The sequence below is a fragment of the Pongo abelii genome, chromosome 7 (genome assembly GCF_028885655.2).
Source record: "Pongo abelii isolate AG06213 chromosome 7, NHGRI_mPonAbe1-v2.0_pri, whole genome shotgun sequence".
NCBI lineage: Eukaryota > Metazoa > Chordata > Mammalia > Primates > Hominidae > Pongo > Pongo abelii.
This window is the reverse complement of record NC_071992.2, coordinates 29529563-29647803: the sequence shown is the minus strand read 5'-3', so window position 1 is coordinate 29647803 and position 118241 is coordinate 29529563. Positions and strand designations below refer to the sequence as shown.

At 40.4% G+C, this 118241-nt stretch overlaps 2 protein-coding genes, 1 long non-coding RNA gene, 1 other non-coding gene and 1 pseudogene across 12 annotated transcripts in view; 3 read left to right on the top strand and 2 right to left on the bottom strand.

Moving 5' to 3' along the window:
• Positions 1 to 614: 614 nt before the first annotated feature.
• ESCO2 (establishment of sister chromatid cohesion N-acetyltransferase 2) lies at positions 615 to 34574 on the bottom strand. 5 transcript variants are annotated; one of them, XM_063726597.1, is made up of 12 exons: positions 34375 to 34572; positions 33417 to 33485; positions 31809 to 32616; positions 28711 to 28789; positions 24908 to 24965; positions 20947 to 21064; positions 19964 to 20095; positions 16883 to 16972; positions 16124 to 16267; positions 9275 to 9450; positions 5570 to 5656; positions 615 to 1128 (listed from the first exon to the last, which is right to left on the bottom strand). In XM_063726597.1, the coding sequence occupies exons 2-12, from the start codon at positions 33467 to 33469 to the stop codon at positions 1122 to 1124; spliced, it is 1752 nt and encodes a 583-aa protein (XP_063582667.1). In that variant the 5' UTR covers positions 33470 to 33485; positions 34375 to 34572; the 3' UTR covers positions 615 to 1121. The 5 variants fall into 5 exon arrangements, with proteins under 5 accessions (XP_063582667.1, XP_054417349.2, XP_054417348.2 ...); XM_054561374.2 differs by having other exon boundaries at positions 34261 to 34393; XM_054561373.2 differs by having other exon boundaries at positions 5589 to 5656; positions 34261 to 34393.
• Positions 34575 to 35239: 665 nt separating this feature from the next.
• LOC112134750 (U6 spliceosomal RNA) lies at positions 35240 to 35341 on the bottom strand. Its single transcript, XR_002916112.1, has one exon. It is a non-coding gene; the product is annotated as a U6 spliceosomal RNA (small nuclear RNA).
• Positions 35342 to 35488: 147 nt separating this feature from the next.
• CCDC25 (coiled-coil domain containing 25) lies at positions 35489 to 75739 on the top strand. 5 transcript variants are annotated; one of them, XM_054560925.2, is made up of 11 exons: positions 35489 to 35569; positions 35948 to 36038; positions 36274 to 36467; positions 43707 to 43754; positions 46504 to 46543; positions 52285 to 52336; positions 56462 to 56537; positions 60475 to 60578; positions 60793 to 60995; positions 68567 to 68612; positions 72800 to 74000. In XM_054560925.2, exons 1-11 carry the CDS (start codon positions 35539 to 35541, stop codon positions 72827 to 72829), a joined length of 915 nt encoding a protein of 304 aa, XP_054416900.2. In that variant the 5' UTR covers positions 35489 to 35538; the 3' UTR covers positions 72830 to 74000.
• LOC112134833 (small nucleolar RNA U13) lies at positions 53933 to 54023 on the top strand (annotated as a pseudogene).
• Positions 75740 to 106322: 30583 nt separating the features above from the next.
• Positions 106323 to 118241, top strand: part of LOC134761845 (uncharacterized) — a 12321-nt gene continuing 402 nt past the window's right edge. The window contains exons 1-4 of the long non-coding RNA XR_010140999.1: positions 106323 to 106551; positions 113107 to 113161; positions 116826 to 117134; positions 117965 to 118241. The exon at positions 117965 to 118241 is cut by the window's right edge and continues 402 nt beyond it. This is a non-coding gene — a long non-coding RNA (uncharacterized LOC134761845). The remainder of the gene's footprint in view (positions 106552 to 113106; positions 113162 to 116825; positions 117135 to 117964) is intronic.

Sequence of the window (118241 nt, the reverse complement as noted above, 5' to 3'; positions counted from 1 at the left end):
GAAGGCCTTTTGGTATAAGATTGTACCAAGCAATAGGACACAGAACATGAATTTGCATATATTCCATCAAAATAATGTGACAAGTAAATTGGAAGTTGTCTTAATCTGTAGAAAAACGTATGTATAATTTTGCATCGTGATACTCAATAGGGTCTCTTATCCTCGCTCTGACATGTGTCACTCTTCTTTGCCAAACCAACAGAGCAGCTTCTCCAGGTCATTCTTTTCCTAGCAGGAATAGCAGTTCCTGCTTTAAGACTTAAAGCAGGAACTGGATCTTTCTTGAATTGGCTCTTTAATACATAAGCCATTGCTTTTCATTGAGAAATTTATTTCTAGTTCCTACAGTTGTGATATCTAATAGGAATAAACTAATACCAAGGACAAGACCAGCAACTTCACAGCCCTTGTCTATGGTAGACATTACAAAATAATCCCAGTATGCACTGCCCCTTGAGCCTGGTGAGGTCCTAGAAATCCTCAACACAAGATTGCAGACAATCTGCTACCAACTGGAAGAAAATGTTTTTTTATTCTTGTTCTAGAACTTGCTCTAAGTCTCAGATGTTATCTTTTTGGACATTTGCCTCATTCTCAAAAGAGCAACATGTGACTTGGCTGAGGGCTTTTTTTTTTTTGAGACAGGGTCTTGCTCTGTCACTCAAGCTGGAGTACAGTGGGGCAATCATGGCTCACTGTAGTCTCGACCTCCCAGGCTCAAGTGATCCTTCCACCTCTGCCTCCCACTCCGAGTAGCTGGGACCACAGGTGTGTGCCACCACACCTGGCTAATTTTTTTTTTGTATTTTTTGTAGAGACAGGGTTTCACCAAGTTGCTCAGGCTGGTCTGGAACTCCTGAGCAACCTCTGTCTAGGCCTCTCAAACTGCTGGGATTACAGGCGTGAGCCACCGTGCCCAGGACTACCTTTACACTGAGTTAATTAGTAAATCAAAATAGCCTTCTCTCAAGTGGCTTTCTCACCTCCCAGAAAATCTTTCCCTTTAGAATCTGTAGAAGCCTCCAGAAGCTTGTTATGCCTCCATAAAAGGAGATAATCAGCAGCTGCTTGAGAAATGTTGAAGATGATTCTTTCATGTTTCCTGGTACCTATTTAATCTTCTACAATCTGTTGATTAGAATAAAAATTAGAAAGGATTTTAAACTAAACAAATGCTACATATAAAAACTATATAAAAATGCTATATATATCAGCTAAGAATTTAGGAAAAACAAAACAAGCCTCCCGTCTTAGGCTACTATAACAAAAATACCATAAACGAGGTGCCTCAAACCACAGAAATTTCTCATAGTTCTGGAGACTAGGAAGTCCAAGATCAAGATGGTATCTGGTGAGGGCATCCTCATAGAAGGCACCTTCTGGCTGTGTCTTTACATGGTGGATGGAGCAAGGGAGCTCCCCAACCCTCTATTTTTATAAGGACATTCATCCCTAAGGGTTCCTTCCACCAACATGGCCCATCCACCTTCCTAAGACACTACTTACGATGGTATTGCATCATCTTGGGGGACAGGGTTTCAACATACGATTTTTGGTGGAACACATTCAGACCATAGTACCTCCCTTCCAGTGGGGGGGAAAAATTAAAACTTATAGGAAATAGAAAACAAACCTTATAGGATTAACAATGCCAATCTTCAAAAATACTAACAAAATTGATAAACCCCTAGGCAAAACTCACCTATAGAGAAAAAAAGACATGTCTTGAGTGAAAAAACCTTTACTACAGATCCTACAGATACCCAATCTTATTCATGAACACATGAAAAGTCCAAAAGAAAAAAATTAGTTCACTGAAGCCAATAACATAAAAAAGAAAAACATCAAGACCAAATTGGGTTTGGTTTATTTAGTTCAGGAGGGCTAGATTGCTTTAACATTCAAAGAACAATGTAACTGCCATATTAACAATGAAGAAAAATCAAAATCATCTCCAAAGATAGAAGACTTTTTATAAAATCTGAGTATCTGTTCAAGATGTTTGAGAGCTTCCTAGAAACCTAGGAACAGACAGAGAACTTCCTTAATATTAGAAATTTATCTACAAAGAAACTATAAACCTTATATTTAATAGTAAAATGTTGAAAACTTTACCTATTATCAGCAATGAAACAAATATGCCCCCTACCATTGCTTTTATTCAACACTGTACTAGACCGGCGATATTAGAAATGCAATATTGTAAGAACAAAAAATAAAAGCTGTAAGATTCTAAAAGAAATAAAACTCATTCACAGATATTATGTAGATAGAAATAGATAAATTAGAATTAAATAAGTTTAGAAAGATTGTGAATACAAAGTCAAAACTTGTAGTTTATATATCAGCAAACAAGATGTAACTGAAAACACTTTTCCCAATGGCTTAAAAAAAAGTAACAGCTGGGCACACTGGCTCATGCCTATAATCCCAGGACTTCGGGAGGCTGAAGCGGCTGGATTACTGCAGGTCAAGAGTTCAAGACCAGCCTGGCCAACACGGTGAAATCCCGTCTCTACTAAAAATACAAAATTAGCTGGGCGTGGTGGCATGCACCTGCAATCCCAGCTACTCAAGGCTGAGGCAGGACAATCACTTGAACCCGGGAGGCAGAGGTTGCAGTGAGCCAAGATAGTGCCACTGCACTCCAGCCTGGGCAACAAGAGCAAAACTCCGTCTAAAAAAAAAAAAAAAAAAAAGTATCCAATACTTGAGCAAGTCTAAAAATCAGTCCTCCCAAATTCATCTATAGATCTGACACAATTCCAATAAAATCCCAACAGGCTTTTTTGTTGTTGGTAGCTTTTTGTGGAATAAATTGATTCTAAAATGTATATGGAAATGCAAAGTCCAAGAATAGACTGAAGAAAAAAAGTGGGACCATGTACTAATACTATAGCAAACATTAATATTATAATTAACACAGTCTGGTATTAGCATAAATAGAACCTATATAAGATTAGTACGAATACATAGGCAGAAATAGACATATACATATATGGGCACAATTTATGGCAAAGACCCCCAGTAGAATGCCTGAAACCATGGATAGTATTGAACCTGATTGCCCTCAATAGGAATATGTTTCTGTGCATGTCTTCTGCCCACAAATTTAATGCCTTTTCCATCTTAACTGAGCACTTATCACCCACTGTGGCTACTATGAATGGTGGGCAATTTAAAACTTATGAATTCCTTACTTCTAGAAATTTCCATGTAATATTTTTGGTAACCAACTGTGGGAAGTGAAATTGCAGATAAGGGGGGGATTGCTGTACAAGGTGATCTAGGCTCATCTTGTACATTCATTGCCCTGTCCCTATAATGAGCCATTTCTCCAAAGAGCCCCAGGTCCTTTTGTGGAAGAAGGTATTAGTAAGCAAGATCTGGCTGGGTGCTGTGGCTCACACCTATAATCCAGCACTTTGGGAGGCTGAAGTGGGAGGATCACTTGAGCTCAGGAGCTTAAGGACCGGCTGGGCACCATGGTGACACTCTGTCTCTACTAAAAAAAAAATACAAAAATTACCCACACCTGTAGTCCCAGCTACTTAGGGAGCTCAGGCGGGAAGATCACTTGAACCTGGGAGGTCGAGGCTGCAGTGAGCAGTGTTTGTACCACTGCACTTCAGCCCAGGGCGGGGGAAAAAAAGAAACCAACCAACCAAGATCTGGGTGGTAGGTGTGCTCATTGCCATTGGGGTATCGTTGCTTTGAGACCTTCTCAGTGCACTTGCTTCTTGTATGTGTTATACTTAAATTAAAAACAAAACAAACAAACAAAAAACACCCAACCAAGCCACAGTATCAATAGCAAAACATGCTAAATATTTAAAATAGAAATAGTTCTTGAAATACAACATATCTAAGACATACTGAAATGAGGCAAGATGCAAAATAACTGCATATGTATTTAATCAATCTAAAGTAATAAGCACTAAACTCAAAGCAGGATTAAGGGAAGCCTCTTCTTTTGGCAATCTCTATTTCTGTATTATCTGAATTTTATTTAACATATACTATTTTCATAATAAAATATAATTAAAATCAGATTTAGTTGTATAAAATAAAGAATTTTAATTGATTCATTACAAAAGCATTAAGCAAACAAAATGTTAATTAAAAATTTTAAATAAAATATTTAAAAGAAATAAGTGCAGAAAATAGCATTAAAATGTTTGCATAATTACACACATTTTAATACTTCCACATTCTTTTGGGAACCCAGGCTTTTAAATTTTGGAAACATGTTAATTTACAGGCAAATAAAATGAATGCAGATGAATAGTTTCTACATACAATTACCATCTGGAAAACGACTTGCCTACAGTCTTATTGCCAGTTAGCAGTTGAATGATTTTTCAGAATCAAAACAATTTGAACAATGTTTTGCTTTTTAAAGTATCCAAGAATTACACTAGAACAATGTGTGAACATTTAAGTGTATTTACACAGTTCCATGGTCTCTGATCCACCAGCCTATGTATATTTACTAACCTTGGTTCTTTTACCATACATCTTGTAAAGACTTTTGCCAGGTATCTCAGAACAAGTAAGGTGCATTTTAAACAAGCAAAAAATTAGAAAATGAAACATCTAATCCAACTAGGCATTTTGTTAATGACATCAATTGTCAGTAACAGGTTCCCAAAGTAGTACTACCAACATTTCCATACAACAAAAATTAACTAATAGTGCAATTACTAAGTATAATTTTAATTAAATCTGATGACAGGTAAACATTTATTTTCAAAAAGATTAAACATTAAGCTATAAAATTCTGTTCTACAGAAATGCATATGGGATAATCTTATTCCTTACCATCTTGTTACAAATAAATTCTAAACATTTTCTAAAGATACTCAAACTGAGTTACTACAGACGAGTGCCTATCAAGTGAAGACTGTATAGAGAAGTCAGGAATTGGGCTGGGAACGGTGGCTCATGACTGTAATCCCAGCGTTTTGGGAGGATCGCTTGAGCCCAAAAGTTCCAGACCAGCCTGAGCAACAGAGTGAGACCCATGCTTCTATTAAAAAAAAAAAAAAATTTCAGGAATTCCCTTTACAAATTGGGCACAGAAATTTTACTTGCCCAAGTTTAAATTTGCCTGTTTGCTTCTGATGTGGCATTAGATAATCCTGGTCTAAGAGTGTGCTTTATAAAAGACCAGGTCACATTTCTAGAGAAAAATCACTTTGTATTTAATACTCTTATATAAGAGTCAGGTAATTTTCCAGTTATAGCTACAAAGTTTCATAATTAAACATTCAGAGTGCTAATCAGTGAATCACCCAAAGATTTTTCCTTTCTTTGAATCCCCAGATAATTTTCAACAAATTTATTCCTGACTTTTCAACTCATAAGGAACAAAACTGTGATATGTGTGTGTGTGTGTGTGTGTGTGTATGAGTGTGAGTCTTGGTATTTTTTATTTTGATATTTATTAAATAGTTTGTATTTTATAATAAGGAGTTCTCTGAACTTATCCAGATAGTAACTCTTTTATAATTGAAATCAGCTTTAACTATTAAAATTATATACGAGGAAATTAGGTGTGTTGCAGTACTTGGTTGCAAATAACTTGCCATCTGGTGTTGGGTCAGAAAATGCTATTTCATCAGCGCTGAGAAAACAGCCAAACATGAAGCAATTCCTAGAAGAGAAGAAAAGATGATTTAATGATGGAAGCAACTTAACATTCTAATTAACATGAGCACAATTTCAGTAAATACTCGACTTAAATCAACCTTATTTTTAGTAAGTGAAAAAATGCCTTATATTTTAGGGACAGAAGTCTAATGATATCATTTCACAGATGAGAAAACTAAGGTCCAGAAAAAATTCTGACGAGAGGCAAAGGGAACCATCCACTTAACTCTAGGATATCCATGGTAAAGAGCAACTAATATAAGATCATATTGCTAGGCCAGGTGCAGTGACACACGCCTGTAATCCCAGCACTTTGGGAGGCCAAGGTGGGCGGGTCACGAGGTCAGGAGATCGAGACTATCCTAACACAGTGAAACCCCATCTCTACTAAAAATACAAAAATTAGCCGGGCGTGGTGGTGCACGCCTGTAGTCCCAGCTACTTGGGAAGCTGAGGCAGGAGAATCACTTGAACCCAGGAGGCGGAGGTTGCAGTGAGGCGAGATCTCGCCACTGCACTCCAGCCTGGGTAACAGAGTGAGACTTCAACTCAACCAACAAAAAAAAAAAAGATCATATTGCTAATTAAAAGCCAAAGATAATTAGAACAAAAAAAATCACCAATTTTAACCAGTAACTATATATATTTATATAGTTTATATATATATATTTATGTAGTGTATATATATATATTTATGTAGTGTGTATATATATGTGTTTTTTTTTTTTTGAGACAGTCTCACTTTGTCGCCCAGGCTGGAGTGCAATGGCACGATCTCTGCTCACTACGACCTCTGCCTCCCGGGTTCAAGCGATTCTCCTGCCTCAGCCTCCCAAGTAGCTGGGATTGCAGGCATGCGCCACCACACCCGGCTAATTTTGTATTTATTTATTTATTTTTTAGTAGAGACGGGGTTTCTCCATGTTGGCCAGGATGGTCTTGAACTTCCAACCTCAGGTAATCCACCCTCCTTGGCCTCCCAAAGTGCAGGGATTACAGGCAAGAGCAACCGTCCAGCCTATATATTTTTTTTCAATGAAAACATCCACTGAGAGCTTTAAGAAGGGAAAAACTAATCTGCATTTTGACTACAACTCTCCTTGATCTTGCTTACTTTAGGATTAAAAGTAATAAGGAAATGGTTAAAAGAATTCAACATCTCCTACAGCTTGTTTGTAAAAGAAAAAAAAATTAATCAAAATTGAGGGATATTCTATAAAATAACTGACTTGCACTCTTCAAATTCTTCCATGTCAAAAGACTGAGAAAGTGTTCCAGATTAGGGAAGATGAAGATTAAAGAGACATGAAAACTAAATGCAGTATGTGATACTGGGCAAAAAAAAAAAAAAAAAAAAAAAAATGCCATGAAGGACATTTGAAACAACAGACAAAAGTGAAATATGGACTATCAGATAAAAGCATTATATCAATATTAAATTTCCCAAATTTGATAATTGTATCATGGTTATATAAGAGAATATTCTTGTTTTTAAGAAAAACACACCAATGCATGAAGGGGTAAAGCGGCGTAATATATGTAACAAAATAATTCAGGAAGGTTATCTAAACATAGAATGGTAAAGCAAATGAGGTAAATGTTGAACTTAATAGATCTTGACAAAGGCTTCTTACTACTCTTGTTGTTTTGTGAGTTTGAAATTATTTCAGAGTAAAAAATTAGAATTTGATTCAATTAGAAGATATAAGCTTCTAATATATTAACTATAATTAAATACATAATATGGTAGAACTAGGTTAGATACTGGTATTCCTCATACCAAATTGATATATTTAATATAAAACATAGAAAAGTATTTCATAACTAATCAAACAAAAATCTTTAAGATACCAATTTTTCCTACTGATCCCCTTTGTAAGTATGTGTGATTGACTAGGATTTACGGCCCAAGATCCAGTCCCCATAATGGTGTTGGCATTTATTTTTTAAAAGTGGCACAGAATGCAAGAGGCTTGAATAACACTATTCCAAAGTGTAGTCTTTGGTTTGGTCAAAGTGTGCTTACTGGTTTGTAACCTATTATCTACACAATGAAATATGTCTAGAAATTGAGAGAGCAAGTGTTGTGAAACTCATCCATATAACCTAGATTAGGTAAATTAGCAAACAAGCTTGTTTGTGACATTGGAAACTTTAAACATCAATACATAGTGTTAGTTCAAAGTGTGTACATGGGAATTAAAACTGGAGACTCATTTTTTTGGTTGAGATATAATTCATATACTGTAAGACTCACCCTTTAAAAGTGTACAACTGTTTTTGTGTATATTAACAAATATTGTCCAGTCACCACCACTATCTAATTCTAGAACATTTTTATCATCCCAAACCCCGTATTCATTATTAGTTGCTCTCCATTCATCTTTCCTCAGTCCCTGGAAACTACACATCTACTTTCTGACTCTGGATTTGCCTGCCTCTTATGGACATTTTATATAAATGTAATCATACACTGTGCGATCTTCTGCAACTGACTTATTTCAATTAGCATAATGTTTTCAAGGTTCCTCCATGTTGCAGCATGTGCCAGAATTTCCTTTATGGCTGAATAACATCCCATTGTTATTATTGTATCGATATACTACATTTATCCATTAATCACAGATTGGATTATTTATACTTTTTTGCCTTTTATAAATAATCCTACTATGAACCTTCATGTGCAAGGTTTTGTGTGGACATGTTTTCTTTTCTTGAATATATACCTAGGAGTGAAACTGCTAGGTTACATAACAGTTTAACTTTGAGAAACCATCAGATTGTATTCCACACCAACTGCACCAGTTTACATTCCTACCAGCAATGTACAAGGGTTTCAGTTTCCTCTACATCGTCACCAACACTTGTCTGTTTTTTGATTACAGTCATCCTACTGGGTATAAAGTGGGATCTCACTATGGTTTTGTTTTGTGATTTCCCTGATAAAGACGTTGAGCATCTTTTTATGTTGAATTAACCATTTGCAATTCATCTTTAGAGAAATGTCTACTGAAATTCTTTGTCCATTTTTAAATTGGGTTGTCTTTTTATTGTGTTATAAGAATTATTTTATGGGTATTAGACCCTCCTTAGACAAATGATTTGCAACTATTTTCTCTTGTTCGATGGATTGTCTCACAAATCCAGTTTTTTAGTTAGGCTTATGAGTTATAGCAAGTCTTCATTATCTAGTTACTATCGATGAACATGTACAGCTTCTGTAATTTTTCAAACCTTTACTTTGTATAGATTATATTTATTGAAGCGTAATTTCACATCTGTTAAGTCTAATAACAATTTGAGATTGTATTTTTGTTTTGTTTTTCTATTTTTTTCTAGCAATCCATTTTTATTAGTGTTGGTCTGTGACAAATTAAACTAGTCCTTTAGCACAGGTAGTTTGAAAAGCAGTGGGCTAGTATGTTTCAGACCTGGAATGTTGCGCCCTAGACTGAGTACATCTAGTATGGTTTTTCTAGTGCCAACACCTTCCTTAGCCTGACTTTGATAGTATTTATACAGAAGTATTTTACCAATATCCTTCCCTTTAGCTCAGAAGCTGAGAGGTTCTGGGAAAGCTATGAACCTAAGGTTCTGGATCTAGATCCATTTTATTTCTTACCTGAGGGTATCAACCAGTCGTCTTGCAATGCGCTTTCTTCTCTTCAGTCTGAAAACCCAGATTCTACTTATCCCACAGACTGCAGGTTCTGGTACATCTGAACATTGCCAAGCCCTAGGACATTCTGTAGAGCTTGGGGATTCCGGACCAGTTGGTTCAGACAGGACACGAAATGCCTGCAATGATATACAGAAGCATCTATAGCTAACACCACAGATGAGTTCACACTGCTTTAAAAAAAAATTCCTTAAATAAGTATCAAAAATTTAACTTATATCTCTAAATATGTTAAAAAATATTTTCTATTTCTTAAATTCTTATCCCTTTAGTCACACAATGCTTTAAAAAAACCAGTGGTGTTGAGACATTCACACATTCTAGTGTATCCCATAGCATTATGAAACTTTCCTCTTAAACGATTGTAAACATTAGACTCTTCCTTTTAATAAAGTATATAAACCTCTCTCTCTCTCTCCATCCTAAAATGTATATATGACCACCTAAAGAAACCGGTAACACTAAAGATTTATATCTATTAACTATGAAATTTGGTTGGCATTTCAAGTTTCTTAAACATTTTTATTTTGAAATAGATTCATAAGAAGTTGAAAAAAACCACTACAGAGGACCATGTATCCTTCCCTGAATTTTCCCCAATGATTACATCTTCCACAACTGGTATAATACCAAAACCATGAAATTACCATTGGTATAATGGTGTGTATAGTTTCATGACACTTACTCACACCTGTATATTCATTTAACTACCATCACAATCAAAATACACAACTATTGAGTCACCACAAAGATCTTCTTCCTCATTATAGTCACATCCACACTACCCCCTCTCCCATCCCCAGTCCCTGACAACCACCAATTTATTCCCCATGGCTATGAGAATGTTATATATTACATAAATGAAATCATATACCATATGACCTTTTAAGATTGGCTTTTTTCCACTTAGCATAATGCCCCTGAGACTCATCCAAGTTGTTAAGTATATCAATTCTTTGTTACTTTTTATCACTAAGTAATATTCCATCATATGGCTGTATCATAGCTTATCATTCACCTAAAGCATTTAAGGATGCTTTGGTTGTTACCAGGTTTTGGCTATTACTAATAAAGCTGCTATTAACATTCTTGTACAGGTTTTTGTGTGTACATCAGTTTTCCTTTGTTTTAGTTAAATGCCCAGGAGAACGATGGCTGGAGTGTATATGTATACGGTAAATACATGTTTAGTTTTTTTTTTTTTTTAAAGAGACGCAGTCTCACTCTGTCGCCCAGGTTGGAGTGCAGTGGCACGATCTCGCTCACTGCAACCTCCACCTCCTGGGTTCAAGTGATTCTCCTGCTTCAACCTCCCGAGTAGCTGGGCTTACAGGCATGCACCACCACACCCAGCTAATTTTTGTATTTTTAGTAGAGGCGGGGTTTCGCCATGATGGTCAGGCTGATCTCAAACCCCTGACCTCAGGTAATCCGCCTGCCTTGGCCTCCCAAAGTGCTAGGATTACAGGTGTGAGCCACTGCGCCCGGCCTATGTTTAGTTTTTAAAGAAACTTCAAAACTTTTTCCAGAGTGGCTGCAATATTTTACATTCCTACTGACAAGGTGTGAGAGATCTAGTTTCCCCATATCCTCACTAGCATTTGGTATTGTCTCAATTTTTTACGTACTGTTACCCTTCTGATAGGTGTGTATTTAGTTTTTAATTACCAACAACAAAACATTGTTTCTGACCTGAGAGTGGAAGAGAACAGTTAGTTGGCTACATCTTGCCTATTATGAGGACATAACAGTCTACTTCTTTGAGATCAAAGAAGAAAAAGGCCTTTTAAATAAATACACAACATAAAAAGATGTAAACTGTAAAATTAGTAATGTTGAAGGGAGAAAAAGTGCAGAGCTTTTGTAGGTGATATAAATTGTTATCAGCTTAAAATAGGCTGTTATATTATAGGATATTTTATGTAAGCCTCATGACCATAAAGCGAAAACCTATAGTAGATACATAAAAGATAAAGAAATCAAAGCATACCACTACAGAAAATCATCAAATCCCAAGACAGCAAGAGAGGAAGAAAGGAATATATATAAAACAACCAGAAAACAAAAGGGCAATAGTAAATCCTTATTTATCAATAATTACTTTAAATGTAAATAGAGTACATTAGCCAATCAAGACACACAGAGTAGCTAAATGGATAAAAACACAAGACTCAACTAAATATTGCCTACAAAAGACTCACATAGACTGTAAGTGAAGGGTCAGAAAAACATACTCCATGCAAATGGAAACCGAAAGAGAACAGGAAGTACCTACACTTACATCATACAAAATAGATTTTAAGTCAAAAACCATCAAAAGAGACAAAGAAGGTAATTATATAATAAAAGGGTCAATTCATTAAGATAAAACTGTTGTAAATATATATGCACCTAACATTGGAGCACCTAAATATATAAATATTTAGGATTCTGAAAGGAGAAATAGATAGGAATACAAAATCACAGGGAACTTCAAGATCCCACTTTCAACAATGGATACATCATCCAGACAGAAAATCAATAAGGAAATGTTGAACTTTTTTTTTCTTTCTTAAGAGATAGGGTCTCACTATTGCCCTGAGTGGAGTGCACTGGTGCGATCATAGTACACTGCAGCCTCGAACTGCTGGGCTCAAGCGATCTTCTTGCCTCAGCCTCCCAGGTACCTGTGACTATACGAATGCACTACCATGCCTTGCTAATTTTTGTAAAGACAGGGTCTCACTATGTTGCCCAGGCTGTTCTTGAACTCCTAGCCTCAAGCTATCCTCCTGCCTCAGCCTCCTAAAGTGTTGGGATTACAGGTGTGAGCCAGTGAGTTCAGCCAGTAAACACTGAACTTACATTTCAGACCTAATGGACCTAACAGAAACACATATAGTATTCCATCCAACAGCAGCAGAATGAATGCACATTCTTTTCAAGTGCACACAGAACATTCATAGCAGTATAAAATTAGAGATCAATGATGGGAGGAAAACTGACAAATATGTGAAAATTAAACCAACCACATGCTCCTGAACAACTAATGGATCAAAGAAATTAAAAGGGAAATTGACAAATTTCTTGAGACAAATGAAAATGGAAACACAACATACCAAAACCTATGGAATGCAGCAAAAGCAGTTCTACATAAAAAAAGAAGAAAGATCTCAAGTAACCTAACGTTACACCTCAAATAATTAGAAAAAGAAGAATAAAGCCCAAACTTAGTAGAAGGAAGAAAATAAAGATCAGTGGAGATAAATTAAACATGGACTCAAAAAATAGAAAAGATTCACAAAATGAAGAGTTGGTTTTTTGAAAGATAATTGACGAACTTTTAGCTAGACTAAGGAAAAAGAAGACTCAACTAAACAGAATCACAAATGAAAGAAGACATTACAACTGATTATCACAGAAGTACAAAGGATCATAAGAGACTATGAATAATTACATATCGACAAATTAGGTAACCTATAAGAAATAAATTCCTAGAAGCATACAACCTACCTATACCGAATCATGAAGAAACAGAAAATCTAAACTCACCAATAAAAAGGAGATTCAACCAGCTTAAGGGAAAAAAAAAAAAACTTGCATCATAGGAAAGCCCATCTGTAATGACGTCACTGCTAAATTCTACCAGATATTTAAAGAACTAATACTAATCCTCAAACTCTTCCAAAAAACTGAAGAAGAATACCCCCAAAGTCATTTTACAAGGCCAGATTAATCTGATACCAAAGCCAGAAAAGGACATTACAAGAAAAGTTACCAGCCAATATCCCTGATAAACAGATGCAAACTAGCACATTAAAAGCATAGTACACCACGATCCAGAGCACTTTATCCCTGGATGCAAGGATGGCTCAATACATGCACATCAATGTGTTACACCATATTAACAGAGTGAAGAACAAAACTATATGATCATCTCAATACAGAAAAGGCATCCAACATCCTTTCATAAGAACTCTCAACAAATTAGGTACAGAAGGAATATATCTCAATATACTAAAGGCCATATATCACAGGCCCACAACTAACATCATACTCAGCAATGAAAAGTTGAAAGCTTTTCCTCTTAGATCAGGAACAAGACAAGGATGCTAACTCTCATCATTTCTATTCTACATAGTTCTGGAATTCCTCGCCAGAGCAATTAGGCGTTCAAATTTAAAGGAAGAAGTTAAATCATCTGTTTGCAAATGACATGAACTTATGTACAGAAAACCCTAAAGCCTCCACCAAAAAAACTATTAGAATAAACAAATGCAGAAAAGGTGCAGGATACAAAACCAACATACAAAAGTCAGTAGCATTTCTATACAGGAACAACGAACTATGATCTATCTTAAAAAGAAACCAAGAAGACAATCCATTTATAATAGCATAAAAAACCCCATTTATGAATACATTTAACCAAGGAGGTGAAAATCCATACACTGAAGACCAGAAAACACTGATGAAAGAAGAATATCCACATAAATGGAAGGATATTCAGTGTTCGTGGCTTGAAAGAATATTGTTAAAATGTCCATACTGCCCAAAGCAATCTACAAATGCAATGCAATCCCTATCAAAATTCTAATGGCATTTTCCACAAAAATACAAAAAACAGTTCTAAAATCCTATGGAACCATAAGAGATTCCAAACGGCCAAAGCAATCTAGACCAAAGAGTAAAGCTGAGGGGCATTGCACTCCTACTGGCATTAAAAAACACAGCAACCAATGGAACAAAACAGATAAAATAAATCCAGGCATTTAGAGTCAACTGGTGTCTGACAAACATGCCAAGAATAAACAATGGGGCAAGGACACAGTCTCTTCAATAAATGGTGTCGGGAAAAATGAATATCCACAAACAGAAGAATAAAATTGGAGCCTTATCTCAAACCACATACAAAAATCAACTCAAAATGGATTAAAGACTTAAAATGAGGGACCTGAAACTGTAAAACTATAAGGAAAAAAATGAAAAGCTTGACATCGGTCTGGGCAATAATTTTTTGGCTATGACCCCAAAAGTGTGGGCAATAAAAGAAGAAAGAAATGTAACATCAAACTGAAAAGTTTCTGCATAGCACAGAGTGGATAAACACAAACCAACCAACCTACTGATTGACTGGAAAAAATATTTGCATATACAATAGCGGATAATATCCAAAATATATAAATAACTCAATAGCAGGAAAACAAATACTCTGATTAAAAAATGGGCAAAGAACCAGAATAGATATTTCTCAAAAGAAGACATATAAATCAGAAACAGGCATATGAAAAAATGCTTATTCAACATTACTATTCACCAAGGAAATGCAAATTAAAACACGATCACCTCACACCTGTTAGAATGATTACTATAAAAATGCAACTACCATATGCAGCAATCCCACTTCTAAGTGTATATCCAAAGGAACTGAAATCAGTATGTTGAAGAGAAATCTGTACTCTCATGTTCATGGCAACATTATTAATAGCCAAGATATGTAATCAACGTTAAGTGTCCATCAATGGATGAATGAATAAAGAAAATGTGGTACATATACACGTGGAATACTATTCAGCCTTTAAAAAGGAAATCCTGACGTTTGCAACAACATGAATGAACCTGGAGGACATTATGCTAAGTGAAATCAGTCAAGCAAAAAAGAAAAATAGTGCAACATCTCACTTACATACTGAATCTAAAGAAGCTGACTTCATAGAAGCAGAGTAGAATGGTGGTTGCCAGAGGCTGGGGGAGTGAGAGATGGGAGAAATGGGGAAACGTTGGTAAAGGGTACAAAGTTTAAGTTAGGATGAGTAAGTTCTGCAGATCTATTGTATGGCATGACTATAGCTAATGTATACTTGAAAATTGCTAGAGGCCGGGTGCGGTGGCTCATGCCTGTAATCCCAGCAATTTGGGAGGCCGAGGCAGGCGGATCAGGAGGTCAGGAGTTCAAGATCAGCCTACACAACATAGTGAAACCCCGTCTCTACTAAAAATACAAAAATTAGCCAGGCATGGTGGCACGCGGCTACTTGGGAGGCTGAGGCAGAAGAATTGCCTGAACCCAGGAGGTGGAGGTTGTGGTGAGGTGAGATCACACCACTGCACTCCAGCCTGGGCAACAGAGTGAGACCTGGTCTCAAAAAGAGAAAGAAAGAAAAAGAAAATTGCAAGGAGAGTAGATCTAAATGTTCTCATCACAATAAGTTGGTAAGTATGTGAGGTATAGATATATTGATTTAGTCATTTTACAATGTATACCTATGTCAAAATATCACATGTACACTGTAAATATTTGCAATTTTTATTTGTCAGTGATACCTTAATAAAGCTGAGGGGAAAGGAAAAGTCCAAACTGATCACTTATACTGGCAAAAATACAAACAAGCTGCTTTTCTCTCCAACTTCTAATAACACAAGAAACTATATGTCTTCTAGAACATTGCTAATTAGTACCTAAATTAGATTCTAATTAAGGGATAAGTAATGACTATTTTGCCAAAAATATTAACCTTCACTAAGCCACATGTTTAAAAACTTCGGTTTATAGATTTGCTTACTTAAAATCACTAGACTTTATAATCCAGCTGTGGAAATGACTACATGAACATAAAAGACTGGCTTACCTATCCTGTTTACATAAAGCAAAATTCCAAATATTAATGGAAATAAATAACTTCAATTATCCACTAGATCAAGGATATTTCAGTAGGAAGAATGTCATTAATGGTAGCAATCTTAAATGCCGAGACTTCTCCTAACTTTTATTTTGCCTGCAAATTATGCCAATAATTTAAAAGAAATATACCATACCTGTTTGATGGGTTCTGCAATTAAACATCCAACTACTCTCTTTTCATCAGATATAAAAAGAAAAGTTTTTATTTTGTTTGGACATTTAGGAACAACTTGCTGGAAGCCCAATTCATTATCAACAAGTTCTTGGACATCTTCTACCTAATGATTTTAAAAACCAAGACAGGTGAATGTTTTAAAAAGTACAATAGAAACTATACATATTTATATACACAGAATGTATGATTACGGTTACTTTAGCCTCTTTAATTTCTATTTCTTAAATTTATACATCTCCAAAATTATTTCACTATTGATGCATGTAGCTGCTACTGTGGAAACAAGGTTTTAAGAACCTATTTTAAAGATCATTTTCAGCAGAAATTCAGACACCTGGGAGGGATAAGGAATAGGAAGCATTAAAACAGATTTGTTTTAGCTTTATTCATTATTCACAGTGGCTAAACATCCAACCTCAGAAACACAGCCAACACCAATATAAGAAATAGACCCTGGGGGCCATTAATTTCTCAACACTGAAAGCTTAGTTTATCTTTCACAAGGGAAAGATGAACATAAAAGATAAGCTATGGAGCCTTATCTGCCTTCTTTACTCCTTTGTCCTACAATTCTTAGTTTTGTATAAATTGCTACGAAAGTAATCATTAAGCAGGTACCCAAGTGAATTATCTGTCAGCAAAGGCAGTTTGCACTTCAACATAGGTTGATTCCTTGGGGGTGGGGAAATGCAAGAGTTAAAAAGATAATTTTCCATACCTTTTTGATAGCAAAGCTTGGATCGTGTGGCAGAACCAACACGATTTTCCCATCCCAAAACTCTGCTACCACACGTTCTTTCTTCCAACCCTGCCAAAGGAAAACAAAAGGGTCAGAGTTTAATTTGTGAAGAGAAAAAAAACCAAGATTAAATAATTTGATATGGAGAAGACAAAAGGCTAAACAATAACAGATATTTAAAAAAAAAAAAAAGATGAAATCCAACTAAAAGTAATGTGGGAAGAGAAATAAAAGATGACTAAAACAGGTATCTGGCCTCAACAAGCTGATATCCTATCTGGAGACATGTATATGACTATAAAACAAGGTAAAGAGGTAAAGGTGCGGTGGCTCACACCTGTAATCCTAGCACTTTGGGAGGCCCGGGTGGGTGGATCACTTGAGGTCAGCAGTTCGAGACCAGTGGGCAGGTAGGGGAGGGGTAGAAGAATAAGCCAAATTCCAAGAAAAGGCTAAGTAAAAGTCCTTATATGTTTGTCCCTTGTGCTTGACAAGACCACAGATGGGCGCAGTCTTACAACTATTTTAATCTCAACCCCCAGCATAGTGCTTTGGCATGTGACCCTAGTGTTTGAATGATACTGAAGTATTATGGTACCGAAAAGGGTTTAAAAACCTTGGTAAGATGTCAGTGAGCATAATGGGGAAGGTGGTTAACTTGCCTTCAGGCTAAGGCAACTAACTGAATAAGCAAAGGTGCAGAGAATGGCAAAAAATCTGGTGTAACTGACTGACTGGAAAAAATGAGGTTGACATATTAGAAATACATTTAATAAGATCCATGACAAAACTATAAAATGTTCCTGAAAGACATCAAAGATATGAATCAATCAGAGGTATACTAAGTTTCTAAGTATACACTAGATTTATACTATAGTATATACTAAGTTTATATAATAGTATGTGCTATACTAAGTTCCTAAGTTATACTAAGATTTTTTTTCCCTAGAGAAAATGGCATTAGTTTGACTAGTTTCAATAAAAATTCGAATAGGTTTTTCATTTGGGGGGAATGTGATAGGCTCTTTTTTTAATTGAAAGAGTAAATGTGCAGAAAGTCAAGACATTTTTTACAGAGAAGGATGAAAGGGAACTTACCTAACTATACATCCAATACAGTATGAAGCTACATTTATAAAAGTATGGCACTAGCACAGGAACAAATGGATGGTGCAGAAGTGTCCAATAACAAACCCATTTATATGTGGGAATCTGGTATGCATTAAATGTGGCATTGCTAATCAGTGTGGAAGATAAACTAGTCAAACAGTAATGTTGGCACACTTTGCAGTCCTTTAGGAAAAATATAAGGATCCATCTCTAACACTATGTCTTGAAAAACTTCCAGTGGATTAAATGTCTAAATATAAATTTTATAGCTATAAATCTTTTTAAATATACAAAAACTTACTAATTTTGGGATGAGATGATGTTCCTGACTTAAGAAACCAGAGGTCACAAATTAGCTAAATAAAAATTTTGTTTTCTTTGTAGCAATATACACCACAAAAAGGTTAAAAAAAAATCCAAGTAATGGTATTTGCTTGTATATGCAGAAAATATCTCTGAAAGATATATAGATGAACCTGTTAATGCTGGATGCCTATAGATAGGGGAACGAGGTTTCTGGAAGGGGTATGGAGAAAGTTTTCACTGGATATACTTTTGCAGTCTGTGAAATTTGAATCATGTGAAAGTATTATTATATCAAAAATATAAATTCAAACCCTTAAAAAAAGGGACAGGGAGAACGTATTTGTAACCTAGGAATGATATTCAAAATATATAAAGCATAACATGCCCAGTATGTTTCCACAAATTAAAGAAAGAAATCCAATATAGTATAGTCTGGCTTCATCAGAGAATGTGGCTTATTCCAGCGGCAGGAGCTTAGAGCTGGAGAGGGAATGTGTCATGTGACAAGGTGGGCAGGAGCCAAATATGAAGAGATCTGCCAGCCAAGGTAAGGAGTCTGGGTTTTATTCCTAGTGCAACAGAAAGCTGTCAGATTTGAAGCAGACAATGTCAGAACCTATGTTTTAGAAAGAACTTTCTGGCTGATGTAGAGATCAGATCAGAGAGGGCAAGAATTTAAACTATACACATACACACTTTCTCTTTTGTATATATTTTATATGCACATATATAGGAAAGGGTGAGTCCAGATTAAAGAGCACCAAACTTCTGGTGGGAACTTTTTCTTTCCAGAAGTATGTAGAATCATACTAGACTTATGTTTCATTTATGGCTTTTTTTTTTTTTTTGAGATGGAGTTTCGCTCTTGTCACCCAGGCTAGAGTGCAGTGGCACAATCTTGGCTCACTGCAACCTCCGCCTCCCGGGTTCAGGCGATTCTCCTGCCTCAGCCTCCCGAGTAGTTGGGATTACAGGCGCCCACCACCACGCCTGGCTAATTTTTTGTATTTTTAGTAGAGGCAGGGTTTCGTCATGTTGTGCAGGCTGGTCATGAACTCCTGACCTCAGGTGATCCACTCACCTCAGCCTCCCAAAATGCTGGGATTACAGGCGTGAGCCACTGCACCCGGCCTAGACTTATGTTTTAAAACGTTATTTCTGGTAGCACTATGGGAACCCAGAAAGCAAGCTGTTTCAATAAACAGGCTAAAAATATTGTGAAGGCATTAACTGTGGCAATAAAAATAGGGAAAAAGGAATGTATCTGAGTAGCAGGTACAATCATAAAGATAGGGCCAATGATAGGATGTGTTTGGACTTGAAAGGTGTTCAATAAATGGGTGGGACCTCTCCTCTAAGAAAAAACCTGGAGAAGTCATGGGAAGGCTATTTTTTTCTAAGGCTATCTATAAAGACAACACTATAGTGGGAAGACAGTATCTCTGCAGTCTCTGAATTTTGTGTATCTTGACTGTTCAGCTCTACTCAGAATGCAGTGTTTACAAAATATTTGTCTACATTGAGATAGTAAGCTTGAAACACCATCATTAAAAGTTAACTTTTCCGGCTGGGTGGTGGAAAAGAATGTCTCTTCTAAAGTAGTTCTACTTCTAGAACAAACTGAAAGACTATGTTTTGGCTCACCACATATTTGATTCCTTCCAGAAACCTGTGGTGATGCTGTACATGCTGCATTTCATCTTCAGGGTTGGAAGCAGTGTATATCATACCACAAGACTTGCACACAGTAGCCCCAAAATGTTTCTGACCAGCGTCCTATAATTGGGGGGTAAAAAAAGAAACCCATTTAAATACAGCACAAATAGCTCTAAATTAAGTTCCTATAACCATTCATTCAAATTTCACCTAATTTTTTTTTTTTCTGCTGACACAAGTGAAAAACTAAATGAAAATCTGGTTACTATATCCTCCTTCCCTCCCCCAAGACAAAATGAAATGAGATCAGGCCAGGTGCAGTGGCTCACGCCTGTAATCCTGGCACTTTGGGAGGCTGAGGTAGGTGGATCACTTGAGCCAAGGAGTTAGAGACCAGTCTGGGCAACATGGTGAGACTCCATCTCTTTGAGGGGGCGGGGCGGGGGGTGGGAAGAGAAGAGACCTAAAAATGCAATAAATTGATGAAAGGGAATTATTTGAATGGACAGTGTAAAACCAAAGATTCTTTTATTTTTACAAGATTATTTACTAGACCCGTGGTTCTAAGAAAGAATAAGATTAAATTGTGGAAATTATAGCTAAAATAAACAATGGAACTTTTTAATGAAACTCTTAAAGACCTGAAAAAGCCTTATTTCAAACAGGAAGGGCAAAAATTTAAGGACTTCTATAGAATTATACAATATTTTTCCTTAAGCAGCTAAGAATATTAAATTATTTTAAAGAATATTAAAATTATTTGACCCAAGAGTTGACAAAAAATAAAGTGCAGGAAAAGCACAGATAAATTCAAGGATATTCAGTGTCACCACCTACAACTCCCATTCTGTCACATAAAACATTGCTTAATGCCATTGAAAATACCAAGTTCTGAACTGTCTAATACAGGGGTTGGCAAGCTTTTTCTGTAAAGGGCTAGATAGGACAAGCTTTGTTTGGAATTTACTCACAATGATGAGCTGGTCTTTTGTTTTTTTACTTGTATCTCTGGTATTAGTATTTTTCTGGATATTGGTCTGTTTCATGAAGTTGACAGATCCCACAGAAAACTGTTCTTCACCTAAAGATCTTGACACAGAAAATTGATAAATATTATGTAAATTTACAATTTTTGAGGAATTACAAGGGAAAGAAAGCAGCCATTTATCAGAGTACCTCGCAATTTTTAGTGCTTTCTATCTGACATTAACTTGATGAGGTAATAGGGACAGGAACAACGAGAAACCTGAGGCCCACTCAGAGAGGGTCAGTAATTTACTCAAGGTAAAGTAACTAGTAAATGGCAGTGTTAACACTCAAATTCTGGTCCTCTGACTCCAAGTCCTAGGGACTTTCTTCTACAATATCAGATGCACACAGATGGACACTTTGGAAATTGACTTCACCCTTTAAAAAAAGATTTTTTTGCTTTATCAAATCTTAGGACAATATTTACCCTATACAGCTATAAAGAAATTCCTGGGGTACTGGAGAAAATAAGTATAATGCTGAACTTCACAGATCCACAGGAAATCAGAGTCACCATCATATTATGGCCCATCAATATTTTACCTGGGCAATGAAGCTACTAAATTTGCTTTTCCTCATACCAAAAGCAGCATCTCACTACTCTGAAATTCTTAAGGAAAAAAAAAAAACAGAAACATATTTAGGCTGGATAGATGTAGTTGAGACAACCTTTACCTATTATGAAAGAATGTTGAGATTCACTTTATAGAGGTTGCAAACTGGAGCCCCTCAGGCTAAATCTTGCTAGCAGATATGTTTTGGTTGGCCCATATGGTATTTAAAAACTTTGGATTAGCTACCAATATTTTAAAATCTAGAGATTTCACTTAAAAATGTGTATTTCCAATATTAAAAGAGACACTGTAAGATCACTAAACCTCTATTCCATCAAAGAATCTATGAGCTCGAACTTGGAATAGCACATGCCCTTTTAAATGGGCAATCCTTCAGCTGGCCCTAGTCTCCACCCAGCCTGCTGGTTCTGTAGATACTGAGTTTGTAACCCTTGCCTTGTAATGAAAGGACCTTGGTTTTCCAGGGACCAAAGGAGTAGAAATCCCTAAAGAGTACAAGTAAATAAGAAAGAAAAAAAAACCCCTAGTACCCAAAGTAAGAAGTTCAAACAACAGGAAAAAAAAACCTGACAAAGTAGGAAAAAAAAAAAAAAAAAAAGGTGGAGCATTGGCTCCACTGCATTAAGCTAAGTCAAGCTGTCTTCTTACCATTTGTCTAAAAAGTAGTTTTCAAATTGACTTGACAAATCTATGCTAAGAAATACATTTCACATGACTAGTACAGACATAAAACCAAAGTTTCACTAAATATACTTGCTGTGTGAGAGATACACTATTCCACTAAAAATAAATGCTATTGTTGGAGGCCAAAAGAATGAGGGTTGTGACCAACTCAGTATACCACTGGAGGCTATATGAGCAAACAGCAAACTGTTCTCATGAATGCAGGTTGGCAAACTGACAAACTGCATCTGCCACCCAGAAGGAATGCTGAGGGCAGTCATGCCCAGGCACAGTGTTTCTTGCGATTATCTATAGGCACATTTGAAGCCTGTTAGCAATCATGTGAACCTGTGATAAATCAAGCAGCTGACCTTTACCTCCTCCTCCCTGCTCTTTCTACCCAATAAATATGAAAGGCTGTAAAAGCTCAGGGCCCTTGCTCACTAGAAGGAGCTCCTAACCCCTTCTTTAAAAAGATCCTTTTGTCTTTGTCTTCATTTCTGCATTCGTCCACCTTCGTTCAGTCCCATAGTAACTGTTACAAGATATGACACCCTAAACAGGTCTGATGAACTACTAATGGGCTGCTTCCTACAGTATGAAAAAACACTCGTTCAAGTCACTGACCCTTTTCACCTTATGCAGCCTTTGCTAAGTAACTCAGGTCTCCCTGACCCTGCATGCGTGACAGCCATCTCTTTGCTTCCATTTCAGCAACTGTAACACTATATTTGTTTAAATGTCTACCCTCCTCTAACCATAACCTCCTTGATAGCAAGACCATGTTAATTATCTTCACATCTCTAGAACTCAGTATAGTTCAATAGCATGTGATACTCTTTAAATGTTCATTGAATTTTAAAAACCAAAAAACAAATGTGAGACTAAGCACCTTGAGAATCTGTAATCTATCTGAAGTAATAGATTAAATCTCAAATTGCTGATAACTGACATTTTGGAGTCTACAAAAAGAGCAATATCATATTATTTAACAAATAGTATCCCACTATCTTTTTTTTTGAGATGGAATCTTGCTCTGTTGCCCAGGCTGGAGTGCAGTGGCACCATCTTGGCTCACTGCGACCTCCACCTCCTGGGTTCAAGCTAGTCTCCTGTCTCAGCTTTCTGAGTAACTGAGATTACAGGCGTGCCCCATCATGCCCAGCTAATTTCTGTATTTTTTGGAAAGATGGGGTTTCACCATGTTGGCCAGGCTAGTCTCAAACTCCTGACCTCAGGTGATCCACCCACCTCAGCCTCCCAAAGTGTTGGGATTACAGGCATGAGCCACTGCGCCTGGCCTGTCTCTTTATGCTAGACTAAATTAGTATACACTTTTTTCAGTTAATTGTTGTAGGCTTCTGCTATGGTTTGAACATGTCCCCCAAAGTTCATGCCTGAAAACTTAATCTCCAGTGCAACAGTTTTGGGAGGTGGGGCCTAATAAGAGGCGTTTAGCTCATGATGGCTCCACCTTCATGAATGGATTAATGTTGATTATTGAAGGATGTGAGGCTGCAAGCCAAGTTCTCTTGTTCTCTCATGCACACTCTCTTGTTCTGCCTTCTGCCATGGGATCATGCAGCAAGAAGGCACCCACCAGATGTGGCTGCTTGATCTCAAACTTCTCAGCCTCCATAACTGTGAGCCAAATAAATTTCTGTCCATTATAAATTACCTAGTCCATGGTATTTTGTGATAGCAACACAAAATGAACTAAGACAGCTCCCATCTTCAATAAAAGGTCATGAAAGATGACAACACAGGTGAAAAATGGGAAAGGTGAGAAAAACTAGAAACAAACCTTTGAAGAGGGAAAGCTGCCCACCCATCCTAATCACTGAGGCAATTTAAAGTGAGGTGCTCTGAGAGTAAGGAAAATGTAGCTGGGAAGTTCCTTAATATCTGGAGTTATTTATAATCAAATGGGGAGAGAAGGATCAAAGCTGCTTAGGAAGAGGATGTTTAGACTATAAGAAACTACTTTTTCAGAGCTCTGCTGCCTATCATGCTCTCTACCCATCCATGCCTCCCCCATCGCAGTCTTTAGCTTTGAATAGGGTACTGGTAGCTTCAGCTATACTTTATGATAACATTAAGCTGCTGCAAGTTACTTACTCCTCCAGCCAGCTTTCTCATCTACAAAATGGGGTAATAATGGTACCTACATCATGAAGTTGTAAATGCTTATTAAATTGTAGCCACTATATTATCACCCAGGGAAGGCAATATAACCTAATGGGCATTTGATTCAGATATAGATTCTAGTCCTGGTCCTAGCACCTAATAGCTGTGCAACTGTGGCTAAATTACTAACAGTTTCTTAGGCTGAAAATAGAATAATAGTATCTACCTTCTAAGTTGTTGTGAAAATTAAGATAATAGATATAAAACTACTTATTATGGGTAAGGTATGATATAATAATGTTAGCAATTATTATTACTCAAGTATATAAAGATCTTTTCCATCTTTCAGCTCTTAAGTTCTTATGATGTTTCTATGAGGGACTGATTTCATCACCCTATTCTCAATACTATTCTCCTATTCCCCTTAGTGAGGAAGAAAAAAAAACTCCCCAAATTAAGTAGCATGAGACTGAAAAAGAGACCCAGAGGACCTGTGTAATTTATAAGGCTTGGACTTTAAAACAATAACAATTCTCACCTTTTTGAATTGACTGAAGATGCACTGAAGATTGGATAGACAGTGGACTTAGGAGAAACTGGTAGGGGAAAAATCATGATAATGTGTATTACCAAATAAAATCAAAGCTTTAATTCGTAAGATTTCAAAGGTTAATAAGACAAAATACTACTCAAGATCAAGATTTAACAAAGAGGCAAAGGTAATTCCATGGAGGAAAAACAGTCCTCAACAAATGGTGCTGGACCAATTAAATGTCCACATGCAAAAAAATTACACCTATTCAAACCGTACGTAAAATTAACTCAAATGGATCACAGATCTAAATGTAAAACTATGACCAGGCGTGGTGGCTCATGCCTGTAATCCCAACACTTTAGGAGACCAAAAGCGGGAGGATCGCCTAAGGCCAGGAGTTCAAGACCAGTCTGGGCAACTTAGTGAGACTGTGTCTCTATAAAAAAAAAATTAATAATAAAGTAAAAACATAAAACTATAAAACGTCTAGAAAAAATATTAGGGAAAAATCTTCATGAACTTGGATTTGGTAATAAGTTTTTACATACAACAGCAAAAGCATAATATATTTATAAAAAATTAATTTGGACTTCATCAAATTTAAAAATTTTGCTCTACAAAAAATAAAGAGAATGAAAAGATAAGCCACAGATTGAGGGGAGAAAATATTTGCAATCATATATCTGATCAAAAACTTGTATCCAGAATATATAAAGAATTCTTAAGGTACGTCGATAGTTCAGTGATAAATGAGAATTACTACTGATACACCCAACAACATGGATGAACCTTAAATGTATTACTAAGTGAAATAAGCCAGACCCGAAAGGATATATATGTGTAATGTTTTTCCTGGAAAAGGTAAAACTATAGAAATAAAAAGCAGATTAATGGTTGCCAGGGGGCTGAGGGGAAGGAAAGTAACAACAAAATGTAGGCATACGGAAATTTTAGGGTGAAGGAACTGTTCTGTATGGTACTGTAATGGCTAATACATAATTCTATACATTTGATAAAACCCACAAAACTGTAAAAATCAAAAAGAATGAACTTCAATGTACATCAAATGAGAAAAAAAATACGTATAAATATCAACCAGGCTATTGAGGTAGCCTAAGATGGAATGCAGACTGTGAGAAATGAATCTAACTATATTAGAACTGTATAGCATAACGACACTGAAGGAGGTAGGGGGAAAAAGAGAAGCTGTCCTAAGTAACTTTAGCAAATGGTGTTTTGACTAGAAGTTATAAGGATAAAGACAGAAAGACTGCACGTAAAATTGCACTCTAGGCCGAGTTCAGTGGCTCACGCCTGTCATCCTAAAAAATATGTATATTATTTTATATATATATATTATTTAACTATATATGGAATTCTACAAAGGGAAAAAATTGAAAATATATCACATTTAGAGAAGAATGGCATGAGCTGATATAGGATTCCACAAAAGCTTACTTCAGCAATAATTACATACAGAAAAAGAGACTGAATTAGATAAGATTCATCTCAACCTCAGCATAAACTATGAGATGAAAGGTAAGGGAGGCCAAGGCGGCTGGATCACCTGAGGTCAGGAGTTCGAGACCACTCTGCCCAACGTGGCGAAACCCCGTCTCTACTAAAAATACAAAAAAATTAGCCAGGCATGGTGGCAGACACCTGTAATGCCAGCTACTTGGGAGGCTGAGGTAGGAGAATCGCTAGAACCCTGGGAGCAGAGGTTGCAGTGAGCTGAGATTGTGTCATTGCACTCCAGCCTGGGTGACAGAATGAGCCTCTGTCTCAAAGAGAAAAAAATTGCACTCTAATTGGTTATTTCTCACAGGGGTATGAATTAACAATTATGAAACTGTTTTACATGTTTACTGGGACAGAACAAATAAGTAGGTGGATAGTGAATATTAAGAGCTAAGTTTCTCACTGTCCAAGAAGGAAGTTACAGATGAAAAAAGGACAGAATAAATCCTGGAGTACTGGATTAGAGTTGGAGATATCCATGTCCAGTTGGCAATATGCAATCGAAGAAATAAGACAGAAAATGTCACAGACAAGACTAAAGACACATGACAATTAAACATAATATAGTACTTTGGATTGGATACTGGGACAGAAAGAAAACATTTATAGAAGATTCCAAATAAAGTTTAGAGTTTAGTTAACAGTAATATACCACTACCAATATTTGGTGAACTCCAAATAAAGTCTAGTGTTTATGGCCGGGCACAGGGGCTCATGCCTGTAACCCCAGCACTCTGGGAGGCTGAGGCGGGGGGATCACTTGAGGTCAGGAGTTTGAGACCAGCATGGCCAACATGGTGAAACCCCATCTTAACAAAAATTAGCCGGGCATGGTGGTGGATGCCTGTAATCCCAGCTACTTATGAGGCTGAGGCGGGAGAAATGCTTGAACCCTGGAGGCAGAGGCTGCAGTGAGCCAAGATGGTGCCACTGCACTCTAGCCTGAGCAACACAGCGAAACTCCATCTCAAAAAAAAAAGAAAGTCTATACCAATACAAGTTTCTTAGTTTTGACAAAAGTATTATAAGATGTTAAGAATGGAGGAAACAGGGTAAGAGATACACTGCTACTCTCTGTACTTTAACTTTTCTGTAAATCTAAAATTATGGCAAAATAAACAGTCTATGAAAAGAAAAGAGCAAAGTTAAAACAGCAATTGATTTGAGGAATACAGTAAGTTGAGAGTGGGCTAAAAAAACAAACTTTAACTTTGCATTGAAAAATAATTAGAGCTCATCCTCTAGAAACAAGGCCAAGGCAGGTGAGAGTCTGAGCTGCTATTGGTAAGTTACTTAACCCAATTCCATTTCCTCATCTATAAATCGGCATATCAGGACCTAGAGTAGTTGGGAGAATTAAATGATAAACTGTAGTTATTAAGTAATAAAATTTTGGTCTTTTTATATTACTTTCATGATTTCTCCCATATCCTTATACCATTTGTATTATTTTTATTCACTATTTTTCTTTAAATTGACTTAGACAATGTACTAAAATATATTTTAAAAGAAAAATTTATAACTATTGTAAGTAGATGCCTTTTTGTTATATCTTCTATTGTATCAGTGCTTTGAGCACAATCTATGAAAAACATAACGTATACTAAATACTTAGCACTGCCTTATATTCAGCACTCAGTAAACACTAGTTATTAACATCACATCTCAGAATCATAAAAAAAAGCTTTATGTATTCATAGTTTAGTAAGCTATTTAATTGAACACAGCATAAATTAGGAATAGGATTTCAGAACTGACAGGAATTTAAAAATTAACTTTAACTCTTTAGAGATATCTTCCTAGATCATACAGCTAATTATTAGTAAACCTAGACAAAAATCCATGGTTCTTGATGCTTAATTTCAGTGTCATTTATAAAACTTAGTAAGCTCTGCTCACAATTGGGCTTTGATCACAAATATACATAATAGTTTTAACTTCTATTATTTTGGGTGAAAGATAGAGTAGGTATGATTTTATAATGAGAACACTTAACTGTAGAGAGCTTAAATAACTTGGCCACAGCCATAGACCAATTAAGCCTAATATTTTGTCTAAAATTTTAACCTAGGATCTCCTTGTTTCTTGTTTTTCAAAACGCAATGCACTGCTTTACTACAGAAAACAGTGTCACAGAGATAAACAAAGATACTAACCACAGGCACGCTACTGAAAAAAGAAAGACCCAGAAATCATAAGAATTATTATTATACAATGTATGTAATAAAGCATTATTTTAAGTAGCTAAATTCATGTGAGTTTTCTCTTACTTGTCTTATTCTTACCAAGAGAATCCTCTGAAGGAAAAGCCTCATTTTTATCAACTTTATGTTCCTTTGAAGAAACTCTGTCATCTGATGAATCCTGAAAATAGGTTTAAAAAAAATAAACAAATCTGTAATTTTTAACTATTTTCTAGTGAATGAATCCCAGCAGATCTATTTCTAAAATAAAAGATTTGGTTTATTATGAATTACATTTCATAATGTGATTTTCAATCAATTGTCAAACTATTTTTTAGGAAAACTTCCCCTGTATTCACTAAGTGTACATTACCTTTAAAGCCAGAGTACAGCAGGGCCTGGTGGCTCATGCCTGTAATGCCAGCACTTTGGGAGGCCGAGGTGGGTGGATCGCAAGGTCAAGGAATTGAGACCATCCTGGCTAACATGGTGAAACCCTCTCTCTACTAAAAATACAAAAATTAGCTGGGCGTGGTGGCACACACCTGTAGTCCCAGCTACTCGGGAGGCTGAGGCAGGAGAATCGCTTGAACCCTGCAGGCGGAGGTTGCAGTGAGCCGAGATCGTGCCACTACACTCCAGCCTGGCGACAGAGCAAGACTCCATCTCAAAAGAAAAAAAAGCCAGAGTACACGTGCTGTAATCTGTCATCCTCTCAAAAATGTGTTATACTTCCTGATAGAGATGGCAGAATGATTACAGACCATCACTTCCATAATGAAATGAACAAAAAAGTCAGTAAAAATGGCAAAAATTTCCCCAGCAGCCACCAAACTGGAAAGGGACAACTTTTTGCCATAAACTTTAAAAATCAGCAGCTAAGGAAAGAACAACATTCTAGAGTCACTGGAGAGTAGCAGGAATGTGGGAAAAGCAAAGTAGAAAAAAAATCCCGACAGATTTCCCTCATACTAATTTGGGAATCACTAGGGAATATACAGCTTGGGGAAAAAGGAAAAAAAACTCTTGGTTAAAGTAGAACTTCTACTCTAAACCATAATATCCCAGCAGAGGTGGGATAACCCATCAGTTTAACACTTTTCAGGGCTCCATGAGCTGGGGAAAGGGTATCCTCACGAAAATCAGATTCACCGGCCGGGCGCGGTGGCTCACACCTGTAATACCAGCACTTTGGGTGGCCAAGGCAAGTGGATCATGAAGTCAGGAGTTCAAGACCAGCCTGGCCGAGAGGGTGAAACCCTGTCTCTACTAAAAATACAAAAATTAGCCAGGTGTGGTGGCGGGTGCCTGTAATCCCAGCTACTTGGGAGGCTGAGGCAGAGAATTGCTTGAACCTGGGAGGCAGAGGTTGCAGTAAGCCGAGATCGTGCCACTGCACTCCAGCCTGGGCGACGGAGCGAGACTCCATCTCAAAATAAAAAAAACAGACAATCAGATTCGCCCTTAGCTAGCAGAGATGAATCCCAGACATGGGTATTTAGCAAAATCCTGAAAGAGCATAGCCCTGTTCCACAGATTTAAAATGCACAGAAGCCCAGCTTCCCAAACTACTGAAAACTAACTCAATACAAAACCCGTAAAGTGAAGCTAAGAAAATGAAAATAAGACAGAAAAGAGAATTACAGAATTCTCTGTTACACTGGTTACAGAGAATTCATCATGTCACCATTCATTTGGTACACCACCAGGCTGTACCAAACAGGTAAGAATAATCATCAGGAGATGCATGGGGAAACTGCAGACTCTTCCTTTGTTTTACTGGATTGAGACAATTTTAGCTTGAGTTATGCCCCAAACTTTCAAAAAACTTAATTTTCATACAAATGTATAAGTATAAAGCACAGTTTAATACATTTTGATAAAGCTTACTCTTGTAATCAAAATCGCTATCAAGACACAGAAGTGTTTTGTTGATATAAACAGAAAATGAATTAGTAAAATTAGACTGTCATGGCTTAGCCAGCAAGAACATCTCATTTAACAATCTACTTGGCCATACTTGATAAACAGGAGAAAAAAAAAAAAAAAAAAAAAAAACACATTTACAGTGAGGACTAAAAACTTAAATGCCTTACAAGGGCAGCAGTAAGTAAAATGATCAAAACTAAACTGATCTAAATAGATATACACTGACTTAGAGAAATGAAGAACTCATATTTGTCAAATGGTATGATACTCAGCCTGATATTCAGTTCTGATTATTGCCATGTAGAAATGAAGGCTCAGCTTTCAATATTTCATGAGACACCAGAAATGTTTTTCTTGTATTTAAAAATAATTTTGGCTCCAACTTTTAAATTATGTAGGCCAAGCGAAACATTTATGGGTGAGATTTGGTTTACTGGCCACCAATTTATAATCTTTGCCACTGAGGTTTGAAATTTAGGTGATTACGAGAGATATGGACTGGGGTTGAATTTGAGAGAAGCTAGTGAGGAAGGCAATGATGAGAGGTGGGTTAGGAAAGGCATGACTATAAGCCTGAGTGTACTGGGTATCATATAAGCCTATCATTTCTCCATCTACAAGGGTTATGATGAATATAAACAAGCCACCATAGACATGGAAGCCCTGATCTGGAGACAACCTTTCTTAAAGTTGCTTCAATGGCTTTCTGCCCCTAGCTGCCCCACAAAACTCAACTTTTTTTCTGATGAAGGTTATAAACAGGAGATCAGCAACAGAAGTTCTAGACCAGCGTGGTCTAATATGGCAGCCACCAGCTACATGTACCTACTGAGAACTTAAAATGTGGCTGGGCCAGGTGCAGTGGTTCACATCCATAATCCCAGCAATTTGGGAGGGTGAGGCAGGTGGATCACTATAGCCCAGTAGTGCGAGACCAGCCTGGGCAACATGGTGAAACCCCAGCCTCTACAAAAATGCAAGAATTAGCCGGGTGAGGTGGTGTGCACCTATAGTACCAGCTACTCGGGAGGCTGAGGTGGGACTGCTTGAGCCTAGGAGGTTGAGGCTGTAGTGAGCAGTGTGCCACTGCACTACAGCCTGGGTCATAAAGAAAGACCCTGTCTCAAAATAAACAAACTCCTTACAGTAACTAAACACTATGCTAGCTGGCTTTATAAAAGCAGTCCAGAAAATAAAATTTTATTAAACTATGTCATTTATACTGAAGTTTTGTTATATAGCCATTTTTAAAGTGATATATTTAGCTTTACCTTTATTAATTTCTCTTTATTTTTACTGCTTGCACTCAGTAGTCCAATGTTCAATTTCTCTTCTAGGACCAAGCACTTTGGCACTTGCCTTGTCGCAAAAGTTTTTTTTTCACTGACAGTCTCTACATCAGAATCTTCAATCACTTCTGATTTATTCTTTTGGGTGCGTCCCAGTGACGGCTCATTTTCCAGGGACCATTTTCTAAGAGAAGATTTTTTTCTAACAAAAAATGCTGCTCCACCCTGGAGTGTAACTTGTGGTTTTATTTTTTGGCTTAGAACCCGAGGAGCATTGGGATTACTTTCAGCTGAATGACAATTATTTTCTTTCTCCACAATTGGCTTATAGATAACTCGATTTTGCTTGGAATTTCTAGAATTCCTTGATACAGGCTTTATGTGCCTATACTTTGGTTGATACTTAGCAGTTAAACTCTTCTGTGGTTTTTTGTTGTTCTTCTTGGAGCAGACTGGTTTTCCTTGCATTTTTTCTGTCACAATGGGAAAAGATTTATCTTCATCATTAGTTTTTAGACAAGTAGATCTACTCTCTTTTATCAGCTTTCTCTCCAGTGGATTGAGGTACCACTTATTTTGGTTGTAAAAAGATACAGTGGACACCACAGATTTAAATGGTGAGCCTTGATTTGCTGATGGCAGTCTATTTATTTCAGTTGTTTTGAGCGCACTTAAAACAAAATGCCCTTGTTGAGAGCAATGCAGGTTTTCTTCATTTTTATCACTGTTTTGATACAAACAGTGCTTTTTATTAGGTGATGGAAACAGATTTGCAGTGAAGTGTAAAAGGCTATAAAAAGAAACAAAGTCCATTGATAAGATTATTTTGCGTCAAAATTTACATAAATCTACTGCTAAGTAATAAGCTCTACTTGTAGGTCATATTAAAAACAATACATGTACCCCCAAACATACACACAATTTTCTATTAGTTTAACAGTAGGATTCTCAAATTCTATCTTTATCAAATAAAACATTCAAATATCTTCCCAAAGAGTTCATGAAAACAAATACTATACACAAAGAAGCTATGATAGACATATATGCATGTATGTTTTAAAATCTATTTCTATGTGTTGGCCATATATAAATTATAGCTCATATATTTTGCTCTATTGTCTACAAGCCCCCTATAATAACTGTCTGTAATGAACTGACTCCCTGGGGCTTTTCCTGGGTAGAGTAATTAATATCTGAGTACACAGTCTTTCTAGAATTGTTTCCAGACAAGCATCTACTGTATGCAAAACACTATGTAAAATATTATAGGGGAATAGAAAGGAAAAAGGTAATAGCCAATTTGGTATATTACCTAGCCATAGAAAACAGCTTTCTTCAATGTGCTGCTTCTATGTCAAAAGAAAAAAACAAAAACTAAAAAACAGCTTTGATTTCCTTGAAAAGGACTAAATAATTCATCATGAAAACTTAATGTATTTCCAAGCTAGAATTAGAATATAGGTTATCAGGTTATCACTGTAGCCACAAGGAGTAGGCTAGTGGAAGAACGAAAATTTTAGAAAATAGGAGAGAACAAGAGAGACAAGAAGGAGAATTTTTCTAAGTTTCTATTCATAGGCTGAGATTCACCTGTCACAGTTCAAAGAATCCTGCTTCCTCTTCCTTGGAGTAAGAGCTGCCATTTTCTTTATTGAATTCCTAAAAGAAATGACAATAACCACATTCATCAAAATATTAAAAATCGCTTTATCAAAATTACACCCCCTTTAATTAGTGTATTTCACACCAAGTTAAAACCCTATTTTCTGGGAGGTCTTCCTCGACACTGCTCTCCTTCCACCCCTCCCTGGATTACACGCGCTTGTTCTGCTTCCATAGTACCCTGTATTTCCCTAATAGTCCATTTAAGACATTTTCTTCTTGTTTCCCCATCTCAACAGCCTTCAATGAAGGCAGAGACCGTCTGTAACTTTTCATCAGAGCCCGGTAAGAAAATGGGTGAAGCACAGTCCTCTGCCATTTTCCTAGCTCATGAGCCCGGAGAAAGCCGTTTGCTTCCCTTTTTATAAAAATCTCTTAAAGTCGTAAGCCTGCTGAAAACAAATGCTAGAATGCACGAGCAGACGGCTTTGTGGCTCGTCAGAGTTCATTTCCTTCCCCTTCCCTGGAATCAGGGAAATTCCCCCCAAAGCAGCACACAAGCGTTATTTCAAAGCTATTAATAAATGAACAAACTGAAAGGCCAGGGTCTCTGGGAATTCAGGTCGAGCTGCGGCTTAACGGGGGACCCCTCTGGGGCTAAGCGAGGAAAGGTAGGAGAGGAAAGCGTCCCGACCCTGAACCCGGTCAGGGAAACAAACAAACAAACCCTAAACCCAAAACAAGGAAACGCCGGCGTCGGGAAGAGGGGAAACCCGGCGCCTGTGAGCGCGGAGAACGAGTCAGTGGCTTCTTCGGTCTCGGGCCTGCGGACCTGCCGAGCGCCGAGCAAAAGCTCTTTCTCCGTGACATTCGCCCGCACGTTCCACAGGGTCTCCTGCTCGCCTCAGCCTTCCACAGCCCCGCCTCGGCCTACTCCAGAGGTTACCTGCGCCTCAGAGCCCGGCGAGCTCTCCTCAGCCTAGCCAGCCGCTCCGTGAGCGTCTTCAAATTATCGCGCGCCAGGCTAGGAGGAAGCCGCTGCGTTCCGATTGGCCACGGCTCAGCGCTTCCAGGGGCTAGCTCGGTGATTGGTGGAGCACCAGCCCTTGCCCCGCCCACCCTGGAGGCTGTTTCCAAGATTCTCGCGCCCTGGTGAAGTGAAAAATCTCTGAGGGAAACCACGCCACCCACAATCCCCTGCAGCAACGCCGGACTCCGTTCCCGGGGCCTTGTTTAGGTGCATTCTGGGAATTGTAGTTCTCGGCCCAGTTGAAGTTGAGGTACATTCTGGGGTCACGGGGTAAGAAATTTTTGTAAAATGGCCTCTCCAGCCTGGCGACAGAGCAAGACTCCGTCTCAAAAATAAATAAATAAATAAATAAAGGCCTCTCCAAGATTCTCGATGCACTTATTTTTCACATTTGAAGCTTCATTGTTAGTTTCACTTTTTTTATTAGTAACTTTAGGTTTCTATTCACTATTTTATTTTTCAAATTAAAATATAAAACTTAACACCTGCTATGTGCCAGGCATTCTTAGATGCTTTACATGTTTTGTTTCATTTACTTCTCACCACAATCTGTAAGGTATTAATATCTATTGCCATTCCCATTTTACAAATAATACAACGGAGAAACTAAAACAATTGCTATTTACAGAACAGAGCTAAATTCTTACTTTGGAAAACCAGAAAGTTCCTAAAACGGTTATTGTTAGCTATTGTTACTATCTTTGTGTCACCAGCTCCTGGTACAGTGTTTCTGGCACATTTTTAGTTTCAAATAAGTTTAGAGTTTTATGTTTATTTTTTCAAATTTAATTTTCACAAATTTGTATGTCATCCTTGAGCAGGGGCCATGTTAAAGTTCTCTGTATCATTCCAATTTTGGTATACATGCTGTCAAAGCAAGCACGTAAATAAATTTCGTTAAGTGACGCCCTCAATTTCATAGAATGAAGTCAGTGACAGTGATGTAAGAGTGTCGGTTTAAAAGGAAAAGGCTAAGGCAAAAAAATAAGAATGTAGAGTTTGCTTGAGCTAAAGGAGGGACAGCTGCCCAGAAGATTCCAACCCCCCTCCCCCCACCGCCCTCCACCAGTAGCCTTGGATATGAGCTCTGTCCGGCCTTTGCTACAAGCAGGTTTTTAAAGACGAAAAAGGGGGGCAGGAAGTGGGCTGATACACAACTGTCAAGCATTCTCATTGATGTATAGAAACTACATGCATCAGTGATTGGCTAGACATTGTTAAGCTATAGGGTGTGGGTCATAGTGTCTTGTGTGGTAGTGTTAGGTTAGTAGGTAGCTACTTGTGGCAGAAGCAGGTAGTTTAAGGAGATGAATACATAGCTCAAGGGGGTGGTAGAACATGATGGGGTCTCATTTTCATGCCTCTCCAGACCTATAAATTTAAAGGGACTCACATTCCTCAGATAAAAGTGCTTTCTCAAGAGAAATAATCAGGGCAAAGCCAAGTGCTGTAGGAGCTTTACATGAATATGATTATTCCTACTTTATAGCAGGAGGACCTCTGAGGTTCGGAGGTTTGGGATGGCAGGCCTTCGATTTAAGCCAGAACAAAGCCCAATCCCCAAGAAGCATATTGTCCTGGTGAGTATCAGAAACAACTCGCTTGTGTGCTGTGTTCTAAACCCTTGGCACCCATTAACTTATTTAACCCTAAAAAATATCCTGTGAGTTAGCTGCTCTAGTATCATCGTCATTTCGCTGCTGAGGAAAGTGAAGCACAGACAGGTTAACTAATGTGCCCAAGATGCCCAGCCTCTTTCCCTTAACCCACAAATCATTGAACCAAACTCCTTGCCGGTACCCTTCGCCTGGCCAGGATTAAAAATGGCGCCCACGGCTGGCGTTATGACGCGCCGCGACGTCCGCCGGAAGTGCACGGAGGAGTTCCGGGGGCCAGGGGGCCGCCGCGAGTCTGGTATCCTGAGCTTCCTGAGTTGAGCGCTGCTGCTCCGCGGGGGAGTCACCGCACCGCTCCCGGGATCATGGTGTTCTACTTCACCAGCAGCAGCGGTGAGTGGGTGCCACGTCCTCCGGGACCCTGCTGGACAGCGGGCTCCGAAGCCGGGACCCCCAGTCCCCCGCTGCGCCTGACCCTAGCTCTAAAATGCCTCCTGGATGCGAGTGCCTCTTCCCGCGGCCTCTCGGTTCCCCAGCACATCCGTCCCTCCCACGGCTGCAGGATTTCCCCCCGGCATCCCCTCGTCATGGCGTGGGGGGCGCGGAGGGGCGATGCCACTGCTATATTTGTATCGGGGAGTTCTCGTCCCCCAATCGGAAAGACGTCTCGTCACTCCCTGAGATTGGGCAGAGCCTGTGGGCCCCTCCACACACCTTATCCCAAGTCTTCTTCCGACCTTCCATCTGCGGCCTTTATTCTGGCTGCACCCTGGTAATTATCCCCTGTGAGAAAGGAGACACCTGCTAACAACTTTTTTTTAAGGGAAGTGCGCCTTACCCTTTCAGGAAGGGGTTGTAGGGTCTGGGATGCAACAGAAAACAATAAAAAGACCCTGGAATGTCCACCCAGCCACTCCCCGGGCAGTTGATGTCCCAGATCTCAGAAGTGACCTATGATAATGCTTCTGACTTATCTTTGACAGATAAGGAAAGGGTGCCCTTCGTCCCGACTTGGTTTCATTCTGTTCCTGTTATTCCCCTTTCCTAAAATCAACCCCCAGCTAATTCCTTTAAGACAGTTTTGGCCCATCTTTTCCAAGATGCCTTTCCTGATGCTAGCTCCTACCCCAAGATTGCTTAGCTATTCCTTTCCTGGGACCCACTTAACGTTCCAAGTATGCCTTTGGCATTGCACTTATCACGTGGTATTAAATGGTGTCTGCTTGAGCTAGAGTGTAAGTCCCTTGAGGGCGTGGACAGGATCTCTTTACAGTAGTCCCTTCTTATCCTGTGTTTCGCTTTCCGTGGTCACATCATCACAAGAAGAAAAAGAGTAAGTACAGTACAATAAGATTTTGAGAGGGAGAGAGAGAGCACAGTCACATAACTTTTATTACGGTACGTTGTTATAATCGTTCTATTTTATTATTAGTTGTTGTCAATAATCTCTTACTCCACCGAACTGATACATTAACTTTATCATAGGTATATATGTATAGGGAATACCAGTAGCCGTGCGTCCCTTAATGACAAGAATACATTCTGAGAAATGCTCCATTAGGCAGTTTCATTGTTGTAGCAATACGGTAGAGTATACTTAAACCTGTGGTATAGCCTACCACAAATGTAGGCTGTACGGTATACCGTTGCTCCTAGGGTACAAACTTGTACAGCACGTTGCTGTACTGAATAGCTGTAGGCAATGGTAACGCAATGGTATTTGTGTATTTAAACGGGTCTTAACGTAGAAAAAGTGAGTTGCACCACACTGTTATGATGGCTACCAGGTCATCAGGCAATAGTGATCAGAATTTTTCAGCTTCGTTATAATGTTATGGGACCACCATAGTATGTGTGGTTGGTTGCTGACCAAAGCATCATTATGTGGCAAGTCCCTTTATATATGGAATTCAGTGTTGTCCTCGGTTTCAGGCATCTACTGGAGATCTTGGAAGACATCCCCCACAGATAAGGGGGGACTACTGTGCTTGTTTCCCTAACTTAGTGACTGGCTAGTAGTTCTCAATAAATGCTTGTTGAATAAATGAATGCCATTTTTTTACTTACTTATAGCACTTTCTATTCTATTGCTACTCTATACGCTTGTTAAAGGTGAGTTTTTTGTTTTTGTTTTTGTTTTTCTTTTCTGGAGACGAAGTTTTGCTCTTGTTGCCCAGGCTGGAGTACAATGGCACGATCTCGGCTCACTACAACCTCTGCCTCCCGGGTTCAAGCGATTCTGCTGCCTCAGCCTCCTGTGTAGCTGGGATTACAGGAAAGTGCCACCAAGCCTGGCTAATTTTGTATTTTTTTAGTAGAGACGGGATTTCTCCATGTTGGTCAGGCTGGTCTTGAACTCCCGACCTCAGGTGATCTGCCCGCCTCGGCCTCCCAAAGTGCTGGGATTACCGGCATGAACCACTGCGCCCGGTCTAAAGGTGAGATTTATTTTATTTATTTATTTTTGAGACGGAGTCTTGTTTTGTCACCCAAGCTAGAGTGCAGTGGCACGATCTCGGCTTACTGCAACCTCCATCTCCTGGGTTCAAGCGATTCTGGTACAGCTAGGATTACAGGGACCAGCCAACATGCCTGGCTGATTTTTGCATTTTTAGTAAAGATGGGGTTTCATCATGTTGCTCAGGCTGGTCTTGAACTCCTGAGTTCAAGTGATCTGCCCACCTCAGCCTCCCAAACTGCTGGAATTACAAAAGGTGAGTTTTTGTTTTGTTTTGTTTTTTGTTTTTTTGAGATGGAGTCTCCCTCTGTCACTTGGGCTAGAGTACGGTGGCGTGATCTCAGTTCACTGAAACCTCTACCTCCTGGGTTCAAGCAATTCTACTGCCTCAGTCTCCCAAGTAGCTGGGATTACAGGCACACGCCACCATGCCTGGCTAATTTTTGTATTTTGTTAGTAGAAATGGGGTTTCACCATGTTGGCCAGGCTAGTCTCGAACTCCTTACCTCAAGTGATCCACCCACCTCGGCCTTCCAAAGTGCTAGGATTAAAGGCGTGAATCACCACGCTCAGCCAAAAGGTAGGATTTAAGTGAAACTAGTTCCACATTGTTTGTGTGGGTTTGAATAAGGCGATACTTTCTCTTTAGAAGTAAAATTGAGGCCCAGGGAAGTTGTAACTCACAAACCCTACTCTTCCACCTTCATCACACTGACATCTCATTTTTCTCGGTAGTTTAGCCTTCCACAGTGTGTGCCATGAGCTATTTCTCTGTCTCTGTACATGTGGTTTGTTTTACCCATATTATTAAAATTACTAGAAACAAAATTCAAAACCAGCCTGAAAAATCATATACCCTTATAGGCTTCTAAGCATTTTCATCCTTGGCAACTCAGGCATCTCTTTATAACTTCTCCAGTCATGAATCTTCAACAACATAGATATCCATATAAACCCAACAATGGAAAAACAAATATACAGGCAGGGTGTATAGGTACTGAATGTATTTTATGCTGTTCTATTCCCCTTAAAGTTACTCTAAATTCTTTAAGTGCTAGTCACACATACACATCTACCCTTAATAGAGCAAAATGCTTCATTAGATTTGTGGGTCCTGTTTTTTTTCATTGACTTCCATTATAATGTCAGAACTGTTTCCTGTTAGAAAAATATTTGGCCTCTAAGCCTAATAAAAGTGCACTTGTGCAGCTGATCTTTTAAAACTGCAAAGTTAATGGAAAAATCCTAACTTTCTCAGTAAAATAGTAATGAAACTTTACATATTGGCAGTATAGAAACAAATATATAGAATCTTCAGGAAATGAATTTGTGTGGCTTGCCAAGTTTTTAACTAACTGATGGTTTTTACTGCATAAAAACTTTTTTAAAATGGGAAGAAAATCTTCATAGGAAGTTGTTCTTTTGCATTTTATGATTAATATCTGACTAAAATGTGTTCCATTTTCATTCTTTCATGCTCTCATAAGGGAATAATTGAACATTAGTCTAATATGTCCAGTGTCACATTTAAGACCATCTGATTATAGATACTTGGCTCAAAGTCCACTTGTACTTTTAATACCTGTTAATATCATCTACCTAAAAGTAGGTTGTTCTATAAATTGTGAAATAATCAGATCACCTCTGAAGTTGGGTTGGTTGCTACCCATAAGTCAAGTGTCTTCCAAATAACCGGTTCCAGTACTAATCAACCATATTATTTAGATGAGAATAACAAATGAACTAGAATAATTCAGTTTACTTTTCCTTCTTAACATGGAAAGGAACTTAATTCAGACTTGTTGTGCAGCAGTGATGTTCCTTTTTATTTTTCATCTTCTTTTTTTTTTTGAGATGGAGTCTTGCTCTGTCGCCCAGGCTGGAGTGCAGTGGCATGATCTCGACTCACTGCGACTTCTGCCTCCTAGGTTCAAGCAATTCTCTTGCCTTAGCCTCCTGAGTAGCTGGGATTACAGGCATATGCTACTACGACTGGCTAATGTTTGAATTTTTAGTGGAGACAGGGTTTCACCATATTGGCCAGGCTGGTCTTGAACTCCTGGCCTCAAGTCATCCTCCCGCTTCAACCTCCCAAAGTGTTGGGATTACATGCATGAGCCCCTGCGCCCAGACTAATTTTCTATTATGACATAATTTCAGTCTTTCAGAGAAGTTGCCAGTATAGTAAAAGATTTCCTGTATATTCTCCCAGAGTACCCCAATTTTTTTTGAGACAGTCTCGCTCTGTCACCCAGGCTGAAGTGTAGTGGCAAGTGTAGTGGTGCAGTCACAGCTTATTGCAGCCTCAACTTCTTGGGCTCAAGTGATCCTCCCACTTTAGCCACCATACCCAGCTAATTTAAAAAATTATTTTTATAGAGACAGGGTTTCCTCATATTGCCCAGGATGGTCCCGAGCTCCTGGGCCCAAGTAATCCGCCTGCCTCAGCCTCCCAAAGTGGTGGGATTACAGACGTGAGCCACTGTGACTACAAATTCTGACATTTTACCACATGCCTTGTCTTTCTTTTTCCGTTTCTCTTTTTCTCTGTTTTTTCTCTTGCACACACCTTTTTCCTGAAACGTTTGTTAGTAAGTTGCAGTTAACCCCTGAATGCTTCAGATTTATTTTCTAAAATCAAGGGCATTCTCTTCTCAAAAGACATTTTTCATGATCAAAATTAGGAAATTAACATTGCAGCAATGCTATTATCTAATCAACAGGCTTTATTCAGTTCCCATTAGTGTCCTAATGATGTATTTGTAACAAAAAATACCTTACAAATCATTGTTGCATTCTTCAGGTGTCATTATTCTGTAGCCTCCTCTAATCGCAAGCAATTGCTCAGTCTTTGTCTTTCATGGCATTGTTAGTTGAATTACTTTGTAGAATGCCACTCACTTTAGGTTTGTTATGGCCATTTTCTCAATCACCTTATTTAATAAGTCAACCATCAAAACATTCCTCTGTTATTCTTTTGGCTCTGTTAGCTTAGATAGCTTGGCCTGCAGAGACAACTTTATTAATATTTTATATCAGTTATTCTTTTTTCTTTTTTGAGACAGTCTTGCTGTCACTCAGGCTGGAGTGCAGTGGCACGATCTTGGCTCACTGCAACCTCTGCCTCCCAGGTTCAAGCAGTCCTCATGCCTCAGCCTCTCCAGTAGCTGCAACCACTGGCGTGTGCCACCACACCTGGCTAATTTTTGTATTTTTAGTAGAGATGGGGTTTCAACATGTTGGCCGGGCTGGTCTCAAACTTCTGGCCTCAAGTGATCTGCCCACCGCGGCCTCCTGAAGTGCTGGGATTACAGGCATGAGCCACTGCACCTGGCCTATATTGTTATTTTGAAAATTCTGTTCTAATTACAAAAGCCATCTGTATGTTTTATAGCAGGCTAACCAAAGTAACTTGTTAAAAAATGTTTATGCTTCCATACATATAAAGTATGTGCTTATATAAAAATAAAACATGTATGTGTATGTATATACACACACACCATTATAATCATTTATTTTTTATAAATTGAATCATATATAGATACACAAAAATACTGTTCTGATACTTAATTTCTTCACCTGCCGTTTCTTTTTAATGGATACATGATATTTTGTTTATGGATGTTCAAATCTATAATATATTTAAAGAATCTCTATTAAGGGGTGTTTAGATTGTAAAAAGATTATTGCTTGGTGGAGTATTTTGGTACTCTATTATGGTAACATTATAGGTAGTGACGTTATAGGATTGAAAGGGTATACACTTGAACTATTGCCAGGCCATGCAGAGAAAATCTGAAATGCTTTTTAGTTTTATTCCCACCCTTTTGGCATTTGTTACATGCTACACTAAGGCCTGATCAAGGTACTACAATGCTCAGTAATAGACAAGCATTTCTATAAACTTGGCGATGCACACATTCTTTCAAGGTACTTTTCTCAACTACTTCTGGACTTTAGTTATTATAAATGTTAAACAAAGGAATTAGTTTTCTCTCCCCCAAGAAAGGCAACTAGGATTGATCATTTAAGAAGCTTCTCATTACTGAAAGTACAGGGAATCTCTCTGATAAAAGGATTTTTAATTTAGGAGAGCGTATTGCTCTTTGTCCTTCAGGGCTCCAGGTACATGAGTGTGTTCTGTGCTGTGGAGTGATAGCCAACAGACTGTCCAGCCCAACCCTGCACTTATCAGTACTTTGCTTCAGTGTGTATTATGCTTCAGTACTTCTCCATCACAGGCTTTGTAGCCTGAGGGCCCAGTGTCTATGAATTCAGGAGTTTAGTCCAATTGGATCAAACAAGTTTTGGTAGACTAGCTTTGAAACCTGGCACTCAGTTATAATTTCGGTAGGAATCCAAGGTAGGGACGTCTGCAATAAAACACCACCTTGGTAAAGCAAATGTCATTTCTAGGATAAGCCATACCCAGAAGATTCCACTTGAGTTAGGACAGTTGTTTCTAACCCTGACCTTACATTAGAATCACTTGGAAGGGTTTTAGAAAACACAGATGCTCACTCTTGCCCACCAGAGATTTGAATTTAGTTGATCTGAGGTGGAGCTGGGGCATAATTACATGATTCTAATGTAGATCAGGGGTCAGAGTCACTGGTTTAGAAGTTGGAGAGTCATGGTCTCCCTGAATGTGATAGAGAGCCTGTTAGAATATGCAGCACACCTGGAATATGGGTAATATTGGCTAAATACAATTATGCAAAATAAAACTTTGGTAAACATGGGAACTTAGTTGTGGTGTTTAGTTTTCTTTTCTTTTCTTTTTTTTTTTTTTTTTTTTACTCTTAAAGAAGGCAAAAGTATAGGATTGGACTGGCGATACCACTGAACTGTAACCCTGAGAAAGTAGGAAAGTAGCTATTAGTAAGGATGGTAAACTTTTTCTTTTGGGGCCAGGTAGTAAATATTTTAGGCTTTGTGCGTCACCTACAATCTCCGTGGCTTATTCTTCTTTGTTTTGCTTTTTTTCCAACCCTTTGAAAACGTAAAAACCATTCTTAGCTCAAGGGCTGTCCAAAAACAGGTGGTAGGCTGGATTTGGATTATGGGCCATGGTTTGCCAACCCCTAATCTAAGAATTGTCACTTGTTTTTCACATGAAACAATTTTGTTGGTGATGAAGTTACTAATTGTTTTTTATTTTTGTTTTATCTTAGTTAATTCATCTGCCTACACTATTTACATGGGAAAAGATAAATATGAAAGTAAGTTTTCAAAAGCATTTGATTTTGAAATTTTCAGCAGGTAAGTGTTATCTCTCACTCACCAGCTTCCATGCCCCCACCCAGTTTGCTGGTTCTGAGTTTTCACCTACTTTGATAAACTAGCTTTGGAGAAACAAAACAAGCTCACATAGGGAGACAGCAGCACCTCCTAAGCTACGTAAGAAAAATGCTTTAACAATCAATGTTACTTGTGATGATTTATGGGTTAGTAGGAGAAATATAAAACTCAAGTATTAATATGCTATAGACTGCTTCACCATTAAGTCACACCCAAAGTTAATGTCACAACTTTATTATCACAAAAAAGTACTAAGGTCTGTTTTTTAAAAAGTATAGACAAAATGAAGTAACATGAATAGTAAATGCTGTAGAAGTAGACAGATCAGAGATAGTAAATGTGATTGAAAGCTGAGAAGGCTTTGTGGAGGAGTGGGTTAGGATGGACTAGATTGTGGAATCCTTTGAATGTCTGTTGTGGGAATATATAGATACAAATCTAGATGCATAATTTATGTCACAGATATAAATTTAGATGATATTTTTAGAGCCCTCTGGAGTGGCATTTTGCTGTCATTAAAACCTTTGTAGAAAAAAACGTAAGAGGCCAGACATGGTGGCTCACGCCTGTAATCCCAACACTTTGACAGCCTCAGGCGAGAGGATCACTTGAGCCCAGGAGTTCGAGACCTGCCTGGGCAACATAGGGAGACCCTGTCTCTACAAAAAACAACAATAAAAGAAAATATTAGCTGGGCATAGTGACGCACACCTGTTGTCCTTGCTACTCTGGAGGCTGAGGCAGGAAGATCGCTTGAGCCTGGGAGGTAGGCTGCAGTGAGCCGTGATCATGCCACTGCATTCCAGCTTAAGAGACAGCGAGAATCTGTTGTCTGAAATAAGTGAATGTATGTATGTATGGAACACTTTTTCCCTAGGAACTCTTAGGGTCATTTGGAGATATCAACTTTTCCTAGGTTGCCTTGTAAGAACGGACATTACTTCTCTAAATCACCCCATTGTCTGGCATTCCTAGCCCATTACATGTATTTCTAATAGTGTTTATGACTTCAGGCCAAGAACTCGATAGAACGATCAATTTAAGTGGAATGATTTACTTTCACTGAAAAGCTTTCAGGTTTGTTGTTTTTATCAGCCAGCAGGTGTCATCAGGGAGCCAAACTTTGCCTGACTGAGGGAAAGAGATTTTTTTAAATTTCTCTTTCCTTTTTTTGCTTACCTTTTGGCTATTTGCTCAGTCCTACTTAAAGCGTTAGAAAGCCTTTCAGAAAACTCATAGTGTCTACGACTGTTATGAGTGCCTTCACCCAAGATGTGTCTTCCTTTTGCTTTTCCTTTTCTGGACGGTAAATACCCCATTCAAATTATATAGACCATACTTTCTTGGGTACATTTTAAATCATCACATATGAATCATTCACAATTTATTTATTTATTTATTTTTTTGAGACAGTTTCTCACTCTGTCACCCAGGCTGGAGTGCAGTGGCGTGATTTCAGCTCACTGGAACCTTCACCTCCTGGATTCAAGCAATTCTCCCACCTCAGCCTCCCAAGTGGCTGGGGCTACAGGCATGTGCTACATGCCTGGCTAATTTCTGTAATTTTAGTGGAGATGGGGTTTCGCCATGTTGGCCAAGCTGGTCTCAAACTCCTGACCTCAGGTGATCTGCTCGCCTCAGCCTCCCAAAGTGCTGGGATTACAGGCGTGAGCCACTGTGCCCAATATCGTTTATAATTTTTAAATTGGCATTTAATACTTAAATAATTCTGTATTAACCAGAATTATTATTAATTATTAATATGGCTGTAAGAAATATTTATTGATATAACCTTTATGTAGTGATATATATTAGCCTTAAAAAATGTGCATTCACTTTGAGCGAATACTTTAGCTTTTAGAAATATACCTTAAGGAAATAATCAGAAATATGGACAACTTTATTTAAAAAATTTATCGAAGCATTTCTAATTAGAAACAAACCAAGGGCCAACAATAGAAAAGTTTATTCATATAAGAGAATTAGGTAGTCATTGTTCCCAAAGAACTTTATTTTTATTTGTATCTAACAAATACATAGTTTAAAAAGTCAAGTAGTGATAGAATGCTTAGAATTAAAAAAAAAATGCTTCTTAATACCCATGTTCCACCCCACCCACTACCTCCCCAGACAATTACTTTTCACTCTGTTAGCTATTTCTTCTTGTGTTTTATTTCCATATGTGATAGAATTTAAGGTGATTTTTATTTTCTTTTTATACTTCTAATGTTTGTTTTGTTTTAAATTTTCTGTAATTTTATAATCAAGTTATTTTTTCTTAAAGAAGTAAAATATTGCTTGAAAGTTTCAGCCAGTTCTTTTTAATGTTTAAGTATTATTAGGTGAATTGATTTTCTGAAACATCTAATGTATTGGTTGCTTTGTTTTGTCAGTGTTAGTTTTATTATCTTCATATAGAAATAATATCTGAGCTTTAGATTAGAAGTATTATATAAATTTATAAAAATTATAAAGTTCATATTGTTCAATTGTGAAAATTATTTTTTTTTCTGTATTTTCAAGCATCAAGGCCTCTGAATTACTCTTCTTCATTAAGGGAGAGAGAAATTTGTGGGAGGAGCTGACATTTCTCCCATTCTTAACTTATAAACCCTGGCATATCTTCATTTGACAGTTTTTGTTTCTTTTGTTTCTCATATCTCATTGCAGATGAAGATCTGATCAAGCATGGCTGGCCTGAAGATATCTGGTAAGTAACAATTTTGGTTCTGCCCTCTGTAGATCATCATTGCCTTTCTTAGACTTGGCCAAGCATTCAAACTAGAATCTTGCTTTGTACTGTGGTTCTATGGGTCTTCAGGGGTAAACAGCTGACTGCCAGTTCCCTTCATTTCTAATTACCTTGCAAGTTGGAAATGATGTTTTTGGGTTTGATCTCAGGCTTGAGAGCAAAGGCCTCTAGGACACAGGCCTTCTTTTTCCTCCTTTTTGTCTCCACGACATAGTAAGTTACTGAGACCACACCTCACTTAAATATTCAGGCCACTGTTCTTGAGTGTTCATGAAGACTTCACATGAAGCAATGAAGAAAATAGATACAAGCATCCATGCGGATGGAATAGACGGAGGTTCTTACCCGTCCAGCTTTAAAGGAAGCACACTTTTTCCCCTTTGTCTTCTAAACTCCCTGATGATTTTAGCTCTGTCTTGATCCAACCCCGATGCCTTCTTTCTAAAACAATTTATGCGAACTGTTTTAAATAATAACATATACTTTCTTAGTCTCCTTTTGAGATCATTTATTTTGCTCACAAAACCCAGTCCAAAAAAAAGAATACCAAACAAACAAAAAGACTTCATTTAAGCGGAATTCTTTTCTCTGTCTTAGAACACCACATAGACTTCTACCATTCAGACCTGGGACCTTTTATGAATACATGGGTTTCTGTCCTATAACACTGTCACACCCAGTCTACTTTCTTTTTCTTCATCTTCAGCTTCCACCACTGACTCTGACCCTAGTATTGTCTCTCTTCTGGAGCACAGTCCTGCCTATGGAGTGGCATATCATCTTCCTGACTCCTCATACCTCCTACCAAATGCTATCCCTGAAGATAAAGGCACCTGGGTCCCGTTTGCTTTATTATGATAGTGAACATCTGTCAAGCACTTTCTATATGCCAAATACTACTAAGTGTTTACCTCCATTAATACATTTAACTTCACAACAACTCTGTGAAATAGATATTAATATTATGCCCATTTTTTCAGATGAGGAAATTAAGGTTAAGAGAAACTGACTGGGTCTGCTCTGTCTGCTACTGGCTCTGGCTCTGGTTCTAAGTCACTGCTTCTGTCTCCTCCAGGCTGCTGCTCTTTTGGCTTCAGCTCCTTTCTTCTCCCAGGCTGTTGCTGCAGCTCTCTCTGGACCTCTTTTCTCCAAATGTGGACACAGACCCTTCACTTAATTCCCTCTAGTGATAGAGTTGAGGCTACTGCTTTTTAGAAGAGTTGATTTAATTTTCTTTTTTTTTTTTGAGACAGAGTTTTGCCCTTGTTGCCCAGGCTGGAGTGCAATGGCACGATCTCGGTTCACTTAACCTCTGCCTCCCGAGTTCAAGAGATTCTTCTGCCTCAGCCTCCCGAGTAGCTGGGACTACAGGCGCCCACCATCATGACTGGCTAAGTTTTTGCATTTTTAGTAGAGACTGGGGCTATCACCACGTTGGCCAGGCTGGTCTCGAACTCCTAACCTCAGGTGATCCACCCGCGTTGGCCTCCCAAAGTGCTGGGATTACAGGCGTGAGCCACTGCGCCCAGCCGGAACAAAGGAATTTTAAAGGCTTTTTAAATCTGGTCCCTATTCCAGCACAATAGCCTGTCTTCTAAATCCAAATATGTCATCACGTTAAACCCTGCTTGGTGCTCTCTTGCCTCAAGTGGGCAGGGTGCAATGCTGAAAACATCCAGACTGGGGCTGCCCGCCTTCCTAGGGCCTGAGACAGTAAGCTGTATGAGGACAATGATCACCTATTTCATTAACTACTATATTCCCAGTACCTAGCATAGGTCCTGGCACATAGTAGGTATTCAGTAAATATTTGTTGATTTCCTAATTGACTCTGCCAGTGTAGAAGCAGTTTCCATGGACATTTCCCTACAATGGCCACATCACGGTTATCTCCATTTTGAGCTCCTGCCACACCCAGCTGGATGATTTTCAGTTGTTTTTAAAGACCAGCGATCTCCAGACTCTCATGGGAATAAGAATGGCTGGAATAAGAATGGCTGCACCTGTTAGGCAGTTAGCTGATGGAAATTTTTAACCTATCAGGTTTGAGGCATAAATACCTGCATAGAGAAGGTTACATAATCAGATGCAGCCTGAAAATCAGTGTACCACAGCCTTCTACCTGACTTTCATTTGTTTAATTAAATAAATGGAAGAGAAATTTCCAATTTACAACCCACGTCCAATAAATTATGACCTCAGTTTTTCATTTCATTGTGATTAGTACTTCCCAAATTGGTCTACAGATACCGAGAGGCCCATTTTGACCCCCTTTAGTAGTCTTGAGATGAATGACTGTTGTTGGATATGATTGGCTTTTACCTTCAGAAGCTACATTTGAGGTATGATGTGAGTAGGTGTAGACCTCAAAACCCATTCCAGATGTCAATTTTGGACATATTCCAGGGAGTGCTAAGAATGATGCTGAGTTGATCACCATTCCAGGGTGGGGTGTTCGCCTGCTTCACTTTGTGGAGCTTTTGAATCATTCATTACCTCTGTGAATGTCAGCATCTGAATTTATCCCAGAAAACCTCCTGAGGCTTTTAAGCAAAGGGTTTTCCTAGGAATCCGTGAGAATGGAACTAAATTCATCTTTTTTTTTTTCTTTTTGAGACAGAGTCTTGCTGTGTCACCCAGGCTGGAGTGCAGTGATGCAATCTTGACTCAGTGTAACCTCCACCTCCCGGGTTCAAGCTATTCTCCTGTGTCAGCCTCCCAAGTAGCTGGGATTACAGGCATGTACCACCACACCAGGCTATTTTTTTTTTTTTTTTTTTGAGGCAGAGTCTCGCTCTGTCTCCCAGGCTGGAGTGCAGTGGTGCCATCTCAGCTCAATGCAACCTCCACCTCCCGGGTTCAAGCGATTCTCCTGCTTCAGCCTCCCGAGTAGCTGGGACTACGGGCACCTGCCACTGTGCCCGGCTAATTTTTTTGTATTTTTAGTAGAGATGGGATTTCACCATGTTGGCCAGGCTGGTCTCCAACCCCTGACCTGAAGTGATCCTCCCACCTTGGTGTCCCAAAGTGCTGGCACTACAGGCGTGAGCCACTGTGCCTGGCCCTAAATTCATCTTTATATGTAGGAAAATAGAAATAGTGTGTATTTACTGTGTCCAGACTTCCTAATGATTAGTGTTTCCACAGACTCAGCTTTAAGTAATTGGACAGCCCAGCTCCAGGGCCCTGAATCTGTATCCTCAGGCAGTTGATGCTCATTTAGGGAAGTTTCTGGTCTCTGCATTCAGAAAAGGGTAACAGGGAGAGGAAGATAACAAGGATAAGAGGGAACTATGGCTATAATTTAAACTTTGAGTAAACGTTTAGAAAGATTTGAGAAGTCGTTTGCTTCTGTTTTAAGGAAACTTGCTCAAGATAGTTTGTTTATAGAGCTGGATTTTTTCTCTTATACTTTCATCCATTTTCCCCTGCCCTTTGTCTAGGTGTATCTATCATATACAAACCTGAAATTGATGTATATCGGTAAAGTTGCTGTATTTTGGCAGTGATATTCCTGTGTGTGTTTTGGTTCTTTCTCTACTTATGTATGAATATCATTAAATATATATTGAATTATTTGGATATTTCTTTTGACAAAATTCTATATCATAGACCTTTAAGAAAAATCAGAATTCAATCTACTATAGGTACATAGGGAAGAAGATGTTGTAAATAGAGAACTGGCTTAAGGCAAATTAAAAGTTGGAATGGGAGAAGTTACTTTTCAGTTATCTTGGTTACTAGTGTGATATTTTCCTAAGATTCTGAAAAGGGATAATGAGATATGTAATTTTTAGATTTGCAAAAAGCACAGGTTTTTCTGGCTGGAAAATGTCCAGCTGAAGGTGATAATTAATATGAATCTCTCACATGGGAATGCAAATGAGTAAGTGAACCACTTGGAGAAATATAAGTCAAATAAGATGTTATGTCCATTTCTGGCTATCACTAATGATTAAGAGTAAAACCTAGAGTCATCATAAACTGTGTGCCAAAAGTGCCTAATATTTTTCTGTATGCATAGTGAATAGCAAGATTAACCTCTTTAAAGAGGGCACTTTTATATAGAATCATACAGTCTACATCTTGTACTAGGTGTGAAGGTGACCATTTTCACCTCTAAAACATTTATTAGTGCTTAAGAAAATGGCTAGAGATACATAATGGGATGTAATGATGCCTCTTTAGGATTTTCTGAACATTCTTCAGTCTGGAAAGGTAAGGACCAAGGAAGCAGTATGACTAATGTATTAGTCCGTCTTGCATTGCTATAGAGAAATACCTGAGACTGGGTAATTTATAAAGAAAAGAGGTTTAATTGGCTCATGGTTTGGCAGGCTATACAGGAAGCATGGCAGTGTCTGTTTCTGGGAGGCCTCATGGAACTTTTAATCATGGCGGAAGGCAAAGGGGAAGCGAGGTGTCTTACATGGCAGGAGCAGGGTGCCGGGGCTACACACTTTTAAACAGATCTCATGAGAACTCTATCACAAGAATAGCACTAAGGGGAAGCGAGGCATCTTACATGGCAGGAGCAGGGTGCCGGGGCTACACACTTTTAAACAGATCTCATGAGAACTCTATCACAAGAATAGCACTAAAGGGATGGTGCTAAACCATTCATGAAGAATCCACCCCCATGATCCAGTCACCTCCCACCAGGCCCCACTTCTAACATTGGGGATTACAATTCGACATGAGATTTGGTGGGGACGCAAATCCAAATTGTATCAACTAAAGTTAACAGAGTCACGAAGTGGCAATCATGTTACCTTGTTTGTTGTGTGATGCTGGGATTCTGAGGGGACATTTCCGGGTATTGGAAAGAGAAAGTCAAGTTCATTTAGTGAATTGAAAACATGAAAATCTCGTATCCTGAATGTTGCATAGATTTTAAAAGGTTTAATTGATAGGTGATAGCGCCATCATGAAAGGTAAATTTAAGGGGTGGGGGACATTCTGAATGTTTTTAGGACAATGTCAGTAAAGGGCAGTGCTCACCCAAGAGACATATATTAGTATCACTGTCAGAATATAGGGCCGGATGAACTGCTGGGTTTGTGAATTATTGGGTTACATTATTGAATTGTAACCCATTTAATGAGGTGTTCTGCTTAGCGTCTTTAGGCCCCGCCTAACTCTTCCAGCTCTCTATTCAACATTCTCTTTGGATTGTTTTGCTATCACTTGAAATTTGGGATGTCACAAACAAAACTGTCATCTGTTTCCGCCAAACTGTGGTTCTGCTAATCTCCCAGGCTGGCAGCATTGGAGACTTGCTGACTTCTTTCATCCCCCACTCTTTTCACCTGAAATTCCTTTCCTTGGTTTTGCTCTAAGTCCTATGCTTCAGTCAGGGGCCAACCATATCTCACTGCCTCCTTTTTATCATGAAGCGTTTGATCAGTGATAGTTCTTTTTATATCTTGAAAAATCACCCTTCCCAGCACAGTTAATATTTAGTATTTCTACTCATCTTGGCACTTACTCACAGCTCCATAACTCAGTGTTTCTTGTACCTCTTCATGGTGATGGGGAGCCCTTTGGAGGTGGTGACTGTGCTTTATACTCCTCATGATGCTTCACATGTGGCAGGCATGGAGTGAAGACTTTTTAGAACAGAATGCTTTAAATGGCACGTGGCCTGAGGAGTTGATTGTCTTGTACCTCTTGCTAAAAGTGGTTTTCATTCTTTGTAGGTTTCATGTGGACAAACTCTCTTCGGCTCATGTATACCTTCGATTACATAAGGTAACTGAATTTAAACATGGATTCTTGACTTTTCTCCTGATGATGCATCATATCTTGTTCTTTATCCTTTGCAGTTAAATTGCTTAAAGTAATAAGTTGGTACGCAAATCTAAAAGTTAACAAATGAAGACTTGTCTTCCCTCTGACCCAGAAAATCACTCTAACATTCTAAATGATTTTTGAGATGTAGAAGGAGGCAGTGTACGTATTTCCCAGCTAGATGCACTGCTTATCCTGTCACTTCCAGTGTGCTGTCTGTCATCTCTGCTTTCCTTTTCTTTCGATTCAGTTGACACTCCCAGACTTTCTGTCTCCTCCAGTGGATATCATGTGTGGCTCATGTGATTCTCCTGCCTCAGTGAAAGGCCCGTGTTCCCAGTTATCATAGGCTTCTTTAGGAAGTTTAAAAGAACATGCTAGTAATAAAGGAAAAAAATATTTAATGGCCCCTAGTAATACAATACCACTATTTTTCCAATCCGTCTCTATTCATATATTTTATATATAGTTGAATCATAGGGTATATATGCTTGTGAGTGTACTGCTTTCTTTTTGATAAACTTTCAACTTTGGAAAAATGTTAGATTTACAGAAAAGTGGCAGGAGTCATACAGAGTTCCCGTCTACCCTTCACCTAGTTTCCCCCATCGTTAACATCTTACATTGCTATGGTAGATTTGTCAAGACAAAGAAACTAACCTTGGCACATTGCTGTCACCTAAACTCTGGACTTTATTTGGATTTCACCAATTTTCTATTAATGCCCTCTTTTTGTTGTAGTAGCCAGTCTAGAGTACCATATTACATTTAGTTGTGTCTGCCTAGTCTTCTCTAGTCTATGACAATTTCTCATTCTTTCTGTTTTTTATGACCTTGACAGTTTGAGAAGTACTGATCAGGTGTTTTGTAGACTATTGCTCAGTTTGTATTTATCTGATATTTTTTCTCGTGACTAGATGGGTTATGGGTTTAGGGGGAGAATATCACAGAGGTGAAGTGCCTGTCTCGTCACAGCATATCAGGTGCGTGTATTACCGTGACTTATCATTGATGACATGAGCCTTGATGGCCTGGCCAGGGTAGTGTTTGGATGTTGCTCTTCTATAAGGTTGCTTTTCTTCCCGTTTCTGTATTCTTATTTGGAAGCAAGTCACTAAGTCCAGCCCACACTCAAGGAGGTGGAGGATGGAATTAAGCGCTACTTCCTGGAGAGGGGAGTGTCTATATACATTATTTGGAATTCTGGAAGGAACATTTGTCTCTTTTCCCCTATTTATTTATTCAGTCATTTATTTGCATCGGCCTAGACTCCTGTGTTTATTTTATCCTTTGAGATATGTTCTGGAACCAGGTTATTTTACTCTGATATTGTTGCAGCTTCAGCTGGAGCTCTTTCAGCGGGCTCCCGTGTGCTCCCATGTCCTCTGACATGCTCCCATCCTTTTGTTCTTTGAGCACATCCTTGCTTTTTGGCACTGCAGAGAGCTCCAGGCTCGTCTTGTATTTTCCCCGTCCCAGCTCTAGAATCGGGCATTTCTCCAAGGAAACCTGGTTCTTTCCAGTGGTAATGGTGTTTCGAAATCAAGATCTAGATGGATCCTTCTGTAGTTTATGAGTGTGATGATTGGCTGTTCATGCGCATGTATGACATGTGCCACCCTTGAACCTTGTCATGTCTGATGTGAAAAAATTTAAAAAGATCTGGGCTCTGGGTGCGCCTGTTACCACTGGAGTGTCATCGCTTTTCGGCCCTCTGAGCTGACAGAGAAGGAGATATACATGTATGTGTACTAACCCATGTATATGCACATATCTGTAATTGTTTCTGTATCTCTCCGTCTGTACTTATATTAAGCTAAACATGAGCTCATGGGGATGGCTCTGATTGTCATCCTTTGCTACAGGTTGTCTTTTTGCCTTAAACCATTGCCAGTCAAAACATTATTTTCCATGGTAGCACTTGGGGAGGCTGAGCCAGGAGGCTCACTTGAGCCCAGGAGATCAAGACCAGCCTGGGCATCATAGGGAGACCCTGTCACTACAAAAAATAAAGAAAATGTAGCTGGTTGTGGGATACCCACCTGTGGTCCCAGTTACTTGGGAGGCTGAGGTAGGAGGCTCACTTGAGCCCAGGAGGCTGAGGCTTCAGTGAGCCATGATCACACTACTGCACTCCAGCCTGGGCAGCAGAGCAAGACCCTGTCTCAAGAACAACAACAACAACAAAAACACGTCGTTTCCAAAGTTAGCTGTAAGCTACTTTTTTTCCCCACCCCTTTCAGTGACATGATATCCTATGTTTGTAATAAGAGTTAAATTCTCTTGTCCACATTCCATCTTGACATCCCCTGGTTGATTAGATTACTTTTTAACGTGACATTTTATGAACTTTTTTATGTTACTATATAATTTTCATATTTGTTATTTTGACTGGCTGCATTGAGTTAATAATATGCTGCAATTAATATGAAACTCCCTTGTCAGAATATAGATTGTTTATAATTTTTCAGCATTATGAATCACCAAGAAATAACTTTTCATAATCTACCTTCTGGTTTTATTTTTTGTTTTTTGTTTTTCATTATTCTCTTAGAATAATTCTTAGGAATGGATTTCCTGGGTGAAAAGATGTACATAGTTTGGTAACTGCTTTTTTGCCAGATTGCCCTCTGAAAGTATTGTGCTTGTTTAAAATGCTCTCTACTCTTTATAGGTTTTCCAAAACCTTTTTGGGTTTTATAACTTAAAAAATAAAAATAAAAACCTTTTGACCATTTTGATGAATATAAGATGCTACTTCATTATGGCAATAATATTCACTTTTTAGTTTACTAGCAAGGTTAAACAGTGTGCCCCATCTCATACTATTTATGTTTTTGAGGACTATATGGTGAAGGAAAAGAGGATTATGAACTCTATGCTGGAGCAAAATTCTGAATGCTTTTAGGCAACTTCTTGCCATTTTGGAACTATTAGATTTAGAGAAAATAAATTATGGTGTTACCAAGTTTAATTTTGGGTCAGATTAATGTCTTCTTTGGGGGATCTGCTGTGTCAGAAGATGGAAAATACTGGTGGTAGTCCCGAGTTCACATTACCACCAATTATTACTTGTTTGAATAGAAGTTCAATTTCACTGTCTTTTGGAAACACATAATGAGCTCAGTTTAATTTTTTTGGTAGATGTGAGGTCTCACTGTGTTGCCCATGCTGGTCTCGAACACCTGGGCTCAAGCTGTCCTCCTGCCTTGGCTTCCCAAAGTGCTGGGATTACAGGCGCGAGCCCCTAAACCCAGCCTAATGTGCCCAGTTTGAAAGTGTGTGCTCCTTGAGAAACTTTTACCTGATTAATTTCCTGCAGTAAATGACATAGCCGTTGTAATTAGTAGGTACCAAGGAAGTTGAAAATGCAGTAAGACTAAGGGATTCATTCAGACCCTGGGGCCAGACTGCTGGCTTTGAATTCTGGTTCTGCTGCTTACTCACCACGTGACTCTGAGCAAGTTACTTAACTGGCCTGTTTCTGCATCTGTAAAATGGGCATCACCTCACTTATTCATCTTTGATTTTGATACAAATTTCTGTAGAGAAAAAGGATCAGTGTCATTTCTGTTATTTCTTCTTTACAGTGAATGGTTGAGATTATACAACAGAACTTTTTTCCTGATTGAAGCTGAGGATAGATGACCTACCAGATGTCTGAGAACTAAAACTACACATTTTCTTTTGAAAGGAAGGTCATAGGGACCTCGGCCAGGAAGACCCCAGTTGTCAAAAATAGGCATCATTTTCCCACAAGGTTTCTAGAAGTCAGAATGAGAAGAAAGAGAATAAAAATTACTCAGACATAATTATAATTAATATTCTGGCAGTTTTTTTCATTTCCTGGTTTTTTTTTTTACTTCTTAAGTGTCAATCATTTTCATATTACAGCCTTCTCTTATTTTAAACAAACATTCCCATAATGCACACAGTAAATTTACTTTTCAGTGTTCTGTAACAGTTGAAGAACCTCTGCTTTTAGTAAAATCATGCCTAGTAGGTAAGGCAGCAAATGCCCTTTGAGTGCTCCAGTGTCAATGGATAATGAGGTAGTGGACCAATTGGTTTATTTTTGTGTTTCAGGGAGAGAATATAGAAGACATCCCAAAGGAAGTGCTGATGGACTGTGCCCACCTTGTGAAGGCCAATAGCATTCAAGGTCAGTTTTCCTAGAGGTGTTTTTAGAATTAGCACTGACTTTCTCTGTGTCTGAAATGGATTACATTTTAGTGAGCATGCTGTTGACTTTGGCCTCCATCAAAGAATAACATGTGCTGTGCCTTTGCCATGTTTTGTTCTTTAAGATGGATGGCAATTTTGCTACCTGTCAAAGAACTAAAAATTGATCTCCCCACCCCTGTCATTTTGATGGTCCTATCTAAATCTCGGTTCTTTTTACTGTTTCCTTACCTTGAATAGAAGGTTGTCTAGATCCGTCTGTACTTAGTGTTATTATAAAAAGACTTCGGGAAATTTGGTAATGTTGATAGCTAAGCAAGAACAATGTGTTTTATGGCTTTATTTTTAATGTTTTGATATCTTTATTTCTATTATTTGTCATTAGATTCTAGAATTAAAGTCCCCAAATCATGCTTTTCTACTTTTTTCTTTCCCTCCTCCTCTTACGTACTTTTTCGCTCTTAAATTGCGAAGTTGTCAAGTCAGTTGATCTTGTTACTTCCCCTCCCTACCAAAGAGAATCTTATTTAGTTGGTCTGGGGTGATTCCCAAATATCACTGCTTTTAAAATCTCTCTGGGTGAGTCTCCTGTGCAGCGTGGGTTGAAAACAATTAGCCTGTTTTAGGTGGGGCCTGGCATACTGTGCTTGATGATTACCTGGTATTTATTTCTGCTATGCAAGATTTCATCTAATAGTCATGAAGTGTCAAGAAGGATGATTAGTAGGGTAGGGGTGGGGTTTAAGAAGCGAAACCAGGAGGTGGTGCTCTGCTAAGAATGAGCCAGTAGATCCGATTTTAGGATGTAGAACACAGGTCTAGATCGGGTAGAGGTTATTATGGCTTGAGATGGAGTGGAGGGATGCTCCAGAAGGTTGGAAAGCAATCGTGGTTTGGGAAGAAGATAAACATGGGGCGGACCCACAGCTGATAACAGGTACCAGGAGTTGGCAATTACAGGACAAGGATTTGGCAATTACAGGACAAGAGCAGCGCAGCATTCCCCTTTCCCCGACTGTGCTTCCCACACCTTCACTTAGGCGGCCTGAATGATGAGTCAGCACCTAGCCAAAGAAGGTAGAACTGTTGCTTTACAGAGCCACTGATTTTCAACTCTATAAGTTAATAAATTGTAATACATTTTGGGACATTCCGTTTTATGAGGAGAACAGAATTTTTTAAGATTTTCAGCTAAGATCTTCAGTTACTGAAATAACAAGAAGAATTGAAAGAATCATTATATTCTTTCCTTCTGTGTTCCAGCTTCCTTCACATGTCCTTATCCCTTCCCATGCTGCTGGCTAGCAGACATGTCTTTGTTAAAAGAGCTTTGGAGGCCTTATTCTTGGCCCAGCTGCTTTCTTCTTAATCTCTTCATAGTTTACTAATTCTAGAGAAAACAAAGAGGAGCAAAGAGTCATGACACTGAATTACTCTTTCTCTCCTCTTCAGCCTTCTGCAATGATTGCTCAGCTAGCAAATAAGGAGCTAAGCCCAAGGGTCTTGCTCTTGTGAGTTAGTAGAAGATGATGTGCCAAGGAGTGGAGAAAATGGTCATTGCTATGAGATTTCCAGAGGACATTCCACTTGTGGCACTTTGTAGGGACAAAGTTTTCCCCCGGTTTACCACCTGCAGTGCTCAGAACCAAGGGCTTTGGGGGTAAATTTGTTTATCGCTATAGAATCAGCCTGTTCTGGGTCATAGGTCCAGAATCTTAGGTCAGCCTGTTCTGTGTTCACCCAGTGAATCTTTCCAGATTAAACTTTTAGAAGTTTAGAAACTGTCTTGACTCTCCTCGGCCTAAACTGTTCAATCTGGACTTCTGAAGCCAGCATTTAAGCGTCTCTGATTTGACTGCAGACTTCTTTCCCTTCACGTATTTCACACTACAGCCAAAGCCAATATTTGCTGTTTTCCGACCCTGCACCCGGCTTATATTGTTCCCTCTGCCCTCAGGTTTGTCCTTGTCGGTCATCAGAGTCCAGATTCAAGCTAAGGTTCAAGGTCCACATAGTAGGTGTAGTGATGGTAGTAATTGCTAACACTGATGGAGTGTTAATTACATGCCTGGCCCTGTGCTAAGTACTTCACAAATTATCCACCCTGTTGAGTTAGATGTTATTTTCATTTTATAGAGGAGGAAACTGATCTTAAAGAGAATTAAGGAACTTGTTCAAGGTCTTAGAGGTCTAAAGCGCAGTAGAGACTGGATTTGATGTCACCCCATTTGGCTCAAGTGTTCTGCCATAACCCCTGAGCTCTGTGAGCCTCCTCGATGAAGCCTTTTCCTTCTTCAGCTTTGAGTGGCCCCACTTTCTCTGTGCTGTCTTAGCAGTTTCCTGTAGCTTTCCAACAGCATTTGATCAGTTCTCCTTTTAATCCAAGTTATTTATGTGCTTACCCTGCTCCGTTAGAGTCGTGGAGAGCAAGATTCATTGTCTGGTCATGTTTGTGTCCCCCACGGTGCCTTGCACATGGAGATTTTCTAAAGAAACTTTATTTTGAAAAAACTTTCAGATATACAGAAAAGTTGCAAGAATAGTACAGCTACCATATACCATTCACTTAGATTCATCAATTTTTAAATTTTTCCATATTTATTTGCTTTATATATTGCATACTCATTAACCTTTTAAGCTGAACCATCTGAAGCGAAATTGTAGATATCATGACCCTTGAACATGTTCCTCTGAAGAACATGGACATTGTCTTAAATAACTGTATTACAGTGGTAAAATTCAGGAATTTTAACATGGATAGAATACTGTGTTCTGATATACAGTCCATATTTAAGTTTTGCCACTTGTCCCACTACTGTTTCTTTATAGCTTTTTTTTTTTGGATCCAGGGCCATGTGCTATATTTACTTGTGCTGTATTTACTTCTCTTTAGTCTCCTTTAATCCAGAGATACTGCTTTGTCTCTCAAAAAGTACAGACCAGTTGTAGTAATGGGATTACTAACCCACAGTTGGGGTTTGTCTGATGCTTCCTCTGGATTAGAATCCCATCATGCACTTTGGGGCAGGAATATTACGTAAGTGAAGTTTTGCACATTATAGTCAGGCAGCACATGATGTCATTTTGTGCCATTTTTGGTGGTGTTAATCTTGACCCCTTGGGTAAAGCAGTCTTCCAGCTTTTTCCAGTGTACATGGGGATTTAATAAGCATTGAAATCTCTTGCCATCTAATTTGGAAGGACCAGAGAGAGTGTCAGACCAGTGATTAAACTGTGATTTCCAGAGCTGCCAGGGAGGGTACTGGGGGTAGAGGGCATGAGTGGTGGAGGAGGCAGTGAAGGGGCAGGAGGAGGAGTGAACAGGGTACCTGGCACTCCTTCCATCCAGAGCACCTCTGCTTTGATGACTTCTGTGTTTTCTTTGGTAAAAGCGTTCCACTGCTGAAAGAAAAGCAAAAACTTTATTAAACTAGTCCAATTTCCTCACATTTCATGAGATTCATTGGGCCTGGGGACTTCTCCAGAGAGGCTCGGCTAGCTTGTGGTAGTCCCAGATAGAGTCCAGGGCTTGTGAGTTCCAGGCCATGGCTTTCCATTGCTGCTTAACCTTCAGAGTCAAGGACTTCTGTGAGAATCTGAGGAAACATATTCAGTCCTTTTCTCTTGGAAAAAAAAAAAAACCACAATGATAAATTTTGCATCCAATTTTAGAGAGTCCCTGAAGCTAATCCATGGACCCCTACTTGCCATAGTAATACTTCCGTTTGAATTTTGTCAGCTTTACTATTTGCCTTTTGTGGGTGGTTTTTGAAAGAGTATTGGTGGTTCAAAACAATGGGTGGCCTGTTCATTCTAAGCCGTTTCCCTTGTTGGCTTATGGCAGTTTGCCAGTGGGTAAGGGAACACATTGCTCAGTCTCATCCTGCCTGCATGTTGAAGACAGTCTCTCTTGGCAGGCTGCAAGATGAACAACGTTAATGTGGTATATACGCCGTGGTCTAACCTGAAGAAAACAGCTGACATGGATGTGGGGCAGATAGGCTTTCACAGGCAGAAGGATGTAAGTGTTTTATGCCACTGAAGGAGGCGGAGCCCTGATACTGAATGGAGTATCCTATCTTTTCTGTCTGACACCATTGTTGTTGAGGGCTGAGCATGATATATGTTTTCTAAAGGGAATTAAACTGGGTTGCTAAACCCCTGGAAAGCCTCACCCCTCTTCTGGGAGAAAAAAACAAAAAGATGCAATATCTTTTCTCCTGTCTCCCTTAAAGGTAAAAATTGTGACAGTGGAGAAGAAAGTAAATGAGATCCTGAACCGATTAGAAAAGACCAAAGTCGAGCGGTTCCCAGACCTAGCAGCAGAGAAAGAATGCAGAGATCGTGAAGAGAGGAATGAGAAAAAAGCCCAAATTCAGGAAATGAAAAGGAGAGAAAAAGAAGAAATGAAGAAGAAGAGGGAAATGGATGAACTTAGGTATGTCAGAGCTGTGGCATTGAGACTGACCTCAAAGATTATTCCCTGATGATTTTAATCATGTGTTAGCCATTAAGAAGGATATATTGGTGGAAGGAGGGACATGTAACAAGCTCAGTTTAAGCTCAACTTTTAATCAGTTTTTTAGAAAAAGGCATTTATATTAATGTTTTGGTTAAAAGAATTGCTTGTTTATGGCAGCAGGATATGAAAGTGGATGAAATAAAATAACTAATTTTATTCATAGAGAAACCTTCATAGGTTAACCCTAGTTTGCTTTGGTTTGTAAAGTTCTTCTGGAAAGGAAAAGGTGCTGTGGGAGGTATTTACTATTGACTAGCTGTGCTATTTAAATAAAGTTGTGTTGGCTCTAAAAACCAATGCTAGTAACTCTCAAAGCTGTTTTTAAAGCTCTTTTTTACATTTTGAAAGTTTTAAGTAATGTAGTGAGGTCTGCTTCAAAGCACTACATTTTTAAACAGCTAAATAGTTCAAATACAATTTGGCTCCTGAAATTCTAGTGAAGAAGGCCATGAGAATAGTGATTATGTTAGTTTTCTATTGCCATTGAAACAAATTGCCCCAACTGTAGTAGTTTAAAACAACACAAATTTATTGTCTGTAGATTAGAAGTCCAGCAAGATTCTCACTGGGCTAAAATCAAAGTGTCTGAAGGCACTAGGGGAGAATCTTCCCTTTCAGCTTTGAGAGGCACCCACATTTCTTGGCTTGTGGCTCTTTCTCCAAGCTTTGCATGGTCACAGCCCCCTGTCTGACCACTGCCTTCTCTGCTTTTAAGGAACAGTGTGATTAGATTGGGTTAATCCAGATAATTCACGATAATCTCTCCATTTTAAGGTCCTAACTAATGACATCTGCAAAGTCTACTTTGCCGTAGAAGATAACATATTTGTAGGTTCTAAAGACTAGAATGTGGATGTTCTGCCATACAGTGCTGTACCCGAAGAGCCCCTAGTTGTTCTAATTAAAGGAAATTAATCCTGTGAATTCTCATCACAGAACTCCTAGATTTTTCCATGATTTTTTATTTGCAATACATATACCAAAAAGAAAAAAGGGTTACTGATAACATATATTGCCTTTGGAAATGGTGTAGAATCAGAAACATGTTGCTTAGGCATGTCCTAACCCAGTTTCCTTAGAATGCCCTGGATTCTTAGAAAGATTGTTGAGTCAGAATGTAGGTATAATGAACATGTACTGTTATTTATTATTCACATGCACGTATTTCTGGTTGGGGTTCTGCTAAAACGGGCTTAGTAGCTTCATTTAAAATACAGTGTTCAAATGGAGAGCTTCAGAAATGTTACCCTGAGTTACAATCTGCTAATATGAGGCCAACTAACATATATGTTTAAATATTTTATATGGCCTAGAATTGTGAGTCTGCTTTGTGTTTGAAGTGAAAGAAACGGTATTAACTCCATCAGTGAGGTAAAATTTGTGGAATTCTGAGTGATGCAGGATTTAGAGCAGTTAATTCTTTTTTGTTTTGGGTTTGGAGTGGGGGGAAATTGAAAACATGCCTTTTAGTGCCCTTTACAGATTGAACATAATTTTGTTTAGGAACATGATGGAACATATATTAGGAACATAAGATCACCTAATTTATTTATGACATTGAATAAGGAAGACTAGCTAACCCTTCTGAACATTTTCCATCTGCCAAACACTGCACTGCAAAGTGTTTTACTGCATTCTGTCATTTAATTCCAACAATAGCGATAGTAGATTTTTATCTGCATCTTATAGAAGAGGAAACTGAGCCTGAGAAGCAATCAAGAAACTTGTTATAAGCTCATTTGGCTAGTTAGTCTCAGTCTGATTCTCAAACCTACACATATTACTTACTATACTCTTCTGCCCTTTGTTCAATTTATTCCATTTTAAAGTAATTTTTATTCAATATAAATCAATCAAGTAATTTATAGATGTCATAATTCAAATTAAACTGTATGCTACTAAAATTAAGGACATTAGTATGATTTTTATGAGTTTCAAAAATTACAAGCATTTAAACAAAATTTGTCCACCAAAACACAGTTTCGTATCTTCTGGGCTTTTTACCATAGTGTCATCAACATATAAAATAATCCTATTAACTGAAGGGAAAACTCAGTCTTATTGAATAAGATTTTTGCTTCAAAAGTTTAATCAGTCCCACTTTCTAAGTTGTCACTGGTCATTTGTATTTTTTAATAATCTCCATGGATCTCAGAAAACCAGAAACAATTGCTATGTTTATTTCCATTAACCATATGCCACACAGACAACTTTCTGTCACATGCTGCAGAAGATAGAAGAACGTGGCACAGGGCTGCAGTGCCAGGAATGGGACGCGGTGACATTGCAAGGCTTTGCTTGGCACATCCGGAGCTACTGTTTGCTGTGTTCTGCAGCATCTGTGAAATTCCAGCAATAGACTTTAAGCCTCTGACTTGTTTTGTAATGTGTTTTTATACATTTTGCAGTGTTAGCATTCACTTTAATTTCTGTCTTTGAATCTTCCACCCAAGATATAGAAATCTATGTCTATTACCTGTTTTAATTTTGCATTCTTTTATTTGGCTTTTTGTGTTACTGTACCAAACATTTATTACATCAAAATTAAGTCAACCCATGTAGATGTCAAAACCAGAAGAAATAAGCAATAGTCAGGGAAACGTCATAAATAGAGGATGGGTAAATAACAGGTGAGAGGTTGAGGCAGTCAAAACAAAGGGTAAGGACTATGGCTACCTGAGAGAGGGATATTTAAAAGTTGAGATGTGGCCGGGCAAAGTGGTTCATGCCTGTAATCCCAGCACTTTGGGAGGCTGAGGCAGAAGGATTGCTTGAGCCCAAGAGTTAGAGATCAGCCTGGGCAACAAAATTAGGACTCTGTCTCTACAAAAAATCAAATAAGTAGCCAGGCATGGGTGGTACAAGCCTATAGTCGCAGCTACTCTGGAGTCTGAGGTGGGAGGATTGCTTGAGCCCTGTTGGCTGAGGCTGCAGTGAGCTCACTGCATTCCATCCTGGGTGACAGAGCTAGATTCTGTCTCAAAAAATAAAAATAAAAAGTTGTGATAGAGACTGAGAGATCAGAATTGGAACCCAAAGCTCAGGTAATTGGAATGAGAGAAGTACAAGACCCAGGTGAAATGTTAAGTCAGTAAATGTATCATCAGTTCAAACATTGACATGAACTTGATTTTCAGGCAAAGATTACTTCAGCATGGAGGATAATGTGGAAAGATTTTAGGCTGTAACTGACAAAGCAGGAATCCAATTTCAAGTCTAATCCTGAAGCCGATAGTCTGTATCGTGCTTCCTTTGAGGCAAGGAATGAACAAACTGGCAAGGCCAGAGTCAAGATCACACATAGGCAAGTGAAAGAATGAAAAATTAGGTACATTGTAGAGTGACTTAAAAGGTTTAGTCCAGAATTTCATGTTGTAAGTGATAAAGAGCCTTTATAGGTTTTGTGGAATATTGGGAAAAGGTAGACTTACAGGATGAATGAAGTAACATGTAGGAGAGGAAATGGTGAGACTATTAACTAATTAAATGGATGACAGTCTCATGAAGAACCTACTTCTTTGTTCCTTTTTTTGTCTTATACACACTGCCACTGCCTTCTACTGTAAATAACGCTCTGTGTGCTGTGCCTCCTCGTGTTACCTGTGAGCTCCTTCAGGGAAGCACTCGTGCATCCTTGCCTCCCCTTAGAGGTGACAGAGTGCTTTGTCTGTGCAGTGAGTGACTAGTCATACATCATGAATATACTGAGATCAGCTTCCCTGGTATGGTGATTCCTTTTTTGCTTCAATTTTAAAGTAGTTTTTATTCAATATAAACCAAGTAACTTATATATGTCATAATTCATATTAAGCTGCATACTAGTAAAATTTAGGGCATTAGTATCATTTTGTGAGTTTCAGAAATTACAAGCATTTAAACAAAACTTAAAAACCAAAACACAGTTTTTATATCTTCTGGGCTTTCTTCCATAGTGTCCTCAACATATAAAATATTTGTATTAACTGAGGGGAAATAATTCTCAATCTCATTGACTACAATTTTTGCTTCAAAAGTTTAATTAGTCCCACTTTCTAAGCTGTCGCTAATCACTTGTATTTTTTAATAATCTCCATGGATTCAGAAAACCAAAAACAATTGATATGTCTCTTTCTGCTAAACACATGCCAAACATATCCCAGGCTGAAGTGCCGGGGTGCCATCATAGCCCACTGCACCCTCCAATTCCTGGGCTCAAGCGATCCTCCCACCTCAGCCTCCTTAGTAGCTGGGACTACAGACTCACTCCACCATGCCCAGCTAATATCTTTATTTTTTGTAGAGATGGGGTCTTCCTATGTTGCCCAGGCTAATCTCAAACTCCTGAGCTCAAGTGATCCTCCTGCCTTGGCCTCCCAAAGTGCTGGGATTAAAGGCATAAGCCACCAGACTTGTCCCCTGATATGGTGGTCTTCAAGCCAAGATCAAAACTCTGATAGCTAAAGAGTTGGAAGGAGTGCTCTAAGCAGAGGGAACTATGTATGCAAAGACCTTGTATGGGAGCAGCAAGGCAAAATGCAGGACTAAAGTCCCAAATGTCTGAAGCAGCAGGGGTGAATGGGCACTTGGATCAAGGGGCCAGTCCATACAGGCCCTTGCTGGCCGTGTTTGTCTTCATCCTAAGAGCACTGTGAAGCCATCAAAAGGCTTTAAGCAAGGGTTAATACCATGAAGCTGTGTTTTGAGAAGGTCACTTTGCTGACCTGATTGTAAAGGGAACCAGAGTGTGACTAGGTTAACAGCATTCCACATCACAGATGGTAGCTTAGAATATGGTGGTGACTTGGGGTGGAGAGAAGTGGATTATTGTTTTTCTAGGTAAAACATTAGGATTTGGTGATAGTTTGGATTGAGGCAAAGGCCAGGGAAAAGGGGGCTAAGAATGACTCCTAGGTTTCCAGTTGGAAATGGAATGGATAGTGATGACATTCTTTGAGCTGGAGAACACTGGGAAAGAACTAAACTGGTTTGGTAGGGGGAAGACCGTGAGTTGGATAGGGACATAAGAATCTGAAAATACCCTTGAGATCTCCAAAAAGATGTCAGGGAGGTAGTTGGACTAATGGAAATGGAGCTCAGAGGAAACTAAAGAAAGGTAGATTTGTTTTTGTTTTTTGTTTTGTTTTGTTTTGTTTTGTTTTTGAGACTGAGTCTCACTCTGTTGCCCAGGCTGGAGTGCAGTGGCACGATCTCAGCTCACTGCAACCTCCACCTCCCGGGTTCAAGCGATTCTCCTGCCTCAGTTTTCCGGGTAGCTGAGATTACAGGCATGCACCACCACGCCTGGCTAATTTTTATATTTTTAGTAAAGACAGGGTTTCACCATGTTGGCCAGGCTGGCCTTGAACTCCTGACCTCAAGTGATCCGCCTGCCTTGGCCTCCCAAAGTGCTGGGAATTCAGGCGTGAGCCACCGTGCCCGGCCCAAGAAAGGTAAATTTGTGCATCATTATCACATAGATGGGAATTTTGACCCAGTGATTCTTCAGCCTAGGTAGATCCCCACAACTGGGCATATGGATCCAGTTAAATCTTCACAAGTGATTTTCAGATGCAGTCAGGACTGACATTCTCTGTTCTCACCACTTTTGTTTCATCAACATGTCTTTCTCCCCCTGCTCATGCAACCTGTTGATCTTGTCTGTTTTTTGTTTGTTTGTTTTTGTTTTGTTTTAATTCCTTGTGGATACCACTTACTCTTACAAGCTTACAAGTCTCTCCAGAGGGAAAGACTTACTGGTCTCTCCCTCTGGGTGTCTCCCAACTCATTATCTTTGACTGTGACATTTCTCCTTCCCACTGGTCTTCAGTTTTCAGTTTCTACAGTTCATATTTACTTGGGTGTCTCACTATGACTTCAAATGCAGCATGTCTCAAACTGGGCACATCTTCTTTGCAACATTTTCCCATTTCTCCTATTTTTTTCAAATCGCCCAAGCTACAAACCTTGATGTCATTGTTGTTTCTTCTCTGTATTCCTTCTTACCATTACAGCTGTTAACTCCAGGGATTCATGCCCTCAAATTGGAATATCGCAGTAAGCTATGGCCTGATAAGAGTATAAGCTTAGGAGTCTGACCTGGGTTCAAAACCTGGCCTATCTTCTTATCTCTAAGACCTTGAACAACTTACTTAACCACCCTGACTCTGCTTTCTTATTTTGTACAATGGGCTTAAAATACTCTGGTAAATACTGTTATTGTGAATGGACCTTCTTGTCTTAACCACCTCTCTACTCTTGTTTGCTACAGATTATTCTTTTCATAACATTGGTATTATGTAGTCTCACTTTCCTTTGTCTCTTGGTGTATTTGTTGTTGTTGTTGTTTGAGATGGAGTCTCGCTCTGTCGCCCATGTTGGAGTGCAGTGGTGCAATCTCAGCTCACTGCAACTTCCACCTCCCGGGTTCAAGTGATTCTCCTGCCTCAGCCTCCTGAGTAGCTGGGATTACAGGTGCATGCCACCACGCTTGGCTAATTTTTGCATTTTTAGTAGAGATGGGGTTTCACCACATTGGTCAGGCTGCTCTCGAACCCCTGACTTTGTGATCTGCCTGCGTTGGCCTCCCAAAGTGCTGGGATTACAGGCGTGAGCCACTGCCCCCAGCAGTGTATTTTTTAATAGTGCTTTTCACCGTAGTTATTGATGAATAAGTCTTATTTCCCCTCCCAGTAAGTTCTGTGGGTCCAGGCTTTGTGTTAGTCATCATTTTCTGTTTTCTTCTCATCCGATCCCCCACCCAGGCTTAGCACAAGGTCTTACGCATCATGGATATTTAATGAATGCCCATTGAACCTCATTGTGGCTTTACTCAGTTGTGTATTATGGCTTCTTGCTGAACACATTGTGTTCAGTCGTGCAATCAAGACAACATAATTGGGCCCCACATCCAGCCTGATTTCCCACTACTTTATTTGAGAACCTACCTGAGTTAGCTGGATATTCAGCAAGTCATTAAAGATACCATCTCTGTCTCTTTGTTCATCCCATTCTCTGGATCTGAAATGCCCCCTCACTCATCCTGCCCACTTGATTGGCTTGGTTTGGGTTCCGCCTTGTCTGTGAAGGGTGCCCTGACAGCTCCTGCCCACACTGATGTGTTTCCTCCTTTGAATTCCTGTAGCGTTTACAGTCTGAGCTGTATACCTCAGCTGTGAATCATATCAGATCTTGGCTGTAGGTGAATTTCCCCATCTGAAAAGTAGGAATAATGCCACCTGTCTCGCCAAGTTCTTGTGGAGGTGGTGACATGAAACAAGTAGGAGAAAGCACTTTGTTAACTATAAAGTGCCGTGCACATCTTTTTTATTGTTTATAAATATTCATCCTTTGAATGTTGCAATCTCCTTGAGCGCAGAGATTATATCTAATAGCTCTTGTGTTTCTTCTAAAGCCCCTGAGCAGTGCTGGATACACAGGAAATGTTCATCAAATATTTGTTGACTGGATCACCATATTTTAAATGTGTGTGTGGTTTTTTTTCCTTCTAGGAGCTATTCATCACTAATGAAAGTTGAAAATATGTCTTCAAATCAGGTATGTTCAAGTGGTTTGCGTGAATGTTTGCCTTGAAATAATTCACTAAGGGTTTTTAATAATTGTGTTACTGGCCATTATTGCCTTACATGTTGCAAATAGCTAACCATGATTTGGCAACCAGGACACCACTCAGGCTGGATTCTATTAGGCACTGCGCCTCCTTCCCTGTGGACTTTCTCATGTGTGTTGTTAAGTAGGTCATCTCAGGGAAAGAGATTGTCAGAGCTTGTCTACTGTGGCGTACAGGTCTATTCATTTTATATTTACAGGACTTTATTCTTTATTTCCCCTCTTTTCTGGTTGCAGGCACGCAAAAGTGCCTTTATTTATTAGTGTTCTTTATCACTGTGACTGTAGAGCCCATATTATAATTGAGTGAGAACAAAATTATCACCTTCAATTAAAATAAAAGTACTTACTCTAAGATCTTATGTGACTAAGTGAAGCCTAAGTGACAAAATTGTTTGTTTTCATGTTCCTTAGGACCTGGGATAGAAACAGATGGTGACCTATGACATAGTACTGAAAGGATCTTCTTAACATCGCATCTAATTATTTGATTGGAACTGTCAGAGAATTATTGTCCTTGAGGGCTGTCTTTCCCAAAATTTATCTTGAAATGTCTAGAGATAGCACAATTTAGCTGCTATTGAGCAGTCTGCAGAAAATGGAAACTGGGTGGATGTATTTGGGATTTTGCATGTTTTATAGTATAGTTTAAAAATATAGTCATCCCTCAGTATTCGTGGGGGATTGGTTCCAGGACTCCTTGAAGCTACCAAAATCCTAGGATGCTTCAGTCCCTTGTGTAAAATGGAGTAGTATTTGCATATAACATATGCACATCCTTCCATATACTTTATCTCTAGATTAAGTATATACCTAATTAGTGTAAATGCTATGTAAATAGTTGTTATACTGTATTTTTAAATTTATATTATTTTTATTGTATTTTTTTAATTGTTTTTTTCCTCTAAATATTTTTGAGCTGAGGTTGGTTGAATTCACAGATAAAGAAATCAAGGGCCAACTGTAACAGAATTTAAGATCCCTTACAAGTCATCTAGTCAAACCTCAGATTTAGTGCATGAATTAGAAGTAATAGGATTTTACATCTTGTTTATATCTACATATTCTTCTAAAAATTTGTAAGAACAACATTCTTATTCCCATCTCTGAAGAACTAAATTTATGAGGCTCCTTTATGAATCAGAGATGTTTCTTTATAATTTATTCCTGAAAATTTCCAGAATAGCATTATTAAATTAAATAGAGCTTTGAATTTGAAGTTTAGAGACTTAACTGTCATCTGCTAATCGGGCGGGGGGGATTAAAAATCCCTTGGGCAAGGGAACTTTGTCACAGTGGTTGGGTTAGATCCTAATAAAGTCATTTAACCTCTCTGAATGAGTATTCATCATCAGTAAAATGGAGACATATTATTTCACAGGGCTGCTTCAGAATTGAAGCAAAGACACATCGATGTGAAAGTCTTCCTTGACCTACTCTGTAAATAGTCATATTTTTATACCTTATCCATATAGTCTTTGGTTGCTGTTTTTCTAGAATATCATTATGAAAAGATGAGATGTGTTTAATCCTTTCTGGAAGCTAATTTTAGATTTCTTGAAACTATTGGAACAGTTTAACACTAAACAGTAGTCTTTTAACATACCACAACTCATATGCCATTGTTGTGGTTATTTTGCTTATTGAAGTTTTCTGTATTTTAGAGGCACTTTCCACCAGAAATCTAGCCCCCATATTGTTCCATGACCTTAGTCATTTTATTCTCATCATTTTGGATTTTTAAAGTTTGTATATCATTCTAGAGTTGAGAAATAAACAAATACATACACACACATATACATACCTACCTACCGACCTACATACATACATATACAAACACCATCTGATCAGTGACGGCTGTTAAAAGTCCCAAGACTAGGAAATTGAATTTGTAGCCCAAAAGATTGCTAACCTTTCTACCCTTACTCTCCCTCTGTTGCTTGCAACCCCTGTTCCTGAGCTCCAAGTATGAATCAAGTTCAAGATTCCAAGGAAGTTTGCACTGGGTGTTTTTATTCCCTCTTTCAGTGAAAATGTTTTTATAGTTTTTCTCCATACTTTAAAAGAATAGACTAATTCTCCTTTTAACCATTTTCTGTTAAGGGATACAGATGTTTGTGTTTTGTTTTGTTTTGTTTCCATAAGTTATTGGGGTACAGATGGTATTTGGCTACATGAGTAAGTTCTTTAGAGGTGATTTGTGAGATTTTGGTGCATCCATCACCCAAGCAGTAAACACTGCACCATATTTGTAGTCTTTTATCCCTCACCCCCCTCCCACTCTTCCCCCTAAGTCCCTAAAGTCCATTGTATCATTCTTATGCCTTTGCATCCTCATAGCTTAGCTCCCACATATCAGTGAGAACATACAATGTTTGGTTTTCCATTCCTGAGTTACTTCACTTAGAATAATAGTCTCCAGTCTCATCCAGGTCACTGCAAATGCTGTTAATATATTCCTTTTTATGGCTGCATAGTATTCCTTTGTATATATATATACCAGTTTCTTTATCAACTCGTTGACTGATGGGCATTTGTGTTTGTTCCACAATTTTGCAGTTGTGAATTGTGCCCCTGTAAACATGTGTGTGCAAGTATCTTTTTTGAATAATGACTTCTTTTCCTCTGGGTAGATGCCCAGTAGTGGGATTGCTAGATCAAATGGTAGTTCTACTTTAGTTCTTTAAGAAATCTCCATGCTGTTTTCCGTAGTGGCCGTATTAGTTTACATTCCTACCAGCAGTGAAGAAGTGTAAGCAATACAGATGTTTTATGATCCAATTTAGAACGTGATCAGTTGATTTTTCAGTTAAAGGCAAGTGTTTATATAGTATAGGACTTTAGTTTTAATTTAGCACATACAGGTTCATCAAGAAGAATAATTACTGTAATTCCAAAACATAGCCCCAGACAAGTGGGGACTCTGCACATGTAACTCACAGCCTTTATAGGAATGGCTTACTTTTGTTGATGACAACCCAGACTGTCTTACTGAGTTGTTCATCTTCAGTGTTTGGGATCTAAAGCTGGCATTTGAAGACACTAAATAACTCTTTCAAACATTGCTACTGCTTTTATTTCAGATTAAGACTCTGGGGCAATCATAGTCTTGGTGCCTGGATATAACACAATCATTAGTCTGCTCTTTGTACAATTATCGAAGGCATTTTTACCGTGGCTTCAGTTCATCGTGCTAATGGAAGAGAAGCACAGAGAAAACCACTAAGTGAAGTTGGATCTAAAACCAGACTTCACAGGAACCAGTGTTTTCTACCCATATCATATTTCTCTACCATCTTTAATAAGGGCCATTTAGATAAGCCTTAGTCTGATCCCTTTCTCTAACAATGCTGGTGTCAAGCAATGGGAAAGAGAAAGAAGATAAAACAAGTGCAGTGTTCAGGTTGTGACATTGGCAAGCAAATCAGAATGCACACTCTTAGTGAATGTTGTCCAAAAAGGAGTCAGGGCTCTACCTTTGTGTGTGGCCTTCAGGACTTGCTCGTAAGCCACACAATAAAATCAGTCCCTTTGTGCTGTATACCATTATGCAGGTTTTTTAAATTAAAAAATGTGGCAAACCAACTAAGTTGGTAAGCTAGCCTATGTTTGACTTCCTAATGGCCTTTCCTATTAAAAAAGAAGAAGAGATCAAAGCCATGTTGTGAAGTCACAAATCTGTGACAATGTTGAGGCTCAAATTACTGGAACTTAGGCCAGAAACAGTTTGCATATTGGCAGAATTGTTGGCATGAGGACATTGAGGCAGCGTTTGCTTGGTACATTTGTTGAAGGATCTGTCATGTTTTCTTACAGTCACATTTGTTTTGCACTATACTAGGTCAGGTGGGACTTACTTCATTATTTAGAGATCAGTGGTCACTTATTGCTGTGTAATCAGGCCATGTAGTGACACCTCACAAAATATAGCTGTTAATTCAGCTATCTCAGGAAACTGACAACTTAAGGTGGAGAAGTGATGAGTGAATTTAGTTATTTTACTTTCTGAACTCAGTGACAGATGAGAAGGCAGCTCGCTAATTAAGATAATTGTAAATTTTAAATATTGAATTATTTTCAAGGCTTTTATGTTCTCATTTTTTTGTTTCCTACAGGATGGCAATGATTCAGATGAATTCATGTAAAAGGAGAAAAGGAGAAAAGGACCTTTGAAAGATGTGAATGTATAGACAATTGCAGACCTTTTGGTTTCATCTGTGTTCTGAAGTATAAAATACAACCAAAATTCTACCTTCATCTTACCCAGAAATGATTGATTTTCAAGTTTTAAAAAAATTGTACCTTTTTTGCTGACAGAAAAGGATCAGATATGTATAAAATAGTTGAACTTGACAGCATATAACTTAAAGTGAAAATGTTTTTGCCAGAACATGTCTTGGTACCTTGTGAAAGCAGGCTGCCTTTGTTCTTGAGATAGAATTTGAAATGAACCAGCTCTGAAAAGTACTTCTGTTGCTCTGGTCTATCCCTGAAAACAGATGTCTTGAAACACTTTTCATATTCTTAAAATAATCTTCACTTCTGTTAAGAAGAACATGTTGGTGGGTAATTATGTGAATGTTTCCCTGTCCATGATTTCTCGATTAGAAAAAAGGGCGTATGGGTTTTGAAAAAGAGATTTTTCAGAAGATTGTCAGCTTCAGTATTCACGTTCCATCGTGTCATCTGGGTCTGTTAGTGTAGTGACCCTCAGTGCAGTCTGTCCCAGCGTTTACGTCCTTGCTTCCTCTGAGCAGAGGCCTCCATCTTAGTATCATCATATTTAAAGAAATTGATGGTGTTCATCAAGCTGGGGCCTGTGGCAGTTGTTGCCTGAGCACCAAGTAACCCAAGCCACCTATGCGACAACTTCTGGGCCCAGGAGTAATTTCTCAGCATTGAGGGTAAAATAGGATGGAGTGCTCTGTTGATTATTTGGGAGATGTAGGTTACCTGATTTGTGCCTTGGGATGCAGCATGAAGCAGAAGTCCATATTGCAATTATGATTTTAGAAGGAACTAAGCGTTTTACTCACACCCACAGCAGCAGGAATGACCTCCTGCAGCAGATATTCCACCTGTAATAGCACTTTGGAACTGTGGGCAAAACCAAAAGGCTAGTGTTTCCATTTATTCCACGTTGGTGTATGGGGTTGAACTGGAAAATTCCCTGAGGCAAAACTCACTGGCCAAATTTTGAGAGGGTATAGAAAATGACTTTAGAGATGAGTGGTTTTGTATATGTGTCTGATGATATTCAGTCTGATGTTCTGCAATTTTAAAAGTTATAATAAAGTATCATTTTTTTATCTGGAAGGACATTGATATATGAATTCTTAGAATTTGCTATAAAAAGGGTAGCCCCCATTCCACAAGCTGGTTTTGAGGGTGATCTTGCTCTAAAAAACCTCATTCATCATAGGCTCGGTCTGGCAGGTTCTGTAGGGGGCTATCATCTTTCTCCTCCTCTGCTAAATGCCTCTTTCTTCCAGCTGCTCACTGGGTCAAAGGGATGTCCTTTCTCAGATGTATTCTTGATTGACTGTGAATTCGTAGCTGTGCTCCTTCCATAATTCCAAGGAGTCTGGCTTCTACAGAATTCCTCTGTACCTCACACTGCAACACATGTAGCTAGCGCTTTTGAAGAATACATATATTTTTACTATAGTATGAGAGGTCCTGGGGCTCAAACTTTAAACATTTCCTAACTCTCAGCTTACACTGGTTTAAAATGTCCAGGTCTCTCTGCTGAATTCTCTTGTTGAATTCATAGCTCTCCAGCCTCCTCTGTGTTAATTCCTACGCCCCTACCCTGCAGCCTCTGTGTTTTATTTTTTTCCCCATGTCTGTTGGTCCCAGGGAAAGCAAGGAAATTTTATTTTGAGGACTTATAGGTTGATCGCCCACAGGTCAAACTGTTGGCATTGAACTCCTCTCATTTCTTGCCATTGGATTGTTTCCTAAACGTTGGATAGGAGAATTCGAAATTGTTGCTATTTTTATGAGCTGTGCCCTTGATCAAATCTGCTGTGGGTCTGAGTCACTTTGCCAACGCCGTCTTCAGTTTCAACACTGTGATCAGCATGCAGGTGAGGGGCATGTTTAATTTACTTCACTAACTGCTATATTCTATAGCTTTAGACTTCATATTTCTTATCCACCTTTGTCTAGGCTCACGATCTTTGGGCAAGGGAGCTTTGTCACCGTGGTTGGGCTAGAACAAATATTGAGAAGTTTACCAACACAGATGTTGAGAAGTGTATCGAAAGGCACTGACATTAGCAGAATAAGTGATGGACATTAGTTGAATCCCTTCAGGGTCTATGTATTTTGTTGTATTGTCTTTAACTCGTTCTTGAAGCATAGATTTCAGCGAGCCTTTCAGCTATTCAGTGCCAGCGGTTTTCCCCACTCAGGAAAGATGGTGTGAGCCATACACACAGCAGGATTAGATGGGGAGAGTTTCAGCTGCAGCTTCTAGTTTAAGACCAAAGCCCTTCCTCCCACTGCTGCATCTGTCTGAGAGGGGAAGCTCTTGTTTTCCAAGCTGGAACCGGTTATGAGGAAAACTGAGCAGGGTGGCAAAATGGAAAAGGAACGATTTTCTAGTTTTTCCTACCCGTGATACTGAGGCCTGCTTTTTCTTTGATTTGAGGTACAGCATGTAAATAACAAATTTCCATATTCAAAATGATCATATTAGAGTGACTGAGTGACCTTTTGATTTTAAAGCAGACTAAAATCTGACCAGACCACAATGAAAAGTATAAAATTAGAAACTTAAATTCCAAGCTGAATCTCAGCTTTGACCCACCTAACTCCAGTGAATAGGTGGCAGCTCAGAAACAAGGACGGCACTGCTGCTGCCAGAGCAAGCTCACATCCAGCTGGCACTTCGTGAGAGCTCCTTCCTGCCAGGCACGTGTGAGTTCAGCGTGGGCAAGAGACTTTTATGCACATTCTGTCATTCAAAAGGGAAATGATGCCAACCCCAGACGCAGCATGTCCTGAATGAATGATCTGTAAAATACAATAATAAAAGCTTATAGTTTGAGTAGAACTGTGTGTGTGTGAGAGATTTCACTTCTTATTTTCTCCTGCAAGTTCCAGTCTCACTGATGGGATGTGCCTGTTTATTTTAGGCAAGTGGGGAGATGGTTCCCCATGTGATGATGCCCTTCACACAGTCACAGCAGGAGGAGAGGAGCAAATCCTAGTAAAGGGAAGGTCGCCCAAGAATTCCAGGAAGAGGACTGAAGAACCCAGTGCTGAAAGGCCACAATATTTGAACACTAGCACTTGGAGTTTACAGCTTGACCCTCTGCTCTCCCAAAATTCCTGGGGGTCTGCCTGAAATTTTGGCCAAGGCAAGCCTGCAAATGTGAAGACTTCCTGGGCGGTTTCATGGATGACTGTAGGGCTATGGATTGTGTTCTGTTGATAGATTTTCACCTCTTTTATGATAGAGTTTACACTATTGTGAGAATGCTTGCAGGGAGGTTTTAGGCTCAGAGGAGCCACACAAACATATAAGTTTTTCTCCCAGCTGTAAAAGCATATTTGAATTCTTAAATGTTTACCAGAGCACATTTGGTTTGCATTTCTAGTCAGGGCAATACCTGCATCCATTGGTTTTAACTCCCTTAGCTGCTAGCGTTCTGGGGTTTAAATGTTTAAGTAAATTAGTCTATATAGGGAATGTAGTTTGAAACCAGAATTTTTATACAGAAAAATTTAGAGATGTGTGTATATACTAGGTGACTTAGCAGTGCAGTGAAAATACAAATACCTACCCAATGCCATCTTTTAACCTGGGTTTATCATTAGATTATATATACCTCTTTTTCTGCCTTAAATTGATTGCTTAGTTTTGTCTTTCTGATTTCATTATTGTGTCAGTTTTTGGAGGGGCTGTGAGCTTTCTACCTTAGCGGTGTGACTATAGGTCTACACCATAACCAGATGAAACAAGAAACTGGTCTCTGCCCTTGGCATGTGCTGAGTGGCACCGACCTGGCAAGGAATGGCGGCCAGAGGAAATTATTGCTCACTCTAGAAATCCATGTAGCTTTTCTAGTTCTCAAGCCTGGTGAGTGGGTGTCAATGTTTAACGCTGAAAAAAAAACACAAGGAATTCTCCAAAGTCGGTGTTGTGTTTTGCTCCAACATCAATCCCATCTTGTAACCACTGCAGTGAAAATAGAAGACAAATGGCCTGACATTTCACATCCTGCCTGGATGAGGCCTTAGCTGCCTGGGCTCCTGCTGGTGTTTTGGTTTCTGCATCAGCAGTTTGCTTTCCATAGACAAGGCTAACATTTGCTTATGATTTCAGAAGGGAACCGGGATCTTTCAGGTGTTAAAGGCTGATCTGTCAGACTTGAAGCTTTTTGACCCTTGGTGAAGCCACAATGCAGGGTCAGCAGATGAAAACCACAGACTGAAAAAGAGAAAATATTCGGAGCACTGTGCAGTGCCCTGGAACCAGCCTAGCCTTGCCAGAATCGTCTTCCACTGTGAAGCCCAGGTTTTCATGTAATATCCCTTCCAAACTCTGAAGTTCGTATTTTATGTACTCTGCATCAGTGAGGCTTACATAACATTTCAAAACTGGAATTGCTTTTAGGAGAGTCTTTGGAATCAGTTGGAAGGTCTGAAATAGACAAAGCTTAAATTTGGTTACCAAACAGCATTTTTTTTTTTTTTTGAGACAGTCTCGTTCTGTTGCCCAGGCTGGAGTGCAATGGCAAGATCTTGGCTCACTGCAACCTCCGCCTCCAAGACAATTCTGCCTCAGCCTCCCGAGTAGCTGGGACTACAGGCACGCACCATCACGCCTGGCTAATTTTTTAATTTTTAGTAGAGATGGGGTTTTGCCATGTTGGCCAGGCTGGTCTCGAACTCCTGACCTCAGGTGATCCACCTGCCTACATCAACAGCTGAGGCAGAAGAGTGCAGTGGCTCAATCCTGTAATCCCAACACTGGGAGGCCGAGGCGGGAGGATTACTTGAACGCAGGAGTTCAAGACCAGCTTGGGCAAGATACTGAGACCCTCTCTCTACAAAATAATAATAATAATAATATAAAAATTAGCTAGGCATTCCTATAGTCCTAGCTACTCAGGAGGCTAAGTCGGGAGGATTGCTTGAGCCCAGGAGTTTGATTCTGCAGTGAGCTGTGATAGCACCACTGCACTCCAGCCTGGGGGACAGGGAGACCCTGTCTCTATTTAAAAAAAAAAAAGAAAAAAAAGATAAAAGTGGGTAAACAAAACACACAAATCTCCCCTCATTTTAGCTGCTGCCTCCTCCCTGCAGGCCCTCTGTTAATGCCCCCAAAGCCCAGGAGGTCCTGGAGGAGTGGCCCCCCAGGATCTCCTGGGCTTTGGGATCAGGAAGAATTTTTCTTTTCCGAAAAATAATTAATTTTTTAAAAATTTACAGGCATAGGTACTCAAGGTGCAGAATCAAAAGGTATAAACGGGTATAGGGTGAAAGTGTTTCCAGTTCCCCTGCTTGGGGCCAATCAGCGTTACCTTTTTAAAAACCAAAGGCAGCCAGGGGCAGTGGACTCACATCTGTAATCCCAGCACTTTGGGAGGCCAAGAGGGACGGATTGCTTAAGTCCAGGAATTCAAGACCAGCCTGGGCAACTTGGCAAAACCCCATCTCTACAAAAAATACAACAATAAAAAAAGGCCAGGTTGTTGGCAGTCGCCTTATAGTCCCACCTACGCAGGAGGCTGAGGTGGGAGGATTGCTTGAGCCTGGGAGGTCAAGGCTGCAGTGAGCCGTTATCTCACCACTGCACTCCAGCCTGAGCCTGAGTGAGACCCGATTAAAAAAAAAAAATTAAAGGCAGAAGCTCTTGTTCTGGACTCAGCTGAGCTTGGGGATTCTGCCTGCTTCTAGGCCTGGCGGAAGCAGTGGCTCAGCTACAGGGAAGGGGAAGGGGCTTCTCTCTGCCTTTGCATCCTGAGGCTTGTAATCCAAGAGAGAATACTGCATTCCCACACCATGGAGCTGAGGGGAAGATAATGAGTTCAGAAATGAAGAGGAACAAGAAGATTAGGAGCCACTTGGTGTCCCTACCCTTGAGCAGGCCTCTATTTGGACACAGAGTTACAGGATGAATGGTTTCTTAATAAGCTCCTCTGATCCAATTAAAATCTGAGCTCCATGTAGAATGACCCAAAGAAGAAAGCCGTTTGCTTTCATCCCTTGCTTGACGATGGGGCAGAAGTGGGAGTGTCTGCAGGTGCGAGGGGGTGGGAACAGGACTGGCCCCAGGCACCTCCAATGCCCCTTTGATCCTCTCCCCACGCCCAGCCTGCCAGAGCTTCCCAGGGCCCTGGCATCTCTTCTTACCCCATCAGAAAGGATGGGAGAAGAGCTCTTGTGTGGGTGATGATATTTAACGCACTGTCTACTGAAGGAAAGGGAGCACACACCATCTCCACTCCTAGACTTTACCTTCCGCGGTGTGCATTTAGGATACAGCTCTGCTCCTTTTATTTATTGTTTATATTTTTAATTTTTAAATTTTTTTAAATTGGAGATGGAGTCTTGCTCTGTCATGGGCTGGAGAGCAGTGGCATGATCTCAGCTCACTGTAACCTCCGCCTCCCGGGTTCACACGATTCTCCTGCCTCAGGCTCCCAAGTAGTTGGGACTACAGGCGCCCACCACCGCGTCTGGCTAATTTTTGTGTTTTTAGTAGAGACGGGGTTTCACCACGTTGGCCAGGCTGGTCTCGAACTCCTGAGCTCAGGCAATCCGCCCGCCTCGGCCTCCCAAAGTGCACCGTGCCTGGCCTCTGCTCCTTTTCTACGTGACTTTAGATGCATGACTTGTCCTCCCTGGGCCTCCATTTGCCCACTGGGAGATGAGGAATAGAGCTAGAGCAGGACTGTACATTCTGGTGCTGCAGGGGCAGGTAACACCTGTGGGAAGGTGAGGAAAGTGGCTCACATCCTGTAAGCTGTGGGGGCTGCGATGAGCCAGAGAGCACATAGCTCTTCCTTTAGGGCAGCTGCTTCAGTTGCGGGGAAATGGAGTTTTATAAGGGAAGTCAATGAGTAAAGTGCATTGAAAGAGCTGAACTTGATAGGACCGAAAAAAGGAAGTTGCTTGTTTCTCCCACTTTCTTCAGCAATGCTCTGAATACTCTTCCCCGCCCTTAGATGCCACCTTGGATGAACAGATCAGATTCCATGATTTCCTGATCACTTTCCAATACAGGAATTGTTATATATATTTGAAACAGGGTCTTGCTCTGTTGCCTAGGCTGGAGTGCAATGGTGCCATCACAGCTCACTGCAGCCTTAACCTTCTAGTCTCAAAATCCTCCTGCTTCAAGCTCTCAAATACCTGGGACTAAAGGCGCATGCCACCATGCCTTTACTAACCACCTTTACTAACCACTTAACTAAACAGCACTCCCAGCTAAGTTTTTAATTTTATGTACAGTGGGGCCCCCTCCATGTTGCCCCCGCTGGCCTCGAACTCCTGGGCTCAAGTAGTTCTCCCACCTCGGCCTCCCAAAGTGTTGGGATTACAGGCATGAGCCATCCCGCCCAGCCAAGAACTGTTCTGTTTTACAATGACAATTTCCCTTTAGATATGAAAAATTCTTCTCATTTAAATCAGAACTTCAATCTCACATATAATTCAGAACTTCAGCTCACCTCCTGGTTCACATCTGATACTTCACCCTGCCTCTTCCAGGATGCCCCATGGTCCCCCTCTTCCCCAGCGATGGCCCCTCCAGAATGGGGGTGGAGGCTGGAGAAGGAGGGTTTAGGGAGGATTAGCTGCTGGATCCTCTAGGACAGGGGCAGAGCTCAGGAGTCAGAGAAAAAGAGGAGAGTCTTTCATGGCGGGCGCTCTTATAACCTGGCTGTTGACGGCCCAACTGCAGCAGAGGCCCCAGGGCTGGTTCTTTTCCACCCATTTGTGGGTTCTTCAGGCTCGCTGTAAGGATTGTCAGTGCCATAGTTGTCTGATCCTGGAATGCGCTTCCCAACTGGGTCTTTACAATCTACACCCTTTCCCAGTCACAAAGGGCACACCTGCAGCCACCTCTGAGACTTGAGTCCACTTCGCCGGGAGCCCTCGTTGGTGAAGTCTCAACAATTTAGCTCTCACCTGGAACCCAGCTTTCTGCTATTGCTTCCCTGTGATCAAGGGAAACCACTTGCTAAATGAGGCAAGTCCAGTTTGGCTAGCTGCTACCACTGTGTCCCCATCCTGCTGTTGTGGGTAGCTCTAGCTTGTGTCCTGCCTTAAGAATTATCCAGGTGAGAAGCAGGATCTGTCCACCCCTGGCCCATCTCCAAGTTCCAAAAGGCTCCTCATTTAGCTTGGTGTAGTAGGATTGGAAGAGTGGAGCTCCCCCTTCCTGGGCCCGTGGATTCCCTTCGGTGCAGTCCTTTACATTGTCATTTCTTGTAGAGCTGTTGGGGTGATTGATTTGGCTCTCTTTCCGTATATCATGCATTGTGTGTCTTACAACCAGAATCCCTTCTTACTCTCTGCTTTGAGACTTCATGAATACCCAGTAACATAACATTACAAATCTAGATTTTTTAGGTAAAGTTTCCAAATTTTTATATATTGGCTCAAAATTATTTAATATTGTATGGGCCAAACAAGGTTTGTCTGTGGGCTGTCCATTGCCCAGGAGCTATGTTTTTAAGGGCTTTGGAGAGCTCTGGCTCTGAGTCCAATTTAGAAAGAGCTCTGGGTCTCCTCCAGTCCTCATCATCTGTGAATTTCTGATTTTCCTGGATTTAGTATGAGCCACTGGAAGGAACTCTAGGTGACAGAATATTATCCAGTGTGGTTACCACCAGTGTCCTAGAGAAAGAAGAGATGCAGCGAAGGACCAGCAGGTGGCAGGAGAGAGTAAACCCTGGTCTCAGCGCCCATCACGCGGAGGTTCAGTGGTCCTTGAGAAGGCTGGACACAGGAAGTGCTGTACCTCACAAAAAGCTGTGCTTCCAGGGGGGTTTCAAAGCTCTTTGCCTTTGAAATCTTAGAAATGTGGGCGGAAGGTGCCTGAATCTTCTTCTAAACCAATACTACGTGTTGATCTCAGAGGCAAACTGAGCCAGGTGGCTCACACCTGTAATCCCAGCTACTTGGGAGGCTCAGGTAGGAGGATGATTTGAGCCCAGGAGTTCGAGACCAGCTTGGGCAACATAGGGAGAGCCCATTTCATTTTAAAATAAATGCTGTCGGCTGGGTGCGGTGGCTTACGCCTGTAATCCCAGCACTTTGGGATGCCGAGGTGGGTGCCGATCACTGGAGGTCAGGAGTTCAAGACCAGCCTGACCAACATGGTGAAAGCTCATCTCTACTAAAAATACAAAAATTAGCCAGGTGTGGTAGCACACACCTGTAATCCAGCTACTTGAGAAGCTGAGGCAGGAGAATTGCTTGAACCTGGGAGGCAGAGGTTGCAGTGAGCCGAGATCGCACCACTGCACTCCAGCCTGGGTGACAGAGCGAGACTGCATCTCAAAAATAAATAAATAAATAAATAAATAAATAAATACTGTCAAAGCATAATGCTTATATTTAAAATCAAATCTCTTTGGTTTCAGAATAAACTGTTTTTATTTATTTATTTATTTATTTTTTTTGAGATGGAGTTTTGCTCTTATTGCCCAGGCTAGAGTGCAGTGGCACAATCTCGGCTCACTGCAACCTCCACCTTCCAGTTTCAAGCAATTCTCCTGCCTCAGCATCCCCAGTCGCTGGGATTACAGGTGCTCGCCACCACGCCCAGCTAATTTTTTTGTGTTTTTAGTAGAGACGGGGTTTCACTGTTTTGGTCAGGCTGGTCTCGAACTGCTGACCTCGTGACCCACCCGCCTCGGCCTCCCAAGGTGCTGGGATCACAGGCGTGAGCCACTGCACCTGGCTGTTGTTGTTTTTAACAAACAATGTCTTGCTCTGTTGCCCAGGCTGGGGTGCAGTGACACAATCATAGCTCACTGCAGCCTTGACCTCCTGGGCTCAAACAATCCTCCCACCTCAGCCTCCTGAGTAGCTGTGACCACAGATGCACACCACCACACCCAGCTAATTTTAAAAAATTTTGTAGATGCAGGGTCTTGCTATGTTACCCAGGCTGGTCTCGAACTCCTGGGCTCAAGTAATCCTCCTGCCGGGGGCTCCCAAAGTGCTCCTATCTTTCCTTTGTGCATATCATGCACAGGTTTCATAGACTCATAGCCTATGGAGGTTGGAAGGGACTTTAAGGGTCATCTTAGCTGAGCTAACTCTTCTGTGACCTCTGCGACTCCCTAAACAGAAGACCTAAACCTGGGCATGAATGCATCCAGAGACGGGAGCTCATGACTCACAGTGACTTCTACCTGCTGCTCTGTCTTCTGGAGCCACACAGTACAAGTTGAATTCCTCTTTCATGTGACAGTTTAAAAAGTTTCAAGACAGCTGTCAGCTGCCACCTGTGACTGCCCCTAAACATCCCATTCTCTGTGATCCAACGAGACAGCAAGAAAAGCAGGCATCTGCGGACAGAGGATGGCTTCTGACATCCTATGGGGCAAGACCCCCCAACTCTTCCCTGTTTGTCTGACTCCCAGGGAAGGAGCAGCTCTTGAACTGTGCATGGTCTCAAGCCATGACTCCAGCCATGAACCCAACCACAATCCCAGCTGGCCTGCACAGGAATAAGGTAGAGACAATTCTCCAAATGTAGCCTAGACACCTGACTCTGACTTCCACCACCCATTAAATCCTGTCTTTTCTGCACTTTGTATTGATTAGATTATTCTGGTTTTTTTTTTTTTTTTGGAGGAGGCAGTGGTTTGGACCATGGTATAGGACTTTAGATTTATTCCTTAAAATTTCTTTTTACTATATAATGTAACAAACACACAAAAGAGTGTATGAAAAGATATGTCCATTTTCAAGGATAGTATAAATATAAATATAATATAAATATTATATGTTATATTTCTGAGGTTAGGAAATAGAACAGTACTCACCCATCCTTCCTCAAGGCCCCATTTGTACCCTTTCCTAACCACATGCCTGGCTTCCCCCCAGCTCTCCTGAATTTTGTGATAATCATCTGCTTCTTCTTCATATCTTTTATCTCTGATGTGTATTTCTATAAATAATACACTGTTTAGTTCAACCTGTTTTTGTTTGTTTGTTTGTTTTAGAGACAGGGTCTTTCTCTCTTGCCCAGGCTGGAGTGCGGTGGTGCAATCACAGCTCACTGCAGTCTCAAGCTTCTAGGCTCAAGTGATCCTCCTGCCTTGGCCTCCCAGAGTGTTAGGATTACAGGTGTGAGCCACCACCGATTCTTCCTATTTTGAAACTCATTCATGGAATCTTATTGTAATGTTTTTTCTATGACTTGCTTCTTTCACTCAATATTATGTTTTGATGAATTTTCTCTGTCAAAGACATCTAGTTGGAATCTGCCTATTGAGTTATTTATGGTTCTCATTATTTCCTTGAACATAATTCCTTTTACAAATATATGTACATGGTTGCAAATATTCCTTCTATATTGTCACCCCCCAAAATTTGGAAGAATGGGATAGGTCTCAGAATAGTGCCTTTAGCAAACATCCCTTCTGACTGAGGTTAATCCATTACTTAGCACTCTTTGGGCACACTTAACCAGTTTTTTGTTTTGTTTTGTTTTGAGAAGGAGTCTCGCCCTGTCACCAGGGCTGGAGTGCAATGGTGTGATCTTGGCTCACTGCAACCTCTGCCTCCTGGGTTCAAACGGTTCTCCTGCCTCAGCCTCTCAAGTAGCTGAGATTACAGGCACCTGCCACCACACCAAGCTAATTTTTGTATTTTTAGTAGAGACAGGGTTTCACCATGTTGGCCAGGCTGATCTCGAACTCCCGACCTTGTAATCTGCCCGCCTCGGCCTCCCAAAGGGCTGGGATTACATGCCTGAGCCACCGTACCTGGCCACACTTGACCAGTTTTAATCCTCCTGATTTTACTTTAATCTGGACTATATTCTCCTACTTGCTCACATGGTTGTCAAAAAACAACCTTGCTTTAGAGCCAGATAAAATATATTTATGGCGTCTTCCTGATCTACCAGTCTAGCAACCCTGCCAAAAAAAAAAAAAAAAAAAAAAAGGAATGAGGCTTTGAGAACTTGTATTGACTCCTAGTAATTGCTGTACTATTTTCTAAATAACATAAAGCAGCCCTTTGGTTTCTATAATTTTGCCTGTGATTGACGGCAAGTCATCAAGCCGAGAGTTGTGGGAATTCACTGTTGCCCTCTGGAAAATAAGAACTACCCTTTCCAGGCCAGGCGCAGTGGCTCGCGCCTGTAATCCCAGCACTTTGAGAGGCTGAGGCGGGTGGATCACTTGAGGCTAGGTGTTCGAGACCAGCCTGGCCAACATGGTGAAACCCTGTCTCTACTAAAAATACAAAAATTAGCTGGGCATGATGGCACGCGCCTGTACTCCCAGCTACTCGGGAGGCTGAGGTCAGAGACTCGTTTGAACCTGGGAGGCAGAGTTTGCAGTGAGCTGAGATCGCACCGTTGCACTCCAGCCTGGGTGACAGAGCGAGACTCTGTCTCTGAAACAAACAAACAAAAAGAACTACACTTTTTGATATCTAGTCTTGCTTTCCATGGTTGCTCAAAGTTCACAAATAACACTTGAGAAATCTCCACTGACAAGTTTTCAGTACCCAGGGTGTCCGTCATCTGGGCCAGGAAGCTAGGAGTTGGAGAGGACAAGAGGTATTTTTAGTACAGAGAAGGGACCGACTGGGACAAAGCTCTTAAGGATCGGCTTCCAGAACGTGGTAGATGAAGTAATTGGTAAGAAATCAGCAGTTGGAGTGAGATTAAGACTCTGAGGATGAAGGGGAAAGGTTGAGACAGTCAGTGCGTGATGAAAAGCACACTCTTACAGGAAATGAATCAGAAGGTTGCCAAAAGGAAGTGGTAGAGTTAGAACAATTTTGTAGTCGGTCCATTTAGCATGGAATGATAACTTTCTCCACCTGCCAATTCTGAGCCAAGGAACAGGAGAGAAGGAAGAAAACAAGATAGTCCAGGGCTGTGGATGCATCAGCTCAGGGGTGAACTTCAAGGAGTTCAGGTCATTTGTGGGGCAGCATCAGAGGGGCTGAGGGGCTCCAGGCCCCGCAAGAAAGAAATCCAACATATATTTAAAAAGTGTATGGACAGGTGAAAATGGGACAAGTTATGTGACTGGGGGTCTGTCCAAGAGATAAGTGGGTTATGGAAGGAAAGAGAAGGCACCACCAAGTATGAGACTAAGCAGCGGATGCACAGAGTGGTTGATGTTGGGATGTATTCTGGGGAAGCAATGCTGCCTGCTGCAGAATAGGGAGCCCAGTGTGCTGGTGGGAGGGAGAGATGGGTTCAGGTGGGGCGGCCATATCACCTGAAGTCAGGGACAAGTGGACGTGGTGCCGGGGTCACTAGGAGTAAAGGGATACCCTGTTGGAGAAAGTAACAGGACCAGATGGTGTGACCTTCAGTGGAGGACAATGGTGGGTAACAGTCTGGGAAAGCAGCAGAAAACAAGGCGTGGTTTCCTACTTGGCCATACAATGTTATGGTGAGGGGAGATGGATAGGAGAAAGCTGCTTTGCTTAAGGAGAAAGGCTAAGGAGAAAAAGGCTTGAAAATGAATGGAAATTTGCAGTGATAAAGCTGTGAATAGCAGGGCTTTCTGACAGCAGCTCAAGAGCCTTTAGAGAATGGGTCTGAGGCCAATGGCCAGGGGCAGAGCACAGCAGGGAACTGTGGGTGGCTTTTGGAGAAGACATGCTGTGGATAATACGGATGGAGGCATGAGGGTTTGGAGGTCTGTGTGAAGGCCAGGGATGATCTTGTTGAAGCCTCACAACCATTCTATGGGGTGAATCTTACCTCTTTTTTTATAGATGCAGAAGCCCAGAGTAGCTGTGAACATGAACCATGAGCTCTCTGTGGGCAGAGCTGCCTGTGTCTTCATGCATCTTCACATTTACAGGAATACCTGTCCCAAGTGTGGGAGTTTGTGCAAAAGGACAGTTTGTCCATTTGCACAATACTTGCAAGCTTTTCAGGAGCATGCAAAAAACGTATGAGACCTTGGAAAAATGTACTGGCTTCTAGATTCAAATAGAAACCACAGTCAAATACATATTTAATTAATATCTACAAATGTCATGCTACCATATCATCCTTACGTCTAGATTTAGCATACATAAATATTTCATTTCATTTAGAGACAGGATCTCACTCTGTTGCCCAGGCTGGGGCACAGTGATGCTATCATAGCTTACTGCAGCCTCGACCTCCCAGGCTCAAGCAATCCTCCTACTTCAGCTTCTTGAGTAGCTGGGACCACAGGCGCATGCCACCACTCCGGCTAATTTTTGTATTTTTTCTTTTTTGTAGTGACAGCATCTCGCTACATTGTCCAGGCTGGTCTCAAACTTCTGTTTGAGAGTTTGGCCAAGTGATCCGCTTGCCTTGGCTTCCCGAGGTGCTGGGATTACAGGCAAGAGCCACTGCACCTGGCCTTATTTCATTTTAGACTTGTAAATTGGAAGTGCACTTTGATTACTGAGGAATCATGGTCATTTGTAAACTGAGTTGCTCAAAGCCAAACATCATCATTATCCCTAAGTTAAGGGTGAGTTCCAGGGTCCTGGGTGTTCCTGGCAAGACCCCCATTCCACCTCAGTCTCACCGACGCCATCTAACTTGAGGCCATTGGGATGAATCTCAATTGTCTTTTATCACTCTAAAGGCCAGAACCAACCATTTAAAAACCCTTGTTCATGGACAATAAACCAATCTCGCCTCATTCTTTTGTTCTTTATATTTCTTGCTTTATTTTTATCCATGACATTTATCTGCCATACTGTGTATATTTTCTATCTATTTGTTGGGACTCAACCCCAAATAAGTTCCATAAGACCTGAAATGTTTGTTACTTCTCTGTCCCCAATGCCTAGAACAGTGCCTGGTTCATAGCAGGTACTCAATAATATTGGTTGAGTAAATAAAATTTTTGAAAGCAAAGTTCTTAAAAAATTCAAAAATTTACAGCAAATACAGATATATATGTATATTTATTTAATGCATAATATGAGTAAATTTTATTGCATTTGATGTGAGGTGGAATAGAGCTTCTAAAAAAGTAAGAAGCTTGGATGTTCTTAAAATGGCCTTACTCATGAAATGAGGGAAGTGGGGAGGGAGGGAGGGAAGGAGGGATGGATGGATGGATGGATGGATAGATGAGTAGGTGAGTAGATGGATAACAGGTGCATGAATGGATGAATTGGCAGATTGGGTGAATAGGTGGGTGAATGGATGGGTGGGTGAATGAATGGATAGATGGATGGATGGATAAATAGGTGGATGGATGAATGGATAGATGAATGGATGGATGAATAGATGGATGAGTGGATAAACAGGTGGATGGATGAATGGTTGGATGACTGAGTGGGTGAAAGGATGGGTGAGTGGATAAATAGGTGGATGGATGGATGAATGGATGGAAGGATGGATGGATAAATAGAAGGCTGGATGAATGGATAGATGAATGAAAGGATGGATGAATAGAGGGGTGGGTGGATAAATAGGTGGATGAATGGATGGATGAGTGGTTGGATGACTGGGTGGATGAATGGATGGGTGAGTGGATAAATAGATGGATGGATGGATGCATGGATGGATGGATGGATGGATGGAGATGGAAAGGACCTTACAGATCAGCTGGAACAGAAATACACCCTAATTTGATCAGGTGGTGATGGAGACTTGACTAGAACCAGGATCCTGATTCCTAAGCCAGTACTCTTTCTGAAGCCCCGCACACATAGTGGGTGAAAGATGGCGTAAGAGTCTTAGTTAGCAGAGATGAGTTTATTATGAAACTGATGAAGCTTAAGTGGCAGGGTCACCTGACTTACACAGCCCCTTCCCAGGCCGATCTCTAATTTTGTGTTTGTAATGTTACATTACTTAAGAGTCCTCTTAAAGAAAGACTCCTGCCAGAGTATATCAGCTTCAAGCTTTCCAAAATCAGGATCCACCTGATCTTGGGCAGTGACAGAATGGCCTCCCCTTGCCACTACCAACCCCCTCCCCCCATACACACATCTATCTGCTGACTTGCTCAGCACCCTCCTGTTTCTTACTTGCCAGAGAGGGTGAGGTATCCTTCCTCACCTAGCTTTTGAGCACCCAGCCTTGAAGCACCCCACATCTCCTATAATCTCCATAACCTCTCCAACTGCAGTTATTTTATGGGGAAAAGCCCTCATCCCTCCCCATCCTCTGACCTGGCCATCTCCTGTTTGTCCTTGAAGACTTAGCTCCAACATCTTCAGGAAATTCTCCCTGATCAGCTGCAGGGTGAGTCATGGGCTTTTTCTCTTGTGTTCCTTGGCTTTCTGTAATTCCTCTACGTTAGCACTTCTCAAAGTAAATTATAATCAGTGAGTCATTCCCAGGGCTCTAGAGCTGCGTCTTTTCTATTTTAGACCCCAAGACATTTTGGTGACAGAGGTCTCAAAGAAGTGAGGAGGATTGGGTCTTTAAAGACAGTTGGGAAGGGAGACAATTCGTTTGCCAATTACTACATCGGCTTCTTCAATTGCAAAAAAAATCAACAGCATAGGGGAATAAATAATAGGATGTTTACCAAGCACCTCTCCTGTGTCAGAGACAGTGTTGTTTAGTCTTTTCGACTCCTTTGCTATTGTTAGAATTGAATGGATGAGAACTCCGAGACCCTGAAAACTAAGATGGCTTGGTAAGGTCATACAGCCTAGACCTTACCTTCATTTCTTTTTTTTTTTTTTTTAACTTTTATTTTGAATTCAGGAGTACAAGTGTAGGTTTGTTACATAGGTAAACTTGTGTCATGGACATTTGTTGTACAGATTATTTTATCACCCAGGTATTAAGCCATTAACCCATTAGTTATTTTTCCTGATCCTCTCCCTCCTCCCACTCTTCACCCTCTGAAAGTCCCCAGTGTGTGTTGTTCCCTTCTATATGTCCACGTGTTCTCATTATTTAGCTCCTACTTACATATGAGAACATGCAGTATTTGGTTTTCTGCTCCTGTGTTAGTTTGCTAAGGATAATGGCCCCCAGCTCCATCCATGTCCCTGCAAAGGACATCATCTAATTCTTTTTTTGTGGCTGTGTAATATTCCATTCTTACCTTCATTCTGACAAAGGATAATCTTCATTCTGCCACCTTCTCTCTCCCTGTGTGAATAGGACCAAGCTTGCTGCTATTTCTCTTTTGTGAAAACCTCCATGTTCTTAAAGTCTCCCAAAATAGAAGAGCCTGCATTTCTTCTTGCAGGCGGAGTAGCTTGTTTTTGCATTGGAATGCCTGCTAAGGTCCAAGATTCTAGACATATCTTCTATTTACGTCTTGAGACTGTTGGATTTCCCGGAGCTTAAGTGATTTAGAGGGAAAGAAAGTGATCGTTGTTTTTTCACTTTCAAAAGAAGGACACAGGAATTACATTCTGTGTTTCTAAAATTAGTTATAAGAATACAGACATATACATTACCTTCAAGAAGGAGGCGGAGGATAAAAGCATGCAAGTTTTGCTTTTATGCAGTCATCTGGGTATTTTGAAATTCTGATTAGTCCTAATGGAAATACATAGAGCATTCATCCTTGTTGTGTCTTCAGCTGGTAAAGCTACATCTCCATATCTGATATTGCATCTTTTGTGGCCTGAATGAATTATTCCACTGTTTTTAGATAGTTTTCCCAATAAATACTTCCCCATCCCTAAAAAGCCTGCAGTTTTTCCATTAGTCCAGCTTGCATTCTGAAAACCATGGAGCTGGAGTGCGAGGTCTTCACACTTCTGAGCACTGGGGGGTCTGTGAAGTTTTGAGAGTCACAGGACTCCCAAATTCATTTAAAACCTATTTTTTGCCCAGGAAGGGTCTTCACTGCTGGCCTAATGTTTTGGGGAATGTTTTTTTCAGTCCAAATAAATTAGGCAAATGTTCACAAGACACCTGACCATTTCAGGCTTTGCCTAAGCACCCGGTTAATAACTTTCCTCAAAGACATCCTCAGGTTGCTGGGGGCAGATACATCCACAGCAGTCCAGTGACCAGAGGACAGAGTGCTCTGAGAGCACAGAGGAGGGGGCAATTTGCTGGCCTTGGCCAGGGAGTTTTCCACAGAGAAGGTAGCTTTTGATCTGGATTTGAAGGATTGCTCAGAACTTACCAGATTGTGGAGAAGCATTCTGGGCAGAGTCTGTCAGAGAACGGAGGCCACAGGATGGAAAAGCATGAAATGAGATAAGGCCATGCATGTGCGGGCTGCTCAGCACACCCTGGAGTACACAGTAAGCATCCCTAAATGTTTGGGGGTAATAATACCATCTGGGAGTCTGGGGAGGTAGGATTGAGAGGATTCGGTTGGAAATGAGAACAGCAAGGAAGGTTTCAGACAGACAGTCAGACAAACTGACTGACCTAACGCCATGCTAAGGCGTTAAGAAGAGGAGGGGCCTGGTAAGAGCTGTGTTTTATACTTCTTAAAATTGGTTCTTTCTTTTTCTTCTTTTTTTGAGATGGAGTCTTGCTGTGTCTCCCAGGCTGGAGTGCAGTGGTACAATCTTGTATCACTGTAACCTCTGCCTCCTGAGTTCAAGCGATTCTCCTGCCTCAGCCTCCCGAGTAGCTGGGACTACAGGCACGTGCCACCACACCTGACTAATTTTTGTATTTTTAGCAGAGACAGGGTTAAACCATGTTGGCCAGGTTCGTCTTGAACCCCTGACCTCAAGTAATCTGCCCGCCTCGGCCTCCCAAAGTGCTGGGATTACAGGCGGAGGCCACTGAGCCTGGCCTATTTTTTGAATAGTTAATGCAATCACATAGTTCAAAAGAAATTACATGGAAAGATACACATTGAGAAGTCTGGGCCCCATGCCTGAATCCTTCCATTCTCCCACTCTGCTGCTGTAGGTTATTGCTTGTATTATGTTGTTTGTCGGTGTCATTCTCATGTTTATTGATATCAGCATCAACATCTATAGCTATACCCACATCTGTATCTGTATCTAGCTATGAAATTTTATTGTGGAGCAATTTTAATCTTCCAGAAAATTTGCAAAGAACTTCACCTAGAGACTGCATTTCTGTTTCACCAATTGCCCTAATGAGATTATAGCAAAGGACCCAGCCAGGTTCCATGTCACACCCAGCTGTCCCATTTCTCTAGTCTCTTTCACTCTGGAGCAGGTCCTTGGGGATTCCTTGAATTTCAGGCCCTTGGCATTTTTTTTAGGATTACAGCTCAGTCTTTGTAGAAGATCCTGAAATGTAGATTCATGCACTATTTTCTGGTGATTAGACCCAGATTATGCATTTCGTTGTCAGGGAAATCACAAAGGTGATGTCATGTTCTTCTTACCATGCCCTATGAGATTTCACATGATGTGGATTTGTTCCATTCCTGGCGGTGTTCGTTTTAATCAATTAAGAAGATATCTGCCAGATTTCTCCACTGTAAATTTCTCTATCCCATTTTGTACTGAAGTGGTATTTGGCATGGTGATACTTTGAGACTATGTTATTATTCCTATTTCTTATCCTACTTTCAGGTACTAGTTTTAGCATCCATTGATTTTTCTGCCTGAATTAATTAATACTACGATGACTATAAAGTGATGTCTTTCTAACTTTACCATTCTGTCTACATTTATTAGTTGGCATTTTATTATCAGAAATAACTTTTTCCATGTATTTGCTTGTTTCTTTACTTAGATTAGATTTCCTATTTCATCCAATGAATTTTTGATGCTCAAATTGTTCCAGATTTGAGTAGCAGGAGCCCCTTGAAGCTAACTTTTATGTCCTTTCAACATGTTCCCATCATTCTTTGAGGATTTCCTTACTTTCTGGTTTAAAAGAAAAAGTTCCAGGCTCATCTTGTACTTCGCCTGCCCAGCTCTGGGACCAGTCATTTCTTCATGGATTCCTGGTTCTTTATATATATATAAAGAGATCTTTATATAGAGAGATCTTGCTCTGTCACCCAGTCTGGAGTACAATGACGAAATCACAGCTCACTGCAGCCTCCACTTCCTGGGGTCAAGTGATCCTCCCACCTCAGCCTCCCGAGTAGCTGGGACTACAGGCATGCACCACCACACCCAGCTAATTAAAAACATTTTTTTTCTTGTAGACACTGGGTCTTGCTCTGTTACTCAGGCTGGTCTCGAACTCCTGGTCCCAAGTGATCCTCCTGCCTCAGCCTCTCAAAGTTTTGGGATTACAGGCATGAGCCACTGCACCCAGCCTAAGAGTGATATCAAATGACCAAGATGTCAGGGCCAGGCATGCTCATTTCTACTGGAGTGTTGCTGCTCTCAGGCCCTCTCAGTAGAGATACACTCATATACCTCTTTGCATTTCTATTTTTCTATGTGTCTATGTTTCTTCCTATCTATCTGTCTATCTATCTATCTATCTGTCATCTATCTCTGTCTGTGTCTGTCTACTATCTGTCTGTCTGACTGTGTTTTTCTGTCTGTGTCTGTGTCTACCTATCTTTCTGTCTGCCTGTGTCTATCAATCATCTATCTATCAGTCTGTCTGTGCCTGTCTGTGTCTATCTGTCTGTGTGTGTCTATCTATCTATCTATCTATCTATCTATCTATCTATCTATCTAGGTGCAAGGTGGGAAGGGTGGGCTTCCCAGCACGGGTGTCAGAGCCTGAGTAAGGTAAGGAGAGTGCCTGTGTGGAGAAGTAGCTGCTGTGGAGTGCTGGAGCATGGGTGGGGCGGGGAGGGTGTCCATGTGGAACATTGGTGGTGGCAGCCCAGTGCAAGGTATCAGAACCCTGGTAGGGTGAGTAGTGGGAGCCTTATAGGAAAGGAAGTGGCAGCAGCTATGGGAGATTGAGTGGGAGTTGGTCCAATGAGTAAATATATTAAGGAAAATAAAAGCCAGATTAATTTAAAGATGAAATTAATGAGGTGGGCATTCTAGGCTTTTAGACTTAGAGCCTTCAATAAAAAACCTGGGCTGGGGAGGGTGGCTGATGTCTGTAATCCCAACACTTTGGGAGGCCAAGATGGGAGGATCGTTTCAGCCCAGGAATTTGACATCAGCCTGAACAACATAGAGAAATCTCATCTGTACAAAAAAAAAAAAAAAAAAAATTTAGACAGGCATGGTGGCTTGTGTCTATAGTCACAGCTACTCAGAAGGCTCAGGTGTGAGGATCACTTGACCTCAGGAGTTTGAGGCTGCAGCGAGCCATGATCATGCCACTGCACTCCAGCCTGGGCAACAGAGCAAGATCCTGTCTCAAAGACAGACAGACAGACAGAAAGAAAGAAAGAAAGAAAGAAAGAAAAGAGAAAGAAAGAAAGAGAAACTTAAAGAGTGGTTGTGAGGGTCAAATATCTGAGGTAACATATACAAAAGAGCCTCTATTTATAAATGATATGTAAATGTAAAGCAATACTGTTTTTTATTTTCAATTCCTTCTCCTGAAGAGGATTTTTCTTGGCTCCAAGCATTGGAGAAAAGTGTTACAAATACAGAAAGGGAGAAAACAGAATGGGTCCTGTGGTATTGGACAGGAAGTGAACTCATGGTTTCTTATAAATAGATATAGATATGGAAATCGAAATAAATATAAATATAGATGGGTGTGTGTGTGTATTTTTATCTCCCCTAGCTGTATCCTTTGAGAAATCCTGAGAACACAGACACTTTATAAAGCCATAAGCCCAGCTAGCATCCTGTGTTAGGCTACTCTTGTGTGGCTATAAAGAAATACCTGAGACCCGGCGTGGCGGCTCACACCTGTAATCCCAGCATTTTGGGAGGCCGAGGCGGGTGGATCACAAGGTCAGGAGTTCAAGACTAACCTGCCCAAGATGGTGAAATCCCATCTCTACTAAAAATACAAAAGTTAGCCGGGCATGGTGGTGGGCACCTGTAATCCCAGCTGCTTGGGAGGCTGAGGCAAAGAATTGCTTGAACCAGGGAGGCGGAGGTTGCAGTGAGCTGAGATTGCGCCACTGCACTCCAGCCTAGGAGACAGAGCAAGACTCCATCTCAAAAAAAAAAAAAAAAAAGAAATACCTGAGACTGGGTAATTTCTAAAGAAAAGAGGTTTAATTGGCTCATGGCTCATGGTCCTGCAGGTTGTACAGGAAGCATGGCACTGGCATCTCCTTCTGGGGAGGAGGCCTCAGGAAGCTTCTAATTATGGCAGAAGGCGAAAGGGAAGCAGGTACATCACGTGGTAAAAGCGGGAGCAAGAGAGAGTGAAGAGGGGAAGTGCCACACACTTTTAAATGACTGGATCTCACAAGAGCTCGCAATGGCAAAGACAGCACCAAGCCACGAGGGAGCTGCCCCCATGACCCCAACACCTCCCACCAGGCCCTACCTCCAGCAATGGAGCTTAAAATTCAACGCAAGATTTGGGCAGGGACAAATATCCAAACTCTATCACATCCTGATTGTGGTTTCTAAATCCCATTCTTCACAAAAAGGAACTGGTTTCCTTGGAGAAATGGCTGATTCCACAGCTGGGGCAGGCAAAGTACAAGATGAGCCTGGAATATCTTTTTGTAGCAGCAGAAAGTAAGGAAGTGTCCAGGAACAATGGGGACAACTCAGAGAGACACAGAACCTGGTCTGAAGGGGCCTCTGATGACCACATCTGAGATAATCTGAGCATCAAAGCAAATAAGAATCCCAATGCATTATAATCCATTTGATAAAATAGGGAACCATGAGTACATACCGATGAAAATACGTAAATGAACAGCTTGAAAGTTTGACCAAGAATAGGGTATTTACACAATTTCAAAGTACATCTCTGTGAAGCGCTTATTGATTACAAGAGGAGTTACTCTACAAAGGAAACACCTGGCAGTCACCACCTTAATCATTTGTAATCTAACAAATGAATTCGTGTGTCACCTAATAAGATGCAGTGAGAACACATCACTTCCGTGATATTCTTGCCCTAGATGTAAAACTTGAATCTAATAATGAGAAAACATCAAACACAAACTGTGGGACATTCCACAAAGTGGCTGCCCTATGATCTTCAATAATGTCAACGATGTAAACTTTAATAAAGGAAACAAAATGGTCAAATACAACCCATGATTCTGAATTGGATCTTTTGCTATAAAAGCTGTTATTGAGATCACAACGAAACCTAAATGGAGTATGATTACTAGAAGTTAGTAAAAGTGTCAATGCTAATTTCCTGATTTTGATGGTTGTATTGTGCCTATGAAGGAAAATATCCTTGTTTGGTGAAAATACAACTAAATTATTTGGGAATCATAGGACATTGTATTAACAACTTACGCTCAAATGTTTAGGGGAAACAGTACTTTGTACTTTACTTGGAACTTTTTCATGAGTTTGAGATTTTTTTTTCAAAACTAAAAAAAAATAGCATTTTAAAATGTATATTTTTATATTTTTACTATAAGTCCCAACAATCATACTCCTTGGTATTTACCCAAAGGAGTTAAAAACTTACGTCTACACAGAAGCCTGCACATGGATGTTTATAGCAGCTTTATTCATCAGTGCCAAAACTTGGAAGCCATCAAGATGTTCTTCAGAGGTGAATGGATAAATAAACTGTGGCACATCCAGACAGTGGAATACCATTCAGTGCTAAAAAGGAAGAGATATCAAGCCATGAAAAGACATGGAAGAATCTTAAATGCATACTACTAACAGAAAGAAGCCAGCCTGAAAAGCGTACATACTGTATGATTCCAACTATGTGACATTCTGAAAAAGGCAAAACTATGAAGACAGTTAAAAGATCACTGGTTTCCAGGGATTAGGATGGAGGGAGGGCTGAAGAGGTGGAACACAGGATTTTTAGGAAAGTGAAAGAGAATTTCTTTCTGGAATTTCTGCTAATAAGTTATTGAACTTCTTGTTTTATTCTCCTACTATAATGGTGGATACCCATCATTATATGTTTGCCCAAACTTATAGACTGTACAACACCAAGAATGAACCCTAACATAAACTACGGACTTTGAGTAATAATGTGTGTCAGTATTGGTTTATCTATTATAACAAACACACCACTGTGGTGGGAGAGCTTAATAATAGGGGAAGCTGTGCATATGTGGGGGCAGGGAGTATGTGGGAACTCTGTACTTTCCTCTAAATTTTGCTGTGAATTTAAAACTGCTCTTAAAAAAGGTCTATTTTAAATATATATAATAATTTAAATTATGATATGTTTTGGTTATTTTAAACACATTAATAAATACAAAAATATATATTTCCTAGCTCTGTCCATCAAACAGGCTTAGAAACAATGACCAGTAGCAATGAGTACTTCCTATACCTAGATTATAAATTCTAAATACCATTTTCCATCAAAAGGAATGAGGGTTCTTTAAAGAATTTTGGATTCCAGATGTAAGACAGAAGATATACAAGATAAGCCAAGAAGATGTTATCATTCCTGAAAGCCAGGGAACTATGGAAGACTACTGAGGTTGGTTCAGAGGAGTTCAGGAACTAACCTGAGGAGGCCAAAGATGGAACTATTTGAGTACAATAAGAAAAGTAAGTGCAATGGATTGAAATGCTTCTCTCTGGAAGAGTTCCAGCTAGTAAGTGAAGATGCAATACCAGAATCACCATTTTGCAAACCCCTTATGAGCTAATGGAGCACTAGACAATGATCATCAATGTCTACTAACGTCATAAAAAGAGAGCCCAGGGCCTGGTGTGGTGGCTCATGCCTGTAAACCCAGCACCTTGGGAGGCCGCGGTGTGCAGATCACCTGAGGTCAGGAATTTGAGACCAGCCTGACCAACATGGAGAAACTCCATCTCTACTAAAAATACAGAATTAGTCGGGCGTGGTGGCATGTGCCTGTAATCCCAGCTACTTGGGAGGCTGAGGCAGGAGAATCGCTTGAACCCGGGAGGCAGAGGTTGCAGTGAGCTGAGATTGTGCCACTGCACTCCAGCCTGGGCAACAAGAGGGGAACTCCCTCTCAAAAAAAAAAAAAAAAAAAAAATTACCTATGAGGGATTCTTGCTCAAAATCATATCTCACATCTATAGATCTAATTTTCAGTTTACAGGAAAGATCTGGAACAGCAGAACATGTTTTAGAAATACCATCCACACAACCCAGAATGTGAGAAACTCTATAGGAAAAATGGCCTGGTTTCTTCAACAAGTAATCTTTACAAGGAGAAAGAAAAAAGAGGGAGTGGAAACCTACAAATTTAAAGAGACTTGAAAGACATCAAGTAAAGGTGATATGTAGATTTCGGAAATTTGAACACTCACTGGATATTTGATGATATTATGGATTTCTTCAAAACAATCCGTTTGTTTTGGAAAGTGGAGTGGCAATGAGGCAGTTGAAAGACATGCGGCCATGGGGTGATGGTTTTCTTTCATCCGGGTACTTAATTGGTAATTAATGGTTCATTGATCTTTACTTTTGTTATGCTTTGAATTTTTTCAATAACAAGCTTAAGGAGTGGTTGTGAGGGTTACATATCTGAGGTAATGTATGCAAAAGAGCCTGTATGTATAAAATAATATGCGAATGTATGGCAATATTGTTTTTATTTTCAATTCCTTCTCCTGAAGAGGATTTTTCTCGGCCCCACACTATAAAGATATTGGGAAAAGGAGCATGGAGGAATTATTCAAGCATGAGAGAAGTCTCTCCTTTTTTTTTTTTTTTTTTTAGACGGAGTCTCGCTCTGTCGCCCAGGCTGGAGTGCAGTGGCACCATCTCAGCTAACTGCAGCCTCTGCCTCCCGGGTTCAAGCAATTCTCCTGCCTCAGCCTCCCGAGTAGCTGGGACTACAGGCATGCACCACCACACGCTACTAATTTTTTGTATTTTTAGTACAGACGGGGTTTTAGCATGTTGGCCAGGATGGTCTTGATCTCCTGACCTCATGATCCGCCCGCCTTAGCCTCCCAAAGTGCTGAGATTACAGGCATCAGCGTCTCTCTTTGATTTTCTGTAATCAAATACCACTGAATCTGCTGACCTGGGGATCCTGACAGCTGGGTCCTAAGGCAGAACTGCCTGGGCCACTCCTTCAACCACCTGCAGGGAGGGTGATCTGGAAGGAGGGAAAGGAAGTGGGGATAGTGGGTGGCATCTGGCCAAGTGATGAAGTAGGTGAATCACAGTTGGCTGGAACCAGGCATCAGCACTGGGTGGGGCCTGGCAAATGACACAGGTGGATTTCCTGGCTCTAGCCCTGGCCAGCATCCCGTGTCTCTGGGCATCTTAGGAAGCCAGCAGCTGCCTGCAGGACAAAGGAGCACCACTGCCCCTCCAGATTTAGGGGAATTTGAGGGTAAGCAGTTGAATCTGAGCTGGCTTCTACTGGGACTTGCACATAAACAGCCCCCAAGCCCCTCCCCCTGCCTCAGTGCTGAGTCTCAACACTACTACCCAAAGATGTGCATGGTTGGACCCTCCAGAACCCAGTGGTATCTGTTAAAGAGAAAATCAGGGTGGTATGGAAACCCAGGTGAGTGTGTGGAGGCTACAGTGCTGTGGGCAGAAGGCCAGGGCCTTCATTCTGGTCCTGCCACTTCCTGGCCTGGTCATGGACTTCTCCTCCCTGGGCCCAAGTTACCACAAAACTTGGGTAAGGCCCAGAAATCTTTTCTTGTAAAAATCCCTCAGGAAATTCTGATGATCACCCACAGTTTAGAAACCTGCACCCAACAAGATGGTCACTAAATCTTCTTTTAACTTGGGCTTCTGGAGAATGTGCCTGCCTGATTCCTTGCCTTTCTCTGAATACTATGTTCATTTAATTAAATAAATAAATATGAGAAATGCTCCTTCAGGTGGAGAGAAAAGGAAAGTCAACATTTCTTGAGGACATATTCTGTGCTGGGTACTTTACCAACTTTATCTCTGTGCTTCCTACCCAGAAGACAGTCATAGATGTAGATGTGTTTCAGCAACTTGCCTTTCTCCATTTTCCTGACTTTGAAACCAAAAAAGCTACTCTGTTGGAGATTTCCACACACTCTAAGGGAGGGAAAGTGGGAATAGAAACTCACATTTCTTTTTTGCTATTTTATTTACATTTAATTTTTTTAACTAAAAAAGTTGTATAAAAGAAACATCTAGACGTGATTTTTAAAGTCTATAATGAACAGTTTATTATCCCCCAAACCTCAGCATCACACAATATACCCATGTAACAAACCTCCACATGTACCCCCTGAATGTAAAATAAAAATTGAAAAAATTTTTAAAGTTATTATCTGTCTTACATCTCTCCACATTCCAAAACTGTCCGCTAACCCACCACCAAGACAATTATTTTCACCCTTTCTTTTGGTAGTTATCTCTATAATATTAAAATATTATGCTTATTCTTTTTTCTTGATATGTCACTTTAGACATTTGTAGACATATTTAGACAAATTTCTTGTTATGATAGAGTTATGAGATTGTGTAGCTCTTATTATGTCCCCCACCCCATCCTCTCAATATAGTTGAATCACTATTTTTTATTTTAAGTTAGCAGTCAGGGTTTACATCATTAAGACTTTTTAAACATTGTTTGTAGCAGAGTCAAGTAGTATGCTATGATTACATTCTCTTTCCTTTGTAGCTTTTTGTTTTTCCTTGAGTTATTAATTGCCCATATTTTCACCTGCATAATGTTCTATACTTCTTTTCAAAGGATTCATTGTATAACCTATCATATCATTTATGTTATCAACCTATGTTTTTCCTAAAGATCTCCCTTTCAGAGCCCTCTATTCTTCTCTAGTTTGGACGGTTATTCCTTAGGTCTGCTGCAAAGGGTCCTCTAAGACTTCTCTTTACTGTGCCTCTGAGTTGCAACCCCATTTCCTGGAATATATGACTTTTTCCATGTGGGTTGATGCTTTTGCTTTGCTGGCCTATTCTCTTATAGTTTTCCAAGACAGTGTGGATGGGAAGTAAATTTTCTGAATCTTTGCATGTATGGCAAACATTTCTCCTGCTCTCATACTTAGCTGATAGATTAACTGGGTACAGAAATGCAGATTGAAGATAATTTTCTCCCATCATTTTAAGATGCATTTGCTTTGGAGACATTCAGTACCATTCTTCTTATTTTTTTTTGGAAGTTTTTCTGTTCTTTTCTTTATGGTTGATGTTCTCAAATTTTAAGATCAAACTCCTACATTTTAGGCCTTTTAAAATTTTTTGTGGCAGGCTCTTGGCAGGTTCTTTTAATTCAGTGACATACACTCTTTAGTTCTGGAAAATTTTCTTATTTATTTGATAATTTCTTTCTATTTTCTCTCCCTCTTTCTGGAATTTCTGCTAATAAGTTATTGAACTTCTGGTTTTATTCCCTAATGTTCTTACCTTTTCTCTGTTAGTCCTCATTTTTTTTCTACTACTTTTTGGGAGATGTCCTCAAGAACATATTCTGGCCTACTGAATGTTTTTTTTTTTACTTATTAATTTTCAAAATCTCTCTATTATTAAATGATTGTTCCTTTTTTTCATAGCAGCTAGTTCTTGTTTTATGGCCTTATAGTTCTCTGAGCATATCAGACTGGTTGTCTGTTCATACTTAAGAATGAGAAACTACAAAAGTTGATTGAAAGGTCCGTGTAGTTTATCACTTTGGGGTGACAGGGAAGAGACTTTGCCATTCCTTTGGGGGACTTCAACCCCACTCAAAACAATTAGTATCTGGAGGTTTTATTCCTTGTAGACTCTTCAGTTTCTCTAAAGAATCATATTTTCCAACCTGAGGGAAAGATGCCCATCAGCAGGTAGGACAAGAGGAAGGGGCTGGAGAACCGACTACCTCATGGTTAGGCTTTCAATTGATACCTCCTTTTCAGCCCTAAATCTCACCCTCACTATTTGGTGCTTAGAGCCCCAAGTCCATGACCTCTTCTGTTCTTTTTCTCCTAAGAATAACCCCTGTCTCTAGCTTAAGGAGTAGGTATTTGACTGCTAGCATTCTGAAGATAGGTGGCTTTCCACCCTATGCCCTCATTTTCCTCTATACCTCACCTTGCCCTCCTCCCTACCTGGTGCCTTCACGTTCTGAGCTACTTCAGAGCTCTGTGGGGGTGATTGATTCTTTTCTCATAGGTATCACTCCTAACTAGAACATTCCTCCTCCTCAGTCCAAAAATAGTCCCGACTCCTCCCACCTCCAAGCCTCCTCTTTTTCCACTGCAACATCCACTCAGTCCCCAAGTTTCATTCATTCTCCCTCTCCAACACCTCTCACATTTACCTGCTTTCATCTTCTCTGCCTTCTCTTCACCTCCACAGCTCAGACCTCTGCTGCCTCTTGCCTGGATCCTTCCAACAGCTTCCCTCTAACAGTCTCTTCCCCATCTCGTGTCCTTCTCTCCTCCAATCAGTTCTGCACCCTCTAGCCACAGAAATCTGATCATCTCATTTCCCTACTGGAAACCTTCATTCAAGTGTAGACTCAGGATGAAATCTAAACTCAAGCACAAGGCCGGGCACGGTGGCTCATGCCTGTAATCCCAGCATTTTGGGAGGCCGAGGCGGGCAGATCACTTGAGGTCAGGAGTTCAAAACCAGCCTGGCCAACACGGTGAAAACCCATCTCTACCAAAAATACAAAATTAGCTGGGCATGGTGGTGCACATCTGTAATCCCAGCTACTCAGGAGGCTGAGGCAGGAGAATGTTGAACCTGGGAGGCAGAGTTTGCAGTGAGTGAGCCAAGATCATGCCACGGCACTCCAGCTTGGGTGACAGAGCAAGACTCTGTCTCAAAACAAAAACAAAACCAAAAACAAACAAACAAATAAACTCAAGCATGGTATACGTGGCCTCCACAGTCAGACCTTCACTTCCCTCTTCAGCCTCACCCTCCCTGAGCTCCTTTTCACCAAACATATTCCATCTCCAGCCATGCTGAACTATTTCTGTTCCTCCATGAAGCCATGCTCTCTCTCACCACCAGCTCTGTGCACACGTTGTTTTTTTCTTTTTCATGAAGCCGAGCTCTCTCTCACCACCAGCTCTGTGCACACATTGCTTTTTCTTTCTTTTTGCAAGAACTCCTACTTATCTTGCAAGTCTCAACTTAGATGTTCCTTCTTACAGAAAGATTTTTTTGTCTCAAGACTAGTTTATACTCCTATCCTTCCCAGTGTATATCGCTAGGGTAGCAATTCTCATTCTGTTTTAGAAGAACCTTTTTACTTGTCCTCACTAAGCTGCAACTTCTTTTGGAGCAGGGACAGTAGGAACAATAGTTTGATTGCTGTTGCATGCACGGTGCGTGGCACATGGTAGGCACTAAGTAAATACTTATTGAACAAATGAATACATGAAATGACTGGAGCTCCACGTCAGGTGCAAAAGGTGAGGTTTGGAAGGGCCAAGCAAATTACTCAAGGTCACCCAGCCGGGATCTGAACTAAGGTCCCTCTGGCTTCACAGCCAAGGAGCCCCTGTTGGGTGAGGGGGTACCTCATCTTTTGAGCTACATTTTCTTTGCTAGTCCCTGGCCTCTGACTCAGAGATGTTGACATTGGCTCCCCTGGCTCAGTGGGCACTGAAGTCCTACGACTCTCAGGGGTAGTTTTTATCTCCAGCTGGCCCGACTTGGGTCTGCCAAGGTCTTGCAGCTGCTTTCCATCAGCCCAGTGCCTGTCATAAGAGACCCCAGCCCTGGAGGGAGCCAGGTGGGGTCACTCCCTTTCTCTACCAGGCTTCTTCAACCTGCCCCTCTTTCTCCTCTCCCTTCCTCAATACCCCATTGGAACATGCATTTTCTCTACCTCTGGCACCCAGAGAGACACAGGCTATGAGAGTTTTGATGGGGGATGCAGGGTGGAAATTGTGAGGGAGGCAGCATTTTGGTGCCCTCACTGATTGCTCCCTTAATGAGCTGTGGTGTGAGTTCCGTTTTGGCCAAATTCACAGGATGCTGCCCTCCTGGGGAGAAGTTGGGGCTGAAAGTTGAGATTATTTTTCAGCTTCTGAAGCAAACATCCACTCAGAAAACATGATGTCACCAAGGATGGTTGGATTACCCTGCAGGGCGCTGGCAGCAAAGACTCCCTCCCATCTCCAGCTCAGCCTCCCTCCAGAGAGGACACATAGAACACTCATTTCCAAACAGTAGCCACGACGCTTCCGAAACGAGGTTCCCAGTGTCTTCTGTGTGTGTGTGTGTGTGATGGAATCCTAGAAACTAGTCATATGAAACAACCCCCATTGCAGATGCTCTGTGAATGCTGTTACTAACCATCTAACTGTCTACACAGCTGGAACCACAGCTAGTTCAGGAAACTTCCCTCTAGTCCAGTCCAACCCAGGGTCTTTCACACAGACCTGAAGGAAGGTGAAGGGTGTGCTAACTTGATGACTGATACTTTGATACTTATTTTGTCTTTGCCAGGCAGCACTGAGATCCAGGAATCCGTGAAGATATTCACTATTTTAAAATATTAAATTTATTCTTTAAAATTATTATTATACATTTTGAGGTGGGATATTGCTCTCTCACCCCAGGCTGGAGTGCAGTGGCATAATCATAGCTCATTGCAGCCTTGACTTCCTGGGCTCAAGCAATCCTTCCTCCTAAGCCTCCTGAGTAGCTGAGACTACAGATGCATGCCGCTAGGCCTGGTTAATTTTTTCAATTTTTGTAAAGACAAGGTCTTGCTGTGTTGCTCAGGCTGGTCTCAAACTCCTGGGCTCAAGTGATCCTCCTGCCTCTGCCTCCCAAAGCACTGGGATTATAGGCGTGAGCTACTGTACCTGGCCAAGAATATTCACTCTTCTTGTTAATATTCTTTCTCATTTCCCTCTTTCACTCCTTTCTTTAGCTTTGACTTCTTCCTCACTTTGGATGTTCCTCTTTCCCCTTTCTCCCTTCCTTCTGCTTCCTCCTCCTTACCCTCTCTCCCCTTAAGCTAATTACTTTTAACCTTTATTTATCCATTATTAAACGCCAGCCCCTCATCCTGCTTAACACCTTATGTGTAGTGTATCATTTCGTCAAAACTCTTATTTTCCATTATGTTTTTTCCCACAGGTATTTTTTTCTCACTGTAAAAAAAAAAAAAAAAAAAAAAAAAGTAGAAAGCACAGGTAAGCAAAAACAAAAAACCACACACAAAACCACAAACTTTAAGTTACCCACAATCACATTGTTGCCATTTTGCTGTAGGTTCTTCCAGATTTCTGTCCAAGAATGAACCCTCCAGAACCTACTAGGAGATTCTTTCCAGGTCAGGAGTCCTGGGTTTGTAGTTCAAGCCCCATCTTGAATGTGCTGTGCAACCTTGAACAGATCACCCCTAACCCTAGTCTCAGTTTATCCAGAGTGCACCTGCATCTTGGGAACAGGCGTGGCTGTGCATTTGATAACCACACCCATTGCCGGTTGGGAGACCAGGTTTTTCTCTCAAGAGAGCTGCAGCCTGTTGCCTTTTGCCACCATTTTGCAAATCAGATCTCAATTCTGGGCCCAACCAGTCACCCCCTCCTGTCCCCTCCAGCCTCACCCTGACTTCTCAGCTTTCACTTTTTTCTGCTGATGGGTTGGAAATTGCTACTCTCCTGTTTTCTCTCCACCTGCACTAACAAACCCCAAGTGCTGCCCCCAGCACGATTCCCTGGTTCCCGGGTCCTCTGCCAGGTGCAGGTGCTGTGGCTTCATGTTCAAAGGATTCTGGGCACGGCGCTTTCTTCCTTGATGTGCCCAGCGAGGCTGCAGGGATGGGAGGCTCCTCTCCTGTGCGGCTCAGGCTGTTTTTCTCCCCAGAGCCTTGTGGCCAAGTTTCCGTGGCCCTGTGCTCTGGACCCTGGGCCAGGGCTGTGCTGTGGGCAGCCTTGAGGCTCTGGGTTCCATGCCGGTTCTCGACAGGAAGGCCTTTCATGTGGGTGCCAGCTGGCCTCTGGGCCCAGCTTAGGGCCTGGCAGGGCCTGAGGAGTGAGAGCTGCGAGTGTGAAAAACACTTTCTGTTTGGGAGCTGGTTGGTGGGAAGGAAAGACAAGAGGGAGGGGGACAGGCCGGTCAAAGAGCTTACCCAGGCTTAGAGGAGCAAGGCCAAGGTGCCTCTGTAGAAATGAGATGATCCAGCCTTTCCTCCCCAAAAAGAGGTCTTGGCAGAGACACAAGGAAGCAAAGTCTGTTGGGTGGGGATGGAAAACACTTTCCCAAGCCTGCCTTCACTCCCTCCCTCCCTCGGGCTCGCTGAGCCTAATCAGGTCAAGCATGCAACTCCCTGCCAGACACTGCGGCATTGTTTAAAGCCGCTGCCTCCCCAGTACCCTCTCCCCACCGAACTGAGTTCTGACAAAGGAGGCCCTGAGGGACAGGCCTGAGAGGACAGAGACCCAAGGTCCAGGGACGCAGGGTCACTCCCCTGTGGCTCACTCTCCTTCCCACTGGTTATTATTTTTCTACCCTGGACCCCAGGGAGAAAAGGAGCCAGGCCCTGGCAAACCTGAAGACTGTTTGTGTTGACATAAAGGCACTTTCTGAGCAAACAGCCCTGAAAGGTCAGCAGGAACCCCAGGCAACGCCAGGACTGGGCAGCGGGTTTGGGAGGTGTGGAGAGAAAGGAAACTGTGGGCCACTTGGGGTCGGATGACTTCACCAGAAGAAGAAGAGCCGGCCAGGCTGCAGGGAGGGGGCTTCCTGGAGATGGAGCCCTGGAAGACCTTGGCTACTCCATAAAACTTAAATAGGACTTGAAGTCAGTTGTTTATCTGCCTTCCAGAACACCAATGGCATGGGAGAGAAGCTGGCGCCCAAGGCAGGACCCAAGTGAGCCCGGTGTCTGGGGCAGGATCTGCCACTACACTTGGCTTTCTCACTCTAGGCCTCAGTTTGCTTGGGAAACCAAAGGAGAATTTCAAGTGTCCTACTCACACACATTCTAGCCTTTCAGGAAACATTTACTGAGCATACATCACCCACCTGATAGGGGGCTAAGCCTGGGAATGGTTTCAGAGATGAGTAGCACAAGGTCTCAGATAAGGTGACCCATTTTCCCTGTTTGCCTGGGCCTCCCAGTTTTAGCACTGAACATCCCTTGGCTCAGAAAGCCCAGGAAACCCCTTGGTTTTGGGCATACTTGGTTGGTTGGTCACCCTAGCATCAGTCATCAAGCAGCTCATGATCTGCAAACAATGGTAGACATTCGAGTGGTATAACAGAGGGTGCACAGGCATGGGAGCTCAGGTGAGCTCAGCTCTCTGCCTCACCTGAGCTCCCACGCCTGTGCACCCTCTATTGGCTATGATCACACCACTGCACTCCAGCCTGGGTGACAAAGCAAGACCTTGCCACTAAAAAAAAAGAGAAAGAAAAGAAAGAAAGAGAGAAAGGGAAAGAAAGAGGAAGGAAGGCAGGAAGGAAGTAAAGAAAAAGCTACTTTTTGAATGAAAGAATGAAAAAGCATCTCTTAGCTAGGAAATGTCTTACCATGATGACACCTGTGTTCAATGGGGAACTATGAGAACATTTTTTAAAAATCTACTGTACTGAGGCATAATTTACATATAATACAATGCATACACTTCAATGTAGACTTTGATGAATTTTGACAAATGTATACATTCATGTAACTGTTACATCAATCAAAATATTTATAGCACCCCAGAAACTTCCCTATTTCTCTATTGTAGTCAATCCCATCCTAACTATCCCATCCCAGGTAACCACTTACCTGATTTCTGTAACTATAGATTCTTTTTAGTTGTTCTAGAACATCCTCTCAATGGAATAATACAGTCTGTACTCTTTTGAGTGTGACTTCCTCTACTCAACGTGCTTTTGAAATTTATCCAAGTTGGTTTGCATATCACTAGTTTGTTCTTTTTTTCTTTTAAACCGGTGAGTATGGCTTTATCATAATTTTTCCATGCATTTGCCTATTGATGAACATTTGACTTGTTTCCAGTTTTTTGCTATTATGGACAATGCTGTTATGAATAGTATGTACAAATTTTGGTATAGATAAATGTTTTCATTTCTCTTGGGTAAACACCCAGAAGCGAAATTGCTGGATCATAGGTTAAGTATGTGTTCAGATTTATCGGAAATCACCTAACTTTTCCAAAAGGGTTGTACCACTTTACAATTTCACCATTAATGCACGAGAGTTCTAGTTGCTCCACATTCTCACAACATTTGGTATTGTTGGTTTTTGAAATTTTAGCCATTCTAGTGGTATCTCAGAGTGGTTTCATTTGCATTTCCTTGATGATTAATGAAGTTGGAACACTTTTTCATGTGCTTACGTGGTCATTCATATACTTTCTTTTGCAAAATGTCTGTTCATGTCTTTCATCTTTTTTTTTTTTTTTTTTTTTTGAGGTGGAGTTTTGCTCTGTTGCTCAGGCTGGAGTTCAGTGGTGCTATCTCGGCTCACTGCAACTTCCACCTCCTGGGTTCAAGCGATTCTCCTGCCTCAGCCTTCCGAGTAGCTGGGACTACAGGAGCCCACCACCATGCCCAGCTAATTTTTGTATTTTTAGTAGAGACAGGGTTTCACCATGTTGGCCAGGCTGTTCTTGAACTCCTGGCCTCCAGTGATTGGCCTGCCTTGGCCTCCCAAAGTGCTGGGACTTTCACCCATTTTTAATTTGAGCTGCATGTCTTTTTCTTTTTTTCTTTTTTCTTTTTTTTATTATACTTTAAGTTCTAGGGTACATGTGCACAATGTGCAGGTTTGTTAATTGAGGTGTATGAGTTCTTTATGTATCCTGAAAGCAAGTCCTTTGTCTCATATATGTATTGCAAATATTTTCTCTTATCCTGGGATTTTTTTTCTTTTCATGTTCTTAAAAGGATATTTTAAAGAATAGAGGACTTTAATTTTGATATAATCCAATTTATCAAGATTTTTCTCTTATGGCTTGTGACTTTCATGACCATATTTCTTAAAGTCATGAAAATTATGTATTTTTAAAGAAGTTTTATAGATTTAGTTTTTACATTTAGGTTTGTAGTCCATATCAGATGAATTTTTGTGTATTATATGAGGTAATATCAAAGTTTGTTTTTTGCATATAAAAATCATTTGTTGAAAAGACTTTTCTTTCCCTGTTGAAATCATTGGTATCTTTGGGGAAAATCAATTGATTTATATGTGTAAATCTGTTTCTGGATCTCAATGTGGTTCAATTGATCTATATGTCTGTCCTTACACCATTATCTCATTGTTTTAATTACTGCCGCTTTAGAGTAAGTCTTTTTTTTCTTTTTGAAATTTTAAATTTTTATTTTTTGTAGAGTTGGGGTCTCAATATATTGTCCAGGCTGGTCTGGAACTTTTGGGATCAAGTGATCCTCCTGCCCGAGCCTCCCAAAGTGCTGGGATTGCAGGTGTGAGCCTCCATGACTGACCTAGAGAACATCTGGATATCATGTAGTATAGGCCCTCCAACTGAACTCTTCTTCAAAATTCTGTGGATTTTCTAGATCCTTTGCACTTTTATATACATTTATAGAATCAGTTTTGTCAGTTTCTTTAAAAAGAAGGCTGCTGAGGTCTGGCACAGTGACTTATGCCTGTAATCCCAACAACTCATGAAGCTGAGATGGGAGGGTCACTTGAGCCCAGGAGGTCGAGGTTGCAGTGGGCTATGATCATGCCACTGCACTCCAGCCTGGGTGACAGAGCAAGACTTTGTCACTTAAAAAAAAGAAAGAAAGAAAAAGAAGGCTGCTCGGATTTTGATTGGAAATGTGTAGGATATGTAGAAGAGTATAGGGAAATGAACGTCTTTTTTTTTTTTTTTTTTTTTTGAGACGGAGTCTGGCTCTGTCGCCCAGGCTGGAGTGCAGTGGCTCGATCTCGGCTCACTGCAAGCTCTGCCTCCTGGGTTCACACCATTCTTCTGCCTCAGCCTCCCAAGTAGCTGGGACTGCAGGCACCTGCCACCACGCCCAGCTAATTTTTTGTATTTTTAGTAGAGACAGGGTTTCACCGTCTTAGCCAGGATGGTCTCGATCTCCTGACCTCATGATCCGCCTGTCTCGGCCTCCCAAAGCGCTGGGATTACAGGCATGAGCCACTGCGCCCAGCCATGAACGTCTTATTAATGTGAGTTTTCTTATACATGAACCTGAGAGAGAGAGAGAGAGAGAGAGAGAGAGAGAGAGAGAGAGATATACCACCATATATATGTATACCACTATATATATATATACCACCATATATATATATATATATATATACCACCATATATATATATATATATATATATACCACTATATATATCTCTCTCTGTTTATAAAGATATTTAGAAATTTCAGCAATGTTCTGTAGTTTTTACTATAAAGGTCATGCCCATCCTTTACTAAATTCGTTCCTATATATTTTATATTTTTATGCTATTGCTAAATGATTACTTAATTTTAATTGATTAATTAAAATTAATTATGATATTATGCAACCATCACCATAATATCATTTTAGAACATTTTCGTCACCTCAAAAAGAAACCTCATGCCCAATGATAGTCATTCTCCATTCCCATCCCCGCCCCTGGCAATGACTAATCTACCTTCTGTCTTTCTAGATTTGCCTCTTCTGGACAATTCATATAAATAGAATCATAAAACATGTAAACAAAAACAAACTGCCCAGGCTCAGTTGTTCACCTGTAATCTCAAAGGGCCTATAATCTCAGCACTTTGGGAGGCTGAGGCAGGAGGATCACTCGAGGCCAATAGTTTGAGATCAGCAGTTTGAGACCAGCCTGGGCAAGAGTGAGACTCTGTCTCTACAAAAAAAAAAAAAAAAAAATTAGCCAGGTGTGTTGGTAGGCACCTGTAGTGCTAGCTACTTGGGAGGCAGAGGCAAGAGGATTGCCTGAGCTCAGAAGTTTGAGGCTGCAGTGAGCCTTGTCACTGCACTCCAGCCTGGGCAACAGAGTGAGACTCTGTCTCCAAAAAATTTAAAAACAAAACAAAAAATACTGATTCAAAGATTTCATTTCATTGTTTCTGATCTCTACTATTTCTGATGAGATTCAGTGGTTTTTAATAACAGTGTTCCTGGCGGGTGTTCCTGCATATGCTGGTAAGAGTATATGTGGCATATTTTCCATAGAATGAAGTTGGAAGAATAAGGCTGGAGGATATTCAGTGGGAGAGAACTACCTCTGCTAAGCAGTGACTCTGAGTCCAGGCATAAAATATACTCTGTATGTGCTTTTATTTTCTAGCTGTTTTAAATATTTTCTCTTGGCCAGGCATGATGGCTCATGCTTGTAATCCCACCATTTTGGAAGGCCAAGGTGGAAGGATTGCTTGAGGCCAGGAGCTCGAGACCAGCCTCAGAAACACAGCAAAACCTTGTCTCTACAAAAAAATTTAAAATTAGCCAGGCATGGTGGCATGTGCCTTTAGTCCCAGCTACTTGGGAGGCTGGGGCAGGAGGATTGCTTGAGCCCAGGAGTTCAAGGCCACAGTGAGCTATGATCATGCCACTGCACTCCAGCCTGGGCAAAATTTTGTCTCAAAAAAAAAAAAAATTAAAATAAAAAAAAACTTTATTCCTGGTTTTGAGCAGTTTGAGTAGTAGTGCATAAATGTGTTTTTTGTTTGTATCTATCCTCAAAGGTTTTTTTTGAGTGTCCAATTTCATGTGTGTTAGAACATTTGATATTTTCCCATATGCCCATGAAGTTCTGTTTATTTTTCTACTGTATTTTTTCTTTATTCTTTAGTGTGGATAGATTCTCTTGATTTGTCTTCAACTTTATGGCTTTTTTCATTTCCAATGTGCCATTAAATTCATTCAATAAATGTTTTAATTTATTTATTGTAATTTTCAATTTTAGAATTTCCATTTGTTCTTTTTTATAATTCCCAATTCTCTGCTGAGATTCCCTATTTTGTCACTCATTATGACCATATTTTCCTTTAGTTCTTTGAACATATTATCATATTTTAGTGTTTGTCTGCTAATATTTAGGTTACCTCTGGATTAGTTTCTATTGCCTAAATTTTTCTTGACAATGGGTCACATTTTTCTGTTTTTTTTTCCTATAGTTAGTAATTTTTTATTTGCTATTGTGTGTCAGTTCTCTAAATGTGTCAATGACATGCTTTAGAAACTATGGAGTCTGTTATTTACCCGTGAAGAACATTAATTTTTGGTCTAGCATACACTTCAGTCACTAGCTGATCCCCTTGAACTTGTCTTGACTGTATTTTATGCTTTGTTATGGCAAATCTGTGAAAAACCCAGACCCTCTAACTTCATAGCACTCAATCTCCAAACTCAGATTTATTTCAGGGCTTGGTTTTAGTTAGTTAGTTTGTTTTTAGGGTGGCTCTATAATAGGCTATACTCTAGGGTGTAGTCCTTACTCCTAAAGCACAGCTTCTGTGATGTCTCAGTCTGATGCCTGAGATATTAGCAAGGTGTTAATGGCATCTCTCCATTCTGGCTGGTCTGGATCTCCAATATCCCCAGGGCTTCTTTATCTCTTATATTTAGTTCAATTCGTAACTCCTTATTGGCCTCTCTGGTAATCCTACACGGTCTTACCTTGTGCATGTACAGGCAAACAGTCATCTAAGACCCCATGGGTGACCCAAACCTACAACTGTAGGGCCCCTTCCTTGCACATCTCTCTCTTCTTCACAATGCCTTGCCCTTCAGATTCCAGTTGCTTCGGCTACCCCAAACTCTGAATTCTTGACTCCCCAGCTCAGCAAGGGGTCATCTCCTAGTAGGCCATCTATAGGCACAAATCTCTGTCTTTCTGTGATCAACTTTCACTCCTCCTCCATGTCCTCTGCTATCCTGGATGGGCCAAGTTCACAGATTAGGTCATAAACCACCTGTACATACCAAATTATCATGGAGGTAAGCTCCTTGCTGATCACAGTACTTCTTACTCCCATACACTCCCCTAATTCTGCTTCTCAACTGTCCATTTCCTCAACTCCCTGCTCATTCCTTTCTTCTTCAACACATGGTTTTCCTCACCTTACTTTCTTTCCTAGGATATTAAAATAGGATAAAATATGTCATTACTGTATTTTAAAAATTATTATTTTTTAAATTTCTTGTTTCTTGGGCCATATGAATATGTATCTCTATATCTCTGTGTAGATCAGTTTGTATATCTATGAGCACATGGCAGGTGTTCCTGCATATGCTGGTAAGAGTGTATGTGGCATATTTTCCGTAGAATGAAGTTGGAAGAATAAGGCTGGAGGGTATTCAGTGGGAGAGAACTACCTTTGCTAAGCAGTGACTCTGAGTCCAGGCATAAAATATACTCTTTACGTAGAAATCTGATTTAATCCTCATTATTCCCCTATGAAGTAAGGATTCTTACTTTCATTTTTCAGAAAGAAAACAGAGGCTTAATGAGGCAAAGGTAACATATCCAAGACCACACAGCTGGTAAGCAACAGAGCAAGGATTCAAACTGTGAACCCAAAATATCTGAGACAGGTCTCAGTTAATTTAGAAAGTTTATTTTGTCAAGGTTAAGAATGCACCCGTGACATAGCCTCAGGAGGTCCTGATGACTTGTGCCCAAAGTGTTCGGATACAGCTGGCTTTTACACATTTTATGGAGACATAATTCATCAATCGATACCTGTAAGACGTACATTGGTTCTATCTGGAAGGGTAGAACAACTTGAAGGAGGGGCTTCCAGGTCATAGGTAGATTTAAACACTTTCTGGTTGGCAATTGGTTGAAAGAGTTATTATCAGTAGAAAGGAATATCTGGATTACAAGAAGTGGTTGTAGAGACCTAGTTTTTATCATGCAGATCAAGCCTCCAAGTAGCAGGCTTTAGACAGAATGGACCGTAAATGTTTCTTATCAGACTTAAAATCTGTGTTGATATTAATGCTGAGGGGTATAATGAGGCATGTCCAACCCCCACTTCTATCATGGCCTGACCGAGATTTCTATGTAATTCTAGAATGCCCTTGGCTGAGAGGAGTGATCCATTTAGATAGTTAGGGGAGCTTTAGAATTTTATATATATTGTTTACAAAACCAACATCTCTCCAGCTCAAATCAGAACTCTTTCCACTCTATAATAGTCTCTCCCCAGAAAGAGTCAGTTAAGAAATGTGATCAAAAGGTACATAGTTCCCTGACTCATGAAGTTGGAATTTTAAACTCTGTAAAATATTTGAAGATATTTATTCTGAGCCAAATATGAGTGACTATGGCCGCAGGCACAGTCTCAAGAGGTCATAAGAACATGTGCCCAATGTTGTCAGGCTACAGTTTGGTTTCATACATTTTAGGATGACTTAAGACATTAATCAATACATATAAGGTATACATTGGTTTGATCCAGAAAGTCAGGATAACCTAAAGTTGGGGAGGGGTTTCAGGTCATAGGTGGATAAAGATTTTCTTTTCTTTTCTTTTCTTTTTTTGAGACAGAGTCTCTCTCTGTTCCCCAGGCTGGAGTGCAGTGGCATGATCTTGGCTCACTACAGCCTCTGCCTCCTGGGTTTAAGTGGTTCTCTGCCTCAGCCTCCCAACTTGCTGGGACTACAAGTGCACACCACCATACCCGGCTAATTTTTGTATTTTTTTGTAGAGACAGGGTTTTGCCGTGTTGGCTGAGCTGGTCTCGATCTCCCGGCCTCAAGTGATCCACCTGCCTCGGCCTCTCGAGGTGCTGGGATTACAGGCATGGGCCACCATACCTGGCCTAGATTAAGATTTTCTGATTGAAAGAGTTAAGTTATTATCTAAAGACCTGGAATCAGTAGAAAGGAGTGTCTGGGTTAAGATAAGGGGTTGTGAAGGCCAACATTCTTATTATGTAGATGAAGCTTCCAGGCAGCAGGCTTCAGAGAGAATAGATTGTAATTTTTTTTTAATCAGGCTTAAAAAGATACCAGACAGTTAATTTTCTCGTGGATCAGGGAAAGATCTGGAAAGGAAAGAGGATTCTCTACAGAATGTAGATTTTCCCCACCAGAGACAGATTTGCAGGATCATTTCAAAATTCATAACAGATATATATTTGGGGTAAAATACATTGATTTCTTTCAGGACCTGCTGTCACGTGATGTATCTTATTGCTACAAATAGTCTGTTCTATCAGTTTTTTTTTTTTTTTTTTTTTTTTTTTGAGATGGAGTTCACTCCTGTTGCCCAGGCTGGAGTGTAATGACGTGATCTCAGCTCACCACAACCTTCACCTCCCAGGTTCAAGCGATTCTCCTGCCTCAGCCTCCCGAGTATCTGGGATTACAGGCATGTGCCACCACACCCAGATAATTTTGTATTTTTAGTAGAGACAGGGGTTTCTCCATGTTGGTCAGGCTGATCTCAAACCCCCGACCTCAGGTGATCCACCCAAAGTGCTGGGATTACAGGTGTGAGACACCTTACATGGCCTGTTCTATCAGTTTTAAGATCTCTGTTTTAATGTTAATGCTGGTGGTTGTGCTTGAATTCCAAAGGGAGGAGGGTATAATGAGGTATGTCCAACTCCCCCTTCCCATAACGGCTGAACTGGTTTTTCAGGTTAATTTTGGAATGACCTTGGCTGAGAGGAGGGCTCCATTCCTTTATTTAGGGGGTTTGGAACTTTATTTTTGGTTTACAGAATGAAAGACAGGAGATACATAGGGAAGTAGACTCATGGTCTGGCATTGTCTTATTGGAACTGCTGGATCTTAGGGGTCTTTTATGATAACCACCTACATGAAACCTGAGTGATCTGGGAGGCTTTGTGATCAGGCACTGGTGAATGTAAGGGTGGGAGAAATTAGTTGAGAGGATCAGAGATTTGAGTAATTAAGAAGTGCAGAAGGGAATCATAAGACACACAAGGAAATGGGCCCAAGGTCTAGGAGGAAAAGGGATTGAGGATGAAGTCAGAAGGAAGAACAGAACCCTCACATGACAAAAGGGCTATTTGTGCACTGAAATTTACAGGAATTGCCAGAGGTAGGATTAATGTAGCAGACGGAGGGACTTCCCAAAAGAGACAGCGGTTCACTGGGTGCAACCAGCCTGCCCTTGGCTCCACAGGGGCTGCCAACGTGCGCTATAATCAGGATGAAACAAGCAGTCAGGCTGGAAACATTAGCATGTTAGGAAAGTATATTGAAATGAACATGGTGTCATGACAAGCACAAAAAGAAGGGAATCAGTTTGAAAAAGAGAAGAAAGTAAAAGGAAGTAAGAATCTCTCTGAGATTCTGCCACTCTGGCCAAGGAAGTAAGACTGGGGTTGGGGTGGGGTCCAGATGCATGATCCCTAGAAAGCTGTACTTTCTAATGAGGACTGATGAATTCCTAGGCTTTCCCCAAACTGGATTAAATGTAAATACTCCTTGCTTTGGAAAGGCAGCCTGCCTTCTTTACTTTTTTATATTTTAAAATATAAATGATTGCTTAAATTTCACAAAATTCAAAAGGGGCAGAAGAGTATACAGGGAAAAGTTGCTCTCCCTTCTATATCTGATCTTCAGTTCCCTTTTCCAAAGGCAGCTGCTATTACCAGGCTTTTATGGATCTTTTCAAAGGTAGTCTCAGCATTTAAAAACATCTATGCATATGGCCTGGCGTGGTGGCTTATGCCTGTAATCCCAGCACACTGGGAGTCTAAGGAGGGAGGATCACTTCATGCTGGGAGGTTGAGACTAGCCTGAGCAACATACAGAGACCTCCTCTCCAAAGAAAATTAAAAAATTAGCCAGGCATGGTGGTGTGTGCCTATAGCCAGGTGGAGATGGGAGGACCCCTTGAGCCCAGGAGTTTGAGGCTGCAGTGAGCTATGATCTTGCCACTGCACTACAGCCTGGGTGACAGAACGAGACCCTGTCTTGTAAAAAAAAAATTTTTAAACTGTATATATTTATACTTTCATACAAATGATAGCTCTTTTGCACATTGCTTTTTAAAACTTTTTAACTTTTTAAATGTATTTTTGAAATTATTCCTTATCAGTACATAAAGAGCTGTCTTATTACTTTTTAACAGCCACATAATTTTCCATCTTAGAAATGTATCATAATTTAGGTAGCCTCCTGTTAATGGAAATTTAGGTTAATTTACAATCTTTTGCTATTACAGACTGCTTCAATACATATCCTTGAACATACGTCACATCATGTGTGTGAGAGAAAGAGGGAGACAGAGAGGCAGAGAGATACAGAAGGAGAGAATGAGAGAGAGAAGACGTGAAGATGCAGAGTCAAGGGCACGAGCGTTTTGAGATGTGGAGAATGTTTGCCCCCCTTCTTTAAATGTGCGCTGGCTGCTCATGTGCTGACTAGGGGGGGCTGGCCTGTGGACTCCCTGACTGATGGGAGGAAACTGTCAGAGATACCAAGATATACGCTGTTTGTCTCACTTCTTGCGACAACACGGTGAGGCATGGAGGTGAGTAATTCTTGTATTTTATCCCACAGTGTTAAGATAAGAAGGGGCTAGAAATTCCAAAGTAACACAGTGACTTCTGATCAGTCTCTTGGGTATGCTAATACTGGAAAAGCTAGCCTCTCTGGATAACAGATACAGATATTTGGTCTCTAGAAGTAAGTCGTTTAAAAAAATCTTTATTGTATTTATTATTTTGGTAGAGATGAGGTCTTGCTATGTTGTCCAGGCTGGTCTTGAATTCCTGGCCTCAAGCAATCCTCCTGGGTCAACTTCCCAAAGTGCTAAGATTACCGGCTTGAGCCACCGTGCCCAGCCTAGAAGTTGTGCTCGTGATAAATACATAAACCGCCTTTCTGGCCCACACTAGTCTTTAGGATGGGCCCAGGATCCTCTGCTAGGTCCGGCCCAGCCTAAGTATAGCTGAGAGAGCACCGGGCCTCCCACCCCGCTAGGTTCTGTGAGGACCTGGGGCCCTGCAAGGACCCAGCTGGGCCATCCCCAAACACATGGTTCCCAGATTCTAGAACAATTAGGTGTTTTCTCGATGCTCACACACGCACATCCAAACACAACAGCACTTGTGTTTTCAAAGACAGGGCCTTGGTAATCCTGTCCTCCCACCCAGATCTGCCCTCTGCGCTGTGGGGAGATTATAAGATATGAGTGGGTCACAGCTCAGTGCATTTCCAGCATTGCATTGGGTCACTGGCTTAGCTTGGAACCGGCTCAGGATAATCATGCTTTTCATCAGCCACTCCTGTTTCCCTTCCTCGTTCCTCTTCCTTGTGAACTTCCACCCCCAGCCTGGCATAAAGCCCTTTCACTCTCAGCATTCTAGGTTCTCGGGAAACAAAAGTAATTCCCACTGTCTCCACAAGCCCGCCCTTCTGTCGGAACTGGGGGTCCTTAGACTCTGGACCCAGAGAGTGGCTGCATTTCCTGTGGACACTTCCGGAACTGGTTTATCAAATCTCACTTCTTGGGATGCTTTTGGACTGCCTGGACACAAACACTCCTCCCAGACTCCGCTTTGGATTTTCGGGCCTGTTCTGATTGACTTGCTGTGGTCACTAATATTTTCAGGATATTTCCCATGGAATTCCAGGT

Bases quoted from the DNA above. Each gene is read 5' to 3' on its own strand.
- CCDC25 (XM_054560925.2), top strand. From the start codon at position 35,539: ATGAGCTCTGTCCGGCCTTTGCTACAAGCAG. The intron at 35,570-35,947 runs GTTTTTAAAGAC...CCTACTTTATAG, and splicing joins CCGGCCTTTGCTACAAGCAG to CAGGAGGACCTCTGAGGTTC. The intron at 52,337-56,461 runs GTAACTGAATTT...TTTGTGTTTCAG, and splicing joins TATACCTTCGATTACATAAG to GGAGAGAATATAGAAGACAT.
- ESCO2 (XM_054561372.2), bottom strand. From the start codon at position 34,298: ATGTCACGGAGAAAGAGCTTTTGCTCGGCGCTCGGCAG. The intron at 32,617-33,416 runs GTGAATCTCAGC...TTCTTTTTATAG, and splicing joins GATTCTTTGAACTGTGACAG to CCTTTTACACTTCACTGCAA. The intron at 20,096-20,946 runs GTGAGTAAATTC...CCCCAATTATAG, and splicing joins CAAAAGACCAGCTCATCATT to GACGCTGGTCAGAAACATTT.